The following is a 144,179-nucleotide window of genomic DNA, read 5'->3' as shown; positions in this document are numbered from 1 at the left end:
ACTGGTGGAAACAGATGCAGAGACCCACAGCCAGACCTGAGATCGTGTTTGGGGAATCCTTCTGACAGAAGGGAAGTAGAATGGTAGGAGCCACAGAGGTCAAAGAAACCACAAGAAAACCCACAGAATCAACTAACCTGGACCCATAGGGGCTCAGTGAAACTGATCTGTCAATCAAGGACCTTGTATGGGTTTAACCTAGGCCTGTTTTGACCCTTTAGTACAGATCCTCATGTTGTGGTAACCCCCAACTGTAAAATTATTTTCCTTGCTACTTCATAACTATAATTTTGCTACTGTTCTGAGTCAATGGGAATATCCGTGTTTTCTGATGGTTTTAGGTAACCCCTGTGAAAGGGTTGTTGGACGCCCAAAGGGGTCACGACCCACAGGTTGAGAACTACTAAGCCTTCAAGGTCTGAGAACCATTGTTCAGAATCAGGTAAACAGAGGCAGGGAAACATGACCCTGGGAGCTGAGCTCAGTTCAGTGCTATGTGTTTGCTTATTGTTTCTTATGGTAAGAGTCTTACACAATAATATATTAAAGGATTAAATAATACAGAAATATGTTTTGATACAAGCAGGCAGTATAAACCTGTGCAAATCGCTATTGAAAATAACCACCATGCATGCCTGTAATTGAGAGTTTGAGGCTAGCACAGACTAAAAAGTGAATGAGTTCCAGAGCAGCCTAGGCATCTTAATAAGGCCTTTAGAAGAGGGAAGACAATGAGGTCCAGAGGGGACGAGTGCTTGCTGCATAAGCATGAGAACCTGAGTTTGCTCTCAGGATGCAAGCAACAGGTTGAGTGTGGGCCCATGCACGCCTTTAACCCAGAGATGTGAGGGTTGGAGAGAGAAGCATGGAGAAAATGTAATCTCTGGGTTCGGCGAGAGACTCTGTCTCAAAGAAAAAAGGTGGAAAGTGATGTAGGAGGACACCTAACTCCCCCACTTCCCTGGCCTCTGTGCATGGTGGCCAGGTATATACACATATATAATATACATGCTTACACACACACACACACACACACACACACACACACACACACACACAAGAAAAAAGAAAAAGGAAGGAAGGAAGGAAGGAAAGAAGGACAGGATAGGCTAGAATAAGTCAGTACAAAACCACTCTTACTTGGAGCCTATCAGGTATATAGATTTCAAAGATGTGATTGACTCATATTGAGTGATATCCATGTGCTTAGAGACTATGGCAAAGCAGAGAAGATGTAGTCACTGTGCAGATCAGTGACTCTCCAACCTCATCAACCTCAGGATTACCTGTCAGTCCCGGAGGGTGATGTCTCCAAAGTCTGAAGAGAAACAGGCACAGCACAGGTCTGTTCTTCCTACCTTTGTGGGAGCATATCTTTTCTGGAAGGCAGTCAATATTTTCTTCAGTGTTTTCTTAGAGTTATAGGTTGTGTTGCTATTTGCTATTCAAGGTCTTTGAGGCTACCTCTTCACCTGAGAGGGCTCTGTACCCTCCAAATACCCCACAATCCCCCAAGGCATCAGACTTGGTCATGTGATTTGCACTGGTTATTTTATTGGCAAAACATGGCATTGCCTAGCAGAATTCTTGAAACAATGTACAGTACTCTCTTTTTCATTTCTTTGATAAGCTATTATCTATTATACTGCCCATGCCATCTGAGAAATGGGCACAGTAGAATGTCAGTTCATAATGTGCATGTAACAAAAATCAGATTTGGGGCCTGCAAGTTACTAAGATGTGAGATTGCTTGTTATTGTAGCATGTATTAGAGGAAGCTGACTAATCTACTTGACAAAAAGTAAATAAATACAGGAATCCCTGTAAAATGCAGAGGCTCCTCATGGTTTTAAAACTTTTTAAGCATTTGAAATTCAAACATCTTGGACTTGCACATGAACAAAGAAGAGGGAGTAGCTGGGTTGGGTTATTCCCTGGGCCTATTTTCAGGGCAACAGCCCTGGTTCATACATTGAAGACTTGAAATACAAGGGGTCAGAATGAAACTGTGATATAAGTGTGAAATGTTCATGAAACTTCTGAAATTTAACACAAAATTTTTATTTTTTGTGAATTCCTATTGGGATGACAATGTGTTGAAGTGATTGGTTAGAAACAAATGCTGGTGGTATTTATTTCCTTTCTTTCTTTTTACTTTTTGTTTTTAAGTTTATTTTTTCTTTTTATAATTTCACATATATGTATATATATTATATATACGTATTTGTGCATGTTTGCATGTGTGAGCATGTCTGTGGAGGGGTAGACATGTACATACAGAGGCTCAAAGTTGATATCAGGAATCATCCTATATCCTTCCACCTCATTCATTGACTGAGTCTCTCAGTCAAATCTAGACCTCTCACATATGTTTAATTTCCCTAACCAGCATGCTCTGGGATCACTTGTCTTCTCCTTTCAAAGTTGGACCTACAGGCAGGCTGGCATGTCTACCCAGGATTTATGTGGGTCCTGGGAATCCAAACTCAGGCTCTCAAGCTTGCACTAACCACTGTGTCATTTCCCCAAGCATTCTTTTTAACTTTTAAGTTTGCCATTAAAAGTTGGCTAATTATGCAGATCATGAGAGAGAGAGAGAGAGAGAGAGAGAGAGAGAGAGAGAGAGAGAGAGAGAGAGAATACAAGTGCACGTGTTGCTGAGAACTGAACCCATGTCTGTTGATGTTTTCCTGTGGAAGTTGCTTTTTGTGGTACACCTTCTCTACTTCTTCCTTCCACAAGAAGGAGACAACAGTAGCCTAGGATCCCAGAGAAGGCCGAGTAAGAAAATGAACATAAATTGTTTTTCCTCTGATCAATGACCTTCACTCAAGGACATAGAAGGATAGATTTTTGGAAATTTTCTTTTTTAAAATCGTAATTTCCAAATCCTTCTGAAGTCTGGATTCTTGGAGTTGGGAAGTGAACTGGCGTTTGACTTTTCCTGAGAAGACATGAACAAACATCTATTTACTCCACATAGGACATTTGTGATGGACAAAAGAATGGTGAGGCCCAAGTCTACCATATTGAACTAGTGGCTTTGCTGGTGACACAGGAGCGTAGGTGAAGGGTGAATTGCAGGACTGTAGATAAATCAAAATGCTGCTTTATAGAAGATGACGGACGAAGCTGCATCTCCTCAGCTCCCTGCCCAAGGGGCAGAAAAGTCCATGGAAGAGTTGTTTATTGTTTACATAAGGAGAGAGGGACCATCATAGACCTTGGTAACTTCCTAAGCTTGGTAAGCTTCCGTAGCTTCCTGAGTGCTATGATGCTCCCTCTTCCCTCCTAAAGGGATTGTGTTCTATTTCTGTGGAAACGAAAAGGCCCCAACTTAATGTTGAAATACAACAATGGGATCTTTGCAGTCCACTTGTAGATGCCGGCCTCTCAGGAGAGTAGAAAATAGCTTTGGATACCTCATGACCCTGATTTAATTAGTCACTGTTTAGAAAATACAAATGGCCCAGGCATTCTAATGGATTACATTCCAATGTCCATCGTGAGATCATTCATCTTTATTGATTCTTTTGACATAGCACGTTTGGAGTATACATAAAGCAAATTCTCTGTGGAGTGCAAATTACTGTCCTTTATGAATCCACACAAAGATGTCAATTTAGTTTATTTTTTCCTGATGGTACATCTAGGAGACAAATTGAGCCAATTGAAGAAGGTGTATCTTACTGTCTTCAGGCATTTCTGTGTAAATGTCCTCTTCCTTCAGGTAGGCATGCAGATTCATCTCTCTGCATTTGTTTTCCTAGTATTTAGAATCCTTTGAACCCTTAGTGCAAGCAGTTCTCAAGGCATGGGTCATGACCCTTTTGGGGGTCAAACAATCCTTTAGGAGTCACATATCAGATATTTACATTATAACTCATAGCAGTAGTGAAATTACAGTTATGAAGAGCAACAAAAACCTTTGTGGTTGGGGGTCACCACAACAAGAGGAACTGTATTAAAGGGTTGTGACTTTAGAAAGGTTGAGAACCACTGCCTTAGCATATGTGGACCGTGACCTGTGAGGTTTCAAGGCATAATTGACATCATAGGCCTGTTGATCAGGGGCCCCCATTCTACACAGGTTGATTACTATGGGAAGCAGAAAATTACAGGTCTGGGGCCCCATGATAGACATTTTTCATGTGTGTGGCTGCCATAGCACCATCCCCAAGACATTTTCCCTTCTTCCCATCAGCAAGACATAGGCATACGAAGTAGAGATTGGATCCAGTCTTCCTAGGGACCTAGTAAGGATCCAGGATTAAGGTACTGCAACTGTTGTTCCTACCACCAAGAGACAGCCTAGAGTTAGGGACCAGGGAACACAGAGGCACCATTCTGAGCACTTCTGTGTGCTTCTACCTTCCCATACTCATGGTGGTTCCTCTCTGATCACCTTTTCCTGCAGAGGGCCTCTGGGAGTTAAGTCTTCTTCATGTCACATGGAACCTTCGAATGGATTACAAGTGAAGGATGATAATGCTTATATTGAGGCTGGTGTTGGTTTCTTCTGTAAAACAAAACTCAGAAATAGGAGATCCAGGCTGCTGGCGATTCTCTCAGATCCCCAGGTACAAAGCTGTTTTCCTACTCTGTCTCTGCAGTTCCTCACAGTACAAAAGGGCCGTTTGAATCTTTGCTCTCCTACCCACATACCCGCCAATAGAAACACAGAATATACAAGAAGGGGTCACCCATCAGCAGGAAAGAAGGCAGAAGAATCTGCCTCTGGCTTCTTAAACAGATTTTTTTTTCTAGAAGTTGTGCATCCTGTTTCTGCTTAGTCACATGGTTCCATCAGGTAGTAGGGAGACAGGGAGACATAATCTTTACTCTGAGCAGCTGACTCTCTGCTAAAAGCTGGAAGCTCTAGTGATAGGAAGTGAAGGAGAAAAGACTTCCAGGCAGAGAACCAATGTTTTTTTCTTCACATCTTCTATTAGCAAGCATTAGAGAGAAGGTTTTGTGACTGGTCTTTAATGATATATGGTAAGTCCATATACTCGGCTAAGACAGCGGGCGGTGGTGTCCACGCTTTCTGTAGGAAGCTGAAGCTGGGGAGATTTGCTTTTCTAATAAACCAAGCCATGCCAATAGCAATTGCTATTTCCTTGAATAACTTATGTGTACTTTGACCACTGAGGATGTTCCTTCAAGTCCCAGAAAACTTGCTCTTCTGCACCCAGTTTTGTATTTGAATAAATATTAGGACACTCATCTAAGGCCACAGTCTGCTAAGGGGAAGAAGGAATTGGTAGTAGGAGCTCAGTCTCCTGTTTTGTCCCTGTCATCTTTCCCCAGCAGCTCTGACAAATGGCCCCTTCCTCAGTGGCTTGGTGTTCCGCCCTTCACCGTCCTTAGTTACAGAGGGGAGAAGTCTTGTAAGCTAGGGTGGTCTCTCCCTTCCGGGCTCCATCCATCCTAAACCACTGCTCCATAACTTAAGAACATCTCTTTATTTTAGCATGACCCCGTTAATGATCTTAATTACTAATAGCTCCAAAGAGTCCTTTCTCCCATGTAATGTAACATACAGGTTTGAGGGATCAAGATGTGGACATCTTGGGGGGTGGGAGGGCATTGCTTCATCTACCATGGATGGTGACTCAGAGTGAGATGACCCTTTTACATCACAGCTCAGTGCACATGTGCAGTAGAAAGCTCAAATGAGTCCCACCAAGCAATACTTACTTATTCTATTCTATTTTATGACTTCATTTTTAAGAAATGGTGGTCACAACCCAGAAAATTGATTTCATGACCCTAAGGCTAAAAAGAAAAATCACAGCCAAACCTTCTCCATTTCCACTGCTATTTCCTCAGTCCTCTCATCCCCCTCTCTTTTTGGGATTATTAAGAAAAGATAGGTCCCAAAAATGCTTCCTACCATCCTCCTCTGAGATCCCAGCAGAGGAAGCTCTCTGGTTCTTACCCAAGGCTTTAATTATGCATATACTACTGGATCCCAGATGTTAGAACATCCCCTACTATCACCAAACTAAGTCCTTTGATTCTTTCTAAGACCTGTCTCTAAATGATGCTCCTTGAAATCCCAAGGCTATAGAAAAATTCTAACTTCTAAGATGGCGCATCGTTGCAGCTTTGATCCACTAGTAGTGTGAGGCTCTGAATTACTTTGAAATCTCACAGACAAGAGTCAGAGAGCACCCCTATCAATTAGTAATGTCTGCTATGGATCCAGGAGGGGCATAGCAGGGTGGCCAGGCTTTTGCCATCTTTGGGACTAGAGAATGCCTTTCTTTCCAATTAGTACAAAAAACATCCATGAATGAATAAAGCCAGAGGGGAGAAAAATAAAGCTGGACTGGCTAGGACTTTCAAGAAGAAAACTATTTCTTCTGTTTGTGTGGAGAACAAGATGAATAAGACAGCAATTTGTAGGAGGCGAGGGAAGAGCAATGATTTTTGTCACTGGGGAGTGCAGAACTGGGAAGGATACAAATCATGTCCTTGGGCTAACAGAATTCTTAGCTCATTAAAGCCTATTGCTGCTTTTACAACCATCCCCAGCATCGTGGAACTCTGCTCTATCATCTCGACAGCTCTTTGCATCTCCTTGGCTGTTTCTCTGTCTCAGAGCAGAGATCACAAGCTCAAAAGCCAACAGGGAAGGCATTGCACAAGAGTGGTGTCTGGAGTCAGGCTGCCTGAACTCAAATTCCAGCTCTGTTACTTACTGTGACCTCCATGTTGAACAACTTGTTTAACCTTGAGGTCCCCTGTTCGTCTTTGAATGCTGTCCACATTCTGTTTGGGTGCCGGGAAATCGGGAGACATTTGTCACTGGATGCCCTTGGATATTTCCCTCTGCCTTGTCAGGTCTTTTACAGGAATCAGTGAGATTCCCCAGTGTGATGAACATGTTGTGACTGGTAAGTGGCAGTCGTCACAGCTCAGTTAGAACTGATGGCTCTTCTTTGTGCCACAGCTTTGCCATGCTTTAGGCATTTATTCATTCGATTTCTTTACATGCAGAGAACAGGTCAAGCAGCAGCTTTACTTGGTATCTCTCTCAGTGCCTAGCAGAGTGGACTGAGCCTCTCTCCCTCATCCCACAGTCTTCTCTTTCTCAAGGAGTTGTAGGACTGTCCCAGCACATTATTAGATATGTGTCATTAGAAGTGCTGATCCCAGTTCGGACTTTGCAGAGGAGCATCTGCAGGACTGTCTGACTAGGATTCCCACAGTACTGCTCCTACCTGGATACCTGCCCTGCCCCATCCCCCTCCAACACATGGCTCCCTTTGTAAGACCATGCCTTGGTCTAGCTCCAGTATGAAGTAGAATCCCAACAGCATGGGTTGAAAGAGTAAATAACAATTGTACCCAACATATTTTTAACAGAGGATTTTGGTGTACCAGATTTCAGCATGTACAAATTGACAAAAATAAATGAGACACGATCCCATCACCTGGAACTCGTGTGGGGGGAGGGAGGGAGAGAGGGAGGGAGGGAGGGAGGGAGGGAGAGAGAGAGAGAGAGAGAGAGAGAGAGAGAGAGAGAGAGAGAGCCAGAATGTAACCTCAGTCACAGTGGGGAAGCTGAGGCAAGAAGAAAGTTCAACACTAGTCTGAATAGCTTAGCAAGATGCAGGGTGCAAAAAATATTGCAAAAAGCAGATGTGGTAGCCTATGCCTGCAATCTCAGTATCTGGGAGTCAGAAGCAGGAGGATCACAAATTTGACACCCTCCTGGGGAGGCTATGTAATAAGACCCTATCTCAAAAACAAACAAAATCTGAGACAAGCGTCTAATTCCTCAGTGTAATGTGGAGTCTGTATGAGAAAGGATAGGGCTCTGGGGACATCACAGAGGGCTCTGTCTAGTCTATTCTAGAGGAAGATTGAGCAGATGACCAAGGGTGATGGACATTTTCTGGGTTGAACTGGACAGTCAATCCCTGAACACCTCCCCGACTTTCACATTGCAGTAGAAGCACTGGGCTTTGGCATTCAACAGTAGTGGTTTAAGGTTGAAGGGAGTGTTGGTTTTCGAAAGTATTGTAGCAGTTTAGTCCTCGGGCCTCCCTCCTCCTGCGTTTAGTCGTCTGAAGAGGATCAATGTGCTATAACCACCAATGTTTCAGACATGATGCTGTGTGACTTCTCAGACTAAGCAATTAAGATACCATGGCTTGCTTTGTGCTTTGTGGTTTAGACAGCTTGCTGTGAGGGCAGCTGGCTGCCATGTTGTGTGGGGAGACTCATAGAGGGAAGCACAGAGGTTTGGGCTACTATTCATCACTACTTCATGAACCCTTTTGGAAAGGACTTGCTGTTTCACTGGGGGAACTATTATGAAAAGGACCTTTCTGTTTCACTGGGGGAACTGTTATGGAAAGGACCTTCCTGTCACTGGAACTCCTGGTTTGACAAAACTGCTCCCATCATGAGCCAAGAAGAAAGGACCAGCATCCTATAGTCTGTCTAGACAGAGCTCCTCAGTGTCATCCTTCAAGGACCGAGCTCCCTTTCCCTAAGCTCTATGGTCTCCCAGTAAAATCATGAACTGGCCACCAATTGTTCAGCTCAGGAGCCTTTGGGAGTCTTTCGAGACTGAAACAGAAGCACCCACCAGACTGGCTAGCTATTACAGGAGACACCATTTCCTTCCTGTATAAACTTTTCCACAAGGGTGCTTATGCTTAAGTGTGTCTTTATGGCATTGCTGCTAGGTTCCTCAGAATGATCCCAGTGACATAAGAATAGATAGAAATGACCCACAGTGAGCCTGGGAAAAAGCTTAATTTTGAAATGAACATGTATGCAAGCTTGATGACTTCTGGTTTGATCCCTAGATTCTACAAAGAAACAAAAGAAAACAAACACCTTTCCTTTCTTCCTTCCTTCTCCCCCTCCCTCCCTCCCTCCCTCCCTCCCTCCCTCCCTCCCTTCCTTCCTTCCTTCCATCTGCCCATTCATCCAGCCAAACAAACAAACCAAAAGTTGTTGACATGTGCTAGGGAGATGGAGATAGAGAAACCCTAAGACGTACTTGCCAGCCAGGTCTTTGTGCTTGTCAGGGTCCTAGTCGGTGAGAAACCTTGTCTCAAATAGCAAAACATCATCAAAGGTGCCTGAGGAATGACATCAGGGTTATCCTTTGGTTATCCTTTGGCATGTTCTCTCTCTCTCTCTCTCTCTCTCTCTCTCTCTCTCTCTCTCTCTCCCCTCTCTCTCTCCTCTCTCTCTCTCTCTCTCTCTCTCTCTCTCTCTCTCTCTCTCTCTCTCTCTCTCTCTCTCTCTCTCTCTCCTCCTCCCCCTCTCTCTCTCTCTCTCTCTCTCTCTCTCTCTCTCTCTCTCTCTCTCCTCTCCCCTCCTCTCTCTCTCTCTCTCTCTCTCACACACTCTCTCTCTCTCTCTCTCTCTCTCTCTCTCTCTCTCTCTTCCACACACACACACACACACACACACTATTCCTCACGCACTAGCCCTACGCCATCCCTCCTAAAGGCTACACCATCCACTAGTTCCACTCTAGGGATTACGCCTTTACCCCAAGGGTCTTTGGGACATCTTCTGCGTGCTCACTCTAATAGTAAGGGTACCAGGAGCTAAAGATGCATGGCTGATCCCATGACTTATCCATGGCAAAGCCACACTTTATACTACATTCTAGGAGCAACCCGCTTAGGAAATAGGAATAAAATTCAGAGAGGTGAGAGTGGAGATAGGGTTTTTCTGGACTACTCAAACTGATATGCATGTGCATCACCCACGGTTGCTGGTTTGGTGGTTCTGGGCTGGGCCTTGACCCTGCATTGGTGGCAGTCACACAGTCCCCACTGCTGCTACATCTGCTCCAAGGCCTCTTCCATCAACAAAGACATGGAGGACTTGAGAAGTGACATACAACTATCCAGGGAACCCTCTGGGTCCAACTCCTCCTTAGAAAGCTTTGAAGATCTGATTTCTCTGAGCCCTAAGTGCTGACGAAGCCGTGAAAGGGTTGGCACTGGGGAGTTTCGCCTCATTTTGGAAGCTGCTAGCCAACTAATTTGGTTTAATCATTACAGGAAAATGCAAACAGAAAGAAGGCACACAGCCCTTGTGTACCTAGTGTGTTTCAGGCTGCCAGACCTCTGGACTCTGGGCTGTCGCTGATACTCCAGGAAGGATTTATATGTGGAATAAATATTCTTAAATCTTTATAAGGTGCCTAAAATATTTATGATTGTTTTAGTTTGGTTTGCATGGCATATTGCCCTCTTACATTAAGTAGTTTTTACACTACCCAGCTCCGCCATTAATCACTCCAGCCTGTTCCCAGCTATCCTAACCAAGGGGAGATCTATTACACTCCACGGCCAGAGCCAAATGATCTCATTTCTCCTTTGGCTGTTTCATCGAATGGTTCATAAACTGAGGGCTATTATTGTATTAGGAAGACACATTGTGGTTCTCCGGTGTCATGCTGACATGTTTACGTTTCTTTTCCTCAGAAGAAATCATGATTACAATGGAATATTATTTCACAGAGGACGTTTTATACCAATTTAGGGCTTATGAAATTAAAAAAAAAGGGGGGACAGCTAGTCTCCCATAAATGCTGAATTGGTAGGATCAGTGTCACCAAAAGATTAAAGCCACCTTGTTCCTCTCCCCTTTGTTTGTGGAATGGTTTCAAAGAGCCGTTGGAAAAAAATAATAGGGATATTTGCTTTGCGGAGATCAATCTTCTAGGAAGACAGAATATTGAGGGGCTATTTGTAGGTGGATTTGGGGGCCTTGGTACAGAGCATTTGTGCTTGCCATTTTCCTGTCTACTGAGTGTGTATGTGTAAATAAATATGGCTTTCTGGGTGTTTCAGAGCCAAGTTAAACTCTCATTATCTTGATGTTAAGCAAGACTTGAAAATGACAAACGCTATTTGAAATTACAGGAGAAGGAAGGGAGAAGGAAGAAAACTAGTTCTCTTTGCTTAGGTGTGCTTCGATTTGGTTTCAGTGAGAGAAGTGGGCATAATCACCTTTGTGCTTCGCACCATATTTTCATTTCCTTGTAATGCAAGCTGGCTTTAAACAACAGACTTGGGAGCTGGGGAGCTAGCATAGCTTGGTAGGTAATGTGCGTGATGAAAAAGCCTGAGGACCTGGGTTTGATCCCAGGAATCCCTGTGTAAGAGTAAGGATTTCCACAGCAGTGCTTTGTACCACGCCTGCTGTCCTAGAACCGTGAAGGTGAGAAGCGGAGGATCCTTGGGGTTTGTGAGCTAACAACCAGTGCGGCCAAATTAACAAACACCATGAGAGTGAATGAGCAAGACACCTGACGTGGACTTCTGGTCCCCACAGCATAATTGCCCTGTTTTTCTCAAAGAAATGCACACACACAATGCCTATACGCATGTCAACTTCCATGAGAAAGGAATCAGTTCACTTTTTTGGCTGTGCCATGAATGGAAATCAGAATTTGATAGAAGCCAAGAAAGAGATCTACCATTAAGTCACTCTCTACCTCCCTTTGAATGTCAGTTTTTGTTTTTGAGACATGGCTTTGAGTAGCCCAGGTTTGACCTCAAACTTGCTGTACTGGCCTTGCATTGCAGATCATTCTGCCCTGGCTTTCCCAAGGGCTGAGATTACAAGCATTTGCCAGTGTAGGAGGCCCAGTGTTATGTCATGCTAGGCCAGTTGAAATGGAAAAGTAAACTTTTGGGTTTTTTCCTTATAAAAGTTGCCTTAACTTTAAAGACTTACCTTGGATTATGTGTAATGTTCCAAGTGTTAATGGTTCTGGAAAGAGATATGAAAACGTCTGCTTCATTCATAAGGGAATCTGTAGAGAAAAATCTAAGTTTAGGAATAGTTTTTGCAATTAGGTTCTTCCTTTCAGTGAAGTCAGGGCGAGTAGAATATGTTATTCATGCACACCCTCCTTCCCCATCCAACCTTAGTTCACACAGGAATATCTCTTTGCGTTTGGCTGTCGTTTTGCATTATTATAGACTGACAGGAACCACATGGGACTCTCCACCATGTGAACCAGCTCAATGTGCAATGGAATTCAAAATCCACTTCAGCCACAATGGAGGAACAACAGTGGGCCCAAGTCCAGTCAAATGGGCTGAGTTATAATCCCTGGGGACCCTTTGACCAGTGTCTTATCAGGGTCACATTGTTGAGTATAGAACTAAGGGTTTCTCTTCATTTTTTGTCATTTTGTTCATAATTCTCACCAGAGTCTCTATAAAGGAAACTGACTAAAGACTGAAGTTCAGTATCGTTGACTAGAATTCGAACCTAGCCTAAGTTTTGTTTTAGCAATGCGTCTGTCATTCTTAGCTCTTTGAATTGGTAGGATCAGTGTCACCAGGCTGATTTGTGTACTTGAAAGAAATGGACTTGCCTGTCTTTTCTTTGCCCACTCCTTGGTGGTCTGTCCACTGTGCCCTCATCCTTGCACAGGGCTGGGTTTGTTCTCACCAACAGTCAGACCCAAGTAGAGGCTCAATGTCCATGCCAGCCTCAAACTAGTCCATTAAAAATACATGAAGGAAAAAAAAATACATGAAGGCAGATGGCTGAATGCAAGGAAGTCACAGCTGTTCAACGTGACACCACTCACCGCCACATGCTCTCAGCTGAGGTAGCTGAAGCTTTAAGCAAAAGGACACCTAAACGGGCATCCTTATAACGTAATCACTCCTTAGCTCTTCTCTTCCTTGCTGCCTCTTTTCTTGGGCATCAGGAAGTGTAACAGTCAGCCATCCTGAAGTGGTCTTATTGACATTGTGAGAAGTGTTTACTGTGCAGAAAGCCTTTTTTTTTTTTTTTTGTTGCAGCAATGGGGGCTACCAAGAGGGAGTCGCAGCCAAGGTTATGATTCACATTAATTAATCTCAGGCTTTGGACATCTCATTAGCCAATCACAGCAACCCTAAAACAACAAAGACGCGCAGCTGGTTTGCTCTTTGCTGCCTGCTGCAGATGGCAGTGGGAAGGGCTGGGGAAATGACTCAGTAGCTAAGGTGCTTGCCGCTCAAGTATGAGGACCAGAGTTTAGATTCCCAGCATGCAATGTAAAACAGGTGGGTGTGGCAGCACTCCAATTCTTGAGCAAAGAGATAGATCCACCTGCTGGCTAGGTAGTCCTCAGACTTCAGATTCAGTGTGAGACCCTGTCTTAAAAATTAAAGCGATAGAGGACACTGAGTGTCAATCTTTGGCTTCCACACGTGTGCAGATAGGTGCTGGAGTGTATACACAGCTGCCACAGCTGCCACTGCCGCCACTGCCACTGCTGCCGCCGCCGCCACCACCACCACCATCACCACCACCACCTCTACCACCACCACCACCACTACCACCACCACCACCACCACCATCACCACCACCACCACCACCACCACCACCACCACCACCACCACCACCACCACCACCACCACCACCACCACCACCACCACTACAACCACCACCACCACCACACCAACCACCACACAGCCACCACCACCACAACTACCACCACCACCACCACTACAACCACCACCACCACCACCACCAACACCACCACCTCACCACCACCACCACCACCACCACCACCACCAAGAACAACAACAAAAACAACTCAGAACTTCAGAATCTTGTCTGTTCCCATGGCCACCCTCTTTTCAGCAGCCATGGTACAGCATCTGGTTGGCCATTACAGTGTTGTTATGGTTTAGTACTCAGAAAGGAGATGCTGAGCTAAATAATAGGACAGGTAGCAATCACATAGAGTTTGTAATGGGCATGAGGACATCTGCAAACACAGCAGTTAGGACAGTGTCCCTATCCTAAGGACATTCAACAGATGACTCTGTTGAGTCTGCAGTCCTACAGTCACACCCTCAGTTCCTGGGTAGGCATCATGACGTAAGCTGCAGATAGCGATCCAGCAGTCTGTATCATGGACATTGAGCCTCCCTTGGGTCTTAACCGTTGGCAAGAACAGGTTCTGCCCTGTGCAAGGATGTGGGTGCAAGGGACAGACCAACAAGGAGTGGTCAAAGAGAGGACAGACAAGTTCACTTCTCTCAAGTACACAAATAGATAAGAATGACAGAACCAGCTCTAAATTACAACCTTGAATAGTTGAGTGGTACAATGTCATTGTGCCCTGTTAGAGGACATGTGACAGGAGAGTTAGCAGGGCTTCTTTACTGCACATCTCCCATGTGCCAGGTGCTGGGCTAGGTATGAAGGGTTGAAGATGGATGAGGTCAGGGCACCCTTGTGGTGTCTAGGAACTAACTCTCTGGATTATTAGGGGTATTTTTTCCCTTAATGTACTATATGTCACGGGCTCTCATTTCTCCTCCTGTGGGAACGTAGGCTCCCTTCTTGGGTATTGTTTATAATCTATTATAACTGCAGTTACTTTGCTGGATGGTCGCTCTCCACACCTTATTTGTCCATACTTGAAAGTCCATATCCTTTGATCAATATTCTATTTCCTTTGCCACCAGCTCTAATCTTTTTTTATGCATTTGGCTCATAAGCTCAATTCTTTTTAGATTCTATATGTGATGCCTATAGTTAATAATAATATATCATCTGCTTGAAATCTGCTAATAAATTAGATCTCAAGCAATCTCAGAGAAACTCTGTGGAAGGATGACACATTTAATGTCTTGATTATAGTACTCGTTATCTACTGTATACCACAGTGTGCCGCCTAAGAATGGGACTGGTCTAAGATTCATTATTTTGGGATTTCCACCTTGTGTGTTATGTGGTTATCTTTGGGTGCAAGTGTGTAGACCCAGGTCAGCTAACCCGACAAATTCTAGGCTATGTGGTACCGTGTATTTCTTCTGGGCTATGAACTTTGCAATTTCTCTATACAGGATACTATAGGCAATGGCAGCAAATACTAAACATTTACATATCTGAACATAGAAATTTCAGTAAAAAATATGGTATAAGGAATAAAAAAAATACAACCGTATGACACAGCACTTACTATCCATGCTACATGTAGGACTAATGTCATTTTAGCTAAATCAGCATGCATGGACTATGAAGACCTAAGAAATTATTGTACCTCCTGAAGGCCTGATAAGCACTGAACACACAGGTTACACTAGATTTACTTAAAAGCTCAATAATGAGATTTTTACTCTACAGGTTTTTAATTAAAAAAATTTAAAAGCAAATATAATATATAACTATAAATATTATCTTTATATTCTTATATGCTTTTTTATTTTTGAGATTATAATTACAATTCTCCCCTCCCTTTCCTCCCTCCAAACCTTCCCATAGACCTCTCCCCACTGTTCTTCAAAACCATGGACTTTCTTTCACCAGTTGTCATTGCATGCATATATGTGTATGCATTTATCCCTCTAAATATAACCTGCTCAGTCTATAGAATGTTGCTTGTGCTTGTTTTTAAGACTGAGTGTTTGGTACTGGAAAACTCATTGGTCTTCCCAGGAAGCCCTACCTCTTCTACTCAAAGCTCTCCTCAGCTGCCTATAGTTTTTGGGGAGGGTGAGGCCACACGGGCTTTTCCTGTCCTGTTTGGCATCCTTGCTCAGCTCATGGTGGGCAGTTGTATTGGTGAGACTTTATAAGTTTAGCTTCTTGTGTTACTGGGAGATACAGTAAAATCCATGACCCTCTGGTTCTTACAACCTTTCTCCAAGCCTTAGGTGTTTTGTAGACGGGACTGGACTCCACAGTTTTACCTTCATATCCTTATATTATATGCTTTTTTAAAAATTTGTTTTTACTTGTTTAGCTCTTTTGTTAACACAAAAACATACAGACTCAAGATGGTTCACTTCCATGTTTTGTCCCATTGGAAGGTCTTCAGGACGATGACACACATGGAGCTGTCACCTCATATAAGAGTGCTTCTTTTGGGACATTTCAGAAGAAGCTGTAGCAGTCAAATTGTCATTGTTAGTATGAGTGTATTGTATGTGTGTGTGTATCAGTGTGCGGTGTGCGTCCATGTGTATGTATGTAGGTGTGAGTGCAGAAGCCATGGGAGAATATTAGGTATCCTGCTTTATCAAGCTTTGCTATGGTCCTTTAAGATGAAGTTTCTCCTAAGAGTCCCCAAGGTCCATCAGCCGTTTGACTGTGTCGGAGTCAGCTGCTGGGTGGAGCCTCTCAGAGGACAGCTTGCTCCTGTCTGCAAGTACAGCAGAGTATCACTAATAGTGCTAGGGCAAGATTCTTATAGAAGAAAGGGAGGAAGGATTGTAGGCCCCATGGGGATAGAAACTCCAAGACAGACCAACAGAGTCAACTAACCTGGACCCCTGGGGCTCTCAATGTCTGAACCACCAACCAAATTAACATACTCAGGCTGGACCTAGGCCTCCCTGCACACGTGTGGCAGATGTGCAGCTTGATCTTCATGTGAGTCCTAAACAAGTGGAACAGGAGCTGTCCCAAAAGCTGTTGCTCGTACCTGAGCTGTCATGTCTGACTTCCGTGCGAGAGGAAGCACCTAGTTTCTTTAAAGTGCCAGGGTTAAGGGATACCCAGGGGTGTTCCACTGGCTCAGAAGGGGAGGGAGGATTGGGTAAGGATTGTGGGAGGGAGTGACAAGAGGGGGGCGGTGAGTGGGATGTAATACAAACAAGTTAAAAATAAAATTAAATAAATAAAAAAGACAAAGTCTTTAATTGAGCCTGTAGTTTACCAATTCAGTAAGGTTGGTGGCCAGCCAGCCTCCATGATCTGTCTGACTCCCACAGTACTGAGTTTATAGAGACATGTGACCACAGCCAGACATGTGTAGGAACTGGGGATTTGAACTCAAGTCTTTACGTTTGTGCAACACGTACTTTTACTAACTAAACCTGGCTCCTACATATCAACTTATTTAAAAATATATGTGTGCTTGTTTGTATGTGTATATATAATATATAATTATATAGTATACTATATGTTAATAAAAGTAGACTTTATAATAATGTTAAGCATAGTAAATACACGAATATAGTTGTTTATCTTCATTGTCAAATGCCATTTGCTGTCTTCATGTATATGGCATGTTTCGAATAGTAACTATGAGATAGATTACATCAGCATCAATGCAAACTCATAGATAGTGCCTTGTGCAAGGACCTTACAGTTGAATCATCATGAGGCACAGGGAATTTCTCACTCTGTCATAATCTCATTCAACTGCATTGCTGATCACAGAATTGATATACACTGCACAAGAGTGTCTATTACATTTCAAAGCTGGAAAAGATCAGTAACATAAGATTACAACTTGATTAATTGATAGACTATTTTTAAGAATTTCAGAACAGGCTTCCTCTTCCTGTAAGTGGTCAGAGGTGACCCGTGAAGATGGTTCGCTACTCTCTTAACTCAGAAAACCTCACAAAATCAGGCAAATCTTCAAACCTTTGCGTTCACTTTAAGAATACCAGGGAAACTGCCCAGACCATCAAGGGTATGCATATTCGCAAAGCTACCTCTGAAGGATGTCGCTTTAAAGAAGCAATGTGTACCCTTCCGGCGGTATAATGGCGGAGTCCGTAGGTACGCCCAGGCCAAACAGTGGGGTTGACCACTGGGAGGGTAGACAAAAAAAGAGTGTTGAATTTTTGCTGCAAATGCTTAAAAATGTAGAGAGTAAAGCCAACTTAAGGATTTAGATGTAGATTGCCTAGTTATCGAACACACACCAGGTGAACACGGCACCTAAGATGCGCAGACGAACCTACGGATCTCATGGCCCGATTAACCCATCCATGAGTTCCCCCTGCCACACTGAGACGATCCTCACTGAGAAGGAACGGACTGTTCTAAAGCCAAAAGAGGAAGTTGCACAGAAGAAAAAGTTTGGGGGCTCCAGCCTGGGATAATGGTGTGAGTGCCTTGTTAGTGTCATTCCAATCCTGCCCTGGGTCTTCAAAAAGTTCCTGGCTCCGTACATATATCCTGTGTTCAGCTGCATAGGACCTCAAAAAGATCAAGAATCCATCTGTAAGAATACAGGCAAGGTAGTCTGCAAGGGTACAGGTACAAATGGATTACTCACAAAAGGACCAACAGAAGTCTCTGAGAAAAAGAAAGACTACTGTAGTTTCTTGGAAGCCCTTGGCTGTTTCCAAACGGACCGGATAATACGAAGCACCTTCTTTGTCTCTAATCTTTTTTTCTTTGAGAGCAGGATTCTAGATAAATAGTTTAGCTTCTGCCTAATACCGATCAGGGAGTACATGGTATTTATATTTAAAATTCTAGTAGTTATATTTAATGACCTCACCCCTGAGTTTCTTTTTCATTAAAGTAGCTTTCATTTCTTTTCTTTGTATTTACTGATATGTACGAATAGAAGGTCTGTGTGAGCAGACACTCAGAACCTCGAGTCCTTGGGCCTTCCCATTCTTTCTCATGAGTTTGCTGTTTTCACTTCCTGTGGGCTCTTGGACCTTGAGTGGGATGAGGGTTAGTGCGGAACAGTGCTGTCCGCGGTGGGATGCGATGTGATTACTGACTACTGCCCAGCGCCATGGCAGGCAGACGGCCAAGAGTCGTCACTGCTCCAAGGACGCTGGAAAAGGAATGGGGGAAGCTTCTTTGAAAAATGTAGCATCAACATCATCATCGATCACACAACTTCTAATTCTCTGTACGTCTAGTCCTGACGATGAATTAAACATCCATTTAACTTGTGAAAAAGAAATCGCAGAACAATAGTCAACGTGCTTTCTCACCCAAGTCATCAATAACCATGCCTAGTGGCCGATCTGCTAGGTACAGTTAGTTTCAATTCCCAGTTAAGAATTTGTATAGCTAATATTGGTGTTGTGAAGATATTTGCAATTTTCATTACTGGCAAAGCCAGGGACACTTGTTACCTTTGTAATTAAAGCTATGTTCAGTTTCAGTTAGATGCCAGGGAAAATTAAAGTGTGGGTTTGTTTTGCACATGAGTTAAAGGGCCCTTGAATTCAGTCCCTGGGCCCCACGTGGTAGAAGGAGATAACGGATCTCTGTAGATTGTCCTCTGTTCTCTACATGCAAGGTATGGTACACAACACCCGTCCCCAAACAAACAAACCAACCACAGGGTAAAAGGCGAAAGAATCATATATATTGTTTTAGTAAAGCAGGTTTTTTATTCCAGCTAATTTTAAAAATTAAGAATACTTGCTAAAGGGGTTGGGGATTTAGCTCAGTGGTAGAGCGCTTGCCTAGGAAGCACAAGGCCCTGGGTTCCGTCCCCAGCTTCGAAAAAAAGAACCAAAAAAAAAAAGAATACTTGCTAAATTAATCAATGGCGTGCTCTCTCTCTCTCCTCTCTCTCTCTCTCTCTCTCTCTCTCTATATATATATATATATATATATATATATATTTCATAGGATCTTCCTTCCTTCCTTCCTTTCTTTCTTTCTTTCTTTCTTCTTTCTTTTTCTTTCTTTCTTTCTCCTTTCTTCCTTTTCAAGACAGGGTCTTACTGTATAGCTCAGGATTTCCTGTGACTTGGAGTGTTATCACACAACTGGAACTCTGACTACAGCCTCCTGAGAGTTGGGATTCCGGATGTGTGCTTCCATACTGACTTTAATTTTAACTGTATCACTTCTGTTTAGGTGCTCCCTGTGTAGGCAGGGTGGCTCGAACTTGCAGCCATCTTTCTGCCTGTCTTCCAGGAGCTTGGGTGATGGGCATGAGCCACTGAATTGGCTACTTAAGGAGCTCTTGGTAGTAAACCATCTCATGTTTCGTGGATGATTCTTGCTATTTAAAATTGACACACAAATATATAAAGGCTCAAGTTCTTTATAAAAATGGCATAGCATTTGCACATCACCAGCAGACATCCTCCTGTATCCTCAAGTCATCCCTGGATGGCCTATGGCTCCTAATGCAGCCCACGACCATGTAAAGTCCTACTATCATGTTCCCCTCACGCAGCGCTCTCCTTGTTTTCTTCTTTTCTATCCATTCTCTGAGGACACTGACTGGATTTATCATCCACGATCTCAAGTTTCTTATGTCTCAAAAGATCCTTTCTGATAAAGTCATGCTCATAGAAGCATATCTTTCCTAACTCATTAGGAGTTATTAGTTCCTCATCTGGAACTAGGAGACATCGGCTGGCATCCATAAAAGGTGGCTGCTCTCTGGCCCGCACTGAGATGTTGGTGGTGAGAGAAGAGCCTGAGAGACCTGAGATGGAAGCGAGCGTCTGCGTGCGCTGCCTTCTATGATCAGCTCTCCTGAGAGACGGGAGGTCCAACCCATCATGGAGCAACGGAGTCGCCACCTCTTCAGATCTCCCAGCCCAGGCATCTCTAAGGAACGCCTTCCTGGAGCTCCTTGGACAGGTAGCTCAACTCAAAACCATCCCCTGCCTCTCAGTGAGCTGTTGCCTCAAAAGTAAACCAACTTATCATTCAGAAAATGCCCGCTGATCTCGAATTTGCATACCCCAGATGAGGCTGCAAAGCCATTTATCTCTCAAGAGCAGCCTGCTGTGGTCCCTTTTATATTTTTATGGGATTGTCCTTAAATGGCTGATTAGTTTGGGGTGATTTATAAATGCTTCAAGCTTGGCAATTTCTCCCTTAATGATTGGACAGATTTGTGTCTGGCGTTAAGCAGGCTTGGCTTTCTGTTGTTTCAGCGCATCTGTGGGCCACCTCCATCCTACAATGACCTGACTTTGCTCCAGTCCAAGCCGGCTTAGTCCTTCACGAGGTTTTCTCAAGGTTTCACGCTGCCTGTCATTGACTATCTTTGAGAAAGGCAAAACAAATGCACTCTGAAAATTAAAAAGGCACTAATCATTTTTTTCCATCTTATTCCCTATATTTTCAGGGGCAAGAGAAAATCCCACAGGCCTTAGCTTGGTTACTCATCCTTCCCTGGGCTTGGTTTTCTGACATGGAAATAGGAAATGTTACACAGAATCTTTTCTACCTCGGGAACTGATAGGGAATCAGCCAACGGTGGAAAATTGCTTGGTGTTATTTTGTCTGCAGCAAGCCCTCCATGCACATTAGCTGCTGTGTTTCCAGTTGACTCACATGGAGAGAGGCTTGCGTGGAAACCAGGATGAAGATCTTCCTGCCCTTGAACCCCACCTAATTCGATCAGTGTGTGACTGTCCATGGTCCGCATCTTCACAGGATGCCTTGCCTGTGGAAGCAGGCCCAGCTTCTCCCATTTAACAGCTTTTCACTTTGTTTTGTTCTTTTTTATTCCATTTTTAATCTTAAAGTAATAAATATATACCAAAGCCACCCTCTTATTTGTGGGCAGTTCTATCCAAAACCAAATACTCTGTTTAAGCTTAAATTTGTTGGGGGGGTGTGGCATGTGAAGGAAGTCAGGGACTTGCGGGACTTGGGAAATTGATTCTCTCCTTCCATCATATAGGTCCCAGGGAATCGAACTCATGAAGTCAGGCTTGGCAGCAGTTTCCTTTATCCACTGAGCCACATCACTGGCCTGTCACTGTTATTATTTCTTTCTTTCTAACACATTGTTTAACAGTTTTAGAAAATGTACATTTCACCTTTATGTCAGAGGATCATACACGTTCAGCAGGGGAAACTCTACATTAGATCTGAGCAAATATTAACATTTCTTCTTGTTGTGACTCCTTAAGTAACATTGGTAGCATTTTTTTTTTTATGGTAGTGCACTGCATTAGGTGCCATAAGCAATCTAGAGATGACTTAAGGATACAGAAGGGTATGTTCTGGTGATGTGCAAATGCTATACAATTTTTATAAAGAACTTTAGTATTTATTTATTTGCACTGCTCTGGGAGTCTAGAGCATATGTCCCATGGATACCAACAGTCAATAATACTTATCTTGCTCTTTCTTGGAAATTAGTTTCCATATTTTTTTTTGTTTGTTTTTGAGAAAGAGTCTCATGTAGCCCAGGCTGGCCTTGAATTTGCTATGTATGTGGCTGAGAATAAACTTGAACTTCAGATTCTCCTGCCTTCACATCCTGGTGCCGGGTTTATAGGTGTCCACCACCATAACCTGGGTTCTGTGGTGCTGGGGCCAGAATACAGGGCCAGACAACCGAGCTGCGTCCCCAGCCCTCTTGGCATTTACTTTAGACTATTTATTGGTTTCCTAAATGGAAACTGATACTTTTGCTGTTTATATACTGCTCCACACCAGCAGTACGAGTTTTATACCTTCAGCCATTAGCATTACATCGTATTTTCACTCAGATTGTTTTTCTATATGAGTGTCACTTTTATTATGTAAATGTTGTTTACTGCTAAGCACCAGACTGGAATGGACTGTGTGGTTAACTTTCCTGAATGAACTTTTGTTTCCCTTGGAGTTAACCATTGCTTTGATTTTTTATCTCATTTTTTAAATAGAAAATATATTCTTCCATATAATATATTCTGATCATGATTTTTCTCTCTCCCATTTCCTCCCAGATCCTCCCCATCCAAGCCCACACCTTTTCTTTTCTCTTGAGAAAACAAACAGGCAAATTAAAAACAAACAAAACAGAATAAAGCAAAACCAAAGAGAAGGAATGAGAAACACATACAGGTGCAGACACACACACACACACACACACACACACACACACACACACACACACACACACACACCATAAAAAGACAAAATCAGAAATCATAATTTATAAGGAAAAGATCAGCAAGGAGAAAAATGCCCAGACAAAGCACTATGACACAAAATAACCTTCCGAAAATAACACTGACTTTATTTTGTGTTGGCCATAAACTACTGAACATGGGGCCTGCCCTAAAGTGTGGTTGTATACCAAGAAGACTCCATTGGAGAAAATGAATTTTTCTTCTTGTGCGTGATTGTCAGTTGGAGATAGCTTCTTGGTTAGGGATGGGGGCCTGTGTCTACTTCCCCTCTTAGGACTGAGACCCTATCTGTCACGGATCTGTGCAGACCCTGTGTATGTCTCTGTAAGTTCATATGCGTGTCAGTCCTGGCTTATTTGGAAGACAGTGTTTCCTTGGTGTCCTTGGCCCCTCTGACTCTTACAATCTTTCTGCCTTCTCTTCCACATAGTTCCCTGAGCCATGAGGGGTTTGATAAAGACATCTCATTGACAACTGAGTTTCCAAGGTCTCTCACTCTCTGCAATTGCCCAGAGGTGGGTCTTTGTGTTTGATCCCATCTATTGCAGGAGGAAGCATCTCTGATGACGGCTGAGCAAGGCACTGGTTGATCTATGGGTATAGAAGGATATTCTTAGAAGTCCTTCTATTGCTTTGTCTCTTTAGCAGGACAGTAGTATGTGGTTTGCCCCTAGGTCCATGGCCTATCCAGTCTTAGGCTGTTGATCCCCTCAACAGTGTCAGACATGGGTTCCGTCTCATGGAGTATGTCTTAAATCTATTCAGATAGTGGTTGGTTATTCCACAGTGTTTATGGCACTGTTGCACCAGCACATCAGGCAGGCAGATCGCCATTGCAGATGGGTTGGTATTCACCTTCCTTCTCTGAAAGCCTGCTGTGTCCATTCCAGTATTATGAACCCTAATCCGATAAAGGCTCTAGTTCGGTACCAGCTTGACTTCCCATTTTCAGTGACTTGTGTAGGTATTACCTGTAGTAGCAGGACCTTGCTGTCAGCATGGGGTAAGCAACCAATAGCTTTGGCAATGTAGTGTGAGTTGTTTGGGGCTTTTCATGGGACCACTTTGGCTAAGAGGTCAATCAGATATAACCCATTCCTGGTACCGCAGGTTTCATTTGGTGGCAAGAGATGTCTAGTTGGGACTTTGTCTCTACTGTTACTTGGTGGCTCCATTTAGATTTCTTTCACATGTGTTCATATTTTAAGAAGCTTCTAATGTAGTAGGCATCTATATGGCCCCTTAAATAACCCTTCATCTTAGCTGTGCCTCCCAATTTATCTTAGTTTTCAATGTCTTTGCCATTAATTTTTTTTCTTAAACACTTTGATGAAGCTATCTGAATCTTTTAGAAATGTCAATACGATGTCTGAAGGGGCCTTCCTTCTGTGTCATTGAGCACTGGCTCTCCTCCCATAGGCACCCTGCCAACCTCTGCTTCATGATGAAAGGGGTTTCTTTCTTTCTTCACTAGCATCTTAGCGTCCCTGGTTATTAAGGAAAAACAGGCGGGATGCAGAATAGGAAGACTATATGTCTGGCAGTACAGGGGCACTTTATTATTACATTTGATGAATCATTTATTCAAGCGTGTAGTTCAGGGTTAAAATAATTATTTAAAAAAAAATCCAGGATTTGCCTTCTGGCTTTTAGGTTTTCATTTGAGATGTCTAGGTAATTCATCCTCTTCTGTAGGGGGCCCCTTGTGCTTGTTTGTCTCCCAGGAAGTCCTTGGTGTGAAGTCTTCTCTGCATTGCTGGGGTTTTGAAAGTCCCCAGGCTTTGCCTAAGAGCACATTTCATCTGTTACCTTTGCTGTGCGTCAGGGCGCCAATTCCTTCTAGAGATTCGTATTCTCCAGCTCGAGCAGATTTGATCGTTGTAAATAATTAATGGCTGCCTTTCCTTTATTTTCCCCATTTTTTTTTCTCTCGAGCTTCCCATGTGGGACTCCAGATTGAGTCTCTAACTTTATTATCTTAGACTTCCTTTATTTTTGCCTTTTTTGTTTTATTTTTGAGATAATATTTTTCTCAACTGTGCCTGCCATCTCTTGTCTTCATTTGTCTTATAATTTTGCGCTAAATTTCTGTGTCAAATTGCTTTTTGTTATCAAAAGTTGTATGTTTATGTTTTGTTTTTTAAATAGAATCACGTCCTTGCTCGTGGTATGATTTTTTTCTTCTTTTTATGTGTATATAAGCATGCACACTCACACTGCTGTGTACATGCAGGTATGCGCTCATGTGTGTAGAGACCTGAGGCTGATGTTGGGAATCGTCCTCCATCAGTCTTCAACATTATTCTTTGAGGCAGAGTCTCTCAATCATACCGAGAACTCAACCATACGGCTAATCTCACAACTGCCTCACTCTAGGAATCCTGTTGTCATATTCTCATGCTAGAGTACAGGCAGGCAGACCTGGGCACTACATGGCCTTTACATGGGGCTGGCAATCTGAACTCTGGTTCTCTTGCATGTTTCAAGTGCTTTAACTCCTGAGCCATCTCTCCAACCTGTACTCTTTTTTTAAAGTATTATGATTCTATATTTGGAGTCTGAGCATGTTTCTTAAAGAGCTTCTTTCTTTCTCTGGTGTTCTTCTACTCTCTTCGCTTGCCCCTCTAATATACCATAAATTTGGGGGGGGTATTTAATCTTTAGTTCTAGAAGATGTGTTCACATATATGATGATCTTTGATTGCAGAGTCATAAATTAAGGAACAGAGAGAGGGGAGTGATTGCAAAATTGAGTCTAGGTGTTTGCAAACATTTATCTATGCCTGGGATTATGTATATTGTGTTTGTATATTTGGTGTGTTTGTGTGTGTACATGTGGGGGTATACGTTGAGAACATGTACCTATAGTTCTTTGATCTGTGCTGGAAAGTCTATGAGGGTACAGGATATGAGTAAATCTGTGCATATGTGGGATATATGTGTCGAATGTATTTGGCAATGTTGATGGTTTCACTGTAAGGGAAGCAGTTCCAGCCATCTTTATCATGACCCTCTGTCTTGGGGTTTTATTGCTGTGAACAGACACCATGACCAATGTAAGTTTTATAAAGGACAACATTTAATTGGGGCTGGCTTACAGGTTCAGAGGTTCAATCCGTTATCATCAAGGTGGGAGCATGGCAGCATCCAGGCAGGCATGGTGCAGGAGGAGCTGAGTTCTACATCTTCACCTGAAGGAAGCCAGGAACAGACTGAGCATCCTCAGGCAGCTAGGAGAAGGGTCTCTAAGCTCACCCACACAGTGACACACTTCCTCCAACAAGGTCACACCTTCTAATAGTGCCACTCCCTGGGTCAAGCATATGCAAACCATCACACCTCCTCAAATGCCCATACATGGACCTTTCTTTGCTTACTTGGTAAGTTTCTCTATTTGCAAGACTTTCAGGCTCCTGATTCAGGGTGTATAAAGTTACTTTGGATAATCCTTGAAGTTATAATGGTCAGAGGGGCATTGGCCTCACCCTTGGCCTTTCAACTTACCACAGCCCTATCTTATGCCTGAGGATTCATTCATTTTTGTATTGTGTTTCGAGTTTTTAATAAGGGGACAGCATCTGGCTTGATATCTCCAGATATAAAAAACACACTGACTCCTGGGGTCAGAGTGAGCCTGCAGCAGCTATGAAGGGCTATAGGTGCTTTTGGAAGTATAGTAATTTCCTCCTTTTGCTTTAGACTAGTTCTCTCATTAGTATCAGCCTTTCCCTTTCCTTTTAAAGATATCTGGGGCCTCTAATTCTTGAACTTTCCTGGACTACATCAACATTCATTTCCAATCTCATCAGCTTCCCTCACACCTCCATGTTTTAGGTCAGGAGTCAGTGTTCACAGTTTGCCGATGACTTTTGACCACTGACATCTAGTTTATATTTGTTTTATTAATTTACTTATTCCTTATTTCCATTTCTGTGCCCTTGTGCCTTTAGTGATGATTTAGTGTGAGTTAGAAGGAAGCAGTCCCATTCAGTGTTTTCCAGAGGACTCTATTACTCTGCGTTAAAGCACTCTGAAGCCCCTCCATCCCTATGGAGTGACACAGAGCAGAGCCCTGTTCTCTGTTGTTAGTTGTGTGCATCGTGGTGGACAGCAGTAGACATGTGTTGCTTTCAGGATGTTTACTGAGCATCATCCTAAATAGAGAGCAGAGGGACACAGAGACTAACAGACGTTGGCTATGCTTGGGAGTTTTCTGGGTGGTTGTCATGGTGATATGCTATAATGAAAAGCACCAAGCTGTCATTGTTATGTGGCTTTAAGAGTAGACAAGTCACAATGGGTAGGTTGGGTGGCCAGGACCTGTATCGGAGTTTTTTAAGTGAGATTTCCTGACTGGCTCATGTATTTGAGTCATTGGCCACTGGCTGATAGTGCTGTCCTGTGAGGTTATTTAGGAAGTAGGAACTGGCTAGCGAAGGTGTACTACCAGGGGTGGGACTTTGGAAGTTGTAGGAGCATCCACTCCTGGTTCTGTCTGTTGCCGTGTCCTGGTTGAGTCTGCTGCCTCATACTCCTGCAGCCACTGACCTAACCAGTCCAACTGCTAATTGACTGTAACCCTTCGACTATGAGCCAACATAAATCATTCCTTCCTTAAATTGCTTCTGTGAGGTATTTGTCACAGACCTCCCTGTGACCTCTGAGTAACCAGAAGGCATCAGCTGTGCCAAAGTCAAGAGAAAAAAAATACTTCAGACACAGGGGACAGCTGGAGAAAAGGTCATAATAGAAACCCAGAGTCTGAGAGCCATGGACAAGGGTGGCTCTATCGGGGGACAGAACTGAGAGTAAGCCATTTGAAGTCAGGCTAGCAGTTTGGTAGGACGATGCTCACTGTTACCTCTGGGCCAGGGGTGAGCTTTGACTTGTAAATGGTGTAGGGAGCGATCCATCTCGCTCACTCTCCGTCTGTGTCTAGCTGTAGTGTATGCACACATGCAGTTGGATATAGACACTTGGGTATGCATGTGTGTGGGGCCAGAGGCTCATGTTAAGTGTCTTCCATCATCTTTCTCTACCTTCTTTATCTCTTGAGAAAGAGCATCTAAGGGGGCCTTACCCCAGTTAGCTGGGCCTTTACCACACTAGACTAACTGGCCACAAGACTAACGGGCACTGAGAGGATCCACCTTTCTGCCTCAACCTAGCACTAGGACTACAGAGTTGCTCAGTTCCACCCAGTTTTTACATGGGTGATATGGATCTGAACTGAGGTCTCCAGGCGTATGAGGTGGGTACTTTATGACCTGGACCATCTCCCCAGCCCTCTGATGGAGTTAAATTTGAAGGGGAAAGCTGTGAGATTTGAACCCAAGATGGCTGCCTATGTTCACTGTGGAGTAGAACTTAGGTTCACTGTGGAGTAGTACCAGTAAGCAGAAATAACCGAACAGGCCAGTGCAATCCCAACAAAAGGCTGCAGACTTCAGTTAGGAAATGGGTAGGTATTTTCCCACCATTCTGGTGTTTAGAAAGCAGAAATCAAAGCATGGGGAAGGCTGGTTTCTGCTGAGGCTCTTTCTGGTAGCAGATGTCTCCTTGTGTCCTCACATGGCCTTCTGCTCCGTGTGTCCTGGTTTCCTGGTTGTAAAGACATCAGTGCTATTTGAATAAGAGTGCATCCTTAATCAAAGCCCCAGGTAGCCTTTATTGGCTTGCTCAAAGCCATAGCTCCAAACTTGGGCCACTGGGACTCCCGCTATGAATTTTGGGGAGACTGTTCAGTCTACAGCAGTAGCTTGAATGGAGCCCACGGGATGAGAGGAGATGGTTTTGGGAACTCATGGAGGAGTGCTGACCACTGGAGCAGATGAGGGGTGGGTGAGGTGGGGCTACAGTTTTATGAGATGTGGAAACCTTAAGCTTTCTAGGCAGATTCTGGAGGGGCGTGTTTCTGGAAAGGATGATCGGCAGCACTGTTCTTTCAATGTAAAAAGTGAAATCTCCCTGTGTGTGATACAGGTGTGTTGGTGTATATGTATGTCCGTGTATGTGTCCGTGTGTGTAAAGATAAGTGAGTGTATGAAGGCACACATGTGTACATACATGTGGTCAGAGACCAACTTTAGCTGTGGTTCCTCAAATGCTTTCTGTCTTGCTTTTTTTGTGACAGGCTTTCCCACGTGTTTATAACTCACCAGGTAGGCTGGGCTCATTGGCTACTGAGCCCAAGGGATCTGGCTGTTTCTTCTTCTCCTTGTGGCTTCTATGTGGCTTCTCAAGATTTGAACTCAGGTTCTTAGGTTTGCACTTTGTGACTCAGCTGACACAAATGCTGATGGAAAAGCACCACCATGAACACCAACGGGCACACTTCAGTAAACAGCAGACTCTCTGACTCGGAGCCAGCATGGGAATTTGTGTGCAGAGACCCTTAGGTACCCATGTCAGACAGTCATTAACTGTCTGGAAGATGAAGTGAGGGCAAAGTGCAGAGGCCATTTCATATCTCATGGCATTTAAAGCCCTAAGAATAGGTGAACTTCCTAGAAAAAGAGTCTAGGTAGAACCTTGAACATTATTTATTGCTGTATACTATACCACATCATATCACAGCACAGCACAGCACAGAACAGTTAGCACAGCACAGCACAGCACAGCACAGCTCACCAAAACATACCACAGCACACCACAACACACCACAGCTCACCACAGCACAGCACATCATACGACAGCACAGCACACCACAACACACCACAACACATCACAGCACAGCACAGCACAGCACACCATACAACAGCAAGCACAGCACAGCACATGTACAGGTGAGGATGGCCACACCTTGACTAAAGTTACAATATCTTATTAAGAGTAAGCAGGAACCCACAGGCCACCAGAAGGCATGGTGGCAGCATATTAGCCTCAAGGCAAGACTATGTTTCAGGAAAAAATGCCCAGCTTACTATTAAGCTTCCAAGTTGTCAAGCAGAATCAAGTCAGATGGACCTCCTCCGACCTGGGTGGCTTGAAGCTCTCTGGCTGCATGGAGGAGCTGGAGGAGGAAGGAGGCGTGTATAGTTGGCATTGGAACAGCATCAGATGCCTGTGAGGATGTGGAAAGAGCAAGACAAACCAAAGTTAGACCACTGGTATGAAGGGAGGAGATAAAACCCATGGGACTAGAAGGAGTTGGGGTGACACCGAATATTTTTTTTTTTTGATGGATAGAAGCTTTCAAACATATTTGGACATTTCTAAGAATGATCCAGTAGAAGAGATGATCTGGGAGTGTGTGAGTCTTAGACCTATAGAAGAAGATGAACTTTAAAAAAAATTATTTTTGGGTTTTCAAGACAGGGCTTCTCTGTGTAGTTCTGGCTGTCTTAAAACTCGCTCTGTAGATCAGGCTGGCCTCAAACTCAGAGATCTGCGGTCTCTGCCTCCCGAGTGCTGCAGCTAAAACTGCGCCACTATGCCTGGCCATAATTAGGGTCTTTTAACTGTGTGTGCGTGTGTGTGTGTGTGTGTGTGTGTGTGTTTGCCATTGCTGCCAGGAAGGAGATGAATTGTAGGGATAATCCTTTCCCTGATTCTAATGCACTGCAGCTGAGAGATGGGTTTTGGTGCAAGTGGGTGGGCAGGCTCACTCCCCATATCTTCCTGAAGTATCAGTCAGGGATCAGGCTAGAGCAGGAAGAGTAGGCAATGAGGCAGGTCTTTGAGTAACAGGCAGAGAGGGCTGCAGTCAGCCTGCTCCTGGCCATCACTTGGGGTTTGTGTTTGTGAGATTCAGAGGAGAAGACTTAGCACAGTAGTTGTGAGTGTTTTACTGAGTCACCTCCCAGTGCTTAGGTGCCAGTCTAGTGCAGGTGAACAGCGACACAGAAAACGTCACCACTTGGTCCAGAAACAGTCCATCTTCCAGAGCAGTAAGAATAGCTACCCAGGGTGCACAGTTTGTCACTAATAGAGCTCTACCCTTGGCTTCCAGTGTGTTCCCATGTCCTGCAGATTTCTGTCACAGCATGAAGACAGAAAACAGGCATGGGTTAGGTCAGGCATCTTCCTTGCAAGGTGTCTTTCGGAATGTGTGTGTGTGTGTGTGTGTGTGTGTGTGTGTGTGTGTGTGTGTGTCTGGCCTCAGACTCTTTGTGTAGCCAAGATGGCCTTGTCTTCAGATATTTCTACCTCTACCCACACACAGAGGGCCAGGATGAAAAGTGTAGTCTACCTATTCAGTTGATGAGATGCTGGGTATTGAACACTTGTGAGCAATCTGCTCAATGAGATCTTTCTGAAGCCTGCTGTTTGCCATAGAGTGATGTGCCCCACTTGATTCCTATAAAATTCAGAACCTGGGAGGACAGGTATGGGAGGCCAGCCCAATACTTAGCTCTCACTAGCATCAAGGGATCGCTTCCGCTTGCTTGCTTTTATGAAGGGTCTGCCAGCCAAGCACATCCTAAAGCATAGTCGAGACATTAGTCAACATGCCGTATCATGTCCCTGTGTCATCTCTGTGCCTGAAGAGTGTAGAGAACCAATCTGTGTAGAGAAAGGCAATTCAGGTTCCCAAGTCACAGCTTTTGATCATGTCAGTTCCTGTGTACCTTGAACCAGCTTGGTCTTTTCCATGTTTGCCCATCCCTCTAGAGGCGGCCCTGGGGTGTTGCTATGGGAACACACTCAGCTGGCACATATACCTCCCAGCGTATGAGTGGCTCTGGAGTCCATCTTCAAGCAAAGGGGTCTGCAATGCCTCACATCTCTCCTGGGAAAAGGCATCATCTGTCCCAGGACAGTGGGGCCCTTGGAGTTCTGGGAGCAGCCATGATACGTTAACTTGGGCTTCACCTTTTCTCACTCTCTGTCTTGACTGTTGTATCTTTCTTCTGTTTTCTGAGATTGCCTCCCCATTTCTACGTCCTTGTCCCCAGCTATCCTTTCAGGGTCACTAAAGGTAGCCAACTATTTGGGCGGTGTTTTGGTAGGGGACGTCTCCCCACAGAACTCAAATCAAAGTTCTGTGTAAGAAGATAGGTTTGACAAGAGCCAGCCTTAGCAGAAAGAGTCACCCGAGAAAGTTTGGTGAAGGATTTAGCTTTAGCTTCAGGGTCAGACAGACCTGGGGCCCACTGAGCTATGCAACATCTGGCTATAACATTTGAAGTGTCTCTTTACCCACAGGGGCTCCCATGAAGTAAGTGGGATAAGTCTGTGGTCTCAACTAAGATTTACATGGGAAACTTGGTGGGTGTGGAGGATGCAGGTTCCCTGGGTTCAGGGTCACAGTGCAGGGTAACTAGGGCTGTCTCTTCTCCCTTTCTCATGGGAGCTTTGTGTGCATAGCACTGTGAGGAGCATTGCCCTGGAGGACAGCGACACACATACCATATGCAAAGCACCATGCATAGATGGAGAGCGTTTCACTCTCTTCTGATTGACCCCCATAAATGTGAGTGCTAAGGATGATAATGATGGCGTAATAATTACTCCAAAGGCGCCACTTGCAATTACTGTGCTGAGCCCATCACCTCCGACCTTCCTTCTCCAGGGCAAGAGTTGGTTTCTTGGGAGGAGATAGTTTCTGTGGCAACCGCTCTCAGAGACAGCAGATACCTGGGGGAGCCTGGGAGGCAGTTCTCAGGCACCTATGCCCACAGGCCAAAACAGAATATCAGAGTTTTGATATGGGGCACAGAAGCTGCTACCTCATGCCTTGGCTCCGAGTATCAGTGAAGCATGCTGTGGCTTCTGCCAGTGCCCGAGTGGGGGCCTGGCTTTCTCTCCAAGGTGTGCTGGGAGGCGCTCTTAGTGCAATATTTATCTCACCACGTAAACCAATCTAGCTGGTTAGAAAAACAAGTTTTATTGCATTCTCAGGCGGTGCACTTAGCTGGCTGGTCTCCTATGAAGCCATCTGTGTCTGATGGTAGAAATAGCTTATCGGCATAAAAGCTGGATAAATTGGATTAAGAAATCACTGTGTGCTGAGAAAGTGGACAGAATAAATTTAGAAAAGGGAGGAGAGGAGACAAGAAAGATATCATGGAGAACGGAATAGGGGCTGATGACAGCCGTGTAGACCAACTGTCTGGGTTCAGGACCTAACTTCTTTACCACCTCAGCTGTGTGACCCTGGCAAGTTTCCTGGCTTCACGTTCTTCAATTTGCATATTAGGTGATGAATTAAATGAGCAACTATAAATATTCACCAATAGGCTGATTCCTGAAAATATTAAGAGCTCAGTAATCTAAGATTACAATGCCAGGAAACTGGGAAATTTGTAGTGGTATATGCATTCATACTGGCGAGGTTAACACAGGGAGATCACGAGCTTAGGGCTGGCTTGGGCTACATAGCAAGTTACAGGCTTAGCTTAGGCTATATAGCAAATGTCTGTTTAGATTGTGAGGGTTTCAGAGCTGGGACCAGGGTGAAGTATGTGACCCCCACATGGAATGAACAATTTGAGACAGTCAGAAGAACTGAGTAGCGACATAAATAGTTCTTTAGTGTTTTTGAAACAGTAGAGTCTATGATGAACACAACGTCTCAATATTAAATGACAACGCAAATCAGAGCTCAGGACTATTTCAAACCCCTCTGTTTGCTTACCCCAAACTGTTGCTTTCAGTTAAACCTTATTGGCAAAAATGATGGCTGAAGAGGGCTTGCTTTATGGAGGATGACACTGATCAGCTAAAGAGCTGGCGTGGTGGTTAAGAGCATTTGCTCCTCTGTAGAGGAGTCCAGTTCAGTTCCCAGCACCCACATCTGGTGGCTCACATCTGCCTATAACTGTAGGTCCAGGGGAGTTAATATCCTCTTAATGGGCACTCACATTCACATGTACATACCCCCCTTCCACACACATATGCATACACACACACACACACACACACACACACACACACACACCACACCCCTAATTCAAAAGAAATTGTAAACTTCGTACTGAAATATATGCTCTTATTTATTGAGTTTGTTTTTAATGCTCAGGTTACTACCTCACTTACCTTGACTACTCTCAGCCCAGGTTGCTTTGTTTCTTTCAGAATACCAGAGAAATTGACTTCATGAGCTGACATCAATGTTCTTCTTGGTCATCGGGAGGGCTGCCCTTCTCTGGAGGCTGCGCAGTGTTCACCAAGGGTGCACAGGACATGGAGTGGGTAGCATGTGCTTTCAGGAATTGCTCCAAGGTCACTTTCTGGCTAAACTCTCAGCTTGGAAGAATAATCTGTTCTTCTACCCCCCCCTCCTTTCTCTCTCTCTCTCTCTCTCTCTCACACACACACACACACACACACACACACACACACACACACACACAAGTATTTTGAAATGAAACTAAGTGCAGAAGGAAAGTAAGGGCAAAGGGTTGGGGGAGAGCTAGATGGAAAATTCCAGGGCTGAGAGTTGCCGCCTCTCTCTGTGCTGTGTTAACCTTCTCCGTTCTTCAGAAGGAGGCATTTGTCAGTGATGCTATCAGCTTTAGTGCCCTCTGCGTTTATGGCTGTGAATTTAATAGCAGAGACATAAACATATACTTTTCATCCATTTTCACTGGTCCCTGCGCAGTTCAGACAACAGCTAGGATTATTATAACCCTTCAGAGGGAACTATTAGGAGGGCTATGGCTTATCCTTGCCCTCCCTTGCAGAGCCATAAAGCCCTTGGTGTACAGAGACATGCCATTACCTTGTTCCAGTCATCACGGAAAGGCCCCCACTTGGCACCCTTTGTTCAGATCGCTTTGTAAGGCTCAAAGTCACTCTGTTCTTACTGACCCCTGACAGTGGCTTGTATGCTGTACCTCCATGGATGTGTATAAGCTACAGGTGAGAACTGAACATTGTCAGTGTTAAATATGTTACTACACATGTTGAACTTTGGCCTTTCCTGATCCTTTTGTCTGGAACCCTGGGGTCAACCCTGCAAGTGCCCGAGGAAAGTTCTCCCTGACTTGTCAGGCTGCTTGGGCCTGCTAGTTAGGCCTCTGGTTCATAAAATTAGGGAATACAATGCTAGGTGGTCACTAGCCATCCAGGAGAGTTGTGTTTGCAGTGCCTTTAGCTGTGTATAGAACATTAGGAAACTCCAGCCCTTCAACTGTGTACAGCAATGGTTCTCAACCTTCCTGATGCTGCACCCCTTTAATACAGTTCCTCATGTTGTGGTGACCCCAACCATAAAGTTATTTCATTGCAACATCATAACTATAATTTTGCTACTGCTATGAATCATAATGTAAAGATCTGATATGTGTGAGAGCTGCTATGTCACCCCCAAAGGGGCTGTGACCCACAGGTTGAGAACTGCCAGTGTAGTGCGTCTAGGCATGCCCAGCCATTTAGCTTTGGAAGTGTTGTCATCTACAAATATGCGTGCTTAAGAACTGTATGATTTAGCTACGAAAAGTGTATAAAAAACCTCATTTTTGAGTATATTTATGATTTTTCAGTGGGCTGCATTTATTGGTATCCTGGGCAGGATATTTTAGACCCTTCAAAAAGTGGGGAGGAATAGTCAGGAAAGAATGAAGAATATTTTATATGGATGGTTTTTCTGTTACGGTCAAGGGAAGGATGTCTCTGATAGCTCCCTCACAGCTTGGCAAGGTGTCAATTGGCCTTCTTGCACATGGTGTTTCTTTAAATGCAAAATGCACCTTTTCTTTAAAGTTAACACAAAGTTCAGAGACATGTCTCTTAGAAATTCAATGTGGTAGTTGTATGCAAGTCAGACATTAGAATTGGTTTTACTAGGTCCTCTTAGAGCACAGTTGAATACATGGATACGTATTTGTATGTGATTGTGTGTTCTGCATGTGTGAGAATGATGCTGTGCCTCTTTATTCATTGGTGTGGAGAAATGTCTGTGTGTGTGTATGAGTGTGCATGTAGAGGACAGAACAGGACTTTGGGTGTCTTTTAATCACTCTTCCTCCTCTTGCCTTGAGAACAGGTTCTCTCACTTAACTAGAAGCTAATGTTTACTAGGCTGGGTAGCCAGTGAGCTCCTGGCATCCGCCCGTCTATACTCCCCTGTGCTGGGATTACAAGCAGCGTCAACTGTGCCTGACTTTTTAAATAAGTACTGGAGATTTGAACTTGGGCCCGTATGCTTGCAAAGCATGTATTCTTCTCAGGGGAGGCATCTCTCTAGCCCCATGGTGCAGTTCTTTGTTTGTGTTTGTTTTATGGTAAAAGAACATTAGCGAAATAATCCTATTTTTTGTAAACAAGGAGAAAAGTGGTTCCCAGCTTCTAGAGAAATATTAAAAATACTGTTGCTGGTGTTTCTGGCATATGTAACTCTATGTCTCTTGGGCATAAAGGCAAATGAAAACAAGGACTGCTTTTAAAGGTCAGTCTCAGCACCTTAAGGAAAGCCTGAGAATGTTCCATGGTTTATTTTACGTGCTGTTCTCCTTCACTGAGCCCTCATCAGGATGCTGAGGAAGCAGTTAGGCAACTAGTTTTGTGTGTGTCCAGATATGTGCCCAGCTCTTCTGCTGCTGCTGCAGGTGGTGGTGGTGGTGGTGAAGATGATGATGATGAAATGTGTGTGTGTGTGTGTGTGTGTGTGTGAGAGAGAGAGAGAGAGAGAGAGAGAGAGAGAGAGAGAGAGAGAGAGAGAGAGACTTTGAACATGGCAGTCAGCACCACAGAGACTCCACATCCTCACCTCTGCATAGATCTACAGCCTCAGTCAGGGCTTCCTAAGAGCCAGTTGTTATCTAGAACTTTGCCCAGTGCCTGGCACAAACTGGGTTCACCGCAATAAAACATTAAGAAATGTTACTGCTGTTTCTCTAGGCACTTGGTAGGTCCTACATTCCTTGAGGTAACTTGGCTTTTTGAGCCTGTAGGGACACTAAGAGAGGATGATATAGAAGAGAAAGCTCTGGACCATGAGCAAGACTTGTCTCTCCATGAACTTGCTTTGTGAGCTTAGAAACCACTGAGCTAAATTTCTTATATGTGAAGGAGAGAAACTTGGACTGAAACATCCTCTACCCCTCTAATTCTGACATCTGAGGGCCAAAAAAAAAAAAAAAAAAAAAAAAAAGCAGAGAGAGGCAGAGAGAGAGAGAGAGAGGCAGACAGAGACGGAGATATAGAGACAGAGACAGACAGAGACAGAGGCAGAGACAGACAGAGACAGAGACAGACAGCGAACAAATCCTGTGGGACTTAGTTCTGACTCCCAGGTAGGGACCAGTTGTCTGTGAGCCCTGGACTGAGCATCTTTCAGGGACTTTTAACAAGCAATGCCTTTCTATTTACTTTCTGATCCTGTGCACTAGCTGACAGGCTTACAGAAGGCTGCTATCAGCAATTTATGGCCACCTAATGCCACGCTTTTATCAGCACAGCTAATCACATTTTAAGCTCTTTGAGTCTTTCTGCTTGGAATAATTGCTCACTTTTACTGCCTAACAAATCTCGAAGTGATAATGGTATGAGAGAAGTGGAAGATAGTTCTGGATAATTCCAGATATTTCGGCCACAGGTAGGAACAGATTCAGGGAAAAAAATAGCAAGAAAACTTTCCTAGTCTGGGTTCTGGCTGGACTGTTCTCTTGTGTTTCTCTAAAACTATTCATCATTCCCAGTTTCTTGTCATCAGTTCCTAGCTGTGGACCTTAAGAAGCTTTTCTCAGGGCTAGGGAGATGGCTCTGTCCACAAAGGTGTTTGGCTTACAAGCATGAGGTCCTGGGTTCAAGCCTCAAAATTCCTGACAAAGAAGACAGACATGGGAAAGGGAGCAGCTATCACAACCAAATTTATAATCCCAGTGCTGGGGAAGTGAAGCTAGGGGACTTCTGGGGTTTGCTGACTAGTCAGCCTAGCCTGCTTGGTGAGCTGTGGGGCAGAAGGAGCCCATCTGCTTCTAACCCAAAACACAACCCAAGGGCCTTGGAGATGGCTAAGCATGTGTTTTATTCAAGATTCCCTAAAGGCACAGGGCTAATAGAATGAATACACACATACACGCACACATGCACACTCACACACTTATTCACACATGCATATACTCTTACATACACACTTACACACACACACACACACACACACACATCTACACACACACACATGAGATGTGACAGAGCTTTATTTCAGAATAAAGTTGACAACGGGAAGCAACTGGCCTGCATGCTGAGATTAAGTATTTTAAAATAAACTGTCAAAGGTGTTAGAGAAACAAAGAAAGTTCTTCACTGAGGACATGTGTTTGTGTCACTTTCAGAATATAGAACTCTTTGAAAAAAATTTTAAGACTTATTTATTTTGTGTTTATATGTATGCATGTGTGCCTACATGTATGTTTGTACATCATGGGTGTGCCTGGTGTCCATGAAAGTCAGAAAAGGGCATTGGCTTCCATAGAACAGGGGGTTACGGTTGTTTGTGAACCACAGTGTGGGTGCTGGGAATCAAACCTAGGACCCCTGCAAGAGCAACAAATGCTCCTAACTGTGGGAGTCCCTGCAAGCCTTAAGCCACAGAGAAACAAGCCATAGGGGTAAGAAGGAAACTCGGTGCAGCAGGACTTAACCTGACTGGTTCTAACTTGTAGAGTCGGATGCCCAGCAATTTGGTTTTTACACATTTAAATGCGGTAAAACTTAGCGGGGAAAGTTTCCTTGTGATAATCATCACAACGAAGCTCGAGGCGTGACTACATCAAAACTCCCGTGCAAAGTCCACGGCTTTTGTAGAGCACCTGCAACCTCTTCCATAAGGGCAGGCTCTATTGACTGAGAAACAGTGCGCAGAACAAGGACCTAGGGAGGGAGGGAGGGTTTGTAATAAGCAAAAGGATGAGTTCTATCGACTGAGAAACAAGGCTCAGGATAAGGACCTAGAAAGGAAGAGTTTATAATAAGCATAATAGCAAACTCTTTTGCAAAGTACATAGGACCTCTCTCATGACAATAGAATGATGGATTCTATTGACTGAAAAACAATGTTCAGGACTCTGGGGGTTGGCTCCATAGACTAGAAAAAAAATTACCAGGCTCTCAAACAATAGCCACTCCAGCCTTCCAGGTGAACGGGTGTCATTTCCTTCCATTGAAGACTAAAGCCCGCATAGTCAACAATTCTGCTTTCTCTAGTACTTCTCTGTGAGTGTGTGGACCTCATGCCCTTCCAAACTTAGTTACTGAGAATCTCTGTAGCTCCAGGATGCAGAATTCTTTAGCTATCGCTCTTTAACAGCTTGGGGAGATAATGTTTGAAAACACCGTAATGGTTGATGCTTTTGACCCCTTGAGCAATCTGAACCTGCCCAGTTCCCTCCGTTAAATCTCAGTCCTTGTCCTTCTTTTCCTCCTGGGTTGCAGGTTCTGTTTGTGGCTTTGTTATTGTGTAGATTTGTGGTGATGCTCTCTCTTCTAACTCTGAGGCTCACATTCTCTCAACTGGTGAGGGGGTTTGGGATATAATAGGATGAAGTAAGCCAATTTAAGTCACATTAAAATAAAAGGGGGGAGGAGGTTTATTTGGGAACAGTTCACCAGCCTCAGGAGACAAGACTGGAAGAAAAGTTGTGGGCAGACTATGGTGGGGAAGTTTTTTTAATGGATTGTATGTGAAAGAAAAATGACTGTCAATATACATGGTCATCTAGCAGGGGTGGGGAGGTAGGATGGGGGAGAGGCAGGAGGGTCAGATGGTTGGTGATTTCAGGTGAAGGGGGATGGGACAGCTCTCAGAAATGTCAGGGATATGAGACTGGGCTTTGAGCATGACAAATACAGAGGGGGATGCTCACAGCCAACCACTGAACTGAGAACGGGGTCCCCATTGGAGGAGTTAGAGAAAGGATTGAAGGAGCTGAAGGGGCTTGTGACCCCATAAGAACAACAATACCAACCAACCAGAGCTGTGAGGGACTAAACCACTACCCCAAGACTACATGGACTGACCCAAGGCTCCAGCTGTATATGTAGCAGAGGATGCCCTTGTTGGGCACCAATGGGAGGAGAAGCCCTTGGTCCTGCCAAGGCTCAACACCCCAGTATAGGAGAATGTCAGGGTGGGGTGGTAGGAAGGGGTGGGTGGATGGGTGGGGGAACATCCTCATAGAAGGAGGGGTATGGGATAGGGGGCTTATGGATGGGAAGCCGGGAAAGGGAATATATTTGAAAAGTAAGTTAAAAAAAACCCAATTAAAAATATATATAAAAAAGAGACTGGGCTTTAGTGCCTTTTTTTTCTGTTCTGAGACTTTCTGAGTGGGTGGGATTAGGGGGAGAGAGGGAGGGGTGGTGGAGGGAGAGAAATGGAATTTATCAGATCATGTATGGGATGTATGTGAGTGAGGCAGTTGGAGGTTCCAACTGAACAGTGGAAACTGTAGACCCTTTTGGGCATGGCAGATGCTAGGAACAGAGAGGTGGAGGGCCACAAGGAAGGAAGGAACTTGATAGTCTCGGCTGCCTATCTAGACTATCATAGGCTGCTTCTGCTTCAGAACTGAACCTCTGCTTCTTGTCAGCTGGGGAGATGTACCAAGCTGAGCCCCTGGCTCCCTCTGCGGAGCCCTCCTGGCGGGATACTCTCTGGAACTAGGAGCTAGAACAGGGAACCCCTCCCCGCACTTAAGAGCATCTCTCAGCTTTTCTCACCATAATGAGAAAATAATACAGGTCTAGGAGGGCATCTTCTGGTTTCTGCTTCTGAGGTCTTTGTGGGGCTAGGAGGTTCTTCTAGGTGTGAAGCAGCTGTGAGGTGGGCTAGCAACCAAGTGTGGTCCTTATGCCGTGCCTGGGCCTCAGCCTTCTGCTCTTAGCTTGTAATTCACTGGGCCAACCTCTCCTCCATATTGGCCCCGACTAGGAAGCAACACTGTACCTGCTCTGATTTTTACTTTGAATATCCACTCACTAAATAATGGAATGGTCTTGTTCCCGAGAAGCACAGAGGGGGATTGAGATCAGGCAAACGGAGGCCAACGCAGAGGCTCCATTCATTCTGCCTCTGAGCATCTGTATCTATGGAAACAGGAAACAGGAAGCACAGACTGGCAGCTTAAACACAGAAATACATTCTCTCCGTTCTGAAGAATCCCCAGATGGAGGGAGAGGCAGGGCTGGCTCCTTGTGGGGCTAATGGGAGACAACCAACTGCTTGTCTGACCCCTGGCTTCTCATAACTGGCTGACTACCTTTGATCTTCTTGGCTTAACTAAACCATTACCTGGCTTTCTGCCATCACTTCCACAAGGCCACCTCCTATGTGTGTACCTGTATCCAAACATCTCTATTAGCTGGACTAGCGCTTATCTGAATGGCCTCATTCTATCACAGTATGTGATTCTATTGCATGCATGTGTGCATGTATATGTGTCAGGACACGTACCCATGAGCGCAGGTGCCTGTGGAGGCCAGAGTTAGTTACAGCAGTTGCGAGCTGCCTGATGGGAGTGCTGGGACCCAAACTTGGTCCTCTGAATGCAGTAAGTGCTCTTAACTACAGTCCTATCTCTCCATTGCTGTCGTTTGTATTTTTAAAACCACAATATAAGACTCTATTTCCAGGAACTGGAGAGGTGGCTCTTTAGTTAAGAGTATATATTGTTCTTGAGGAGGACCAGAGTTTACTTCTCAACACTGTGGCAGGCGACTCACAGTGCCTGGAATGATAGTGTGTGGGAATCTGGTATCCTTTCCTGGACTCCATGGGTCTCTACATTCATATACTACATTCATATTCATATATGTAAAATAAAACTAATCTAAGAAAACACTAATTCCAAATAAAGTCACACTCTTAGGCCTTGAGGGTAATGTCTTAGGCCCGGGACACAAGTGTTTCTCTTGTTTTTTTCTGGGCCTTGAATATGTCATGTTGAAGCTTGGATTATAGCATAAGGGATCTTGGGTTCTTGGCTTACAAGCTTCCATTGGAGTGGGTTCCTGGTCACACTCTAACAGTGAGGAAGCTTGTTCCTTATAACAACTTTTCCTCTATCTTTCCTTTCTTCTTTCTATATGCACCCCTGACACATGCATGCCCTCTATGTTGGCTCTGTTCTCAGGAGAACCCTAGACATACTTTAAGCCAGGAGTTGGCCACATTTCAGTAACAAATGTGCTACCTGCACAGTACTCTGGATTCTTTCTCTTGGCCTACATATTGAAGTATTTACTGTTTGGCTCTGGAACAGGGAGAGTTCATTGACCCCCATATCTAAGTTCTAATCTTCTGTGGTGAGTGAAGTATTGTGGTCATCTTGAGGACATCCACTGCACAGTAATTTCTGCTTGCCCTCTGTAACTTCCGAACTATTGCTATTGATACTCTGTAGAGATTTTTTAACATTAAAAAATGAAACAAAGGAAATTTCCCCATGGGGGTAATTTAGAGCAGAACTTACCGTATTTTCATGAGGATGGAGAAAAAACACAGGGGAGGAGGTCAACTGCTCCTTCCATATTTCGTTGACTGACTGGCTGGTGTAGTACCCAGCCTGGACCTGGTCTTCAAGCTGAGGAGCTATTTGGTCTCATGTGGCTCCAACTCCCTTGCTCTACTTTCAGGAGGCTTGAACTCTATCAGCGGGGTTTGTCGCTGCCTTCTCTCAAATGCTGTCTTTCATTCGCTTTTTTTTTTTTTTAAATGGCGCCATCTTGAATTTGTCTTGGAGAAGTCTGTGTGTGCTGTCTTACAGAGCCGAGGAAGGGACTAGTGTCAGAAGGAACTGTTAAAAGTTAGAGTTCCTGTGTGCAGCCTTGGATCCTTTTATTTATTTATTTATTTATTTATTTATTTTTTGCTTAGAGGAAAGACACCCCTGAACTCCCATATCTGATGTCACCCAGTATCCATTCTTGAAGAGACCAGGTCAGTTCCTGTAAATGATACCTGGCCTATAACATGGCCAGGTTGGTGGTTTTCCATGCATAGCCCAACAGGAAAGTAGCTGTCCTCAGAGAAGAGAGAGACTAAATTAAATAACCAGTTTATTAAACTACGAGATTGTATATGCTTGTGTTCCTGGGACAGAGATGATGTCAAAATGAGCACAGTGACACACGCCTTTAATTCCAGCACTAGGGTGGCTGGGGCAAGAGGATTGATAGGAGTTCAAGACCAGCCTGGGTTACAGAGCTCAGAAGAAAGCAAAATAAACCAAAGACTATCCCAACCCCCAGAATTGAAAGCAAGCATGTGTGAGCTGTGTAGCATGGCTTGTCAGGAAGTGTGGCCCTGAAACAGTGCTTTCCCACCCCAGGGAAGTTGCACTTTGTTTCACTTAGCCTGTAATGTTCTTGCCCAGGCTTTGCAGGGCTGGCTTGTTGTCAAGCTTTTGGTCTCAAATGAAATATTTAGATAGGTTTTCTTTAATAGTCTAACTTCAAGTAATGTACTTCAATTACTTGCTTGTTCATCTATCTATCTATCTATCTATCTATCTATCTATCTATCTATCTATCTATCTATCTATCTATCTATCTATCTATCTATCTATCATAAAGTTTCTATTATGCCCTAGGACCTTTTTTAAGAAGAGTCCAGCCATGGGTGGGGACCCTCCCACTTGTCCGTAATGTTTCTCAGACTTTAGCATGTGTTCTTTCTGGTCCTGTGGAAGTCCTTTGGTTAAACAGAAGTTTGACATCCTGCCCTCTCATCAGTGACGCAGGGGAGAGTCTGGGGGTTTAGATGATGCTGCGGTCTGTGGACTATACCTCAGAACCCTGACATCAGAGGTCCTGTTCTTTCAGGCTTAGACATGTCTGCTTCTCATGGTTCTTATGGTTTCTTCTCTCCCTTGTTTTGCATGTGTTTTGTTTCCTGATACCATAATAGGCTCTCTTGGAAGGAAAGACATTCTGCCTTTCCCTTAGGAGTCCAGCCTGGAACAAGTGCTTTGTAGAAGCTTGAGGTAAAAGCTGGAAAAATGGAGCAGGAAAACCTTATATAGTTATCCACATGAGCTCTTCTTTTTTCTTTTTTACATGTGTATGTGTAGATGCATGTTTGCATGTGTATGTGTGCATGTGTAGATGGATGCTTACATGTATGTGCATGCATGTGTAGATGCATGTACATGAGTGTAGGTACTCCTTAGGGCAGGTATGGAGATTAGAAGCTGATGTGGGGTGTCTTCCTCAGGTGTTTTTCACTTGATTTCACCGAGGCAAGGTCTCTCTTCCTCATTCTGCTGGTATAGCTGGCCTTCTTGCCTTGGGATCCCCCGCCTCTGCTCCAAGTGCTGAGGCTACAGATGGGATGCTATGCCCATCTGGCTATTTTTGTGGGTTGTGGGGATTAGAACTCAAGTCTTCGTGCTTGTGTGGTGAGCCATCTCAATTCTTACACTCTTTTAAAACTTGATTTAATTCATTTTTTATATTTATTTGCTTCATTTTTTATACACTATATTTTGACTGTGTTTTTTCCTTCTCTCTACTTCTCCCAGATCCTTCCTACCTCCCAACCAACACAACTTCATGTAAAAAACAAGCAAGGAACAAACAAACAAAAAAACCAGCCAAGTAAGCAACCAAATAGACAAACAAAAAACCTAAAACACACACAAAAAATACCAAATCAAAAGCATACTAAAACCCAGAGTCCATTTTGTGTTGGCTAACTACTCCTGAGCACAGGGCCTGCCTCTCTTGGAGTCAGGTGAATTTCATATATTACTTCCTTTCTTTTGGCTAGAAATATAGACTATATTGTCTTCCCCTTGAATGCTGCTCTGTTCTAGAAACTTCTTCTGGCTCCATAATTCATTAAATGGAAGTAGTCTTGTTTATCTGTATGTGTTGCCAGATATTTTCAACCTTTTGGCTGTTGTAGATACAGCTTTTATGAGCATTGTTATTAAAATATCTGTTTAAGTCTCAGATTTCAGTTCATTTGGGCAAATGTAAAATTGCTAAACAATTTGGATATATATATATATATAGTGTGTGTGTGTGTGTGTGTGTAGTGTAATACACATGTGTGTATGTTGGTGTGTTTGCCCTTCTATGTGCATGTGAAGAACAGAGGTTGATATCAGATATCTAATGCTGCCTGCCTCATGTTTTGAGAGAGGTTCTCTTTATGATTTTAGAGTTTGCCCTTTTGTTTGGAGTGGCTGGCCAGTGAGCCCCTGAGATCTACCCAAGTGTGCTCTACCACCCAGAGCTTAGGTTAAAGAGGTACGTTGCCCTGTGACATGCTGGACAGCTAAACTCTGGTCCTCATGCTTGCCCAGCAAATTCTTTACCCACTGAACAATCCTTCTAGCAGCCACTGAAGTTTTCTGGGGTCTCATTTTCATGGCTCCACTAGTAGCATAGGAAGGTTATGGTTTCCCCACACCCTAGCAATTTTGTTCTCTTCTGTCTTTCCAGTAGTAGCCATGGTGCATGGGCTGTGGGATGCCATTGTGATTTTGTGTTTTCTAGTGCCAAGTGAGCCTCTTGTGACATGCTTCGCAGCCTTTGTTTCAGAGTCGAAGGTCCAGTTTGAAATTGGATTATTATTTGTGTGCTGTCGGATTCAGATGGGGTCCTACTTGAGTGTGACTGCCTTCCTCACGCAATCTCAACACTAGTCATTTGCACACGGGTATCTCCACTCTAAGCCAACCTTTCCCCTTCTCATTACCTGTTTGTCTTACAAAGATGAAGATCCAGTTGCTCAGGACCTCGGCGCCTTAGCTAAGGCTCTCTTTCGAAGTCCATGGTTATGTGAGCTGGCCTGAGGCCCTGTGGTGTGGGCGATCACTCAGCTCTTTGCTTCAGGCAGAACGCAGCTCTGAGTCTCCCTAGCCATGTGTAAAGTGGTGTGTACCCTCCACAGCTCTGTCTGGAGCTTGACAAGGGCCCCTGTGACAATATAAACAGTAAGGAGTGTTTGGGTATAACACAAGTTACTGGTTGATTGTTTAGGGACCCAGCTGCTGACATGTCCCACACCTTCTTAAAAGTGTCATGGATCACTGCATGGCCAGACCCTGAGCATGCAGACTAAGCCTGGTGGAAGATCTGTCATCCTGAGAAGACTTTTCAGATCAGTTGCATTATTCACTGAAGTCCTTAGGGATTTTAGAGGTTCATTGTTTGGCCTCTTTTTGAAATGTGAAACTAACTAGCTTTGCATATGCACATTCTGGAACTTCCCTTGTTGCTAAGTGAAAGGACAACTCCAAGCACCATTTGGAAATAAATGGTCCCTGTGGTTCCTAATGGGAAGATGGTCATTATGTATCCGGAGGTATCAAGGAAGGAACCCTGGTGGGGAGGAAGCAGGAGCAGCAGGGCTGGGAAACGGAGGCAGTTCTCTCTCCTTCTTGGTCAGAAGAGAGCTAGGAAATGTATCTATTGATTTTTTTTTAAAAAACTTGGTAGAAGAGAAGTCTCCTTTAAAAAGTGTCATGGGAAATATTGAAGGCTGAATATAGAGGAAATGCATTGCCATGTTCTCAAGGTAGCAAAGTCCTAGCTTCAACCAGCAGCGTCTGGCACAGATTGCACTGAGAGTGGGTTCCTGGATCTCATTTCTCCATCAGAGTCCAGCCCACTTCCTCCATAGACTCTACTCTAGACCTGATGGGCTCATTCAAAGCATTTGGCTCCGTAATACTTGGCCATTTACGAAGTCTCGCACTCCCTGTCTGAATCCTTTGCTCTCTGAGAAGGGAAAAGTTCAAACATAATTTATCAGCTCCATAGGTCATCTGAGTTTCCAGTTTGTAGAGATGACAGTTATGCCTTGAGCTTGGTGGCCTCTGCAGGTGAAGCTTTGGAGGTCATAACAGAGCCAACCACAGTACTTGACACCATTAAGGCAAGGCACCATTAAGGAGAATTGTTTTCATGGGTGGGTCACCAGAGAAGCTATGTGGCCCTAAAGCCACCTAAACTACCGTCTTCATTTTGCGTTCTCTGGACTTAGCTTATCAGAACTGAGACTCCTCTGGGGAGGTGGAAAAGACGTTGGGGGAGGTAGCCAGTGATGGAGGACAAAGGAAATGCTTCTAAACCCCTGAGCTAGGTCTTACAGAGAGGGAGTCCCATGATAGAAGTTTCAGGGTGTGTGTTGCATGGTGTTCAAGGGAAACCACATCCATGGACAGGGAAAGACATTCTTTCCGCTGGTCACCTTGCTTGGTTTTGTGCGAATGAACGGATGGAGCTTGCAGGTTGAATTACCTGCTGGGGCTCAGCCATGGGCATTGATACGGATCTATCTCTTGTCTCTGTGCTGGAGAAAAGTAGAAGACAGCCTGGTTGTCCTGGCTACAGAGATAACGGGTATCTCATGGACTCCTCCAGCTTCTCCCAGGGTGGAGATCTCTGAGCTCCCATTTCGGTGGTACAGGCTGCCAACAAGACTTAGAACTACCAAGTGTCAGTTGGCCCAGTGGCCCCACGGGGCCGACTTCTACCAAGTCTTTTACATATTCTTTCTGTCTTTATCTGTGAAATATGAACTGCAATCCCACTCACCCCATAGGCTCTTTGTAACATTTATTAATTTATTTATTCACTTTAAATCTCGATTGCAACCCCCCACTTCCTTCTCTCCTTCCAGTCCTTACAAATCCCTCCCCTATTACTCTTTTTCCCCTTCTCCTCAGAGAAGGGGAAGCCTGACTTGGGTACCATCTCATCCTGGGGCATCTAGTCCCAGCAGGACTAGGCCTATCCTCTCCCACTGAGTCCTAAGCAGGCCATCCAGGTAGGGGCAGGGGATCCAATGGCAGGCAACAGAGTCAGAGACAGCCCTGCCCCAATTGTTAGGGGCCCCACATGAAGACCAAGCTGTACATCTGCTACGAATGTGTAGGGGGCTAGGTCCAGCCCGGGCTGCTGTTCGGTTGGTGTTTCAATCTCTATGAGCCCCCATGGACCCAGGTTAGTTGACTCTGTACATCTTCTTGTGTTATCTTTTCCTCCTCTGGCTTGCTCAGTTCTATCCTCTACTCTTTTACAAAACTCCCCAAGCTCCACCTGATATTTGATATTTATTTAGTGTTCATTGTACATGTTCTTGTATGGAGGTCAAAGGACAACTTGTGGAGTTGGCTCTCTCCCTCCACCATGTGGGCCCCAGAAATTGAACACGAACCCCTAGAGTTGGCTGCAAGTATCTTTACCTGCTCAGTCCTAGACTGAGCATATTCCTGAAGGACATTCATGACATCTGGCAAATCCATGTCATGGGGTTCTTAAGGATTTGGTGAGATGACTTACTGAATATGTTTCAACTTGGGAAACCAGTGAAGGAAGACCCATTATTTCTGAAGAATGTTAATGTGCCAAGGTCGGTTCCTGCTGGTTAAAAGGAAAACCTAGTTACAGGCTCATGTCCTCATAGACCATGCCCTTTGAGGATTATTGTAACTGGAAGCTAAAGAGAAAGCCGACCATTTACACAGAAAACTCCATCTGAATAAAACCCAAAGAAGCGTGCTTTGTTCTGGAAGTGCTTCAGGGGAATTCACATTTAATCAAAATCGAAGACCACAGCATTTGCATGAGAATTCTTGCATCTTATCTCATTTTAGTGATTTCCTGTTAATTAGTTGATGCTTCACAGAAATCCTGAAATGCTCAAATAATAGGGAAACAGGAATAAAACCGGGGTGTTGTGACGGCTTAAGGCAGAATTAAGTTTGCTTCCTTGGTTTGGGGCAATTTTGCTAACAAGTAACCTGTAACCTACTTCTGAAGGCTATGAGGACATAATTATTTGGTTAATTTTCATACTTCAGTTTATAATCCTAATTAGTTTTCCATCCAGTGTTCCCTAGGCTATGCAGAGCCCTACCTCAGCATGTTTGGGGTTCTTGCTATTTGGAATCTCTTGTTTTCATTGAAGAGATGGAAAAACCTCATGCATGCCCCCCATTGCTATTTTTGTACATTGTCACGTGTTCTTGCTAGGAGAGTTCGACTGTCCTGTGGCTTAGGGCCCCAGAGGGAACTCGATGAGGTGCCTGTTACATTAAGAGCAACAGCTTTTTCGGCATCACGAATGCATTACAAATATTGTGAACATAGTACATACATTGAACGTAATACCTTGGTTTGCTCCCTGAGTGATGCTGGAACAGTGATCAAGTCTGAAGGGTTTGACACTGGGAGTATCAATCCCAGTCACTTACTGGGCAAAATCCTTTCCTAAAAACATTAACTTTTTCTTGTTATTTTATGTGTGTGCACTTCATTCTCATGTATGTCTATGCATCGCATGCATGCCCAGTGCCAGATAAGGGCATCAGATCCTCTGGAATTGGAGTTATAGATGCTGGTTGTGAGCTGCCGTGTGGGTGCTGGGAATCAAATCTGGGGCCTCCAGAAAAAGAGCCAATGTTCTTAACGGTCCTAAATTCCATATTCTTATTCCAAATTCTCTCAAGCTCTAAAGTCTTAATCACATGTATATGTGTATATGTGTTGGTGACTATGTGCATGTGAGTGTAGGTGCCTGCAGAGACCAGACGAGGGTGTTCGATCCCCGAAAGAGCTAGTTACAGGTGGGTGTGGGCCACCCGAAGTGGGTGGATGTTGGGACTGAGTACCAGTCTTCTGCAAGAACGGCAAGTTCTCTTAATGGCTGAGCCATGTCTCTAGGGAAAAAAATCTTATTGTGAGTTTACATTGTTGATTAAAAACTAACTAACCTTGAATAATGTACCTAATACTGTCTGTATTAGTGGTGCTCAGTAAAAACACAATGTGGCCCACATATAAACACTTTGGGTGTTTGTAGTATGTATGTGCTTGCATGTAAGTGCATGTGAGCACATGCGAGGGCCCCTGGTTGATGTTGGGTGCATTCCTCTATTGTTCCCAAACTAGTTTTTGAGACAAGGTCTCTCATTGACTTTAGAGCTCATTGATTGACTAGAGAGGCTGGCACCAGAGCTCTACCTGTCTCTGCCATCGCTTCCATCCCTCCCATTCCCCTCAATCCCTCCCAACCCCATCCCCACAGACCAAGTTCTACCACTGTAGGCGTGGGCTACTACTCTGTCCAGCTTTTATGTGGGTACTCAAGATCTGAATTGGAGGCCTGATACTCTTAGTGGGCATGCTACGGGCTGAACCATCTCCCCAGTCCATATATACATACATATATACATTCATATTCATATATATGGCATTTGAATGTTTTGTTTTATTATCAGTTGCGAAGTGAAATGTGTTTCATTCAACCCAACATATGTGAAGTTACTGTAATTGCATTAGAAATTACTGCATTTTTTTCCCAATAGAAATGTTTGTAAAACTTTGTATGATTTTTGGAAAGGTATGATAGTTTTGAAATCCATTTCCATTTGGACTAACCGTATTTTATCCATTGATTTTTGTTTTTGGTTGTACTGGGTAGACCACCCAGGGCCTCTTGCTTTGGCTTTACCACACATTAACTGTTTAGTAGCCGGTTGTGGCTAGCGGCTACTGGATTGAATAGTGTAGCTCTGGATGCTCAATAAAGACTGACGTACAAAGAGTTAAAACCAGAGGTATCCAGACAGTGGAGAACGCAGAGCCTGTATGTACTCACACTTCCTAAAGTTAAGTAGCTATGAGCAAAACCATTAGCATAATGCCCCTAAGATGCTAGGGACCAGTGATTAAGCTGAAATTTAATGATCTCAAAGGCTGTGGCTGTCATAGTGAAAATGCCATCCTTGATATTCAAAGTAGGGATTGGGCTCAAACAGCTCTGCAGGATTCAACCACAAAGAGAAACATGAATCCATAGGGCTTATATTTTGATCCAAACCCGGGCGTCTTATGTGAGTAAAAGCCCATGACTGGCACAGAGGGCTATGTAACACCTTCAAAACTGTATGCAATTTACATGTTATAGACATACTTCTCTTTTTTCCCCTCTGAAGAGAGACCCCCATGTCTTCTCTCAGATTCCCAAATGTGCCCTAGAAGCAGGGCGAGGGGCCTAGTAGAAAGACATCTTGGTAACAGCACGTGTTATTTACATGGACTCCAGGGTTTCTCAAAGGAAGTGGGGGAGAGTTCTCACTCTTACCCTGAGACATCCCTGGATTTGCCCACTAGCTCAGAAAGTACATATCACAAGGCCCTTGGGAGCACTGCTCACATAAGAAATGGTAGATTCATGTTTTCTGGCTTAGACTCACTCTGGGGCATCGATTAGTGAAATGCTTGCAGTTTTCAGTTGGGAGTGCAGGATGAAGTGCGTGGGAGTTGACTGTGCGCATGCGCGCTACCCATCCCCTGAGTATGAGCTGCTAAGAGACCTGGGGCCAGCCGCTGAGTCCTGGATTTGACTTGGTTCTTAATGAGCTACCTTGTATTTCTTGCTTCCTATTTCCTCCTGATTGACACTACCCTGCTTTTTATATTTTAGTTGAGTTGTTACCTTAGAGAAACTGCAGAGTGCGCCATCCGATCATGACGTGTCGTTGGGAATCTTGAACAGCAACTTTTAGGTATTTTTTCCTTAGCGTGTAGGCTGGCCCCTACCTGTGGAGGTATTGCACGAACCCAGGCGAGCAGTGCCCAGGCGAGCAGTGTCCCTGTTTGTCTTTGACATGTTGGGATTACTTAGGTTGCATCCTAACTACTCTCTTTGTTTCTGTGCCGTGCATGCAGCTCTTGCTGTCAGTGAGAGAAATGGGAGTAGCGCTCCTTTCTAAATAAAGGTCACGTGTATGCTGGCCTGCACTTCCTAGCAGTTCATGAGACAGACAGACGTTTGCATTCTGTGAAATATTTACTAGAGGGTAGGAGGGCAGAAGGCTGGGGCTGGAAAGCAACTTGGGAGCTGTGGATGGTACCCTGTTGAAAACTAAGCCTGGGGACTATTGGGGCTATCCTAACAGTGTACTTTGCAAGCCTTGATTCACTGTGCAGAGCCGACTGGATGTATGTAGTAGATACAATTATCTTAGCGATGCCTGGTTCTAGAAGAGGTAGCAAACAGATATTTTACTAGTGATGAATCATTTTCTCAGTGTTTTACTTTCATTAAATCATTTCATTACATGTGTAACTAGTAATTAGTCTTAAGATTCCAGCCCCAAAGGAGAGGTTTGGGCTCCAATGGGGTCTATGGGAAGGACTCCAATGGGGTCTGTGGGAAGGGCTCCAATGGGGTCTGTGGGAAGGAATCGTTGTCTTTGATCCCTAGGACACCTTCTTGCCATTTCAATCAAAATTTCAATTAAATCAGTGAGTAAACCAGATGGCTGGCGTGACGGCAAATAAAAATGATGCCCTTCCTAATCTTATCTTTGTTTTCATTTTCCAGTGGGCATTATAGCTGAAATCAGTATAAACATCATAATTAGGGAACACTGGTAGCAAGTCCTCTGGTCAGGATCTCAACAGTCACAGTAGCCCGGAAGAGAACCTGTCTCCAAGCCTGGCTGCTTTAGCGACCTCTTCAATGCTGAGAAAACTATTGCCTGGTAGACAGACACATCTCAGAGATGGAAAGCTGGACAAGATGTCTGCTAGGATGGGCAGCTTAGTGCTTGAGTAACCAAAGCACTTTCCTCGTAAACAGAACCCTGGCAGAGACGTTTGCTCAGCTTTCCTATTTGGAGGATATCAGGCTAGGTTGGAGCTTCCTGGGAGGCAGGCTGCCAAAATCCCGGGAGGATGTGAGGATGTAGTGTATCTGATCCCCTCCGCTTTGCCACCAGTCAGCCCTTGCTTTTTCATCTGTCTCTAGGCTGAATGGAATCTGATGGTCTGAAAGTCTTAAGAGACAGCAGGTGACGCAAACCAAGAAGGGGGCAGGGAATAAACCCAGCAAAATAAACACCCAGGTCAAAGCGTGTCAAGTAGAAAATAATAATTTATTTTAACTTCATTTTACTTGATGTTTGTTAACTAATCATGATCCTGTGAACTTGCTTGGTTAAGTCTGTCCCTTCCAATCTACAAAGCAAGGTTCTACAACAATGAGCACTTAAAACTCCACAAACGGCCTCCATCCACGACTTCCCTGTACATGCAAATTCTTCCAACGGGCGGCAATATTTGCAAACATGCTTTTAGCGTCCACAAAGCTGCAGGAGATTTTGCTTTCTGTTAAAACCTTGACACTCTTCTTGGGAACCTTAACCAGAAAAATGTTAAAAATGGACATCCCGACTAGAAATGCTGCTAGTTTGGTTTGTGTGTGTGTGTGTGTGTGTGTGTGTGATCACCAACCAGACTTTGGCGGGTTTGCGTTGAAACCCCAACTGATATAAGCTGTATGAATGGTGACCTGTATGAAACACATTCAGTGAAGTGACCTTACAAAATAGGGTCCCATTAAAATACATACTGGCAGTTGCATTTTGTGTTTTAGGCAGAAAAAAAGCGTGTTTAACCTTTTTTTTTTTTAATATGAATATAGTTTAAACAAATTATTCTGTGAAAGTGTGCTTAATAAAAGATCTTTTGGAAATTTAAACACTTTATGAAAAAGGTTAACAAGTAAAAAATTACCATTGCTATTTGAAAAAAAGCTGCTTGTTAATATTGCCTTCTAAGAGAGTAAGGGTGTGTTTTCCCTTTACTGAAAACAGAGCCAGGACACCCAAAGTTGTAGGAGTGGCAAATTTAAACTATCAACATGATGGCTGGGCTTATATATACAAAAACTTGCCGCATTGAACGAGGCAGGGATGTCTACCCCAACGGTAGTGGTCTCTCGTATGTACACAAGTGAGAGTTATACAGTAGTCACCGACAGGAAGGAATTGTATACCCTAGTGCCATCTGGCGATTTTGTGCCATGGGTTAAGAGTTCTTGGATAGTCATCCAATTGTCAAAGATCTTTTTGTTCCTCTTCTTCATCATCTTTTTGTGGCTCAGTTCCAGGATGTTCATCTCCTTCCTGTCGTCGGAGGCCTGCTGCTCCTTCAGACAATCCAGCCTGCTCTGCATCATGAACTCGCGCCTCCGCCTCTGCTCTTTGGCCTTCACCAGATGTTGCTTGCGCTCCTCCTTGCTCCAGTAACGCCCCATCTTCATCTCGCTCATGGCATCATCATCGGTGGTCAGGCCACTGCGCTCCTCGCGGATCTTCAGCGCCCGCTCCCGCAGCAGCCGGTCACGTACCGGCCTCTTGGTGATATAGCGCGTCCCATCACTGCGGATCTTCACTTTCCATTCCATCCTGGGTTCTGCTGAGTTAGAAGAGTTCAAGTCCTTGCACATGCTCACCAGGCTCATCTGGCTCTGTGCATACTCCACTGCTGACTTCTGCTGGATCAGGTGCATGTAGCTCTGGTAGTGTTGCGCGTGAGCTGGGATGTGAGCGTGTTTGTATGGGGAGTGATGGTATGACGGCAGGTAGGCGCTGCCCAGCTTGGGGCTAGCGGTAGGGCTCCTGCTGCCATCGCTAACTCGGCGCTCTTTGATCTCCAAAGCCTGGCTGGGGTCCAGCTCTTTGGTGCCAGGGTTGTAGTTTGGGGTGCTTACTTCGGGATCCTCAGTGATGGCAAGCAGATTCTTGGGGGATGGCCTGTAAGCTTCCATGTTAGCTGTGGCCCCTTCACTACTGCCCTCGGCCACTCTCCGCAGGGAGTTGTCCGGAGAGATCTCCAGGGTGAGTGGGGTACTCCTGCAGCTCTCCCCAGTGTTGTAGGCGCTTGAACTATCCTTGTCTGACTTTTCCGGCAGCTCAGTGATGTCCGAGAGCTCATGGCGGCGCACGTCCACGCTGGTGTTGTAGTTGCGGAAGCCACTGTGGTGCAGCATCCAGGACTCGCGGTACTGCTCCTTGAGCTGCTGCATCTTGTGCGCGCGCACGATGCTCAGGCACTCCAGCTCGATGCTACGCAACTCCTCATTGAGTAGCTCCAGCTCCTTGTCCACACTCTCGGGATCACCCTTGCCAGCAGCATCCAGCGGGCTGTTGGGGTAGTACAGGCTGTAGGGGCTGGTGCTCTGTACCTGGCACTTGAGCTCCAACAGCTCGCGAAAACGCTCACACTCATCCTCTGGGATGCCCAGGTAGTCCACATCCGTACAGTCTGCAGAGATGAAGGACTCGTTGCTGAAAGGCAGGTCGCCACTGCCCAGGGTGTCCTGGCTACAGGTCAGCTTCCTCTGACCCGCCAGCGGGTTGGAGGATGCCGTGGCATCTTCGCCGTTATTCTCCTGTTCCGAGCTCTCATCATTGCGGGTGCTCTCATCCGTTCGCCCCACACCACTGTCTTTCTCGTGCTGGTTGGATAAGATGGTGGCTGTGTCTGTGGTTCCACCGTCTTCCTCATGCTTCTTCTATATCAGAGAAAGGGATAAGAACAACCGGTTCATGAGAAGTCTGGGACAGGGGTTAGGGAAGGTGGGAAAGGGGTTGGGAGGAGGAGGAGGTACCCAGTGTGATCTTTTTGTATAGGACAGGAAGTGTAGATTAAGATCTAAGTTCCTAAGGCTGACCTGCAGCATTTGAGGGACCTAGGGTCCTGGAAGTAGCCAGCCCTATCAAAATGAGTCTGGGCTGGACCCTTACCCTCATTTTTTTCAATCTTTAAATTGGGAAGAGAATAACAAAATAGTAAAGGAACTTGTAAATAGGGAGGATGGTCAAGTACTCCTAAGAGACTCAGTAAATGAGTAGTTGGGACTCTGGTGGTGGCGTAGGAGGGAGCTGGAGGGCTGTGAGCAGCTCAGGCTAATCACAGAATTGCTTTACTTTCAAAGGCATGACTTCATTGTATTTTCTTAGTAAATATCAACAGAGCAGCAACATTGTCTCAGCTTTTTGTTTTTTTTAAGCCATAAGAGCTTTATAACCTTAGAGGTGGTATGCACTAGGGAGATTGATCGCTTTGAGTTTGGAATTCACTGTTAACTATGTAGCCATCTCCAGGGAAGAGCTTGCGGAGGGAACCATCTGCTTGTATTGCCCTCACGCTCAAACAGAAAAGCTTAGGCAGGAGTTTTCTGATGGTCTTCAGCATCTTTGAAGGTGCACGTTCTCCTTGGTTGGGGTGGCGTGGAGTTGCCCCAGGGTTTACCTGCTGCAGCACACTGGCTGTGAACTGCATGGCCTGGTGATGCTGTTCCTCGAGCATATCCATGTGCAAATCATCCAGAAAGTCGTTCCTGTCATCGTCCATCCAGCCCTCATCCAGCTAGGAGAAACAGTTGATACACACGTGAGGGTCTTCATTATCAACTTGAATTTAGAATCACCATAGTTACACATCTAAGGTAATCACTCTAATGAGTGTTTCTGGAAAGGTTTAGCTGAAGAGGGAGGAGTGCCTCTTGACTTGGGTAGTGGTCATTAAACAGGAGAAACCAAGTTGAGCACTGGATTCATTTCTCTGTTTCATGACTGAACACCATGCAGATAGTGGCTTCATAGCCTGCTTAGCCTTCCTGCCATGCTAGACTGAACCCTCAAACCGAGTCAGAATAAACCCTTCCTCCCTGAAGTTGTTTGGAGAGGTATTTTGCCACAGTAAGGAACTTTCTTTCAAGAAAGACATTACATCGGAAAGAGGAATTGTGGGGCTCTCTCCAGGAGTCATCCAAAGCAGTTAGCCCGTTGTCTTGGAAAGGACTTCATCCTCACACTGAAGGAACTCCAACCCTACACCACACTGGGGAAGCTTCTAATGCTACTCCCCCACCCCTGCTTAGCTTTGTATCCAGATTCAGTGGTTAAATCAGTTAGTTACTGTTTGAATGACTCAATTCCACTCACATTCATTTCCCTTCAATGTACTAATAAATGGGACTTAGATCCAGGCTGGAAGGGGCATCTGTAAATCCTGCTATGATTCTTTTATTAGTCAATCTGCCGTGGGTAGGACCTGTCCGGTTGGTTAAACCTTTGAATGGATCCCAAGTCACAGCAAGTTCAAGTTCAAGGTGGCATGCACCTTTAAGCACAGATGCAATACTCTGACATTGTTCTGCAGGGTTAGGGACTTGGGTTTGATTATAAAAATCTAACCTACTTAATCTGTGGGACACTGACTTACCTGGAGCTCAGGCCGTGCGATCAGCAGTGAAAAGTTCTTATTTTCCTCACTGGTTAGGAGAGCCACGGCCTCTTCACGGTTCTGAACTTCTATGCCATTAATCTGAAAGCATAAGAGGTAGGTAGGGTAGGTGTAGGTAGCAAGGGACATGGCTGCATGGAGCAGAAGCTTCCCTTCTTGCTTCAGAACTGCAGTTGCCACCACTCACACTCATAACATGGATTCCAGGATATGATCTAGAAAACCCCTGCTGCTCGGGCCACATCCGAGACCTGGAATCTGACATCGTGTTTGGTCAGGAGACTAATGGGAAATATAAAACAGACACTTCCTGTTTACAATGGGAGAGAAAAGCAGCAGGGTGCCTTCTGGGAATGGACCGTGGGGAGTGGGCAGCAGAGATGGGACCGGCTGTGTATACGTGGGCTACGTGTGCCTAGGTTAGCAGGCTAGATGGCGAGTCAAGTGGGAACGGCTCTCACCTTCACACGGACAACCCTCTGGCAGGACATCTGTCTGCCTGTCTCAGCAACTTTGAGTTCTGTAAATTTTTGTTCCTGGGCTGACATTCCTCTAGGGACACCACAGCAGTCCTGCTGACTTGGAAATTGAGCCCTTCACTCGACTTTGCCACTTTATGTCAAAGAACCAAGGGTGGCAAAGCCAGAGACACTGTTGGTTGTCATAATCCAACCTGATTACACAGTGGATACAGGGAAGAGTATGTCTGCAACCCAGGCGGGACTCTGGTGGCATGTTTAGTCCTTTCAGCCCCTGTTTTCAGTGATACCGGTTCCAGAAAACTGTAGCAACACACAGTTTGCCGAGGATTGTGGCCCCCAGGTGTCTGGGTCTCTTTCCTAAGGAAGCTCAGCTGTCAAGGCTCTCGCTAAAGGCTGGAGAAACACAATGTCGTGTGGTAGGAAACCAAATCTAGACGTGGTGGCTTATGAAATGGGGAAAACACACTGGTAGATTAGAAAGATGAAGATGAAACTGAGAAGAGGTAGAAAGAGAAGCCCGTGGGACAGAATGAAGCCAAGGCTTTGAGGCCCTACAAAAAGCCATAGAGCTGGCGGGCATCAAGTGATAGGAGGCTTGCTTAGCACGAAGGAAGCCCTGGCTTCCATCCACATCACCGTATCAGGCCAGGTGTGCAAGAGGTGGAGACAGGGGGATTGGAAGTTCAGGTTCACCTTTACATAATGAGTCTGGCACCAACCTGAATCCATGAACACCTCCCCCTACCTCTCCCCCAAAATGATTATAGCTAGAAGAAAGAAGTAAGTAGTCTTATTTTGTTTACACGGAACAACAGGTTTCAAGGTAAAGATGTTACCCTTATAACAGAGTCCATAGGGCAGGTAACTGTGGAATTATGAAATTTCAGACTTCTCAGAGGTATCTGGTCCAAAATCTGGGAGAGCTTGGTCTGTCTTCACTTCCCCCTCTGTGTGTAACTAATTAGTCTCACTCACTAATCTAACATGGTTGGTCTCACTACTTGGCTGAATTCCTGGTTCCTGTCCTTAAACTCCTCCTGCTTTTCCAACCTGGGAACTATTCCTGGAACTCCTTTCTTTGCTGAAGATGTTCCCCAGTGGGAAGTGTACTTACCTGGATGATGCGGTCTCCTTCACGGATCCGTCCATCCTTGGCCGCAATGCTGTTAGGGTCAATCTGAAACACATGGTAGACAGCCTCAGCACGAACACAGCCACTTTCCAAAGGCTGTCTCTACCATATCATCATACATGACCTTGCCTTTCTGTATTGAACTGATTTGCAAACAGGGCTTAGCACCGTGCACAAGGCAAAATGAACTATCTGTTTTAAGCCCCTCCCCGGGACTCCCAGAACTCTGCTTGGCAGCATTGTGGCAGAGGACTGGGCTCAGAGCAAAGGCGACTCTTGCTGGACACAGGGCAACTAGAAGCAAGTCAGTGACACGGATTAGGTGAGAGGGCACCTGTAGGTGTGGCTGCCTGGCAGCCCCACCTCGATGGTTTTCATACCAAATCTTGTTATCAAATTTTAGAAGACAGCTTTAAAAGTGAGGTATATAACTGGGGCAAGTGGGACTAAGGATAACAGGGGTGCCCTAAAACATGCTGATGTGACACGCAAAGCTTGGTAGGTGGTGATTAGCCAATGAGTTGACTGTGCAGTCTTTAGCAGATATGGTTCTTGGCTCAGCCCATAGAGACAGATTTGATTTCTTTGGGAAATTGGTTTTCTGCAATCACAAGGAAGAATGGCGCATGCATAAGAAAGTATTCATAGTGAAGTCAATTTCTCTACTCCGCCTCTTCTAGAAAGATCGCTACATCTTTCATCTATGTACTTCAATAAGTCTACGTAAGTTATGTTTGATGTATATAAACTCAACTGTGTATACTATGGTGGGGAAGAGGGAGAGAGATGTTAAACGATATCTGTCTCTCTGTCTCCCGATGCGCTTGAGTTGGGGAAGTGTGAGGCTGTTCTTCCCTCAGGGCTGAGCATGCAGACCATGGAAACAACCCCATTTTATGGTTGGTTTGCGGCTTCCCAAGGGTAATTTTGCCTTATGTACTGACATTAGAACTTAACCCCTTTGTAAAGATGTAACTCCATGGAGTGTAATGAAGGGGGCACGCGTTCTGTATCTATCAAAGATCCTCTTGAGGAACTAGGTCTAGGGTTTCTGAACAAATGAAAAGGAGAACACAACCTGACCATTTTGGCTTTGAGAGGTTAATTTTCAAACCTCAGCTTTCGTACCTCACTTATATAAATGCCAATGTCGTCTTCGTCATCTGTCCGGTAGCACACGGTGAGGCCCAGCTTGTCCTGGCTGTTCATCCTGTAGAGGCCCACTTCCTACACAAAGAAAACCTTCTCTGTGAGATTCCAGCAGGAAAGGGGAGCTGGGAGCCTGTCAAATGCTTTGAAAATATTTGGTTTAAATGATGAACTGGATTTCTTTGCATTCGACTGTGTAGAGCCAGTTAACTTACCAAACAAAAAGTGATTATGGGCATGGGATCAATGCCCTGGGCATTTCTGACCTCTCAGTCAATATAAAGTCATTTTGAAAATAGTTATTTTATTGATCCCTCCCAAGAAAAATTACCCATATTTCAGTCAGCGTCAGGACCGCAGGGGTAGGGCTTTTAAAAAGCATTCTTTCAATGTCTGCCACAAACAATAATATTTCCACACCCTGAATGTTCCAGCCACTTTGGTACAAATGTTTCTAGCATGTCGGGTTAGATCATCTCACGCTGTGCCCCCTTAACATGCACAGGCGTAGAACTTGCAAACGGATTACGCATAAATTGATCCGAAAAGGAGAGTAACGTGATAGTGTGCAATTAATGCTTTCCACAACAGCTGCGATATTTACAGTTGAAAATCAGTTTCAGCCACTGTTACTGCAAATTAAATAAGATAAAATGGCAAACTGAGCCCGATGCTGGGACCCATGATGACAGGCAGTGTTACTGTTTGTGCCAATTAGTCTGCACTTCCAAATAAAGTCGGAACTTTGAAAGTCTTGGGAGTTCTGGGAAGATACTTCTGGCTCTCTGCGAGTGGTGTATAAGCTGTCTCACTCTGCCAGTGACTCATGTAGGCTTGGTGCAGCTGCAAGTTGCGGGGTGAGTTTGAAGGGCCACCTGCTAATAAGCTCTCCGCCCAGCTCTTTGGTCTGATTTTTACAGTTTTTGCTGGGTAACCAGGAGGATGGGAAGGGCACTGAGATGGCGTTTTCAGGCTACTCTCTTAGAGCCACTTCCAATAGGCATCTCTAGAGGGTGTGAGAAGGGCACAGCAGCCTTTGTGGAGAAAGCCTTCCCTCATGAAAGATAAACAGCACCAATGCCTTCAAAGCAGAAAAACAGGGGCACAAAGGCCCCAGGCCAGTGTGTCAAAGCTTTGTAAATGGGGAGAAAGAAGGAAGGCGGATACGCACCCGGGACTGGGCCAGAGCAGTTGGCAGTCCCTAGACCAGTGTGAGGAGCTTGACTTTGGTTTAGGTGGCCACTGCACTGACCTGTTGTGTGTAAGACAGTTATGAATGCAGCCATGTATGCAAATCCCTCGTCCACCTTTATCTAGAAGCTTCGCCATGGGCTTGTTGACTTGCCTAAGCCTTTATTTGCTCACTAGCATAAGTTGGACTGGGAGATGAGGCTCACAGCACTGGGCCTGACCCACCGTGAGTGGCAATTTAATAATTAGGTTTGGGTCACAAGTAACCAGTGGTTACAACAAGCTGTTTGTTCAGAGCGCCCCTCCTTAATAAGATGCTGTTGGTTTATTTTCTGATCACTGATACGCTAATTAATTCAGTGACTTCCTAATGATAGCTCTAACAATATGGTAAATTCTCATTAAGTGAAACTGTTAATTTCTAATACTCTAGTTGCATTAGGTGGAAATTTCCTTTCTTGCTCGTGAGTCTGCGGGCTGCTTTTTTCAGGACTGTATTTAATCACGAGAGTAATCTGCAGATCTTTTGGAATAACTAGTTTCCACCCTCCAAATACAAGCAGCACACCACACTTCTGCTTCAAACACCTCTCAGGTGTCCTCATGGGATCGTGCTCTGACCAAGACTGTGCTGAAGGGGCCCTTTCTTGGATATTCGTGGGTGGACAGTCTGACATCAGTGAGACTTCATGATGAGTGGCTCAGGTCTTCCTAGACTGGTACAGATCAAATGCTGCTACTGAGCCTTGGGCTCTTACTCACAGGACCCATTTGGTTCAAGAACGGGTTGGAGAGAAAGCAAGATCACAGGCAAAGCTTAGAGGAAGACAAAGGAGAGAGACAAAGAGTATCGTGATTCCACCTCCAGTAGGATTCGATGTGAGGGAGGGGCTAGGTTCTCCTCTGTGTGACTTTCAAGATGACAGGCTCTTAACGAAATTAGTGAAGATGCTGTGGTCCTACTGTGTTTCATGCCAGACCTCCTGGAAGTGTGCTCATGGTAACACTGAAGGACTCACAGGAGTTGAAGGAGGTGTGCAGAAAGTTTTATGGCATTGTCCGGATAACCAAGGGCACATCTGTTTAACTGAAGGTGGTGTCGGGCAGGGTGAGTTAAATACTCCTGCATCAGTCAGCCACAGACCTACAGCAAGGCAGCCAGGCATGACTCAGTGACACATGCTCTGAGTGGCATATGAGACCAGGAAGATGTTTGGAAATCATATCATAGAAAGGAACTATGTAATGTATTAGGGGTTTCTGGGTAGGAAAAAAGGACTCATAAGAAATGGTCCTCTCCTACACAGAAAAGGATTAGACTTATCTATCTGGCTACCAAACATGTCAATACCTAATATCAGGTCTTTAGCATACGATTTTGGCAAATCCTATCTTGATAAGCATCTTTCTACCTTAGGGCCATTGTTTTCCTTGACAAATTGTAGAAGTATTAAGCTAAAAGATTTTAGTTCATCTTATGGCTAATGTGGTTTGCTTTTTCTTGCCCATATATATTTGTATTCTAAACTTTTTATAGCCAGGGGGAAATTTTTAGTACAAAATTGCAAGTTAAAATAGAAAATATCTTGAAAGTATCAATGAGATGGCTCAGTGGGTAAGGCACTTGCTATGCAAGCACAAGGACTTGAGTTCATATTTAGAATACACACATGCAAGCTGTATGTGTGTTTTTAACCATAGCACTGGGGTGGCAGAAACAGGGGGACCTGGAAGCTTGCTGGCTAGCTAGTCTACCTGGCAGAGCGACATCCTCAAAAATTAAGGTGGCAGCAAATAAAAGAAAACACTGGAAGCTGACCTCTGGTCTCTACATGTGAGTACACATGCATATCTTCAGAAAATACCCTGAAACATGTTACGGTATTTTCATCAGTGTCCCTGGCAATTAAACCATGACCACTCACGACAGTGTACTCAAACACTTGATGTGTTGTGATTAACTTGGCTTTCCAAGTTGGGGTTGGCCATTTCTTCCCTGAAATGCCTGGACATCTCAAAGTTCTTGAGTGGAGCCCTCACTATAAAGAAGCTATAAAGGTTAGACTCCATTCTGGACATGGATGTGTGGTCCACCTTGCTCTAGCATGAGACACGGATCATCAGAAGGAGACAGCAGGGAGGCACCTGTTCTAACTGGAAACACTTGCCTTCATGTCAAAGTTCTCTCTTCTGCGACCACTGCAGTTGCCTATGAAACAAATGTCACAACCTGGTTGACCTTTAAGTACAAGAAAGGTAGCATCATTCTTGTTCAAGTGTGGGCACAGTGGGAGCAGTTTTACATCTTGTTCTGAAGGGATTTGTAGTAAGGGATGAACTGATGTCAGCAAAGTACTTGGAAAACAATAAACAGGGGCTCTGGGGGTTAGGAATATGCTTGGCATTGGGCTATACATTTCTCATGTTTATCTAGAAATTCTTAGAAACTCATGGTAAAAGGCTGTGGCTAAGCCAGAGTGACCTTAGCAGGTTTTTGATGATCTTGAGAACAGGAAGTGTTACTTTCTCACCAGTATTAATTTCCCACTGTCTTTGGATCTGCATTGATCCATGTTTTTAACTTGACTTGACGATGACAGGAGGGCATTCATAGCTAAATAATGAATTATACAATATCAGCAGCATCCAGCCTTACTATGAGGAATGGTATGTTCTCAACAAAACTGAATGAGCTCGAGATTGTAAGGCAAGAAAAAGAATATCTAATGAAAAATAAGCTTGGTTTGGTTTCCAATAAACAGGTCCCAACTTCCCTTGATCAGACTTTTCAGCCACTTCACCTTTCTTAAATGAGACTTGGGAAGGATAGAGATTGTTCAAAGTTCCTGGGGAATTGGTCAGTTTTCAACATTTATTTCTGCTTCTGAGGAAGGAAGCCTAGCCATGTGGAGCTCATATTTGAAGGCATAGAGGCTGTCAATACACAGCTGTTGTGATGATGGAGATAGGATTTCAAAGACGACCATTAATCAGATGGGGATGAATAATGCATCAGCATTAGCTGGATTACACCATCCCCATCCCTGGTGTCCCATTGCTTATTGGTCTAGATGGACTATTTGATAAAAATGAGTAGCTGAGTCTGACATTTCAGATGAAACTTACATGGTATTCCAATTAGCAGTATTAAGGGGGACACACCACCTTCATGACTCAAGGTCTTTGTTTCAGCCTTAGCAAATTAAATTGGAAGAAACCCTGAACCTAATTTGAGTGGTTTATTCCCCTCCAAGAAGCCCAATCACTTCTTCATAATTCCTTATTTTACTGATCCAAGATGGTTGTCAGGTTTCTAAACTGTTCCTATATGTATTTATGTAGGAATGTGTCTAAAAGATGATTGTTTTACTTGAGACCTTATACCAAAATATTTATTCCTCCTTTAACAAATATTTAGGTGCCAAAGTATTGGTCTTAGACTCTTCCAGACACTATTTGGGCATGCACAACAGAAGAGTCCACTCTTGAGTGGGGCTTCTACTCCACTGGGGTCATCAGACAAGAGGCAGACATTTGTGCTCTTGGCCTATAGTACAATTCAGTAAACATTTCTCAGAGATGTGATGCTAGGCAAGACCGAACTCTGATATGCCAAGGCCCTGTTTTTAGATGGTCATACACACATGGCCATACATAAAAAGAAAGAATCTTGAAGATTCTTGTGATACTGGGGAAGTTAAGAGGAGGTTGACTCAACCCAAGTCAGAACAATGCTGGTTTCCTGAAATGAGCACCCCCTTTTTGCCTCAGAGCTTTAGTGAGAAATTTCTAGATAGATTACAGTCTCCTACGGTATTTCCAGAATCATCCCAATTCCCATCTGGTCTATTCCTGTTATTCTGAGAATCAGAATCACTTCAGGATCCTCCCCTCCCCATTAAAATTGTAGCTGGCCTTTTCTTTCTGGTCTTATAAGGACATCATCAAAACAATGCAGGTGACAGCAGCTCATAGGCTGGATAGGATGCTACTGCAGAATCACAGGGGAAATTAAAACAATAGAGTGCAGGGGAAAAAAAAACTTCATCAGACATCTATTTTCTTTTTTAATTGCCTGCAGGAAGACCTGGAGCAGGTGTTCAGTACCTGAAAATTCAGGGATAATTATTCAGCTGCTCTACCCTGGGGTATACTTGGGAATAAGCCCTTTAACGCTAGGCAATTTCACAATAACAGGGATTTGACACTTACCTAAATATGATCATTTTGTGTACTTTAAAAGGAAGAACATCTGTTTTCCCCTCTGCATTGGCTTTGATAACATCCCAACACACTTGTATATATTTTCCTCACACATAATAGGCATGGATCGGTTGCTCTTTTATCTCATTCAACATGGGTGATAAGCATTACACTGAGAATGGGCCTTCTACTTGAAGACAAACCTGATCCTTCGGAAATCAGATCCAACATCTGCAACAAGACAGGTGGGGACCTAGCAAAGACACTGCCAGCAGGTCTAAGAACCCCTGGGAGGAGCAGGGACAGTGAGTGTGTGTCTTTCTGAAGACTAGATCTGCTGTAGTAAACTCAGATCTTTGCAGGGGCTTTGTTGACCCTCTCAAGCTGACAAGTAAACTTATCTTGATACCCTTCTACTGACGTAACCCAGCCATGGACTAGAGGTACAGCCACTGTTCCCTAACAGAGACTCCCTATAGTGAACCTCAGTGAGACTGTTTCCATCAGTGCAATTATGCTCAATAAGAGAACACCTGGGCCTAGGACTTTATACAGAACACAGGTCTTTTTTCTTTTTTCTTGTAGCTTATGATTTGGGAGGTACAAAAGCATGCTTCAGGCATCTGCCTGGTTCCATCACAGCATAGCAGAGGGTACCATGGTAGATACCCGTTAGAGAGAGAGAGAACACATGCTTGACTAGGTAGTAAGAGACTAAGTGTAGAGGGTTGCTTTACTTTGTAGCAATCCTCTCTCATTAGAGCAGATGCATCCCCTGTGCCTGTCTTTAATCCCTGTAAAGGAAAAGCTCCCATGACTGAATTACTACCCACCAGGCCCATCCCCTTAAAGGTTTGCCTAGTTCTCCACATGGTTTTTCTAGAGACCAAGCCTCTAACACACAGACTCTCTAGCCAACTCCAGCCCAGTGGTTTTCCTTTCTCTGTCATTATACTCCATGAAGTAGGGCAGGTGATTCTCTAAAAGCAAAAGGTGCACTACATGAGTCAGTGCTTAACTGAGGAACCCGTCATGACCAAAAGAGCACAGGAAGAAGAAGCCTTCTCACCTGTAGGACCTAGTGGTCACCACCACTCAAAAGAACCACAGATGGATGTGTCCATCTGCTAGCCCCTTCAGTGAAATGCTAAGTTAATGTCCAAGGGTCCTGATGGTCAACAGCAGTAGTTATCATCCTGTGGGCCTCAACCCCTTTAGCAAGCCTCTATCTATAAGAAAATTGACATTACAATTCATAACTGTAGCAAAATTGCAGTTATGAAATAGCAGTGAGAATAGTTTTATGGTTGGTGGTCACTACAAAGAGGAACTGTACTAAAGGGTCACAGCTTTAGGAAGGTTGAGAACCACCTGTCTAGAGACTCCTTCAGGTGAGCAGGATGATGACTTCCTTATGGTGTATTTCTAAGTGGCAAACGGTAGACTAAATGTAACAAGACACTCAGGAAGAAACGGAGAATGGATTTCTATATGAGTATGATTGAAAACTCTCCTAGCATCAAAATAACACAATTGTTGGACTTGGAGTACTAGCCAGACTGCATAGCTGGTAAAGGCGCTTACTGTGCAGGTCTATTGACTGGAATTGGATCCCCCACATAAAGGTGGAAGGAGAGAAGTTATTCCATGGAGTTGTTTTCTGTATCTACATGTATGGAGTGGTACATGCGCATCCTCTCTCTTTCTCTGTCTCTCCCTCTCCCTCCTCCTCTCTCTCACACATACATACACATTAATAATAATTAAAGAAAGCAGACAGTAAGAAATATATGCATACTAGTACTCTGAGTATTCCAATGATGTGGATTATTAATCTCTGCCTTTTTTGGGGGTGGGGTGGGGAGTCTCTTTGCCCTGTCACATGTCTTGGGGATGGGCTCATCTATTTCTAGCTTGTGATAATTGTGTAGGACAATATGGACGGCATCAGTGACTTGGCAGTATATGCTGGTGCCACACGGAATGACATACCAGAACCCACACCTTGCTGGTGTGACTCATGAGAACAAGAGGATATTGATGCTTAGACTTGGTTACCTGAACCATGGCCTCTAGATCACAGCCTTTGACTCGACTATGGACTGAGACATTTGGGGACCTTGTGAACTTGTGGCTCTATTGTAGTTTTGGGGACCAGGGCTCTTTAAAACCAAGAGGATGCAGGGCTGCTAGTCCTTATATCATACCCTGAATAATGGGGTTCTGTAAGCCAGCCTCAATTAAATATTGTCTTTTATAAGAGTTTCCTTAGTTTAGTGTCTTTTCACAGCAATGGAAACCCTAACTAAGACAAGCATTTAGGATACGTAAAGAAGGAGCTTTTGGGGGCAGCTCCTTTTTGTTGGGGGTGGGCTACATTCAGTCACCCTACTTATCACCCTATTGTTGAGTACTGTCCTTGAGTAAAAAGTGGTGATCCAACAACAATCGTGGCCCTATAACCTGATAAGCTCCGGGTGCAGTAGTGGCAAGCATACCTTGGCTGTAACCAATACCTCTCTAATTGGATTTCATACTCATTCAACAAGAGGAAAAATATGCTGGGCACTGGAAACCTAGCAAATTACTCAGTGCTAATGGAGTCATGGGTCCTGGAGGAGAACCCACAACTGCTATGCTACTCAACCAACATAATCCCTAACTATATTCTAAACATTAGTTCTTATGCCCACAGACAAGCGTAGTCCTCATTCCTAATCAAGGAAACTTCTCTTTGCAACAGACAGCCCATGACAGAAAATCATAACCAATCGAAATGCAGAGTTGTATAGCTGAGTCCTAGTAGATCCATTTACAATACAACTCCTGCACTGAAGCTAAAGTCTTATTGTGGGGAAAGGGATGAAAAGATTATAAGAGCCAGGGGAATAGAGAGTTTGCTATCAGACCCAGTTTCCTAACAATTTCAGAAGTTATAGCCATTATCTTAATTAAGATTTTTTTATTGCTGCAAAAAACCACCATGACAGAAAAGCAAGTTGGGAAGAAAAGGGTTATAATTCTGCACTGTAGGCTATCACTGAAGGAAGCCAAAACAGAACTCAAGCAGGGCAGGAAGCTGGAGGCAGGAGCTGATGCAGAGGCCTTGGCTGGGTGCTGTTACTGGCTGGCTTCCCATGGCTTGCTCAGCTTGCTTTCTTATAGAACCCAGAACCACTAGCCCTAGTATGGTACCACCCACAATGGACTAGGCCTTCCCATCAATCAGAACATACGAACTAGCCAAAACTCCCATAACGTCTCACCAACATGACTGACAAGCAATGAACTGAACAAGGACAGCAATAGATGTACGCTAAAGTGGATGGAGACCTCAGCCCCACGGAGAGCTACACAGGCAATTAAGGGATGTGGAGAGCGGGAGAAATAGCCTTCCACAGGGAAGAGCACAAGGATAGATTATTCCGGAACCAAGAGTCAGCCTATATGGGTTACACCTACCAGTAACAGTATGCAGATCAAGCAGGTGTTATTCAGGAATACACACAACCACAACTAATGAAAAAAGAGGCCACGTGAAAGAGAGCAAGGAGAAGTAGGGAAGGGAAGATGATGAGAGTATATTATAATCTCAAACATAAAAGATATCTAAAAAGTAATCATGTGAGCAATAGCAAGGTAAGGTACAGTACGTTCGATGTGTGCTTGTAGGGATGTGTGTGTGTACTTGCCTGTGCATGTATGTATAGGGTCATATATATCATATGCATCTTCTGTTATTTTCACTTTATATTTTGAGAGAAGGTCTCTTTCCTGAACCCAGAGCTCTCTGATCCAGCTAAGCTGCCTGGCGAGTGAGCCTTCACAATCTACACGCCCCACTCTTGCAAGTTCTGGGATTATAAACACAAGTTACCATACCTGGCCTTTATGTGGGTGCTGGGGATTCCAACTCCAGGACTCATACAGCAAACACTTTACTATTGAGCCACCTTCCCAGTGCCTAGGGCCTCCTTTGACAGTTTGCTTTGAGGACCTGACTGTTAGACTATGTCTTGAATTAAGGTAAGGAGGAAAAAGCTGAACCCTGCCTTTCAAAGGGTGGTGGTCGTGTGGATTACTAAAGGAGGTATAGATTTTGATAATTTCATCATCATCCATTAACATTTGTGAGCCCAATGGAGACTCCCAAAGAAGAAGGAGGAGGAGGAGGAGGAAGAGGAGGAAGAAGAGGAGGAGGAGGAGGAGGAGGAGGAGAGGACGATGACGACAACAACAACAACAACAACAAGAACAAGTTGTGGTTCCTACCTCCAGCTCCAGCTCTTCCCTGTCCATGTCCTGGTGGATGTCCCCCATGTAGTCATTCGGATCATAGTATTCATGGGATGACGGGTGCCTGCAGAGAGGACGAAGGTTATCAAAGCCCTGATTCTTGCATAATCATCTGTTTTCTATTCCCAGGCACTGTCCGTACAGATCTCTTTTCCTTTGGATATGGATGGCTCTTAACACCTCCACTCCGGTGCTGCTGTCTGCTAATGGGAAGCCATATAGAAGCTCATACAGACAGGAAGGTTATTTTTGGGGAGAGTCTTGTTGGCTCCATCAGATCCTCAAAGGTACTAGGAACTCATTCCCCCAAACCCCGAATCAAAGAACCCACTCTTCTGGCCAAGCCTAACTTCCTCTGGAAAGGGTGAATGTTGCTGTTGTGAGCCTTGTTTCCAGCGTTCATTCCCTAGCTCCCCATCACGGATTTATCATGAATTCATACAGCTCGTCTCTAGACAGAAGACGGGTCCATGTTCACTACTGTTGTGTCTCAGTGTTTACTTTTAATCTTGATGGCGAAAGCTCATGTGTGAGCCCAGCTCAGGTGTGTGCTGGTCTCTGAGACCAGTTTCAAGTGCCATGATAGAAATTGCTAAGCCATTTCCTGACAGAGAGAGCCTTCAATTTTTTCTTTTTTTTTTTTTTTTGCATTCATCCCCCAGTGAGAAATGTATTTGTCTCCACAGCTTAGCCTGCTGATGTGTGTGATGCGTGTCCTTGCAGACATCGCTGCTCACAGGTACTTGGGTGTGCATACGTCCTCATCCTAGGTGAAAAGCGAGAAATACACGTTTTTAGCCCAGCGCACGTAAAACAATTCGAGCTTGATGTCTCCTGGAAATGATGTTAATGGAACCTCCAGGAACAAGGGCAATGGGGACTAAAACACATTTGGCCAGTGGCTCTGGAGGAGCTTAGAATTGCACACCAGATGCTGATGAAAAGCTCCTGCCTCCAACAGCACTTGGCCAGGGACCTAAAGCACCACAATTTTACAGGTCAGGCAGCAATGAAGAGGGCTCTAGCAGTCCCTCACAGCCACTTAGTTTTGAAACCACAGATCAGACGTGGGTGGAAGGGCAGTCCTCCTGTTTCCACACCAATCAGGCAAATATATATGCCTGCACTTAAGGGGCTTTTAGACCTGAGGGTCCTGCTGTAAGTTCTGGGTTTTCAGTCATCAACCTAATACAACCTCCGCACACAGTCTTGCTGTTGTGTGACCTCTGGACTTTGTGACATTTCTCACGTTCCCTCCAGGGGATAAGCCATGTCATGTTAGCTAGACTTAAGAGGAGATTAGGGGTTTGGTCTAAGAGGCCTGTCACTCTGACAGCTTACCATCTGAGAATCACACATGGCCCTAAAGGGCTCATCAATAACACAAGCAGTTCTGGACTGCAGTGTCAAGTAACTGGTTTGAAGGCTATGCTTAGGGAAAGGACCAGATGCTTCCCAGGGTCAGCTGGGACACGGCAGAGTGACATGGTAAGAGGTGAGATCACGTAGCTCTCTGCTTTCCCGCCATTGTCTTAGGCCGAACAAAACCTCAGTATACAGCGGCCAGTCTCTATAGGTAAATAATGGGACACCCACTCTATTACTCTATAGGTAAATAAGGGTCCTCACTCCGCAATGCTCGCTCTCTACAGACAGATAAAGGAGGGGTGAGCAGGACCCCCGTCTACAGCACCCTGTCTCTATAGGCAAATAAGGGGGTGACAGTTCTTTGCAGGCTGGTGTACTGTGTGAATGGTGAGTGTTACATGAAGGTCCTGTCTTCTCCCTTTTCATGCTGTCAGCTGCACCAGACTTCATTCCTGTCAACTGGGGAATTAGCCCCGGTTGCAGATGACAGCTAACCACTAAACCCACAAGATGAAAGGCAAGCCTTTGTCCGGGATTTGACAGAACCGCAGGAGATGTGTGGGTACTCCAGCTTCTGGGTGACTAATAGAAATCCAACAGGTACGGCTCAGAGGCTTCTCTGCACGAGCAGACAATTCCTTTGAAATAATGCATCCCGGCAATTACCTGAACCCAGATGGAGCTGAGATAGGGGAAGACAGGGGTACCTTGGACACCGTGCCTTCGGATTGCATTGTTACATGGGCAAAGGCTAGATTTAGCTAGGGATCTTTAAGCCAGTGGTGTTGGTAGGATTCTCACTTTTGACTTGTTCCTGAATTAACTGCCACCACTTAACTGAAGGCGTCCCCAATGACTAGACACATGTTATTTCATTTAATTCAGCAATTCCATGAGACAGGGATGACTTGCATCCTTGTCTTACCACAGCATAGAAAAAACTAAGACAGGGTGTAGTAAAGGAAAATGACCCAGCCTCCGCAGTAGAAATGGTTTGGGCATCATGTCCATGTGACGTAAAGTCTCTGAACGGATTCCACAGAAGGCAGAGTTATGTAGAAAGACATAATTCGCGTTTGATCGCAGCTGTCATGCCATTGGTACACAGCAGTAATTATTTATATGGGGTCAGCCTGGGTTTAGTGCATGGATGCGGGGTTGAAATGAGACCCAAGAAAGACGAGTGCATAACCTCCAGGGCGCTTTCTAACATTCAACAGCTCACTCTGTTGTCTATTTAAAACAACAGTCATCATTCCCTCCAGTGGTAACTAGAAAAAAAAAACCTTCAAATTACCCTTTGCAGTGATTAAATTTTACTCCGATACAACTTTTACAACAGTTGTAAGTAATTTTGTTCTTAGAATATAATTTGAATAACTCTGCTCCAGGGTTATAATAAAGCCATTAATATGTCGGAGCAGTTTTGAGCAGGATTCGATTTATTGCCTCTATAAACAATAAAGTTAAACACAGGCAACTTGGAGGAAAATTATAAGATGCATTTCTTTCTTTCTCTCCATGGAAAGGAAGAAGGCAACTTTCCCGGACAGAGTCTTTTTGCTGTGTGTGGCAAGGTAGTAAGTCATGGCCCTGGGATACTCACTCTTCAGGCAGCAGGTAGGGATCCAGCACGGGCGGGCTGGGAGAAGATATCTTTGTCAGGGCCATGATGTGCTCAAAGGTGATGTCGGTTTGGGTGCCTGTGTCTACCAGCTGCGACTCTGAGGCAGGCGTGAACATCTTGGTTCGAGGTGTTCTCCTCAACACCTGTACCACGATGGGCTCCTTGGCTGTCTTGAAAGCTTCCACAGCCTGGTCATGAGTTGCACGGGATAAGTCTTTGCCATTGACCTGTGGACACATAATTAGAACGAGAAGATTAACATGAAGCAGAAACTGGAGAGATCTGTGCCTGTTTTGAGGGTATAAACAGCCAAATGGGAGGAGAATGTTGGGAGAATCAGAGAACTTTCAGTTCTCTGCAGAGAGGAGCTGGTGGGGAAAGAGGCTAGAGTAGAGGTCTACAGGTCTGGCATTAAATAGCAAAGCACAGGGTAAGGATGCCTCGGCCTCCAACCACAATGTCTTTAATGCAATTTCATCACTCGATAATCTTCCTCATGGAAGAAAAGAGCAGCCTCGGGCTCCAAGCCTTCATCAGGGAATGATAGCTAACTAGAAATTAATTACATTGTTTTGTTTTCATGGTGTGTAGTCTTCCCAGTTTGTGTCGTCTTCCTTTTCTTTAAAAAGCCCACTGCAAATACCAAGCAAATAGCATAGATAGATACACTCTAAGTGGAGAGAGTTCCAATGGCTAAGGTCTGGGTAAAAAATAGCTAGTTTTCATTTTTCATTTTGTATAGCATGTTGCTACTCCTATAGCCTGGTGTCTGTCTTAACCAAATGCCTACTGTCAACTCACCATTCTAGAGACCTGAAAGGATAACGCTCTGTTTATCTCTCTCCCTCCTCTTTCTGCTCTAGTCCCCAGCATGCCACATGTGAAACCATGGGCATTGCCTGGCTGAGTTAAGACTCAGGGTCCAAGGCTTTCCCAATGGTACTGACAATACTAATTCCATGCAGCGAACACAAGATAAAACCCCAAGAGACCCTGTCTGAAGGGAATACGCCAGAAAGTGACATAACAAGACAGCTGATATCCTCTCCTGGCTACAGTACACCCCTCTGGGATATTACCCCAATACACACTAATTTTGAATGGGATCTTCACATTATATAAGTCTGTGCAGTGTATCGCTACATATAAACATCAGACCATTTGCCAGAGGGAGTGAACATGGGGTTTTCTTTGGCTTAACACAGTAGTGTTATAGTTTATAAAAGAACAAAGTTATAGAGGGAAAAGAAATTCACAGCTAAGTGGAGCAGACAGGAGGGGGGACTTAGACGGCAGTAACCTCCTAGTTGTATTTAGAAGAAATACTTCACAGGAAGGTCTTTACACACATGTTTATGCACATGCGTGTGTGCATGCATGCACGTGCGCGCGTGCGCGCGCGCACACACACACACACACACACACACACACACACACACACACTTGGATCTTAGGACTAATGCAGTAGACAGACTGGCCAGCCCTTATTCACACTGATCTCCCTTCCTATCAGATCAGAGATCTTGCCATCACAGGGAGATCTGTGCTGTGGTTCTGACTGACTGGCCTTAGACCACCACTGTGCTTTGGTACCTACTGTTTAATGATGGACAGGCCTGAGGATGAGAGGAGGAATCTGCTGGGAAGATTGAGGTTGGTCTACTTTTTAAGGAAGCTGTAAAATAGGGATAGCCCTTCTTGGATTCTGCACAAACCATTCTGCATGTGGTGGCATCTAGGGAGCATGTGGAGAACTAAGCAGTGAGGTCAACCTAATCTATGCACCATGGTGGAGAGGAAAAATGGGACAATTACCCCTCTGGTAATTGTCCCTAGATTTTAAGTTATTGGATTTGGATTTTAAATTTCCATAGTCAAAAACAACGTAGCAGTTGTAAATATGCACAGACGTATTGCACAAGTAGACACATGCAATTTTCCAATGCTTCCTTGGAATTTTCTTCTAACGATATAAAAAGGATTTGTAGAAACAGGGGCTCGCATCTTCATCAGCTCAGTTCTACTGAATGATGGGTGGTGTGGAACCTTTACTTACATAAATCCCACAAACCTGTGGGAGAACCATTTACATGGTGCCCATAAAGGGATACATGAGGCACCTGTGCAGACCGGGCTAAGCTTAGACTGTCCCATGTCTTCATGGACTCAATGACGAAAAGCATGTGGGGTGAGGGTGGGGGTCTCCAGAACTGTGTCTCAGAAATGCTTGTCTTCCCATGACACATGAGAATGGCATGACACATGCTTATGGCTGGCTTTCACTGAAAGGGCCTTCTGACACATGCGTGTAAGGATTTGGTAGCCAGGCACCATGTGGTTTCTCACCAAACACAGTTCAAATTCACTCCTGAAAATGCTCGGTGACTTCCAGCTAGGGATTAGGTACCCAGACACAGAAGCGTGGGGTCAGGCCAGAGGTTGTCTTCCAGCTGAGTTTGGGGTCTATTTCCACATTGGATGCAGGGTTGATTACAATACAATGCTTTTTTTGCCTTATTATGAAGTTTAAGATAATATACATGACAGTGTAACATGCTGACGCTTAAAAAAGTGTACTAAGACACCAGTGCCAAGGTCAGTCTATACCACAATGGTCCCTTTCCCAGGAGAAAATAATCCACAAACCGCATCATCGAGCTCCCGCCTGGTGAGGTTGCCTTGAGAGATTTGTTTGCTGAAAGCCTTCCAGCTTCCTGCCCATCCTGTGTTCCTTAGCTAACAATATACACATAAATCTTTTCAAGCCTCAACTTGGGATTCTCGGGGGCGGAAAGTGGGGGCTGTGACAGATAAATTTCCGAGGACTTGACCTCTGCCACACAAGCTTCTTGACAAGGTATTTTCAGGATCATTACATTCCTTTAAAAGACGATGAGACAAGGCAGGAGTTTACTATCCTAGACGATCCATTTTTGCAGCCAAATTTGTTTTGAATTACCTCGCACACATAACACTTATTACACTGTCATCTTGCAATCACATCCCTGAGAGACTTAGTGAGGTGATGACTCTGTGCGTGCTGGCAGCCAACCGAGAATGACAACCTTTATTCTCAGGATTAGCATGGCATCTACATTACACACAACGGTGCTGACGATGGCTGCGATTAGGGAGGGGACGCACGCACATCCAGTGACGTTTGGCCCAGTCAAATTAAATATCATTAACTCGCCCAATTGAGCAGATTGCCTTTAAAACACTTTATGCAGCTCTAAAACCAAGTAAATGGAATGTTTTGGAACAAGAAATGCTGATTGCAAAGTTTATCTTTATTATAAATTAAATGCCTAAGTTATTCACCTAAGGCTCTGGTTGGGTTTCTCACCCCCAACCCCCTGGGGAATGAGGTGCAATTATGGGAAAATCCAATCACCGAGTCTCGCTTGAGGCAAATGGCACCACTGAAAATATGACATGACACTAAGAGACCTTAAAGAGGCCCTTTAGTGTAAGGTCTTTTGTGACAAGAGACAGTTATGCTGAGAGCAGGGAAGGATTCCTTCCTGGCTCCAAGGAAGCCAGAATAAAGCTACTGCTCTTCTAAAGAGGTACTTGTGACTGTCACTTCTATAGTTGATCAGAAAACAATACGAAATTGGTGGATAGTCCATTTGGGACAGAAGTTCATTGACAACCCATCTATCTTCAGTCATCCGCTCAATCAGCTAGTACTGGCTGGGGTTATTTGTCTCTTGGCTATCTGAATGCTACCGGAAGTATTTCGTGGGGAGCATAAAACATGAACACCTGGGAGCTACTTCAAGGATGGCCAGAAGAGTGCACAGCAGATGGCATTTTACGAATACAAGTCTGCTTGATTTGACTCTGGAGACCAGATGTACCAGAGACTTAAGACAATTGCTTCCCCAACACAAAGACTGTCAGAAGAAATACCGCTGCCTATTACTGTCATATACTGTCATCTCAAAAGCCAAGAGTGGGTGAGAGAGAGATGGCTCAGCATGTAAAAGTGCTAGGTGTGCAAGTCTCCCAACACAGGCTTAATCCCCAGCACCCATGCTAAAAAACCCCAAAGCCAGATGTAGTGCCGTGCATCTGTCGTCCAAGGACTCCTATGGTCAGATGAGAGATAAAGCGCAGAGAATGTCTTGCCTGGAGTACAGAACATAGCTGTGGGAGCAATGAGACCCCGCTTCAGAAGGTGGGAGGTGAGAGCCAGCTCCTGAACACCATTCTCCGACCTTCATCCCTGTGGCACAGCAAGCCTAAGTCTGTATTACCACACAGACATGAGGCGAGCAAACAGAGTTCAAAGCCAAACCCAGGCAGCTTCCACAACCCAATGTAACACCAAAGAGACATGCTGTACCCTCTTAGCCTTAGAAAATATCTCTTTATGAGGAACCATTGGGTTTCTTGGGATTCCACCTACCACAATCACCTCTTTTTCTGTGACACGTGGAAATGACCCAAGTGTAAAATGCTAATGCAGTTTTAAAACTGAACCACTATAAATTGTGCCCCTGGATAAGATCCGGCTTTTATAGGGATCATTTAATTAAATACAGAGGGCACCGATTCCATTTTTATAAAATATCACACCTCTGTTTTCAAACTAATTAAAACTTTGATTCCACTGAGCCAAGAGGTCATGATAGACTACATGGTGGGAGAGGAAAGGGTTCCAAGCCCTCGCTTAGGCTGGATAAAAAAAAAAAAAAATTCAAGAAACTTCTGTGTGTCTTAATTTATTTCAAATTTATGATCTGCTCCAGGGCTCAAGGAAGAGAAGGCGACTATTCTCAAATGTAGGCATTATGGCAGTTAAGAAAAAATATGAGTCTTAATGAACAAATGGTGTTTAAAGATCATGCTGCTGTGAATGGTACTACTCTTCAAAGACACACACACACGCATGCATATGCACACATACACACACACACAGTCATGCACCTCCCACAGCCCCTCCACACATGCATACACACACTTCTAGACTACACTTCCATAGAACTGGGTTCCTATGCAGTAACAACTTGAACCTACATGGGCAGCTCGGACTCTAACAGGCACCTCAGGGCTGACTTTGGGAATTTCTAAACGGGCTTTACAAGTTGCCTCACCAGCAAAAACCCTTCCTTCCTTCTTTCCAGTGTCCCCACCAATGAATGTGTGGCCTGGGTAGTTTTTCTCTTACTTCGGTGATCAAACTCAGGACTGTGCGCATGACCTGCCATTGAGATTCTTTGCTAGTCGACATTTTCCTCTTTAGAGGAAAGTCTTCCCTGTGCCTAGCTTAGTCACTGAACAATTTAAATCATTTAGCCTTTTCCTAAAAAGGAATATATCTGACTTCTAGCCACCAGATAGTAAGCTGATGCATTTAAAAACAATAGAAGCTAAAGTCACACACACACACACACACACACACACACACACACACACACACACACACACACACACGGAAATATGTTTCCTTTTCCAGTGGCAAGCCTATTGTGACCTGATGTCACTCCTCTCTTTAGCATTTAACCTTGATGCCATTACCACAAAATCCCATTTAAATATGGCATCTGCATACACACAGCAAACATTGGATGGTGGTCGGGGACCCTTATGGAGGAGTTGGGGGAAGGATTGAAGGTCTTGGAGGAGAGATAGGAAACCCACAGGAGGATGAACAATGTCAACTACCTGGACCCCTGGGAGTTCTCAGAGACTGAGTCACCAACCGAAGAGCATACACAGGCTGATATATAGTCTTGGAGGACTAACCTTATCCTGCCTCAGTGGGAGAGGATGCACCCAATCCTGCGGAGACTTGGTAAACCAGGGTATGAGAGGGCTACCCAGAGGGGCTCACCCTCTCAGAGGCTAAAGGGAAGGGGAAGGAGGAGGGCCTCTGTGAGGGGGGCAACATTTATGAATAAAAAACTGGCCTTTGCGTGTCCATAGAACTCAGCATATTTGATGAGTGCACAAAATGCGCACGGTTTTACACTATTGAAAGGTGATACTTAGAGCAGCTGAGCAGTATCTGCTAGGTCACCTAATGCTGGGCACTTGGAACAAGGCCCATCTCCCTCCATTCTCTGTCGATGCTTGAGTGACTCCACTAGTGTAAGGCACATGAATGTTCGGCAAGAAGCATCTGTAAAGGTCAAGTTGTATGGAACTATTCCTTACTATGATCAAAACATCGTCAGTGTACCCTCTGCTCTGGGTGAAGAGTGTGCTGTAGAAAGGAACTGGTGCACTGGAAAGGGTGAGGAGGCTCTGGCTACACTCTCCTCCTCCCTGGGGTTTTGGACTGTCAGTGACAAGGTGGGTCATTCAGGGGCAGACAGCTCTCCATATCCCCAGTGGAGATGAAAGCACCCGCCCTGTGCTCTGCTGAACTACAGTCCCTGGGGTTCAGGCTGAGCAGAGCCAGGTGAGCCGGAGGTTGTAATCGCTGAGAGGACTGAAGGGTGGCAAGGGTTTCACTTTTGAGGTGCTAGCCAAAAGGAAAAAAACCCCAATCCCTACATATACAAGGGCCTGCCATTTAGTTGCACGTCTGGGCTTTGGGTTTTGAGGAAGTTTTGCTACGCTACCCCAGCTGGCCTTCAATTCTTGATCTTCCAGCCAAGGTCTCCCAAGTGCTGATGTTAGTTGCGCTTTGCAGTGTTAAAAGTCAACACTATTGTCTTGCCATGAGGCTGTGAAAGTACACAAGGGGACACTGAGGGAGGAGAGGCTGGTAGGCTCCTGGAAGCATCATACCCGAAGTTGACAGCAACTGTTTCATTCTGTCACTTTCACTGATCTGGTGTAAACTCTGTTGCTTCAGAAATAGCTCATGTACACTTTTAGTCCATTAGTGTTTTTCTTCAGGAGCTGCCTCAAAGAAAAATGTCTACCCTCAATCGTCTAATCTCTCTCTCTCCTTGCCCCCCCCATCCCCATACACACATTCAGAGAAAGAATTTTCTATGTTGTTGACAGGAGGACTTTTAAATGATGTTAAAAAGTGTGGAGTCGTGTTTTTACATTTATGTCACCACACTGATTTAAGTGTCAGGGAGGATCCTCATGGATCCTCAGAAAGATGCATAAGAGTTATCATTGGACTAAAATCTACGGCCTCCCTTTGAGCTGTGGCCTGAGTGCTTAGGATGGAAGGCAGTACCGCTATACGCTTTGTCATCCCAAGCAGAGCATTCAAATCACAGTGCCTTAGTCTACCGGTCTGTGAAGTGGGTTAGTGGCAGGACTAACTAGGGTGCTGATAGAATTAACTAAACTCCGCAGAGAAACTACTAAAGGTTCATACCCTGCATCACAAGTGCTGTATGAGTGTTGTCTTTAGTGACTTAAAAACTGACATGTGCTGATCAAGTGGTGACCAAGGCTCAGTAGACCAGGAGTTATTAGTAGACAAGGCTAAACATCCCAAGTGCCAAATGGGAAGAAAAACCACATTTCAAACAAACCCCTGGGGAAAACCTGGGAAAGCATGTTCCTGGGTCCTGGGTCCCACCTGAGGTCTGACATTCTACATCTCGTGTCCTCTGTTCTGTGTCACACACAGAACTACGAGCTCTACATATATAACCAGAGCCTGGTGTCAGCAACCCTTCTCATTGCTGTATTCAAAACAATGGCGAAAGCAACTTATTATGACTAGTCTGAGGTCCAGTCCCTAGGGGAGGGACCATGTGTCAGGAGCTGTGGAGGCAGGAGGCTCACATCTGGGAGGGTCAGGAAGCACTCACTAGGGAGTTCCATTGCTCAGATGGCTTTTCCCCTCTCCTGCCTTCATCGAGACCCATACCCAAACCCAGGAATAGTGCTATCCTTCTCTGTTCAGGGTGGATCTTTCTCCATCACTTAATTCCCTTTGGAAAAGCCCTTATTCATGTCCCCAAACATGCACTTCCTTAATACTCTAGGCATTTCTTAATTTGAGCAAGTTGACAGTCAAGATGAATATCATAATCACATCTTCCTAGCCAGGTCCAAAGAGTAGGCAGTAGTAACAATCTTTGCATCTTGGACGATGGAATAAAAACATGGTTAGTTAGCTAAGCAATTCCTAATATGGTGCTCATGAAGGTTGATATTTGATTGGCACCAGACACATTGTAACCTCTGAGCTGCATGGCTAGTAGGCTGCCATTTGACCTGAGCTCTAGGAGGTTGAGGTGTTGAGCCAAAGGTAAGTGGTATAGGGAAAGCAATGTGGAGAGGAAAGGTCGACCTTAGATAACAAAACAAAATGCCCTGATGCTTGAGTAGAGAACAAAGACTCTTGTAAAGGACATGGTTTGTTTGCATGTGTCTTGGTGCAGATGCTGGGGTTTGCCTATGGGATCCGGTAGACGCAGTCTACTGACCTCCAGGAGTCATCTTCATGGTGGCACCAAGTAATAAGCAGTAGTTTTGGATACCCACTCCTGTCCCAGTCCCTTTCTGTGCAATGGCAGAGAAGCTGAAAGCAAGGGGATTCTGACACTGCCTGTCAGCACGTTTCTTCCTGAGCTGTCACATCAAATCTCGATGTGCATGTGTCCTACAAACACCCTCCAGGTGTTTTGTGAGCTCTTCTGATGGAACACCAATTAAAACGGTGCAGTTAGGACAAAAGTGATGTCAGTCATATGTTAATACAGGAAAGAAAAAAAAGGCAACATCTCGAATTTGGAAGTTCTTCAATCCCAGAGAGAGGCAGGGCCATAGAACGAATGCTAAAAAACGTTTATTGGATGAAACGACCTCAACTTCACAAATTTTCCTTGTCAGGATAATGAAACTTCCTAACTCTCTTTACAGAACACAAGGGCAGACCAACGGACACCAGGGAAAGGCAACGCTAATGAAGATCGGCGGCCGTGACTTCCTGGCTCCTGTGGATTTGTTTCTCCACATTTTAGGGTAACCCAGACAACCAATGATTTGATTTTTTTCTTCTTCCTTTGTTTTCCTTCCAAAGAAACAGAATTATAGGACATATAGTACTTGGTTCAAAACTAATTTTGGCTTTGCATAGCCAAGAGGTTCATCTCATGAGGCAAAACTTCCATCCTCTGAGAAAATGCAGTTGTATTAAACCAAACATTTTGCACTTCACACCCACCCACTGACACTGTACCCCAGATCACTTAGGAGCCCGGTGCTAGCCTAGAGATAGACTTCTGGAAGCCGAGGGAATAGGCTGTCCCCTCTTCTCTTTTTCTAGAGTTGCCGTCTTGTCTCTCCAACGACATTTTGAATAGACTACAATAATTATGAATTAAGGTAGGAATTTTAAATGTTCCCTGGACCAAACAAAGGTGCCTACTGACAACCACCCTACCTTTGTTTCTGAGTTAATAATGATGTTTGGCACATCTGAGCATCTTCTATGCACCACCCACTACGCTCAAGCGTTTTACACACTGTGGCTCTTTCATTTAGTTAATAGCCCATGATGCTGTGATCCTGAAGGCAAACTAAACCAGAAGTGGGGGCTGCCCCCAGAGAGTTTAGAGTCTGGTGGAGGAAGATAGGCTGTGATGATTCCCGTAGTGAAGGAGTGAGAGGGGGTGGGGACAGGAGAAAGGGCTAGAGCAAGCTCCCATGAGCAAGAGATGCTAAGCAGAAATTGGCGGAGTAGGACGGATGTAAGGAGCAAGGGAATAATAGTTCAGGTGGGGTGCAGTCACATTCAAAGCTCCCATAGACACGACAGGGTTATGAGGGGAACCCTATGCACAGAAGGATTGGGATGGCGATGTGAAGGCTGTTATGTATTGAGACTAAAAGGACACTGGGGACCCTTAGGAGGTTCATGGGAGATGGGCTTTTAAGATTTAGTTCTTACAATGTCTACTGAAAGTCTATAATGTCAAATTTAAAAATAAAATGAAACAATAGCTATAGTCACATCAGCATGCCTACCAAAACCCTAAATTTAATCAAGTCTATTCAGTATTATACTTACAATGTAAATTTGCCAAGAAAGTAGAGTTTAGAAACTTTTATTAGAACTTTTATTGTGGTGTTCATTTTTTTAAATTCACCTAACATCCTGCATACCGCCCCCTCCTGGTAACCCCCCTCCTACAATCCCTCCCTCCTTTCTTCTTTGAGAGGGTGGGGATCCCCTGGATATTCCCCAACCATGGCACATCAAGTCACATCCTCTCCCACTGAGACCAGACAAGGCAGCCCTGCTAGAAGAACATACCCGATGGACAGGCAGCAGCTTTTGGCATAGCCCCCACTGCAGTTGTTTGGCGCCCACATGTAGACCAAGCTGCATATCTGCTATCTGTGTGCAGGGAGGCCTAGGTCCAGCCTATTGTGGCATTCTTAATAGTCATTCACCGTTAAAACAGCGTTACACTTGGTAGTTCTCCGAATGTTCATTCAGTCCCACAGGGACTGTTGGGTTTGTTTTTGTATTTTTCTCTCTCCCATCAACTTGTCCCAGGCAGAAAACTGCAGGTTCGGAGCCTGTAGGTGGAGGTCACCCTTGTTGTGCAGGCTTCCTCAGAAGAGTGGATCTACAGTTGCAGCAATGGGATCACTATGGAGACTAGTGTAGTGTGTGTGTGTGTGTGGGGGGCAGCGCCATTCTTGTTGCTTATGTAGCCGATATACAAAATTAAAGCACAGAACTCCTGAACCCTGCTCAAATTCTGTTTCTTTTCTTCTTTTTTAATTTCAATTTTAGTTCAATTTGGTAGGAAAATTTAGGCTGGAGGAGAAAATATTTACTTCTTTTCTCCTGTATGAAAAACATTTCTGATCCTTTTGATCATTTCTTTGATAATTTCATACAATGTGTTTTGATCAGACTTACTTCTCTCTCCCAATGCCTCCAAAATCTGTCCATACTTCCTTACCTGTTTTGACTTTGTCCTATTTTGATTTTGTCTTTAAATCTAGTCAAACATGATAGCACAGGTCTATAATCCCAGTACATGGGGTGGGGTGGGCAGGAGAATGAGGAGTAGCGGGCCAGCCTTACTATCTAGTGAGTCTGAGGTCAGCTTAGACTATGGGGAACTCAAAACCACAACAACAATGATAACAGAAACAAAGAAACAACAAACAAAAACCAAAATAAGAAAACCACCAACTAATGCTGACTCCAAGAAAACCAAACCAAACCCTTCGATCTCCCGGCTCCAGTATCATTTATAATACATAGGAATATTCCGTGTAGGGCTTGCACAAACACTAACCTGATGTATGTTTACTGAACATCCAAAATATTTGTAGTTTTTGATGCCTTTCCTCCAAAAGAGAGACAACTTTCATTACTAGAACGTATAAATCCTAAGTCATCTCTACTGAATTATGCAGGTACTGAATGGCCACTATGAGAAATTAGTACGGAATTCTGGGAAATATTGACTGTGCGTGAAGAACCAGTGGGAACTAGTGGAGATGACTGCATTTGAAGGCAGCTACGGGGGTCGGGGGGGAGATTTAGAACCATCATGAATCAAAAATAAAGTTAAGTTTGTACTTCTTTCTCCTAGATTTATAAATGTGGCTGGCAAACGGGACAAAAAGAGTGATGGTGACATTCTTCGGTATTTATCACCCGTAAAGTAGGAAATAAAACGCCTCGCCCTCTCAACTTTGCAGCTGCTGAAGGCCTTTAAAGAATGGCCACATTATAATAATTGATTCTTGCCTTTTTTGTGATTAGACCTTGAGAATGAGAATGGCAAAATAATTCCATATCTTAGCAGCCGAGAACGTCGGGGATGCAGGAGTGGTGACGTGTTCGTTGAATGAGGCAGAAATTAAAATTAAGACTTCTTGTGGACAGAGCAAACTGATTTAAAAGCACTACAAGATCCATGAGGTGTGTGCCAGGTGATTAAATGCTAGGGACGGATCCTTACAGTTAACAAAATGAAAGTCGGAAACTTGCTCTCAATACTGATTTTGTGCAGCTGTGTGTGTGTGTGTGTGTGTGTGTGTGTGTGTGTGTGTGTGTGTGTGTGTGAGAGAGAGAGAGAGAGAGAGAGAGAGAGAGAGAGACAGAGAGAGAGAGAGAGAGAGAGAGGTTGTCCTCAATCACTTCTCAACTTATTTTCTGAGACAGGGTCTCTCACTGGATTTACAGCTCAGTAATTCAGCTAGGCTGGTTGGCCAGCCAGTGAGAACAGCAAGAATCCTAGCATCTCTGACTCCCCAGAGCTTGGGTTATAGACATTGCTCCTGTGACTTTCAATGTAGATGCTACTGATCTGAACTCGAGTCCTCATACTTGGGTAGCAAGCACTTTAACCATGGAACGTCCCCATTAACCATGAAGTGATTCTTCTTATGTCCGGAACCTTGTAAGCATGGTACTCAAGGTCTCCTGCACTGTGCATTTCAGTTTACCCCACATGGGCTGCCTGAACATTAGTCACCTTCTCAGACACAATTCTACACTCCGGCCCTGACTCTTCTGCCACATCCTGGAAGCAGGATCTGGACCCCCGAGTCCTTTCCTAGTCAATGGATACTCAGCTAAACTTTGATTTCATTTTCATGTCTCAGTTTTAGTTACATATCTGGGTGATGGGTCCTCTGGAACACCGTGACTGTCAGTCATAGAGAGAAGCATCTTAATTGAGGTCACATGAAGAAGGTCTGTTTATTATTTTTTTTATTGACACAAGGTCTTATTTAGCCCCCAATTGATTACATTGGCAAGGTTGGCCTTGAACTCTGTTCCTCCTGGCTCCAGATCCTAAGGGCTAAGATTACAGGCATGTGCCACCATAGTGCTTAGGATCAAACCCAGGGCTTTGTGCATGCTAGGCAAGCACTCTAGCAACCGAGCTGTGCCTATAGTCCAAGTGTCTGTGGAGATGCTGAAATAGCCTTTGGAATGCTCCAGCTGAGTTCTCACTGGGCTCCTAGGGGTCAGCCTGGCTCAGTCCAGCAACCTCTCATTTGCTGTGGAATTGCTGAAGAGTTTTAACCACGAACCCCGAAGGACTGCTATTTTGAAAGGAGGCAGAATACAAGTGAGTGTTCATGGGGATGCAGGAATTAGCGTTGTAGACACAGTCTCTCCAAGAGAGAAAAACCTGCAGCAGTTTCTAAGATGATTTATTAGACACTGGTAGAATTTGCTAGAAATCTACCAGGAGGAAATCATCTGGGAAGAAGTTAATGAACCAAACAAAACACTTGATAATGCAATTAGAATACTAGGAGACGAAGGGTTTTTTTTTTTTTTTTTTTTTTTTTTTTACCAGGGAGAAGGGGGTTTGGGGGTGAGAACGTGGAGGCGGGGGTTGGAAAAAGAAATGTAACTAAGTGTTTTCTGAGTACAGCTATCAGAGGATGGGAGGAGAAGATGGGCTGATGATTCAGTGCAGCGAGTCAGGGTGCCCAGCTGGGTGGAGACAGACTCTCAGCGTGGCTTCAGCTGAGTGCTGCGTGGCTCTGAGCAAAGCGACGAGATTGCTAGCGGCAAAAATCTGGACTCCCATCCCAGGGGATGGTGGAGACAGCCACGGGAGGACGCACGACGTACTCTAGTTGCTTGAGGCAACAGTAAATTTCCCCCCTGCTTTTGTTTGGGTCTGAGATTTTTTTCCCTTTAAATCTCTTCTTAGCAGAGTTTGAAATCAACACAATAAACCCCTGTAAGCTATACATACTCTGCCCTTATGCCATTCAGCCTCACGGATGACCCAATGGCCAAACATGGTATCATCGCTGAATGTATATGGGGGAAATTTCTGGTCATGCCCTTGTCCTGGGCACTGCAATGTAGACCATAAATAACACGGGTTATCTTTGATTTATAAGAATGTGAGATCTAAATAAATATGCAAGAAGATGCGACTGCAAGCCCCATCTTCCCTATATTAGTTTTCTAGCATGGTAGGGATGTGTTTAATATTTTTATCGCCTCCCTCAAACATTCCTTCCTTTAAATATATATTGTGGCCACGCAACTGTCTACTTTCCCAAGTGTTTTCATGCCCTCTAACTAGAGTGTTACATGTCAAGTGTGAGACTGCCCTGTGGAACAAAGACCGCATGTGAGATGTACACATGAGAGAGCCTTATTGAGATACCTGCCCTTGACGACCACAAGCGCCTCCCGCTCTGTAGTGTAGCCAGGCTGACAGCTCTATGCGTCCAGCCACAGTGCCCAGGCACTTCCAGTCTCAGCCCCTTTGGCACTCCTAGCCCTTGTCATGGGTCATTACTGCTCTGGGAGAATCTGGTGGAGGTCTCTCCCTGTCTTTGGGTAGAAATTACTATGAGGACAACGATCATTCAAGTTCCACATTATGTTCAGTGACTCTCTACCTCGTAGAAAGGAAGTGTTCAAAAATAACATGAAGAAATGCTGAACCTGGAACATCTTTCTCCTAGCGATCTATACATTTGCGCCAGTATGCATTTCAAAGAAGTTTTGCTCTTACCTGTTTCTCCTAAAACCCATTCTCCATTGTTCCTTTCAAAGAAATGATTTAGCACTAATGATGACCTAATGATGTCCAAGAAAGTTGGCCTTTCTAGATGCACATCTATCATTATACCTGTCTCCATGGATACTTGTAACCCACAATTTTGGAAGCCTCACTTCCCTTAGTGTTGCTCTATCTTTTGGTCCCCAGAGCTTTGACTGCTCCTGTGATGTGTCCACATTCAGAGCTGCCACCATCCCTTAGAGTCTCTAGACACAGCATAGTCTTGACCACTGCCAGCATCTAGAAGAACTTCACTTGTGCTTTGAAGGAAGACTGTAAGGTTCACGGAAGCCCAGTCAGTGTTCTACAATTTCCCAGTGACAAAGCCACAAGCTTTTGGACATCCTGGTAATTCTAGATTGGGACAGTGTGCAGTGGAATCCCCCTCCTTCTCCAACAATAACCAGGTAGACTTACACATGAGTAAGATTTCACCCCAACACCCTACTGGACCCCCAAAGCTGCAAGCCACTCCCTTTCCTGTGCACATACCTTTGTGCTGCAGCTGTAGGAGCCAACCTCATCCCTCTCTAGAATGCAAGCCACCTGGTGACAGGGACCAGCCTCTCCCTCCTCTGGTATGGTGACAGGTAGGAGATATCTATTTATATGTGCTGGAGGGACCCATGGCACACCTGTCACTGAGGTGGACAGTCCTGTGTCACAATCCTGTTTCTGTTACCCACTGGCTGGGTGACCTCAAGCAAATCAGTCATTCCACAGCCTCAACAGTCTCATCTTTAAAATGGAATAACAAGAGTGTCTGTACTGGGAAGGGGCTGGAGGATGACATGAGAGTCCTGTCCCTAAAGTATGTCCGTGACAATCATTCTCCACAGTAGGGCATCATGAAGATGACAACCAAATATCTTGAGCAAAAGACACAGCACCAAACCTCCTCATGTTTTCCTAACTGTGGTTGGACAGGGACTCTGAAGCCCTCAGCTAGGGGGAAAAGGCTCAATGTTTGTGCTAATGTCTCACTGGTGATTTCCTTCCTCCTTTGGTCTGGGGGAACCCAGGTTCTAGACCTTCAATGAGATGCTTTATTTTATGTTATTAGGGAGAAGTCAGACCAACACTCAGGACAATACAGACTTTAAATACGTAGCCCCGTGATACAAAACCTGGATGTACAAACTTTCCATGGAAACAAAACGAAACAAAACAAAACACCCCAGAGAAACAGAGAAAGGCATCCCTTGTTACCAAGTTACTCCAAGCAGGAATGTATGGCTATGGCTTTACATGGAGAATGTGGTAGCTGGTGTCATAAGTTGCACAGAGCATGCACTACAAGGTACACCCGGCAGTCACTTCATCACTACATAAAGTGGAACACAGCGGATGTGGGGTAGTGTGACTGTGGGTGGGTGGGGCTGACATGTTTTCCTTCCCACCTCCTGTTGGTGAAAATATTGCCACAAAGGAGAATAGCTTCCTTCTACCTCTCAGAGACTCCCCAAATAGAAAACAGCTGCTTGATAAGGCAAAATTGACTTGTAATTTTCTGAGTTTCCTTTTATTAAGATGCATGCCACTTTTAATGTAATATGCTTTGGCACTGTGGGTGGATAGGGGAATAGATGGTTGCCATGTATGGAAAAACAGGAGCGCGTTGTCAGGATAAACTGCTTAACACGCTGGGAGAAAACTGTGGTTCCCCCAGATGTCTCTCAAATTAACTCTGAGCCCATTGGTAGGAGGGCTGTGCATAGTAAATCTTGCCTGTGTTATTCGGGTCATGTGTTCCTTTTCAAGAAAGGGCCTTCAGATTTCTTTAGGCAGAAGCATGCAAAATGCAGGGGACGTGTGTGTAAAAAGATGAGCTCTAACCGGAGTCTGACAGATGCCTTCTTTCTTTTGCAACAAATGCTATTGCATGGGAGAGGAATTTTACTGCTGGAGAACATGTCATGTTAGGAAAAATGAAAACAGCATTTTATGCTCTTCTCTCCCTCTCTCTTTCTTTGGTAATACTGGAGATTTGAACTTGGGGTCTTGTGCCATTGAGCTTTACCATTGAGCTATATCTTCAGCCCAGCATTTATATACATGCATGGGTCCATGTATGCATCTATGTACTTGTGCATATGTGTGAAAGACACGTGTGATTGCACATGTGTGGAGACTAGAGGTTAACACCAGGTATCTTTCTTGATCACTCTCCACTCTCTATCTACTGGGGCAGAGAGTCCTTCCCTAAACTCAGAGCTCACCAGTCTAGTTTTCTAGCTAGCCAGCTTGCTATAGAGATCCTTTGTTTCTACCTCCTGAGCACTGGGGTTGGACGGGCCGCCATTTCATTACTTCTCAGAAATGGTATTTACATTTATTTTTTATTATGTGTGTTCATTCTATGTATGGCACTGTTGGGAGACATGTATGTGCCATGCCACATATTTAAAGATCAGAGGACAACTTGTGGAGTCAGTTCTCTCTTTTCACCCTTATGTGGGTTCTGGACCTTAATGAACTCAGGTCACCCAGTTTCTGTGGCAAGTGCTTTACCTATTGGACCATCTCAGGAGCACTTTACACTTTTAAAAGATCTTCATAGCTATCCAACCTCATCTCCCTCTGAATATTTATGATTTAGATTCCTTCAGAATTTGGGGTAGGAGGAGATTTAAATATACATGTTCTTGGGTCTCAACAGTTGTATTAAAAATTGAGTAAATGCAAAGACATCCAAGGTAATAGATATCTAAAGAATGCTACCATGCTACCCATTTGAACTCACTACCCCTTGAGAAAAATGTTGCCAGCTTGATTGACAACTAAAGTACCAGGACTAGCCAAGCAAACAAAGTGGCCTTGGGGAAGGACTTGCTGTCCCAGTCATCAGGAATCACTGCATAGCTGTAGAGCCAAGTAATAGCTACTGAATGCCCGATCAACAGGACAGAATAGGAAAGCCAGGGGCGGGTTCCAACACATGAAAACACTGACATTTCCTCTTCATGGGTGGAGAGCTGGACTTTTATCTAAGGGATACTAGAAGATTCGTTGATGAAAAAAAATGGAGTTGGACTCCAACACTGCATCATACACAAAGGCACAGAGAAAGACAAGACTGATGAAAATCTGCACATCAACTTATAAAATATGCATGGAAGAGAATAAAGGAGGGTATCTTTATGGCTCTGAGGTAGAAAACACACTTTCTAACAGATGCAAAATGCAAACCACAATAAAAAAGATGTATTTGCTTCCTTGGAAAATGTCAGAAAGACACACAGACCTCTGCAAGTATGGAAGAAACTTTTCAGTACTTTGATTTAATGAGTTGGTATATACACTATGTCTTTAAAAATCCCGAAAGCCAAGAGAAAAAGATAGAAAAGCCCGACAGAGAAATAGAAACTTCAGCAGGCCATTTCACACACAAAAAAGAAACTTAAATATAGAAAATACACATAACATAAAATCTGGAACCTCATTATAACATGCTAAAGAGACACAATAACCATGAGGTATATCTCTCCTTAGTCACTTGAGAAATTGAGAGGTCAGATGACCTAAGTGTTGGCTGTGTTATTGTGGCGGGTGGCTTGATGCTGCTTGTATTCTAATGCTAATTTGGGACCCCCACACTAGTTGCCCCAGAGATGAACACTGATTGGTAAAAAAAGAAGCCAAGAGCCAATAGCTGGGCAGAGGAGACATAGGCAGGGTTTGGGTTTGAGGGCTTGGGGTTGGAGAAGAGGAGGAAGAAGAAGCCTGCCTTGGGTTAGGGGTCAATAGAGCACAGTCCTGAGGGTTGCCTAATTGTGGCTAAGAGAAACCAAGATGGAATATAGTATATAGTAAGTAAAAACCCGGGGTTATCAATAGCATAGTAGATTCTAGCAGAATGGAAAGTAGGCAGCTACCCAGCTACTGTACTTACTAAGGCTTATTGTAAATATAAAGGTGATGGATGGGTGTGTCTCTCATCTGGGATCTCAATAACCAAAGGTGAAGTCGAAACCCCGGGCTGGGGATTTTTAATAATTATCACTACATATTATATTCACTTTTCTCTTGGTGATGATGTAAGATGAGATGATGTCTGTGTGATGAGGTAGATTGACTTGGCGGAGGGGGACACAGTTGCAGATGACAACATGATCCCTCAGAAGTGTCACTGAGCTATAACAATACCAGTTTTAGGTGAATGTATGTGCAAGGGAGGCCTGACGCTCTCCCTTCAACGCTTTTCTTCCTGCACCTACCTCTTTGTCTCTCGCTAGTCACCCGTACTTCTCCCAGAGCACTGTCTCTTCAGGGACAGCATCTGGTCTAGCAGCCACACATAGCACTTAGGAATGGAGCCTGAGCCCCAGGGTTCTAATGAGCCCTGGAGGAGACCCCAACGCAAGGTTTGGTTTGAGAAAAACCTTAGGAGAATTTTTGAACCTTGAGACTGGTTTAAGGATGCAAACTCAAGTAAGATTCTTTTTCCTACATTTTGTAATTTTGATAAGTTAAACATCAAAGAGACAAGAGGTTAAAAAGAAAAGTAGTATGAGAGAGTGTCTTTCATCCCCTTTGAGTACTGGGATGGGGGGGGGTGAGGTGAAGGAGACACGCATAGAGTGGAGATTTGCATGGAGATCAGCATGGGAGTACCTTCTTAAAAGGTTCAGCCTCTAATGCAGCGGTTCTCAACCTGAGGGTCACACCCCCATACCCTGTCTATCAGATATTTATATTACAATTTATAACAGCAAAATTGCAGTTGTGAAGTAGCAACAAAATAATTTTCTAGAGGCCTCCACAACATGAGGAAGTGTTTCAGAAGGCTGCAGCATTAGGAAGGTGGAAAGCTGCTCCTCTAATGGTTAGTCTAACCCAACGCAGAAGAGGCATGCTGAACACGTGCAACAGGAGAACCACAAGTGCTCGGTCGATGGTTAACTTTCACTTGACAGGTTTGGGGTCATCGTGGAAATACACCACGGAGTGTGTTCATGAGGGAATTCCCAGAAATCCATCTTTGATATGGAAAAGCAGGAAAAATCCACCCTTGACATGCGGGTGGCACCGTCTCACAGGCTGGGCTCCTGGGCTGAATGAAAAGGAGACAGGGAGCTGTACGCTAGCATTTGCCTCTTTGTGATTCTTGGTTGTAGATGTGTGCACCGTGACCAGCTGCCCTGTGCCGTGTCTTCCCACTGTGAGACGGACTGTACCCCAGAACTGGGAGCCCAAACAAACTCTTCTCCCTAAGATTGTTCTGATAAGGTACTTGATCTCAGAAAGGGAAAAAGTAACTAAGAAAATGGGTCAATGTTTTTATTTTTTAATTTTTTTTTTTTGTGGTCCTGGGAATGGAACTTTGGGCTGCACACTCTGCTCCTAAACTATTCCCCAATCCCAGCCAATGAGGCTTAATTGGCAGATCCAGTGAGAAGGTGACCTGAGCTACCGCCCCTGGAAGTGGGGCCAGCCGTCATGTTTTGTCACCGTGGGCACAGCTGTATGGCTCAGCAGCAGGAGGATGCTGGTTCTCCTCAGAATTCTGAAAATAAAGAGTAGCAGTGTCTGTCCTAAAAATACATTCTGTTCTGGCAGAAGTCTGCCTTTCGACATCCACATTGATGGAAATCAATTATATCACTGTCCTAATTACTGTTGTGAGGGGAGTGTCTGCACAAGCAGGAGGAAGTGTGGATTGAGCAGGAACAAGGATGCTGCCTCAGTAGGTGCTGGGGACAGTGCAAATGGTGGCGCTGTGGGTGTGCATGGAAATGTATGATTAACCTATTTCACATGTGTGAGATGGACATTATTGAATAGCTTACTTTAGAAATGTTATTGAGCAAGGACTGGGGATATGGATTATGGTTAAGTCAGTCAAATCTGTGAGTTCAACTCTCAGTACTGAAGAAACAACAGTTTCTCAAGCAAAATAACTTTTAAAAAGCCAACAGATGGTTAAACTTTCCGTCTGCAATGTGACTTCTGTGCTGCCTACGCATCTAACACGGACTTCCGAAAACCTGCCAGAGAAGTGTTGGTCCAGCTTCTTCCAGGATTTTCGGCTTAACTGAGAAGTGAGACCAGTGTGAACACGCACCGTGCTCCCTGAGGGCTCATGGGATATGGTTTGATTGATGATGGCCCCGGCCCCTGACATGCTGACTCTCAGGGCTGGGTCCTGCTGCTCTGGGATCACCTTTGAGAACTAATAAGTTAAGGGAAACACAGAGAGAATCTTCCACAGTCAGATAAACTGTCTTCCCTCTTTAACTCAAGTCAAGAGTTGGGTGCAAAGGCAGTTGCACATTTCTGCCAACAATTTCCCTTCATTCCTGCACCGTTTCAGCTTGTTCTTGACTCTGAACTGATATAATCATAATCATTGGAAAGATATTTTCCTGCTAGGCAGGTGACCAGATATGTCAGAGGAACCTTTCCTCTGCAGTTTACCAATGGACTCATAACTCAGTGTGCCCTTGGGTGCCCTTGGCGAGCTCGAGGAAAAGTGGGTCATTCTGAGTAGGACAAATTCACTCGTGACACTTGTCAGGGCAGCACTTGACGGTCAACAGCTCAGCCGACTACATTTCACTAACAGTGTGACACCTGTCACATAAATGAAGGTACTTCTGTTAGGAGGTGGGCTTTCTAGGCTTTGAGACCTGAGCTGCTTTTCCTGCTTGACCCCACAGCGGTCAGAGAACACAGGGTACAAGGTATGGCGTTACTCAAAATGGCTGACGGCATTCTTTCCTGTATCCTCCACCCCTACCATTTAACCATCCTTAATGAGCACAACGGAACTCATCCATTAAACCTGCATTTCTTTTCTTGCTTCCATATGTTTCTTGTTCTTATCCATCATGGCAGGTGTGTGGGTGACAGGAACACAGAGTGATGGGCTGTAGTTTCCCCTGTAGACCTATCGCACCCACCTTATTGGCAACAGAGACAGGGGCTCATTTGTCATTGATAAAACCCACCTCGGACCAAGGTGGGACCCATTTAATACGGATCTCATTCGGAATTTGGGAAAGAGGTCTTGATGGTTACTGGGTTACGTGGCAAGACTGGGGCACCCCAGACAATGATGTACCTCATGATGATGACATCTTTGGGGTGGGTGGGAGGCTGGAGACAGGTGATAAGTTGTAGCAACTACTAGGAAGGGGACTACTGCAAAGTCTTAAGAGGGAGGGATGAAAGTAAGTACAGGTACTGAAAGAGGTCCCCAGGACCAGGGCAGATAAACAACATCAGGAAGCTTATGGAGATGTTGGAAGGGGCTCAGGGACACCATTTTTGAAGGCCACCATGGAGCAGCTCCCTTTATTCTAATGGCTCTAGGGAGTCAATGACCACAGGCTGAGTAGAAGATCCTTGGCACATGGCTGGTTGAGCCCTAGGGCTGAGTGAACCAAATAACAAAAGCTATGCCATCCCTTCTACCCTCCGGCCTCACCGCCTGGGCCCAGTCACTGTCATATGTGCAGTTCCTCCTCCTCTTTCTACATACGGACTGACTATACCTATTTCTCATTCCTCAAAGCCACTAAAGAATCCAAGGTGCTCAGGCAGGAATATTTGGAGGATAATGCAACTTCCTGAGTTCATAGTGGAATGGGGACGACAACATTAATATGATGACACGGATGTGAGGCAGAGAGAATGAAGCCAACTGTCAGTGGGCAGGGCATGGCAGGCATACTCTGTAGGGATACATTAGTGATCTGTGGTATCGAAGGGATGCTCAATATAGGGAAACGGTAGTGCTCGAAAGCACAGTGGCTGCTTTAGAGGGACAGGAGGGTATTGTATGGCATGGTAGAAATCCTCAGTGTGGGGATGCACTGGTTCTTCAGAGTGGAAAGGCGTGGCTTGGTGGGAAGGTTCATGCAGGGATTTAGCGGTGGACAGGGCATGGGGGAAGAGGGCATGTGGAGATAGAGTAATACTCCAGGGCACGGTGAGAAGGCTCTATGTAGGGATCCAGCCATGGGTGGGGCATGGTGGGAAGGCTCCATGTAAGGATGCAGGGCTGGCACAGGGTGGGGATGTTTCATACAGGGATGGGGCAGTGGGTATAGCATGATGGGAAGGCCCCATGCAGGGATGGGGCAGTGGACAGGGGCATGATGGGAAGGCTCCATGCAAGGCCTTGATTCCACCTCAGGCCAACAAGTTTTCATTTCCTAACACTAAAGCAATGTATGATCCACTGTTTATCAATGAGAAAATAACATGTAGTGACAGATACATACACACATTTAAACGGTGCCCCTTGTGGCCATACACAGTTCCGTTCTCATAAGGGACCTCAATTTACTTAGGTGGAAAGAGATAACCTAATTTCAAAAAAACATCTGTATTTCCAAAAGGAGTCTCACGGAGTTACTCAGGCTAGCCTTGAGCTCACTCTGTAGCCCAGGGAGTCCCAAACTTGTCATCTTCCTGCCTCTGCCTTCTCCTGCAGCTGGGGTGACAGACTTGGACTGTGAGGCCTGGGTAAGCCCTCTGTATCCAAATCTATTTCACCCAAGATGAATTCAGAAGGAAAACTAGCATCAGAAACAGTGCTTTGAGCATTGACAGGCTGCTTGAGCAAACACACTCCTATTTGCAGGAAATCTTGGCCTGGTTCAGCACTGCTGTGTGGAGGTCAAGTTTATGTTCATCCAATTAACTGCCACTGACTCTGTCCGTACTTAATCATACCACGGCCCGGCTGCTTCACAGCAGACTCACAGTTGCTCTACTGCCGTAAACTCTTCTAATTGAGTATTGCACACAGCTAATTAAATATGAAAACAGGATTGTGTGCAGTCAAGTTTCCAGCCTGCCTCATAAACTTGCTGATTCTAATTTGTATTTACCAGAGAAATCCAGGCTTTCCTCACCTACTAGTTAATAGGTTGATAGGGAAAGGGTCGCAAACAAGGACAGCTGCTATGTTCTGGGACAACACTGTTACCGGGTAAAGTCTATGCCTTTTAAAAACTAGCGACTCTGCTGTAGAAAACACAACTTTAATCTTAATACAACAAGCCAAAAGGCCAGGGCTTTTAAAGACCATTTGGGGAAATGCCTGGAAGGCTAGTGGGAACCTTCTACTACTTTGGAGGTCATTTCTCTTTGCCCACCACACGCCCTCCTCATGGCTTGACTGAGTGAAATGACAAGTTGCAAGGGGATCTGCTATGATAGTCCAGGCACTTCAACAATGCAGGTGAAAGCAATCTCAACACACATGCTCTCTGTCTCTGTCTCTCTGTCTTTGTCTCTCTGTCTCTGTCTCTCTCTGTCTCTCTCTCTCTGTCTCTGTCTCTGTCTCTCTCTCTGGTATGTATGTGCACGAGTGTCTGTGTGCATGTAGGGGAGAGGTCAACCTCTAGCCTAATTCCTTAACAGCCACCAACTTTGTTGTTTGACATAGGTTCATGACTGGGAAGTCTCTATCAGAAGTATTTCCTTGTTGTCTCATCACAATCTCAAAGACTACTTATCTGAGCTCGTGGGCTCTTCCTGGCTCTGCATTCTCAGCCCTGTGATTACAAGTGAGCACAATTAAACCTGGCTTCTGTGAGTGTTGGGGATCGAACTTGTGTCCTTGTGCTTGCACTGACTGTAATCACTTTATCCCAGCTGAGTCTCTCTGTAATGTTGGTCATGTATTCACAGACATTGTTGAACATGATTTGTGTAAAGAAAGGCTCTGAGACCTGAGAATTGTGGTGCAGATGTGACACCCAACCCCACTTATGATTCCTCTGTATGTCAATTGCTTCATCTTTGATTGGGGATAATAATATCTCCTGTCTCCGAGCGGCTGTGTGGATTCCATGGGAAACCAGATGACTGGCATTTAGCGTATTGCCAGTGCACACTAAGCACGCTGTAGGTAATGCTGTAGATGTTTGCAAGTGTGCTTTCCTTCTCAGTTTGAAAACTGGCACGCAGACTTTAGGTGTGTGAGCTAGTTACACTTTCTTGTTGGAATCAGAATTCCCTATCAGAATTATTTCCCTGTTGACTCATCGAAGTCTCAAAGACTACTAACATTGCACAGACTTCCCAGGGGACTTTTGGAGAGATGCTACCTCTGATCTTTTCTATCCCTTCTCTGACTCTCCACAGGAAGACCTGTGAAAGACCCAGCTGGCATCCTGCCTGCCATGGAGTCACAGACCTGCTCACAGAGTCACAGACCTTGCCACGAGTATTTTCCTTCCTTTTTTCCTTCATTTCCACCCATAACTTGGTACCCACTCTTATCTGGCTTTCAGCCTTGGAGCTGAGAGGCTAGAACATGAGATTCTCTGTGCTATCCGATTTCCCCAAGTAGAAGATTATACCCTGACCACCTCCAGGTATCTTTCTTTTGGACTTCTTTTGCTTTCCCTTGCAAAAGGGGGTTGAAGTTGCCTGATAGGCTGATCTTTTCAGTTGCTAACTGAAACTTCCCATTTCCAGAATGCAGGGATTCGAGGTTGAGGCCCCCACTCAAATACTGCAGGTATAAAAGCCCAAGAATCTGTAGCCCTCAACTGCTCTGACAAGCCCCAGGGTAGGAAGAGGCTTGCCTTGTCTCCTCAGAAGTATTTAAGAATCCCCCAGGGTCTCAGCACATCCGTGCTGTGTTACCGTTTAACAAGCAGGCAAGTTGGGGAGTTGTTGCTGTTGCCGTTGTTGTTCTAATGTGATTAAAGCTACAATAAGGTGTGTGTGTGTGACAAGAGGCAAAGCCATTGTTCTGCACCATTACGCTCACAGCAGCACCCCAAAGAAATTACAGGCAGCTTGCCCATGGCCCTAATGAAGAGCATCCCTTTGAATTATCTCTGGATGAGGAAAGGATCAAGCCAGAGCCTTAGAATATTTGATCCTCTTTGTGCAGCGGTTATGAAGGCTTACTGAAGCCAGACACACCGGACTTTCTGGAAGTGTAATTTATGGAAACCTTAATTTCTCTGTTCTAATAAGGTTTTGCATAATAAGGGCGAGGACACAATTACTAATTCCTGCAAGTGTTTTGTGAATTCCTCTGTGCTACGGTTCAGGCGCCCAAAGAGTAGGCAGAAGGACAGGACGGATTTTACTTAGTTAGCTCGAGGGTAGGTTGGTCTGAGAAGTAGTTTGGGCCCCCTGAAAATAAATCTGCATGGCTCTCTAAACTGCTGACAGCGTGTATTTCAGACGGAAGTCATTTATCAGCAACTCACCAAACGATACTGCAGACAGAAATAGCCCCACAAAATTTTACCTAGTAAAAACCAAACAGAATCTAGACTCCTTCTTTTAGGACTGCACTCTGGGCTGAAGAGCATAAATAATAAGGTTGAATAAAAAGTAAGTTGGCACAGATTTGTTGTAGATATCATAAAGTTGAACTTGGGAAGGTGCTCACTAGTTTCAATGTATACGAAATTCACCTGAATGGAAGCTACACGATAGGTTTGGTGCTGATGATAAAAACCAAAACCAAACCGAAAAAAAAACAAACCAAACCAAACCAAACCAGGCACAGAGTTTTGAAAACTATCATTGAACGTATTCCCTTTGCGGTAGCCCAGCCTAACATAGCACACGGCTTAGCCAATGGGGTTTGGTGCTCAGCTCAACTCACTTCTAAGTGTTTGGCTTGAAAAGAGAGCCCCCAGATCATCAGGTAAATTGAGGCCTCGAACACACCATGTGATGACATGAGGGATGGGGGCCAGATCATCAGTGGTGGCAGTACTGTTGCTCAAGTCCTCCCATATATCCCCAGACTGCTGGGGACAAGTCTGTCCCACTAAGTCCATAGAGTTGGAAGCCAAGGATATTTCTAAGACTTAAGAAGCTTGTTTGTAGCAGGTGGGACAGTTCAAGAAAAAAAAACTTAGGATGTTTACGCTGACCCTTTATATGCCTTACTGCAGAGAGCTGACAGACATACAGACAGACACATACACCTTTTATTCACCCAGCATCCTTAGATTTTGCTCACCAGGCACATTCAGCTGTCTTGCTGTGTCTTGCTAGGGACACCCGCCCTCTAGTGGCTGTCAAGAAAATGACACACAACTAACCAAATTCTTTTTAAAGTCAAGCCTTTTTTTTTTTAATTAGCCATTTGTTATGAACCAAGAAGCACATACCCACTTCATTTTTTTTTTTTGCTTGCCTTCATGTTATTCTACTATGATGATTTTAAAAACTTACCGGACTGTTACTTTCTGTTCATAGAAATTATCTTTTAAAGGAGCCAAACTGATTCAAGAGGAAAATCCTTAATTGCTGAGCTAGATTAGCAAGAACCAAGTCAAACCACCTTGTTCAAGGGGCTTGAAGACTTAAAAGAAAATGTTCAGCATAGATGTAAAGTAAGCTATCTGGGCTATATCGAACATATCCCCTGACATGTCAACTGAAATTTCATGTTGTGACGTAGAAGCCGTGACAGATCACCTGCTGAGGGTGACAGTCTGTGAGACCGAAATCACTTGCTTCAGAAGTTGCTAACATTTGCACAGAGAGACGTATGCAAGTGGTGGCAAGTGTGAGGTATAGATGTGAGCCACATGTCCCAGTACAAGACGCTGCTGAAAGGAGGACTCAGCAGAGGACTTTGCTCTCCTGTAAGCAGTTCCTTAAAACTGTTTTAAACAGACACAAAAACTGCAAACATCCATCATCCTCCCCACCCCCTTCCCCAACTTGTTCAAAGAATGCCTGCCTGACCACTCTCTGACCCTGTCGACTGGCCGCTCTGTAGAGTCCTTAGTTGTCATGGAGCTTTGTGACACGGTTACTTCAAACACATTGCAAGACCATCAACAGCTATTTAGACTCTCAAAAGCAAGCACCGGAAAGCTGCTAGGAAGCACATTTCTTAAGAGAGTTCACAGAACATCTCCGGAGAAGTCGGCAAGGCAGGCTTAGACAGAACACAAGCACACACAGAAATTCCCGATTCCTGCCCCAGGAGGGATGCCGCCAGGTGAGTACCGCGGAATAACCTGCCGCGCTGTTACCTGGCAAACTTCATAGAGTAATTTGTACTGCTCCTCTTGCTTCTGCGCGCTGCACAAGCTGCATCCCATGTTTGGAGGAATGTCAAAGAAAGCCTTCAGGACCTCCAGCGCCTGGGAAGCCACTCCCTCAGCATGCAGGCATTGACCAGCTCTCGGAGAGCCTCAGGTGAGTCAGGCAGCTACAAAGCCTCACAGGGGCATGGCTCTCCGAGGCTGCAAAAACAACTCTCTGCTTCCTCCACGCTGCCTTTCCTTCCCTCGCAGCATGCACGCACGCGCGGGAGCGCACACGCAGGGACACACACACACACACACACACACACACACACACACTCTGCTCCCTCCTCCGAGTGACTCTGGCAGCTGGATTGTGGTCCAATGCACACGCTATATATACTGCTGCTCATGCATATTAATCAGCTCTCATTGACTATTCATAACAGACAATGATACAGAAGCTATAATTGCCAACTATGACAGTTGAAATTTCTCTAATTAACAAGCAAGTGCTCCAGTGGTAGGGAATAATAAAAAGACACTAACAATTTTGCAAGCCATTTTCTGGCAGTTACAAATAAACATGACTGTATTTTTTTTTCCAGCAGGGTCTCTTAGGATAATCCCTAATGCATTTCCGCTAAGTAGAAATTCATTTTTAAATGTATCATAAAATTTCTGATGATATAAAATGTATTTAATGCTGCAGATAATGATGGCACATAAACAGATTTTATGGAAAGGACATGTTTTGAATAATATTCCGATACTGTTTAGCACTGTACAAAGTTGTAGGGAAAAAAATTTCACCTATGAATAAAATATACAAATGTAAATTGCAAGCTAGATCCCTGAGTATGTAAAGTAGCTAGGGCTGGTGAGGAGAGACGCTGCCCTACAGGGGAGCAAGTGGATATTATTACCAACATACCCTGCCAATCCTCAAGGCAGCAGAAACTTCTTTGTCAAAGTGACCTGGAAGGAATAGAGGCTGCCAGCCTTGTGCCATCTCCTCAGACATTCAGATGCCCCAGATAATGCAGAGGTGACATTTCAGAGACAGTTGTCACTGGCTTGTACTACTTATGCTCCGGCATCCCAGGGCTGCCCTGGGCTTCGGTAGTTGTGCCTAGTGTTGTGTGTCAAGAAAGCAGAAAGAGGCAATAGTAAAGGCAGAAGGTGATAATGGACAGCACTGGGGAGAGAGGAGGGGAAGGGAGGGGGGAGGGGGAAGGAGGGAGGGGGAAGGAGGGAGGGGGAGGGGGTCCTGTCTGAAGACAATGTTTCTTGCTTTCCATTCAGTCTCTGTCCCACTGAACCGCTAAATAGGCTTCACAGCTTTTAAAAACTACCTAAAAGCAACACCACCCACCCAAACAAACAGCCAAACACCTGCTTGCCCTCTGCCTGAATGTAACACATAGGTGTTCCTTCCTCACCCCCAAAAAACTGAAGGCTGAAAGTTCCCATACCTGCTTCCAGAGCAATCACCAAACCCCTCCTTTAATAAAGGGTGCACTGTCTGAGAACGACTCCCACATCCCCTGTCAAGAGGTGTCATGGGAGTGCAAGAATAATGGCTCCTTTTTCTGGGTGCCGAGAGAGACACACCTGAGATGCGAGTGAGCCTGTCCCAATTAACTCCTACTTAGGCTGGTGGCCAACAGGTGGGCAGGGGCCAATTTCTCAGACAGAAAATGAGGTACTGCCTCTTGGTTGGGCTAGCTCACAGCTTTGATGGTGGGAGGGGAGGATGGCCACTTCCATTTTGGGTCCTTATCTGATGCTTCTGCCTCAGCTGGTACCAGAAGAGGCAGGCATAGACTGGATCGGAGGGTGGATCTGGGCTGGAACCTTGATGGTCCACTGTGGAGGATTCTGGGAAGGATCTTATCTACCTAACAGCTTGTGAAGCCTCGTTCTCCTCAGCTGTAGTGGTGGGCACGCTAACCAGATGTCTTATGGAGATATGTAGTAACCAACTGAGAGAAGGTAAGCCCCTCAGACACAAACTGGAGGTAGGACTTATCCATGCTTACATCCAGTCCATCACTAAGTCTGGTCTGCTCGACCTCACTGGCCTCAGAGCCCTCCCGTGACTTCTAATCACATTTGGAAAAAAGGCACAAATGTTTCCCCAGGGATCCAGAAGGCCTGGCAAAATTTGGTCCTTGCCTGTCAATCAGCTGGCACTCTCCTCTTCCCAGCTCTGCGTCCCACCACACTCCAAACCACCCACACCTTCTTTGAGCCTCTTTCAAGGCTGCTCTTCCCTTCTCTTTCTTTTAACCCTTTCCTTATCTCAGCCCATAGCAACCTTTGTTAGGAAAACCTTTGTGAGGAGAGCCTGCAGGCAGCCTCTATGGGGCATCCACTTCCTACTGTGTTTATCAATGTGTCCTATTACCATATTCCTTCCCTTAAAGACTATATATCCCTCCCGCCACCACCATGTGTGTGCACATACGCACGCAGGCCCACATGCAGAAGCCAGAGGTGGATGTCCCATGCCCTCCTCTATAACGTCATATCTTATAAGACAGGGCCCCTCTCACTGCACCTGGAGCTTGCAGTTTTGACTGTGCTGCCTCGCAAGCCCGGGTGACCCTCCTGTCTTTGTGTCACCCGTACCTGTACCTACTCCACGCACTGAGGGTTTCAGCAAGACATAGCCACATCTAGCTATTACATGGGTGCTCAATCCCAACCCAGGTCCTCATACTTGCCTGGGAAGTACTTCACCCAGGAGCCATCTCCCAGTCCCTGGGATAACTTCAGAATCAGCAATGGTCCTGCTTACAGATGGTTTACTGTTTCCCTGCAGGAGGCTTAAGCTCCCCCCCCCCCGGGGGGGGCACTCTCACCACCTCTAACCTGGGGTGCTAGGGAAACACAGGTTGGCTAGCTGGATGAATAGGAGGAGAGCCACCTGCCAGCTCCACAAAGCCGTGAATGCAAGCTGTGAGCACCATTATGGAACAGAAAGCACACTGCCAGGTGTCCCTGGAAGGTAAGGCTCTCTGTCATGGCTGACTCCCTCCTTCTAAAGTTACAAGGATCCTTGGCTTCACAGTCTTTCTTTGTTTACTTACTTTCAAACAACCACAAATAAAAGTTGAAGTGAACAGAAGTTGAGTTGTTAGAGAATATATATAATATATATATATTATGTATCTTTCAAGTTATAATCTCAAGCTGAGAGAGCTGTAGTAGACACTCCACTGGGTTTCAGCACAGCGCCCGTTAAACACTGTGGATCTGGGAGCATTTTATAAGCTTAAAAAATGCCGAAGCAAGCTGTAGGTGCACACTTGCCATCCTCGCCCTGAGGCAGGAGGACTGCCACAAGATTATGGGCCATCCTGGGGTATATAACAAGACACAACCTCAAACAAAAAAGTCCAAAAGCATCAGGGTATTATCGATGTAACTATCAATGTTTACCGGAACACAGGCAACCAGAAACTTAAAAGTCATTTGCTCATTAGTTCATTTAAGAATAGCAGTGACTGGCTGGGGGACAGAGCCCAGTGAGTAAAGGGCTTGCCATGCAAGCATGAGGACCCAAGTCAAAGCCCCAGAGTTCATGTGAAGCTGGGTGTGGAAGCACACATCTGAACCCCTGAGATCTTCTGGTGAGATGGGAGGCAAAACCAGGAGACATCTCAGACTTAGTTCATGGTCACCTAACCTGGTGTACACAGCACCAAACAACAGTTTCAAGCAGGGTAGAAGGTGGGCAGACTCTGTCTGTCTGTCTCTCTGTCTCTTTCTGTCTCTCTCTTTCTCTCTCTCTCTCTCTCTCTCTCTCTCTCTGTCTCTCTCTGTCTCTGTCTCTGTCTCTCTGTCTCTCTCTCTCTCTCTCTCTCTCTCACACACACACACACACACACACACACACACACACACACGTAACAAAACCCACAGCATTATTAACATAAAGAACATAATAGAAAACAATGACTGGAGTTTTAGAGGGGCAGGGCAGCGTTTTACATTTTACCAAAGTTCTCTGGTGTCTAGCATCACAGGAGATAGCAGATTAGATTGTCTCAGTTGCTGCTGTACCCCATGCCTCTGACAAGCATCATGCGACTACTAGGAAATGCCGTTGGACTGTCTACCACTGAAAGAATGCCAGGCAGAGAGAGAAACACACTCGGAGTCTGAGGTGAATGTGTTTGACCCTGTAGATGCTGAGAAACAAGCATCTAGGCCTGTGGGTGCCCAGGCCTTCCTCTGAAAAACCCTGTCTCAGAAGAACATTTCAATCGGTTGGGTATCACACACCTCCTTGCTGACAGTGAGGGAGACAGAATATAGCAGACTGAGCTCTACACCCATTCTTGGCCTTAAAACATCACATAGAATTAACACCCAGAACCTCTCATGTACCCACAGTGCCTAAACCAAGACTAACCAAGTCAACATCTGCACCAAGTGCCCTCTATTTGGGACAATTGCCTAGCACATGTACAATGCAGTCTCATTTCCAAAGTCTTGATAACTGAGCCTGTATGCACCATGGTCTATTCTGGGAGAGGCTTGCTTGTGTAATGGAACACGCTAAAGCATTGAGCTACACTGACCCGGGTGGCAGTGTGAGGACACACACTGCAAGGGACAAGGGAAAGAACTGCATGCTACACAGAGGCACACATTGGTGAAGATACTTAACGTCTTCTCCCGTTAGTAACTGCATTGTCTGAAAACCCTAACAAGCTCATCAGAGCACAGGACAATTTTCTCAGCTTACCCTGTACCGACTGACACCTGCCTCTTTTTGCCTTTGTGGAATTTTTTTTTTTTAAAGTGCAAGGAAGGGTCAGCAAAGATCGCTCAGTGAGACCGAGGAGCCCATTTGAAAGCTGAAGGGGCCCGGGGACTGTCTGGTCTTTGAAAATCTAGAGATCACTGGGGACTCTGCTGTCTCATTCGTTTGTCAATTTGACACAAGCCAGAGTTATCTGGGAAGACTTCAATTGGCCTGTGCTAAGCCTGTGGTGCATTTTCTTAATTGAGGTGAGAGGGCCCAGTCCACTGTGGGCAAGTGTCACCCCTGGGCTGGTGGCCCTGGGAGCTAAGGAAGCAGGCAGAGCAAGGCTTCAGCAGCATTTTCCTTGACTCAAAGTTTCCTGCCTTCAGTTCCTGCCTGACTTCCCTGAATGATGGATTCCAAGCTGTGGGATGAGGCCAACCCTTTCCTCCACAGGTTGCTTTTGGTTCTGGTGTTTTCTCATAGCCATAATAACCTGAACTAAGATGCGAGTGCTACTCTAGTTCAGCAGGTGTGGATGCGAGCTCACCTGAGTGTGACTGCTGAGTAAGCTCTCTGAAGGGGACATACTGTTTTCTGCAAGCCAACTGGGTTACCCTGTCTAATACCTGAAATAGGATCTTCTCATAGTCTCTGCTATATAAAAAAAATGCAGGTCTCCTCAGACGATGCACAAAAGCTTCCTTATGGACTTCCTGGATGATGATATAAATGGATGTGGGATGACAGAAATGTCCTCCCCCAAACCTTTAGCTAGTTGGCTTGATCCTAGCTAGTGTCGCCTTGACCCTTCCCCAGAATGCTTTCCACTTCCTTTCAGATCACACTTACCAACTTGTCTTTCTCATCATTCCAATTTGCTTCTTCTCTCAGATCTTATTATACATCATGGTCAGAGTATTCATTACGTGCATGCGCGGGCACGCACGCATGCACGCGCACATGAACATGCATCTAACAAGTTCACCCATAGCACAAGGTGCGAGTTTTCCAGCAAGGCACCAAGCCCTTCTATTCGTCCTTTTTTCTTCTCTGCTGGGGGCCTGCATACTGGTGTCTGGCAGTGTTTAACTGAGTAAGACGCTGCACTCTCCACTACTTGTCTCTTAGGATGTCCCCTGACCTCACCTCCCTTGCCACAGCACTATTCTATAGGCAATGGTGAGCCTTCTGTAGAACTCCAAAGAAAGGCTAGCCTGTGTCTCTATCTCCCCTCCTAGCTTGGAACTCTTCCAGGACCAGATCCCATGTCTTACTCAGATCCATCTGCCCAACTCTCCCCTGTGAGGATGCTCACTACAGATGCAATAAATGGATTCAGTATCAGATACAGAACAAGGGTCTGAATTCTGTGGGGTAGCTTTTCTGACTTAGTTGAATATTGAACCAAAAGACAAATATTCAACATAGACAAAGGGATTGCTTCCACAAGAAAGTGAAGGCTTCTAGTCACAAAAGAACACACATGGTATATACTCACTGATAAGTGGATATTAGCCCCAAAGCTTGGAATACCTAAGAAAAAATTTACAGATCATATGAAGCTCAAGAAGAAGGAAGAACAAAATGTGGATGCTTCAATCCTTCTTAGAAGGGAGAAAAAAATACTCACAGGAGGAAATACAGGGACGAAGAGTAGAGTGGGACTGAAGAAAAGGTCCTCCAGAGACTGCTCCACCTGGGGATCCATCCCATATGCAGCCACCAAACCTAAAAGTCACTATTGCTGATGCCAAGAAGTGCTTGCTGACAGGAGTCAAATATGGGTGTCCCCTGAGAGGCTCTACCAGCACCCTACTGATACAGATGAGGATGCTTGCAGCTAACCACTGAACTGAACAAGGGATCACAATGGAGGGGTTAGAGAAAAGACTGAAGGAGCTGAAGGGGTTTGTAACATCATAGGAAGAACAACAGTATCAACCAACCAGATACCACCAGAGCTCCCAAGGACTAAACCACCAACCAACGAGTTCACATGGAGGGACCCATGGCTCCAGCTGCATATGTAGCATTGTCCAGCATCAATAGGAAGAAAAGCTCTTGGTGCTGTAGAGGCTCATTTCCCCAATGTAGGGGAATGACAGGGCGTTGAGGTGGGAGTGGGTAGGTAGGAGTGGGAGCATCCTCATAGAAACAGGGGGAGGGGGAAGGAGGGAAAGGAGATAACATTTGAAATATAGACACATAAAATATCTAAGAAAAAGAAAATTTTAAAAATAAACTTCAAAAAATAAATTCACTTGCTAATGGAAAAAAAAAAAAGAAAAAGAAATTAAGGCCTAAAGCTTGGGAAAGATGTCTTTTCTGCCTTGGGTAGGAGGATTAGTCTCTGGAACCCTGTATACCAGTTTTGGCCAGGGATTCAGTCACAGTCTGAGGAAATGGTTCAATAACTTCTAGTTAACCCTCAGTAAGACAAGGCAACTTTCTGATAGCTTATCTGAGTCAGAGAAATGTCCCTGGGCTTGATAGAGAGTCAGAAAGTTGTTTGAAAAACAAGAGTGGAAAGACAACATGTTCAAAAATATCAACCAACACAAAAGAGATGACTTAAAGACATATGTAACAGCATCTCAGTATGATTTTGTTTCTGAGAAGTTTGCTATGTTCAGAACATCAGCTCAGGATCCCACGTCTCATTTTAAACAATGAAAAGAATTTTTTTCCTCAATAAATTGAGAGTCTGCTATGTCAAGGGCATTTAGGAATCTCATAGAATACTCTGGCTGTTGGAGACTGACAGTTTCCTGTTTGCACTTGAAGCTCCTGGAGATGCTGTGTCCTGCACGGAGGAAAAGGCAAGCAGACTGCTGAGTTTGTACCTCAGCCGCCTTCAGATGTCATACAGGCAGATGAGCATCTGTCTCCAAGACCTGCTTAGCAGAACACAAAGAGGACAAGAATGCGATAGAGGCCAGCAACAGGGGAAAGGCACCTGCTATGCTGTGAGTGTGGCAGAAAAGACCTCTAACTGCTCTCAGCTTCAACAGAAGAACAGGTTGCCTCATGTCCTTGATCTATAAGGCCATCCCTGTTACATGTCTTGTCTTTGGACTGCCACAGCACATTGTGAAGGTTCCTGGACTTCTTTCTGTCATGGGTGACAGATAAGTGTCTCCATTTTCCCCCGAGCTGGACTTGGGAATTCCTAAGAATGGATTCACTCCCCTAAATTCGTCTCATGATCCACAGCCCCTGAAGACCTCACAAAGCATGTGGGAAGAACAAGTCTGAGTTCCTACAAGGTCACCATGTGGGCTGTGGTGTGGGCCTCTGGATAGGGCAGGGGAGTATGTTGAGATGACTCAATCCAGTCTGAGGAACAACTTGCAGAAGAGGTGGTGAGCTCATAGCATCCTGGGAACAGGGCTTCTCTACCTTATGGAGGGGTGACCACCTGCTCCAGAACTGCAAAGGAAGGCTCATCAAAGGGCAAACACTTGTTAGATTTCTTAGAACATATTTTGCAAGTGGCCAATAAATAAAGGAAAAAAAATTACAAAAATGACCATGTTGAAGGATAGAAAAGCCCTTTAGTACACTCTAGTTAGGGGTCATCAACTTTTCCCATAGGTGGAAGGCTCAAAAGAAAATATGTTTTATGGGATAAGAAGCAAAATCAAGACTATCACACTGTCTTGTATATTCATAACAACCCCTTAAACACAAAATGCACCTATTGTTTGAAGGCCCTACCAAGATGGGCTATACACTGATATGGCTTGTGGATCTTCACTGGCCAACAAGGACATCTGAGCTTATAATAGTTCTTTGATGCTAAGGGGAGGATGAGCCAGTGACCCTCACTACTCCACCCAGCCATTCCTGTTCAACCCAAATAGGAACTGTGGCTGAGGGAGTCAGAGCAATGTGCCCAATAACACCCAGCATGCACCTGGCAGCACTGAGATCAGAGTTTGACATCACCCTAAGGCAGGTAAGCCCTTGCCTGTCCATTAGGAATGCTGACGTATGCAGCAGGCTTTACAGACTACCTTCTTGTTGGGAAAGGGCTGGGTCGGGTAAAGAAAACAGCCCAAGAAACACAATGTCCTCACAAAAGGATCCTAAAATAACACATGTGTTCTGTGAAGGGTGACCGTGCCAGCAGGACCCTGCATGGCTGGCCAGTATCATAGGTCTGGACAATTCCCCTTCCCCCCGCTGGGCCCAACGGAGTCTCTTCTAAGTACGGAGGGATAAGAAGTCTCTGTCAGATCTGCCTCTGGTCTCTGGGCTTAGGTAATGTGCTAGATGTGTAACAGGCTTCCTTCTGCATGATGTGTAGAGGTGAGAGAGAGGCTCTGCGACCCTGCCTAGGCACCCAGCCCACCTGGCCAGCACTCACAGATGTGAGGGGATCCTGTGGATGTGCTCTAGTCCTTGAACACAAGCTTCCACTGGGTAGCGAGAAAGTCCAGGTGTGAGACGAAGAGACAAGTGAATCACGGGGACAGAGGAGAGATGGGTAAGAGTGGCAGGAATCCAGGCAGGGGTGCAATGCCCTAGGTTCTAGAGAACTTAAGCCACACTTTTTATGAATGTAGAGGGCAGGCTCTGAGGAGAGAGAAAGGCAAGTGTCTTAGTCCCGGTTTCTATTCTTGCACAAACATCATGACCAAGAAGCAAGTTGGGGAGGAAAGGGTTTATTCAGCTTACACTTCCACATTGCTGTTCATCACTAAAGGAAGTCAGGACTGGAACTCAAGCAGGTCAGGAAGCAGGAGCTGATGCAGAGGCCATGGAGGGATGTTACTTTACTGGCTTGCTTCCCCTGGCTTGCTCAGCTTGCTTTCTTATAGAACCCAAGACCACCAGCCCAGGGACGGCACCACCCACAATGGGCTGAATCCTCCCCCTTTGATCACTAGTTGAGAAAATGCCCTACAGCTGGGTCTCATGAAGGCATTTCCTCAACTGAGGCTCCTTTTCTGTGATAACTCCAGCTGTGTCAAGTTGACACACAAAACTAGCCAGTACAGCAAGTGACAGGGTGATCAGAGCACAAGAGAGGGGAAAGGGAGAGACTTTGGGGACCCTTGAAAACACTACTGGTGTATCCTGGAGATTCACAGAGTAACAAGCTTGTAACGAATGGTCAGAGGACAACAACAATCTACAAAACCATGGGGAGGGGCTAAGGGGAGAGCAGATATGACCTCATCTCATTATCTTACAAATTTTGTTAGGGGTTTCCAACTAGACGTTGGACCACTGTCTGCATCATCTTCAAACAAATTTTAATTAAATGGTAATTCTGAAGATCAGAATTACCATTTAGACACCGATAGTTGCAATCTAAAATACAGGTTTAAAAAAAAAATCTCTCATTGAGTTCCTATGTTCTGGTACACAGGACCTTGCATTCTCGTGTGACAAAACTGAGCAGGAGCAGGGCAAAGCCGTTCTCTGGAAATGGGGTGGCTGGTTCTGACTGCTCAGCTGCTCATAGATCCTGTAAGCTCCAGAGCACCAAGGAGCCAGGTTTATGCAAGGTTGGCTGTCTATTATGATATAAACATAAGATCTCTGTCTGGGGCCCCAGGTGGCAGGCAGGCCCACTGGAGGGAGGCTGTGTCTTCTGGGAGCTCCTTTGAAGGGGGAGTGTGAGAACGTCACTGCTCCCAGTCTGGTTCTGTCATAGCCCAGGGCTGCAGAGTGTGAGTGGCAACAGTGTCTATTCACGGATGGAAACTGAAGCCTTGTTTCCTCTTCCACCCATTCACCCACCATCCTTACTCATCAGCTACCATGAACCAGACACCACTGTTTAGGGATTAACACGGTACACACAATCCCTGCCCTAATGCTTCCACGGGACACCAGCTGCTTTGGCTAAGATGACTGATGCCTTCCCCGTTGTTATACGCTGTCCCCTGGCCTTAGCATAGGTGACATGTCTAGAGTGTCTCACCGTGTGAGGTCTTCCCATGTCTCCTTCATGATTTCCAGCTATAGGGAACTGCTTTGATCGTTCATCATTCATTTGCCCCGTGCACTATTTATGAAATTGCTTTCTTTAAATTTGCTCGTTTGATTTTACTTATGCCTTCGAAATGAAATCTAATCCCCACAATGTGAGAAAAATGATCACTTGCAATGTGTGAAAATTACTATATAGCAACTGTGTGAATTTAAAGATAAGAAGACTCACCCTATAGCATATAGTACTGACAGCTTGCTGTGTTTCTCAGGTAGAAGGAGTACTGAATTCCAGCCTCACTCTAACTTTCCCCACACTGTCTGTTTGGTTTCCAGAACCAGTTTGTTTTCTGAAAGATGTCTGGAATCTTCCACTTTACCAACCATTTGTGAACTGGCATATCTTCCCTTGGCTTTGTATGCTGTAGCCTGAACTCCATACTTCAGCTGCCACATGCATATTAAAGCCAATCCCAGCTTCCTCACCAAAACTGGTCTGCTGCTCCGCAGTATCTGCAGGTGTCTGCACTCTGCCACCTTTGTGAGGCACAGCCTTCCGTCTTCCCAACCATTTAATTCAAATAGACAAAGGTGAAGCGAAGGGCTTGGGACAGAATGATGTTCAGGGCCAGCCTTAACCGTCTAGGAGGAGAACTTTTTAAGTTCCTGAAGTCCATTGACCTCGCACAAGGGAAAACTTGCTGAGCAGAGATGGTCCTGGAGCCTCCAGGCATGTGGTGTAGGCAAAGTCCTCACGAACTGTGTACTTGAAGGTGGATAGAGGATGAGACAGTGATGCGTGAGGAAGAGATTGTGACTGTTGAAGCAAGAGTGAAGGGGGAAGGTTGGCCGGAGTGAAAGGGTAGGGCTGCAGCGGTGGCTCAGCCAAGAAAAGCAGCTTGCTGTGAGCCTGACAATGACCCCCTAGGACCCTGTCAAAAAAGCTGGGCATGGTGGCAAGTTAGCATAATCCTGTGCTGGGGAGGCAAAGCCAGGTAGACTCCCGAGACTCACTGGATAGCTGCTATCTTAGCCAAACCAGCAAGATCCAAGCCAGCGAGAGACTCAGTCTCACCCCTACCCTCCCAGTATGATTTGTGTGTTGAGGAATGATTCCCAAGGTTGCTTTCTGATATCACATCCATATGTACCCATGTACAGGCACATGAACATACACACACGTATACAGGAACACAAATGATCACATATACAGAACTGGGAAATGGCACTAGGTTGTAGGCAGAGCGAGCTGAAACACGAATTTTGAGCTGGGCATCCAACTAGCAAACGGCTGTGGTTTCTTCAGTGGCTCTCAGACGGAACCAGAGCTCCAGTGGATATTTTGACAGCTTTCCCTTTTGGCTAGGTTCTGGAATTCAGAACTGGTCCTCATAGCAGACTTATATGAGCTTGGGATTGAGTCATGGGACGCTTGGCTGTGAGGTTTGAAGAGGCTGGGTAACTGTGGTGGGGGTGGGGTGTTGTGCATTAGCTGGGTGACTTGGGCATTAAATAGAAGCTGGTTCAGGAGTTTAAAACAGCTCTACTCAGAAGATAAAGAAGAAGCACTAAAGACACTTACTTTGGGGAGAAAAACTGCCAACCGAGGCTTCATAATTCACTTCTACCTATGAGGTTCAAGTGCCATCAAGTCTGAAATTACTTACAAAGCTTCTACCCTGGATTTACTTTCTATATAAAAATGACACTTCACAGAGTAAGTTAGTAAACGCCATAAAGACCAATGATTTGTTTTGAGAGGGAGATTCTGCAGTACTAATTTTTTTTTTTTAACACTCTCTGGGAAAATATAACAATTTACTGTATTTGTGAGCCTGATAAGAGCCAGTGACATCCTCGATCTTAAAAAAACCAAAACCAAAACAAAACCAGATATATGTGTGTCTAAATGCCAATAAAAGTTTTCTACACTAAAAACGGGGAGAAGTTGAACACTAGATCACAGGTAACACACTCGCTTAGGATTCTGGTCTTATGACCAGAGCCCAGAGGCAGGGAAAAGGGAAGTGATTTAGAACAGTCTCTGGTAAGATACATTTGATATTAGTGGGCTTGCTGAAGCGAAACAGTAATACCAGAGAGATACAAAGGTGTGAAAGCCATTATAGTGCGTCCAAATGGTAGGAGGCCTTGATGCTGACATCTTTCAGGTGAGCACCTGTACCCACAGGCAGCAGAATGCTGGCCAATATCAACTAGAAAGCCGATGAGTGGGTGCTCTAAAACCACAATTTAGTTTTTGAAAGGAAGGGATGAGTGGTAAGACCGTGTTTCTCCATCTCCCTTTCCCAGCATGGGAGACCCATGAGGACAATGAATTCTGCCTAACTTGCTATGGCCTCCCTTGGGGTGAGCCACCCTCGTTTATTACAGGAAATGGATTGGATTTCACAGGTATATATGGATATTGAGTACTTCTTCAAAGATTTTGCTCAGGCAAGGCATATCGTGGCCCCGGCCACCCACCTCATTAGCTAATTATTACCCATGCCTTGTGCGCTCTAGACTAGTAAGACACTATCATTTGGATACCATGGAGTGGTACACCCAAGGAGGAACACGCTGGGGATGAGGGAGTAGCTACAAGCACACTGTCTCATAAGCGTCATACAAGGCTTCAGTTGTTAGTACCTTTCTTGTAAGACCAAATGAAACAACTCCAAAGGCATACTCGACCTAAGGTAAGAATTTTGAAAAGGGCATAAATAACTAATTAAACACCCTCTTCCTAGACTCTCACCCATTGTCTGTGGATCTGGCCATGTGGGCTTAGAAAAGAACCATGACCCAGGGAAGCGCAAGTGGATGGAGGAACAGAATGCTTCTGGACAAGAGAAACTCCCCATCTGATGGAGAGGTGGGGAGGCTCACAGAAGGAGGAGCTTCAGAGCCTCTCCAGCCACATACTGAGTCATACTGTAGGACTTCGTGTTCTCCATGTCTGTGCTTGAAGTATCCCCCACCTAGAAGAGCCCCATGACCCACTGTCTCCCAGCATTTCTTCCCTACCCCTGCCAGCTACGTGGTGACAGCACTTTGGCAGGATTCTTGACTGATTCTGATTGGCACAGGCTCCATGTTCCTGCTCCATGCCAACCCCCTGAAATGCGGCAGGCTTTACGCAGTCCCTTTTAATTTCATTTTCTTACACGGTCTCTCCCACCCCCCAATGCTGGTCACCTAGCATATTAGTTCTGCTTTTCATTGCAAAACACCTGATAGAATGTAAGGAAGAGAGGCCCTTTTTTGTAGTTGAGGCTACAGCCCTCCGTGACTGCAGGAGCCTGAGGCAGCTAGCCAGGAAACAGACGGAGAGGGAAGCTGGTACTCAGCCTGATTTCTCCTTTTCATTCACTCCAGGACCCCAGCCCACATGAAAGTGCCCTAAGGAAGGCCCCTAGGGAGGGCTTTCCAACCTCAGTGAACACACTCTACAAAGTCCCTCACAGACATGCCCATGGATTGCCTCTCCTACATGACTCTAGATGCCTCCAAGTGGTTCCTGTTTACCATGACATTCAGACACACAGGCACCCTCCCATTTATGCCCGAGACCTTAGGCTTTCCACACTAACAGGCATGCACTCCTGGGCCACCATGCATCCTGACAGGACTGTTGCTACGCCTCTTGTTTGTCCCTTTCCTTCAGCCCAAAGCTGTTCCCTAGGTATCTTTCAGGTTCACACCTGCCATGGCCCCACCTCTTCCTCTAGCCTTCCCCTCACACTTCTCCATAGCCTACGTCCGACAGCCTTTACTTTCACTCACTTACATGATTATTAAGTTGCTGTCCAGGACATTTAGGGTCCTATGAGGTTGCCTGGTTACTTCATGACAGCACTGAGATGTGTCCCTAGCCCCCTTCATCTAAGCACCAGTACCATCTCTAGCTCCCCTCTAATGTAGACCTTTACCGCCCCCATCCTCCCAACAGTCTGTATTTCATTAGGTCTTAGTAGATTACCATAGGCCCTTCTGGCTACGTGCACCGGCTCTCTTCTTTCTCCTAAATAATGGGGTATATCTCAGAAATCACTACCTTTCTACACCACAGCGTAATATCTAGCACACATGTCAACTTTCTCCCTTCTTTATCCTCTCTTGTGAGCTGTCCTGGAGAATATAGCAATTGGGACTGTCTGGTGCCATCTGAACATGCCTCTTATCAACCAACAAGCAAGGTCTAGCAAGGCTGGGCCCCTGGGATTTGGAATGAGGATGTTCCATTGCAAATCAGGCTCCAGCATAGGCTGTCTCTTCCTTAACCAACATTTCATTTAGCCACACAGGACTGTGAAGAACTACTCATATTCGATTACTCAGTAGAGTGTCTTGCAGATTTTTAGATTTCCCTCTTTCTTATCTTTTCATACTCTTGATTTTTTTCCATATCTACTGAGGGTGACACACATAATATACAGTTCTTTTCGTCGAGAACCTTAGGGTCTTAGCAGGTCCACAGGCACGGAAGCAAACTGTCTAAACAGGCTTTCAATGAGCCATGACAGACGCAGGAACAACAGAATGGACAGACAAGACAAAAGAGTTAATTCCACTTGGTTTATCAGAGAACGTGTCACTCAAAATACTAAATGCCAAACTAAATCTTATTTTCCCTTGGGGAAACTTAGCTTCCGTAGGAACCACGGGTACACTTGATATAAAAAGATTCCCAAGAGGGAAAAATCATGGCCCGAAATAATTAGGGCAGAATTATTCAAATTTTGGAGTGAAGTTCATGGGTGTAGTGATGGACAAGGAACACGAGACAATATAATTGGTGGCCACCCTGGGAAGGCGTTCCCAGGGCTTGTCAACTCAAGCCGGAGAAGCCATGGGGACACCCGACAGGACACATCTACACCGGCTGTACCGTCACGGTGAACAGCCATCACCATGGCTACCACTACCCAGTTTCCAGGGCTAGAGGAGACCTTCGCATTCATCTCTCGAAGCGGTGCAGCTGGATGAGCAGGGCTGATTTCTATGGGCCTTTGAACTTCTGATTCTCCTATGCTTCTTTGAGTCTCATTTTAAGCCTGGTCTTTGCAGAGGTAGGGGAGGAGATCACAGATAATTAAAGCTGAGAATCTTCTCATTTTGTGGTGGGGCTAACAAGTGAAACTCCGGGTAATGATGTAATCCAACTTGTCAAAAAGGAAAATGAAAAGAGAAGACAGAAGGCAGGACAGAGCCTGGGGACCTGTGTGCCATGTCATCTTCTAATTAACTAACTGATCCTTTAAACTGTCAAACTCGGCGAGACACTCTATGGCCTGGCGTCTGATTAATATTCATACTTAGGCACTGGATGCTCTGATTTAGGTCCCAGTGGTTGTAGTTAAACATCAGTCTTTAAAAAAGAGAGAGAAAGAAAGACCTGCCTGGTAAGCGCAAGTGTCCGGGTTTTACATTCATAGGGAAATGAACAGAGACCACCCTGAGGTCCCCGCTCCACAGCAAGAACAAATCCCCACGGATCCATATTGATTTGTGAGTTATGATGTGGACTTGTATATTGAAAAAATAATTATTTTGCTGCTTTCCTCTGGCAGCCACCTTGTTAATCACACTTGGTACATTATTGTTAAATAAGTGGACAGCACCTGTAAATTTACATAGCATGTGGTAATATAGCCAAGCTTTTAATTTCAAACAAAGGTAATTGAATATATAATTTAACCAAAACAAGCCGGAATTGATCATTTAGTTGAGCTGTCACTAGTAGTAACCTTCATTTTTTGTTCTTATGACTTGAGCTCCAAAGGGATACTATAATACAGACTTCTATTGACATGCAAAAGATGTTTGAGCCAGTGTATAAGGTGCCTATAGCTGCTGAGGGAACATGGTGGACAGTGACAAAACCAGGAACCTTAGGAGGACTTTTCCTTTCCTGAATTTACTCTTTATTTATTAAAGACTTGACAAAGAAGAAAACAAGTCAGCCCAATCTACTGCATTTGCTTTTAGGAAATAGTTCTTAAAATTATTTTGGGTTAAACAAATATGCTATAAGGCTAATAGTGTAAATGCATCTACAGTGCCCCAGGACTCTGGTAGGTAATAAGAAATAGTAATCCACCCCAGTCATTTTCATCGATGGAAGATGGCATATACACAATAATGCAAACCTTTGTGTGTGTAAGAGAAACCCAGTTGAAATACAGATTGAGCAGGCAAACATGGTCAGGCAGGTTAACTCCAAGAGCAAATTCCTTTAGGTTTGTTTTTATTTCTATTAGCTAGTCCAGGATAAGGAGGAAAACCATCCACCAATACCATCATGGCTGCTCTGGGTCACGCCCACCTGCAAAAGCTCAACTGTGACAAGTTGCTCAGGAAGGGCTGGCAAGTGTCTCAATTCTTTCTGCTCTCTTGGAGGAGACCATCAATACCAAGGATCAGAAGGCCCTCTCCCACCCCCTGGCAGTCAGTCATCTCTGGGGTTTCAAGGATTTCTTATACTTTTATAAAAAACAAAAAACAGAAACAAAAAAATAATAATAAAATAAAGAAGCTGTCACAGTCCAAATGTCACACATGCCCACCTCCACTCAGAGTGGAGCCCTCAGGGGACCTACCGTTGTCACTGCTGGTCCAGACCTGTGAACTCTCCGTCTGTCAGGAGGGCGCTACCACCACTGCAGGGGCATTTCACCTCAGAAGGCAGTGTAGGCTCCCTGCTTGCCAGGTGATACCCTTATACTGTGTTCCTCCAAGCTGCAAATACCTCTTGAGGTGGGGAGCAGGCTTCCGAGACACCGAAACTGGCTCAGCTCCACAGGCAATAAAGTAATTAATGGTGTCTTTCAGGGCAAGCGCAGTAAAAAAAAATAATTGCTCTCCAATTTTTTACTGCTAATGAATGATTGGTACAGTCAATATTTGTGTTGTTGGGAGTGGATGTGTGGATGGATGTGTGAGTGGGATGGAGAGGGAAATCTTGGGGATGCAAATACTCAAACCAGTCTATCAGTTCCCTAATACAACTCTAAACGGCAGACCACAAACACCAGAGAACGGGCGGTATGGAAAGACAGCACACTGACTAATCCAACTGAGGCCAAAGCCTGACACTTAGGACATGGCGCAAAGATACTCCAAACAGGGTCACTAAAGAGAATAAATAAGTGGGATAAAAAATGCTGAAGCTAAATTGTCTTTAGAGACCAGACTGAGTTACCAGCTACCTGTCTTTCCCGCCCTGTCTAGCACCATGCTCACTGTGTCAAAACGTAGCTTCCTCCCAGCTCTCAAAAGAACACACAGCTCGCTGACGCCAGGTGACTCCACCCCTTGTAATCGCTTTGGGTTCTACATGATGAGGTCATCGGCTTACTCTCTATTGAATTTCACAGACACTGAAGCCTCTCACCTCACAGAGCTCTATAAACAGCAGATTGTAAGATAAACAATCTAGTTGCTCATTGGGAAGTGGCTTTACTGTGCAGTAGAGACCTCACACTTGTGTGTCAGACAGAAAGGACGCTGTGAAGATCAAACAGAATCAGATCGGTGCCAGTACACAAAGGAGTGATCTGGATTTGGGGGTGCTTGCCGGTGGATTTGGTGTAGCCATGGACATATCTATCTCAGGCCACAATAATATTTTGACTCTGATGGAAGAGGGAAAATGGCTTGCTGGCTACAGAAAACAACAAAATGCTTGACCTTCAACTATCACTGCAGAAATTTGGTTGAACCTTGGTTAGCTGTGGAGGAGTGATTCCAGGACTCTTGGTGTATACCAATCTGTTGATGCTCTAGTTCCTTCCTTACATAAAATGAGTAGTCATTGCACACAATGGCCTCTACAGATCCTCTGAACACTGATTGCTTATATACGGAATTGTAATGCTATACAAATAGTTGTCACACATGCTGTTTATGAATTAGCAACATGTACATGTTTAGTAGAGATCTCTCTCTCTCTCTCTCTCTCTCTCTCTCTCTCTCTGTGTGTGTGTGTGTGTGTGTGTGTGTGTGTGTGTGTGTGTGTGTGTGTGTGACTGGAGGTCAAATCCAGTGCTTTGCAGACTCTAAGAAGCATTCTACCACTGAGATAGATCTTCACCTGGGCAAGCACAACTGTGTTGCAAATTCACGTGTGTGAGTGTGGATGTGTGTTTACCGTGGCACGTGTTTATAGGGCAGAGGACAATTTCAGGTGTCAGTCCTCCCCTTCCACCTCGTCTGAGGCTGGATCTCCTTGGTTTGCTGCTTCTTTTTTACTCCCTGCTAGCTGACTGGGAAGCTTCTTGGGAATTTCTCGTTTTCTTTTTCCCATCTTGGTTTAAGAATCGGAACTCCAGAGGCGTGTGCATCTGGGCCTGCATTTATTTTGGTTCCAGGATTAGAACTTGGGTTCTTATGCTTGTGTGGGTAAATACCTTCTCCGGTGAGGTAGCCCCTCAGCCCTGAGTTTAGCTTTTTGTTTGCTTTTGTTGTTGTTTCTTGTGTCTGGTTACTATCTTTGATTGGCTGACTGCAGGGATAGCTTGCAGAGAGGCAGGATAAGAGATGATTTAACTGAAAAGGGAGACAACATAACCGTGCTAGGCTAGTGATGCTATCTATAGACACAGAGGGGTGAGTAGAGGGTTTTCAACCTGAACAAGCTTCACTGCCACCAACATGATGACATTCTTTTGATGTTTCTTCCAGGGAACCCCACACTAGCTACATTCCAGAGTTCTCTAAACTAGCATGGCAATATCTACATTAAGTGTGCAGATATATTCTATTTAAATTTGCTCTCCCTATTATAACTCCACTAATGGATCTGAACATGTACAGATTATGAGGGGACCCCCATGCTCACCAAATAACAATATATCAGGCCAAGTCACATCTGTGGAAACAGGCTTCTAGAATCATCTAGCTGGTGCTCTTATTCACACACTAATTTTAACACTTACAATTCGAATACATATACTTCCTTTCCTTTCTTTACAGGGCATTCCGTTTTACTTGGGTCCAAATTTTAAGCAACCCTGGCTTGATCTCCAAGCAATACTCATCCACCACTGAGTAGATATGGACGAGTAACTGTATTTTATGAGCTATTCACAAGGGAAGGGCTCTCACCAAGCTTTCAAATGGAATTCTTTAACTGGCCACAGCTCTGTTGTTTTAAAGTCATCTGTGTTGTCCTTAGCTTGTTCTTCTGCATAATTGATTAGACAGCTGTCAAATATGTGTGTCCCCCTATCTCGTAACTGACATTCATACGGGGATAGATGAGAGAGGAAATGGGCTATGAACAAATGGACACTGGGCCATTGAAGACATGGAAGAAAAAGAGGGTGAGGATGAGAGGCAATAGTAGGGAGAAGCAAGATCTGTCTTCACCAGCAGGTGGGCTCACCAGTGAACCCACATCCACAGAAATGGACTTACAGCACAGAATGGCTTGCTCTACACCATGACTGCTGTAGTCTTTTTTTTTATCTGAGCCATATAGATTGCGCCCAACTTTAAAGATAGATGTAAATCACTGACATATGATTATATACAACCCCAAAGATTTTACCACGCCACGTGTATTGACACTTTAATGTAAAACATAGCTTGAAAGCCTCTCTTAGATTTCCCTGAAGAGAATGCCTCATCCCTGTAAGTGGGGCCAAATAGTGCGGTTCCTAGGATTCCCTATGCAGATGACTGATCTCCATGTAAAGCCGCACAGCATCGCGTCTAAGCTAACATGCTCATTCTGTTTGATCTCCGTCCATTTCCTGCATTGTACTCAGGGCCTCTTATCCCTGTCCAACATCAACAGGTCATTCAGAGAGGGGTCAGTGTCAGCCAATATAAATAACCATTATAAAACCTCTAGCATGCTTTAAATCAACAAGCAAAGTGGCCTATGCTGTTTAAAGTATAAATTCCAAATATTTTCATGGCAGAGGGTAGGGGAGGTCTACAAAAAGCACAGTTAAAAAAAAAAAGAGAATCAGAGTTAAATGATCCAGTCATGGTGAGCCATTCCAGCACATGGTTCCCTATTTTAAAACCAGCTTGCAAACAAATGTCCACAGAGCCCGTCCTTCCCCTCTTGGAGAAGACAGACAGCTTGGGTTGGAGGACCACAGGGGCCCGTGTTTCACAAGAGTTTCACACACATGGCTGACATTACCACCATGTTTATAAACCCAGGGAGGCTCAACCAAAACTATAACAGCTAGAGAACTGGAAGAGACTCAGAGTATGAGGAGGAGGTGACAGATCTCGCTCCTGCCTCTTTCTTTCCCTCCCAAAGCCTGTGTGTAGAAGGAGACACTGTAACTCCCACTAAGCATCTCCAGAGAATGGTTCTTGGGAGGAAATCATAGGAAGGGGGTTGATGGGAACAGGCCAAGACTTACTGATATCCGTCTTGGGAAGAATACATGAAGCCCATCTGGGAGTTCTGGATTTCCCTCCTTTTTTCCTGTCTTACATCTGTTGTTCCTGAACTCAGTCTGCATGATCTGAGAGCACCATAAGCCAGGTGGACCAGGTCCTACACATGCTAAAGGGGGCACAATCATGCAGAACATGCTTAATAGTGACTATAACCCTCCCTGGTGGAGCACTACCTATATCGTTGTGGAAACAGCTGGCTGGGTGTGGCAGCTCACATCTTTAATCCCAGCATGTGGGAGGCAGAGGCAGGTGGATTTCTATGAGTCTGAGGCCAGCCTGGTTTGCACGGCAAACTCCAGGACAGCCAGGGCTATTCAGTACAAACCTGTCTAAAAGGAAATTTAAAAAAAAGGGGGGGGGATAGAAGAAAAGAGACTCTAGAACAAGTTTGGAAAGCAAGGGACTATTTCACAGATAACTAAATATGATTGCTTTAATAACCATAAGCAGACGAGTCCATAATACCCAGGTTGTGTCTAGCCTGAGGCCTGGGCTGTTTTAAAGTCAAGGTTAGCTATGAATGTAATCCCAGGCAAAATTGCAAAGACACTTAAAACTCTCTCTCTCTCTCTCTGTGTGTGTGTGTGTGTGTGTGTGTGTGTGTGTGTGTGTGTGTGTGTGTGTACTGTTTTGTAACTTAATTGCACCGTTCTCAAGCATGAACTCTATAGCGGAAAACTTCATGTTGCAATGTCAAAGTGTAGACAAGTTTGAAGGAGGGTGTTTACAAATTCCATCACTGCATACTGGCTGAGTTTAAGCCTCCTTAGATACCTTTATCTGTTTCCATTTTGGTAGGGAAATGTGTCTTGACTTTCTATCCCTTTCCGTGGCTGATTTCTCCAGGAACCACAGCCAGTTCTATGCCTCCTCCTTGGAGTTATCTGCTCAGGAATGCACAAGTACTTTCTGGTAAACTGAATGTTTATCTTTGGGAGCCTTCTCCCAGCTTGCAAGGTAAGTTTAGTGTTTATTGTTAGGGAAAGAGCTGCTTTTCTGTGGCAACTTTCCCATTATGGTGATCTGCTCTGGTTTTCTCTAAGATCCATCATCCCTCAAGTTACTTCCCTTATGCCTTACAGTGACTTCGCAGGGCAAGACCCCTCTGGTCCATGCTATTATTCCCATGTGTAGACAGAAGTGTGACTCACGATGACTTAGAGCTAGAACCAGAAGTAACTTCAACAAATCCAGCAGTAGATCTGGGACCCTTGAATGCTTACAAAAGAGGCTGGCCTTTAAGAAATGGCCACTCTGTGATGCCCATGCTTGGGGAGCTATATATCAGATTCAGGAAGTCAAGGGACTCACCGTACCTGCTACCTACAGTAATCTATTTTTGCCTATTAAAACTCTCCGGATTCAGGTATAATAATTTCTATTTTTTTTCATTTATATAACATATATTTTGCTTTAACTATGACACCCACTCCCAGTGTTCTGCCAAGGTAGAAGATTTGACAGTTTGACCATGATAACCTACCTTTCTCTAGCATCAAGCAAATAAAACAAACAGTGGGTTTTCTTTGTTCTTTGTTTGGTCTCCCACAATCCAGGAGGGATTTGAACTCACTGTGTAGCTGAGGCCAGTCTGTAACTCCTGATTCTCCTGCCTCCATCTCCAAATGTTAGTTTGTGTTGCTACAGCCCTGTTAAGATTTTTTGAACTAGGCAAACTGTACTTTTTTTTTTTCCAGTAGGCCAATTGTCCTCATCTGACTCCCTGCTAATTTTCCTGATGATATTTGACCAGAACAGGCTGATTTAGATAATTCCATGTCCATGGACAAAAAAATAATTGATGACATCAGCATAGTTATGGGAATTAGACTTATTAGTTAATTACAAAGCCAGTAGAGGGAGCACAAACCCTGCATAAATAATATGCATTTCTAAGTGGCTTACAGAACAGCGGTTATGGAGATGAGAGAAATGTGCTTGAAGAGTAAGTGAGAAGTTTCAGAAGATGCTCCGAGTTTTCTGGGGACACTGTCCACAGAGTCTCAAGTATAAATATCGGCTTCTTGGGCACCCATGATTATGAAAGGTGGTGTGTGAATGTGTGCATGTGTGCATGTGTGCTACACTCCCACGTGTGTTTGTTCATGGTGCTCCCCTCTCCCCTGGTGCAGTTGTTCCTGTCGAAGGGTGAGACTTACAGAGTTGGCAAACACTTTCTTATTCATCCCACATCAGGATGGTTTTCAGCGTGCTTGTTCCAAACAGAAACTTAACGGAGCCAGTTTTCTTTTAAGAGACAATAAAAGTTTATGTTTGTGGGTGACTAAGATTGGACAAAAGTAAAGTAGACTAATGGCTATCGGGACAAAGAAAGAAAAATAAAATCATCCTTTAAAAAACAGGAACCTGTCTAGTACTGGGTGGGGGGACGACAAGGAAGCCTACGTGAATGTAGATGGTTGAAACATATCATGTGCATGCATGGGGATGTCAGAATGAAACTCACTATTGTATGTAATTAAGAAAAACTAGTCTGCCCTAAGTACTGCTCGTGTTTGAAATAAATGGTCACGGCTTTCTCATTTAAGCCACAGGCTATTCACAAGTTTTGTGATTGACATGGCTCATGTCTTCCACCAAAATAATGCCTGTGTAAACAGAAATATGAAAGGCATTTGTTCATGGGTTGGGTAGAGAAGTTAGGGCCCAAACACTCACAAGTAGTCCAACTCTTTAAAATACAGTTGTAGTCAGGTTAAATACAGTACCACCTGATACGACTTAACATTTAACCAAAAAATAAATATTGTAAATAACTTGATTTTTGTATTACATGTTTGTTTTCTTGTTTCCCTATGTCAGGAAGGTAATGCAGAATGTAAATAAAATGACATAATGCACGCTTTTATTTAAACTATATGTATTCTGATACTATTTTTCTATTAAGGATGAACGGCTGGAAAGATAGCTTAGTTGGGTAAGTTCTTGCCTTGTAAGCACAAGGACCTGAGTTCAAGGCCCACATAACAAAAGTCAGGTGTCGTGTTGTCTGCTTATCATCCCAGTGTTGGGCAGATGGGCACAAGAGGATCCTTGGGTCTTACTGGCCGTCCAGCCTAGTCTACCTACTGCATTTTAGGTACTTAGAAACTGTTTCAAAATGAAAATACAAACATGGCCAGAGAAATATATTGGAGATTTTTCTCTGGCTTTCACATGCATATATACCAGAGTGTACACACACACACACACACACACACACACACACACACACACTAACTAATAGGGAAGGTTCTCCACTTTGGCTCATATTGAAGGGATTTATCAAGGACTTGGAACAGAGAAATGGCAGTAATGAATGAATCTTTGGGAAGAATGGCCTCACCAGACATCTGTCTGGTTTTAGAGCCAACTAGTTTAGAAGCACAAAGAATGTTGAAGTCAGTCACACTGTTATAGAGCCTATACCTGTACATGCCTTCTAACCATTGTCTGCACTGAGTCCCTGGCCCACGGACAACCTGCTAATCCACTGTCTGTCACTTTAGGGACATCACTATGGTCTGAATATTTGTGTTCCCACAAACAAGCATGGTTAAATCTACTGTGGTGGAGTTAGCAGGGAGTGCACTTAGGATGGGGTCAATATTGTCACAGAAGAGGACTAGAGAGGACTCTCTTATCCTTTCCTCCAGAGTAGGAGACATGGAGAAGGTATAAGCTAAGAACCAAGAGACAGGCCCACATTAGACCCCTTATTCACCTCTATTCTGGGAAGTAAACTCCCATCTTTCACAAGCTAGCAGGCTCTTCTACAAGTGAATGCTTATTCTACAAGTGAATGGGGAGGAGAGTGGAAGTAGGATCATCCAGGAAACAGAGGGGTGTACTGGGTTCAGTACCTAAGACCTGGTTATCGGTGGGAGACCGTGGCCTGCTCCTAACTTTTACCCTTTATTCCCTTTGAAAACCTCTGAATGTGATGGGCTCTGTAACTGAGGCCCTTACCAGTAATCTTCAGCTCAGAATGGTTGTGCTTTCTGCCTCAACGTCCTCAAGTACCACAGGCATCCTCTTGCCTGAAATCTCTGATACCCAGCAGGAGGCTGTAATTGCAAGCAACTAACCACACCCACAGCCAGAGCCAGTAGCTCCCTTCAGAAAGGTTCCTTCTGCTTTACAAACAAAACAGATCCCAGAGTTCATCAGCTTCCTGGGAACGGGTGCTAGTATATCTAAGAGTAGATGCTTTTAAGTCATTTTTATCACTACTTGAAGAAAAATGTCCCCAAACTTTTAAGGTAAATTAAGGTTTCTTGGACACCTGGTATGCACAAGGGATGACCACAGAAACAACTGAAAGATTTCATGGATCCCAAACCGCGTTGTGAGTTTAGCAGTCTTTAAAATTCTTATTTGACAGAACGCAAATCTGGGACTCAGAGCAGTTAGGTAACTTGCCAAGGTTATTCAGCTGTCACATGTCTGTCCACGGAAGCCCACACATGCCTTTTTTTGTTAGAGCTCATTACAGAACCGTTTTCAAATGACAAAACATGACAAATTTCGTGGAAGACAGTAGAATCTATTATTGTTAGAGTCTCTCTCTCTCTCTCTCTCTCTCTCTCTCTGTCTCTCTCTCTCTCTCTCTCTCTCTCTCTCTCTCTCACACACACACACACACACACACACACAAATTAAGAATAAGCTTGCTGGTGCTGAGAATTAACACAAGAAAGGAAGTATTAGCAAATGAGTCCCGCCTTTATAAAGATTGTCAGTAGGGGCACGAGAATGACAGATGGCCAAATGATTCTGAGTGCCTGCATCTTGAGTCCTCACAGGTCACTGCCAGGCTGCTCTGGGAGCCAACTCACCCGTCATCCATCAGGGTTCAAGACCAGGATCAACAGAACTGGTGTTCTGCAGCTCTGCATCCTGACTGATCCTGACCATTGCTTGGAAACTACGGGCGTGTCAGGATTTGGGAAAAATTAAAATTCTTCCCAGGAAGCACAGTAGATTTCTGGCAAGTGTGGCCCGCTCGTTTTATTTAATAAGAAATTGATCAGCAAACAAATGGTGCCTGTTTCCATCTGGTGAAGAACTTAACGGAGGCTCTTTGTGGATTAGGTAGGAATACAAGCGTTCATTTCCCTTTGACTATCATTCATTCTAACGAGTGACAGGTTGGTTTCAGGATCAACAGACCAGTTAGTGGGTCTCATCTAACTGTGTCAGGAAATGGCTGAAAATCTAAATCCTGTCATTTACTTCGGTGAGAACAGCCATGCTTGAAAGAGCTAACCATTAGTCAGGCCTATGTTCCAGATATATGTTTTTATTTTTAGCATATCACAGCCATGCACTGTCAATTTTGCAGATAATTCAGGAAGCTATTTAAACCTAGGATAGGTAACTCCAGCTTAGAAACCGCAGAAATCCTACAAGGAATCATTTGGACACTTCTCCCATTGAATTAAATAGACACCAGGGAGACCTGTGCCATCTCATGAATATATTAGGTGCTGATCAGCACAAATGTGTTTATATTAAAAATGGCTCTTTGGCTTCAATTGTCTGTTTAAGAGATACCAGCTCCCTGTTGGGACCCGCTGATCGTAAAGTCCTCATGATAATTTGAACATAAACACACATAACTTTTCAAGTATTCTCTCTTTTAAAGCAAGGCCTAGAGAGATTATTAAAGCATTTGGGTGGTTCTAGGGATGGCAGATGTATCTTATCACAGATGTGTCACACACACAAAGGGGGACGCACATGTCACTGCCACTGCCACGCCATCCGCAGCTTGAAGACTCCAAAGGACAGGGGTTCAGCTATGGGGCAGCCAGAGAAAGGGTCATGATTCACCATGGCGGGGCCAGCATTAGGACACATAGTCTTTAATTGCCTAGTTGTCATTTCCCATATACTCTGGGGTGACATTGGGCCTAGAGTGATGAAGAAAATAAAATAAATGCACAGGGTCTCATGTGTTCTGCTATCTTGAAATGCCCTATTTGCTCAATATTCATTAAGGAGAGGAAAAAATTCTTTCTTTTTTTTTTTTGGTATCAGTACCATACATTGTTTTGCCTGAGCATAAATTGGCATATTATGCTCCCTCAATTATACAGACAGCAAGATGTTATATGATTTAGGTTGCAATGACACTGTTCTTTATGCTAACGTTTCCGATTGTGAAGGCTTGCAGTTGGAAGGCATAGGTAATCAGCTCAGAGCCATCCGAATGGAATGGCCCACCAGGGGGTATAGAATTGTATTGTGACTAAAGCATTATGGGGTTTGTGAACCTGTAAATGAGCTCTTGGTGTTGTCTAAGGTCAAGATGTTTCCTTCCTCCATTTTTTTGCAATGTCACGAGAAGTTAAGTCTGTGACACTTCCATTTGGGTACAATGGTATGCCAAGAAAAAAGCAAAACCTTTGGCTGGGTTCTTTCTTCCTCTCTGTGTGCTGCTTGGGGGCTGTCCCCTAGCAGCGCCTACCAGTCAGGGCTGCAGTCACAGCTTAAGTGGTCACCAGAAAGTATCGGGTATGCATGATGCTGAGCCCCCTGCGGGTGGTGTCTTATCTGCTGTTTCCAGCAACCTTCAGCTAGAGTGGTACCGGATAGACTTTGCAAATGATGAAAGGGGGCTCAGTGGGACCACTCAGCCCAGGCTTCATTCACTGAGGATCAGCTTTGGTTCGAAGCTCATGCTCTGAACAAAATAATAGGCAGCACTTAGAGTAGTTTCTCTACTCCTTTTATGAGTAGTTACAGTGGGGACCATGAAACTACTGCTAGACTAGACTACTAGAAAGAAGAAGACAAGGGAGGTTGGTGTATAAGGTACAGAAAGGGGTGGTCGTGTTAATGGCAGAGGGGTGACAGAATCCCTGTTCTCAGGGACTCACTATCTAGCTGCCTCCTCTAGGTGCACCCTTATTCAGGGAGACCTGGGAAGGACAGGGCCGTTGAAAGCACAAAGCGGAGAGCTCAGATGGTCAAGCGGAATGGGCTGATTATCCAGACACAGACTGTGCGAGCTGCTTACTTATTCATCCTCCTAAGTCTGTTGTTTCCAAGGTGGACCCAAGATGCTGGTAGCTCCAGGCACCACTCGAAGCTTTGCCATGTGCATGTGTTGGTGTTCCTCCTTGTCACTCATGGTCCCGGTTATTTGCAGATACCTTATCCACACATCTGCTACAAGGCAATTTCATCCTTAGAAAAGCCTTGTTAAGCTTCATCTTTTTTTTTTTTTTTCTTTTTTTCGGAGCTGGGGACCGAACCCAGGGCCTTGTGCTCACTAGGCAAGTGCTCTACCGCTGAGCTAAATCCCCAACCCCAAGCTTCATCTTTTAAAATATGAACTTCCAGTTCCATTCTGTCAAGTTGCTGAATACCGTTCATCCTATCTGGGTATTGGCTGTTGAGCTGTGTGTGGGCGAACTAACTGTTCTATGGGAGTCTGAATTCCACAGGAACACAGCAGATATGAGCTGCCACCTACACTGGCAAAACAGGCTTCATATTCACCCCTTTGCCTCGAGAGAGCGGCCCCTGATACACAGTAGTACGGCCTCACCGGGTGTCTGATGGAGAATAGCATGGGTCTGCTTAGAGTCTTTTGGAGACGATTGCATTTTGAACCTCACCCTCCTCCGGTGCTTTCCAGCTTGAGCATCTTTCTCAGATGTTTCCTGTGGCACAGAGGGAGAGGATGTGGTGCAAGCGTGAACACTTACCTCTGGCTTTCAGGATTTGCTGAGGGCTTTGGGAAAATAAAACACCAAGCAGAAAAAGCGAAACGAGCCACCCCTTCTATATTTCACAGGGAAAAGTTCGAAGGGGCCAAGAATCGAAGAGCCGGGCCCTCGGGTTTGTACAATCACAAAGCCGACCTGGTCTGAACATCGGGAACAATCTTCCGGGAGTCACAATTATTGTTGTACATTATTTGTGTTTAGTGCCAGAGAAACGATTTTCTTTTTGCAATATCTCTGCCCCAATAAAATTAAGAACGTAGTGGAGGCTCCAAATATCCCCCAAAGGACCCAGCTGAAAAAAATTTATTGTTTCTACTGCCAGAGGGACTTATGGTTGCTTTCTTAATAGGTATGGTCGGATATACCATCCGTTTCTTTGGTCACTAGGTGGATTCATTTATCTTTCTTTTGAAGCACGCACTGAAGGTTTTAAGCAAAATAAGGCCCTTCAATTGATTAAATCTTCCACGGGAGGACAAATCGCCCAGTGGTTTCAGAATAGATCTCCCCAAACAAGAAAGCCTTGAAATAAAAACAGACACTGAAGACTGTATTTTCTGATTGTCAGTCAAGCTAATTATGCTTTACTCGAAAGCTTTGTCTATCAGCAAGAAAGGGAAAAGCAATTGAGGGCTCTGTCCTCGAACGGCCTGATGCTTGGGAATATAGCACAGTTTATTCACAGCAGGATGCTGCTGTAATTGGCAGTTCCACTTTCTCTGCTACAGGGTTAATTCTCTAGTGGAAGAAACACAATGTTAACGGGATTTTACAAATCTGACACATGGCATCCTATGTGAAATGGTTGACAACAGTTCTTCTCTTTACCTAAGCAAATGGTTACCCATGGGTAGGGCCAAAGAGATCTGTGGACAGAGAGAGAGGCCCCTGGCATTTCAGGGAGACCTTCGATCTGGGACCACAAAAGGCATGCATTTAATAAGAAAAAGGAGGTATGACACCCCAGATGGATGTGTTTCTGAGAATCGGTGCTGATGTTGTGGCTGGCTAGGACCTCTCCTAGATCACTAACCTTCATTAGCATCAGTCGATCCTGCTTATGGCATCCCACTGATGATGGAGGCACAGGAGAGAGGTCTGAGTGAGCCCGTGGCATTTGGGTTGGGGTGTGGTGGGTCCTTGGAGTGTGTATGACTTGGAATTACAGAAACACTTTCAACCCAGCAAACAGTTTTGAGCTTATCGCTCCTTCCTGTACACCCAGGAAATCCTGAATGCATTTTGGGGAAGAGTCAAATTGTTTTGATGTGGATCCCAAAGGGGCTGCTTCCCCACAAGTCTTTCATTCAAAACTGTACATCCAGAGAGGTCCCTGAATTCTGGTTTAACTCACAAAGGGACATGAGGTATACAAGGACAGTCTGGTACGTAAAACGCTAGGCAGGGATGCATGCATTTTCCAGGAAAGGAGCAATGACTTGTGTGCCTCCCCTCGAGCATATTAAGTGATGGATCGTTTCATTCTTCCTTGGAAGGCCACTTGGGTAGCTTCTAAAAGGGGACAGAAATGAGTCCCCAGGAAGGCATCCTGGATTCGCTGCTAAGATACCCAGTTTATTGCTTCCAGTCACCATCCAGGGGCTGTTCTCAGACTTGGCTGATGTTCCGTCTGACCCTAGCAGCAGAGATGAGGCAGGAAGCAGATTCACTTTAGGGCCTCAGATCTCACACCACACGGAGGGATTAATGAGGAGCTTCCAAGCACCAGGTACTGGCAATAAAGGCGCAGAATCAAGTGAAGTCCTGATTTTCATGGGGAATTAAACCACCTCTTGATGTCACACGGTGACACTTAATTGACAACACACTGGACTCTGCCTACATGAGAGAGGAGTAAGATTATAGAGCTGAACTTTGGTCTCGTCTCTTTCTCTCTATATCTTACACACACACACACACACACACACACACACACATACACACACACACACACACACACACACCCAAGAACAATTCGTGTTTCTTTATTGACTCCCTCTCTCCAGCTGTGTTTTCTCTCCTGCCCAATATTCTTCAGGGAATCTCCCTACACCGGGCTGTTTTTAAGGAGGGAAGGGAGAGGCCTTTGCTTTCTCTAATGCCCTGTCATCCTCGGATTAGAGAAGGGCCAGCTCAGTACTTTGATAGCTCCTGCACCTTGCTAACATGCTACTCAATGGGAAGACACAAAGAGCAGCCCGTGTCAGAATGTAAGCTAGCATTTTACTTCTACTGTACTCACGGCCAGGGTTCTACCCCCTATTAACTGCTTTTCTGCTTCACTGAAAATACACATGCTAAGTGAAAGAAGCCAATCACAAACAAACACTGTAACTTCCGCTTACATGAGATACCAGGAGCAGTCACATTCACGGACACAAAAGTAGGACACAGGTCACCAGCGATGGGCCCGGGTGGGGTCTTGAGAGCTGTTATTTATCAGGTATGATTTAAGTTCTGTTTTTTAGGATAAAAATGTTGTGGAATTTGGTGGCACAACAATGTGGAGGTAGGTAAGTTGGATAATTTTATGTGTCTCCCACTAAAAGAAGTGGCATTTGAAGAAGCAGGGTGGGGAGGGCAATCAGAAGAGGGTGGTGGTGGGGACAATCAGAAGCTATGGGTATGGAAATGGGGTCATCAAACTGCCAGCCCTGAGGATGGAGGAGGGTGAGGCGGGAAGTGAGGGCAGATTGCAGGATTCACATAAAACAAGCAGGCATTTTCCTAGAGCTTCCCGAAGAATACAGCCCAGCCACTGCACCTTTGCCTAACACAATACACCTAACTTCAGGCTTCCAGACTGTAGTGTTGAAGATTTGTGTTGTTTAAAATACCTTCCACACTCTCCTCATTGTAGTTGGATTCAGTCATTCCTTGTTTTTCTCCTTTGAGTCAATTACAACTAATTTGGGATCCATCTGTGAAAATACCATGGCGAAGGCAAAGACCAGCCTGAGATGGGAGAGTGTCCCACATTGTTTAATAGGCTAAAATCAAGACCTTGGGTAAAGATTGCAAAGAACTGTTTACACTGCTTTCCGTCAACGCAACAGTAGGCAGTGTTCCTCAGCACCCCCAAATAAACACCCCTCACCCCCAAATCTCCCACTGTGTTGATTGAGGCAAATTTATACGCCAGGTTAAGTTGAGCATTTGGAGTCAATAATGCTGGCTGTACCACTTACCAGCTGGATAAAACGTGCTTGCCCCCTAACCTCGTAGCTTTAGTGGCTGCATTTTTGAAATGGGATAGTGAGTCTTTCCATCAAAAGAGCTGGGGACCTAGCTTAGTTGGTAGAGTGCTTGCAGAGCGATCACGAGGGTCTGAGATTGATGCTTGGAATGCAAGTAAGAAGCCAGGGGTTGGGTATGTTTGTAATCCCAGTGCTGGGGAGATGGAGACTGGCAGATCTCTGGGGTTAGCTGGCTAGTCAACCTAGTCCAAGAAGCGAGTCCCAGAGCCCAGTGGATGACCCTATCTCAAAACACAAAGTGGTCAGCCAGGTGTGGAGGCATAAGCTTTTAATCCAAGCTCTGGGGATATAGTGGTAGGTGGGTCTCAGAGTTTGAAGTCAACCTGGTCTACGTATCAAGTTCCATTATCCGGGGCTACATAATGAGACAGACCTCGTCTCAAAACAAAAGGAAACCACAATACCATCAAAACCAAAGTGGGAAGCTCCCGAGGTCCAAGAACCAAGGTTTATCTTGGGTCTCCAAAGGTGTATGTGAATGCTCGCCCTTGTACCTGCCATGAATACTCGTGAGCGAGCACAGGAGTAGAGGCAACAAATAAGGTGTATCGGCTCTTAATTCAGAACTGGCACCTCGCAGGCATTCAAGCAGTACCGCACTATATCAAATATAAGTTGTCTTTGTTTTAAAGATGGATTCAGAAGCTGGACATGGTGGTGCTTGCCTATAATCCCCGCAGTGGGGAAATGGAAGCAGGAGGACTAGGAGTTTAGGCCATCTGAGCTGCATATTGAGTTCAAAGTAGCACTGGCTACCCGACACCTGTCTCTGAAACGGGTTTAGCACATAATATGAATGAGCTCAGAGCATCCTCAGCTGTCAGCCGGGTGATATTCTGAAGCATCATGGGAGTCATGGTTGGTGACCTTTCATCAAGCCAGGTAGACACACTCTTGGATATGATTGCGTTTCTTAATCAGCTGAGTGAAACTTGCTAAGGCTCTGTGTACTGTGGACGCAGGGCCAGGCCAAGAGCTTCAGCCACTTAGTGCTGAAAGCCCGGCTGGAGTGTCAGGTCTGTCCACAACTGCCATTGCTCAGCATCAGTTCCCTAGAGGTACATATTCACTTATTGAATCCTTATTGACTTAAGCTGCAGGGTTTTCCTTTCTTTTACAATATTAAAAATATGGCTTCTGTTTTAAATCATCTTCTCGACAGAATGGAAATAAATAACCTAATTACTTTTTTACATGCTACTCATTTCTGTTTGGATGCAACGATGGAAGATGGGCACTTACGCAAATACCTTGCTACCATGTTGCATGGAGTCTCACCTTTCTGGACTGTTAACATGCTGGACCGGATAGATAGGCCTGTGTTGCTGTCCTGCATGTGGTAGCATATTTAGATGTCTCCTCTGGCTCTGTCCAGATGTCACTAGCATCCCATTCTTATGTTGTCCCAAACAAACACATCTTCAGATATCATCATTCATCCCCGGAGGCAAAATTCCCTCCAGGTTATTACTACTCTATAGGGCATAATATCAACTCTGAGGTCACTAAGTATGGCTGTTGGCTAAAACAATAATTAAAATATTGAGCACAGAATGATTCACGGTTATGTCCATCCGTTGTGAATAATTTAAAATATTTTTATATTTAAACCATGTCTCTCAATCAATATAAATAAATTAAATGTAATAATAAATGAAATTGCTTTGTAAACTATATAGTGTTAGAGTGTTAAAAAAAATACCAGTGTGCTCGGGGGCTATGTGAAGGATCTGCTGCTTGGAGGAAATAACTCTTTATTAAGCCTGTGCTGTGTGCTAATTGTTTTAGTCCTACAGGCGCCTATAAGCTGCAGCCACTGTTTTTATGGAGGAGCAATGGAGGGTCAGGAAAGCCAAGTAGGATGATCAAGGTCACTTGGCTACTAAGAGGTGGTGGTAGGATCTGAATCTAGGACTATAACTTACCATGTCTGCAGTCTCCCATCCACTGGCAGCCATACACTAACTACACTGCCATTAGTGGGCTGGCAGGAGATCCACATAAGATCTTTGGCAAGCCCTTGCATCTCACCTGAACAAGCCAGCCAGGTCCAGTGTGAAAATCACAGCATAGAAGTGAAGCTATGTAGTTGTCCAGACCAAGCTAGCATCTTGGGACCTGGTGTTGGTACATCTCTAAGACATCAATGATGAGTCTTAGAGAAACATACTTCAAACTGATGCACATTAAAACAACCACCACCACCACCACAACAACAAACACCTCAGATTCTGTTTAGCAATTTTTACATTTTGTGTCTATCACAAGTTGAAATGTGCCACCCACTTCAAAGATGTGTGTGAGTCCAAACTGTATAGTGTTAAGAGTGTTCCAATGCTCAAAGATGTGTGTAAACTGTATAGTGTTTATCTGGGAATCAGGTCTCTTCAGAGATACTCCAGTCAAAATGAGGCTATTAGTGTGTGTCCTAATCCAGTGTACAAAAAGGGAACACTAGCATGTGGAGAATGACACCTACACAGGGAGGTTGGGGAAGAGACGCAGAGGACAACGTGAGGAGTGGGTTGGAGTGAAGTACATTCAAACCAAAGACCACCGAATCTCCAAGCAAATACCCAGAAACGAAGAGTAACCAAGGAAGATTCTCCTCCAGGTTTCAGGGAGAACGCTGCTCTGCCAGTACCTTCATTTTGGCTTAGTCTTCAGAACTTTGATACACTACAGTTCTGTCTTTCTAGCTATCCAGTTGATGGTAGGTTATTACTATAGACAGAAGAATCTCATACACCATCTATACACCAAACATATGCATTAGTTTCTAATGACAGTCCTTCTTCCAATATGATTTTGCCTACCGTGTTACCCACAACTACCATCTACTAATACTAAAAGGAAAATTCCTAAATAGCTCATGTTTTAAGGTATGTGGCATCCTGACTGACATGATCTAATCTCACCCCATCCTACTCTGTCCTGTTGTGGATGTTACCTGTTTTCTTTGTCCAGTGTATCCACACTGTGTACACTACCTACAGGGAGTCACTTAGTAACTATCTAAATTATATACTGTCAGACAAGGAGCCCTATTTTACTTCATAATGACCTTGAAGCACAAGACCACAGGGACAGTGATCCCTGGGTGCTAAGTGAAAACTATAAAGTGCCTTATTAAAGGAATGAGGTGAAAACCCAAATCATAGCAAGAAAAAAAGAAAAAACAAAACAAAACAAAACAAACAAACAAAAAAAAAAACCAAAAACAAAAAACCCAACCTGGGTGGAAGAGGGGAATGCCCAGATGTCTAAGGTCTAAGGTCAGAATGACTTCTGTTTCCTAGATAGCCAAGGTCTGTACATGTCTGAAATTCTTTTATGTCAAAGAAGACAAAGAAAATCATATAGCTTTCCCCTGCCTCCGGTATCACATCTCAAAGAAAGAGTTATGGCTGTAATGCAAGGTACATGTTTGCTTGGAATTGAAAAGGCAGGGCAGGGGCTGTGGATCAGTGGCAGAGAGCTTGGCCAGAGAGCCCGAGCCCCAGGTTCAATGGCCAGTGTTGTGAGATAACAGAAGACGGAAAGGCATTACATTTGCATAGGCATGATAATATAAGAAAATAATGTGTATGCATATATATATGTACTTACAGGCAAGCTTGCCTATGGAGGGTTGGGTAATATCTGTAATTTCGGGTAACCATCAGAGGTCTTGAAAGCAGCTCTTGAGGATAAGTAAAGACGACTGCACTTGTAGTTTTATGAGCGTGAAGCAAACTGAGTATTCTGAGGGGAGCTTCTCAGCGCGCTGTGTCTGCCATATGCAAGACTTGGCGAGGTGCCATGGCGTCAGGGTCCTTACCCATGCCAACTGACAGCTGGGCCCCAGTCAGCCTTCCCCACAGTCTGCCCTCTAGAAGGGCTTCTGTCTGCCCCTACCTTTTCCTGTTTCCATGGCCTCCTCTGTCCATGTTCCCTGCCTCCTATACTCACTAGCTTGCAGGCCAGAGAGCCCCTGCGCCGCCATTTCTAGAGTTGGACCATTTGCTTATTATTCTTAGGGATGGGCAACAATCACATGCAATTTAAAAATTCAGATGTGTGAATGCCACATAGAATCAGAAAAATGGGGGTGGGGAATGGGGGAGACTGGACTAAATGCATGTGCAGTAACATTCCCATTCCCATTTAGCTGAGAAGTGGGTCAAGAGATCAAGAGAGTGGGATGAGTTAGTAATATGGAGGCGGGTTACAAAGATTTTTTCTTTTCTTCCCCCCAAACTTCCAAACTGCATAATGGAATACTGATTGACTAGCCCTTAAAATACTACCATGAAGAGACATTCCCATGAGAAGTTAAGAAGTTTACATCTGGAATATCTGGGGCAGTGCGTGCAGAACACAGCACAGGGCTTCTCCCTGCTGAGGGAGGTGGCCCTTGCTACTTAATTATTTCAATCCTGGCTTTGTTAGAGCTGCCAGCCTGGGATTGGTTTATAGGTGTCTTTTCCTTCCATTCTGCCTGCAGGGGCTCACCCGCATCGTTTGTCAGAGGCTAAACAGCCCGAGGCCACGAGTAGACATTTACTTACAGACTCTTCAGACTCCCTTAAATAGGCCTTTGGGGTTTAGACACTGACCATTCTGCAGTGATCAGCTCCGGGACACCTTGCTGGGTGTTGCTTTTAATTGACTAACCTCCATGTCACCGCTCTAAAGTCCCGTAACCCACATGTGCCCTCGGTCTAAAGCTTCTAATGACCTTTCCCTGGCCCTCAACACATATGGCTGAGACAATGCAAACATCATTTGCAAGATGAGTAAATTCAATAACCCAATTACAGCCGTACCAAAGCACCATTCATCAAACTCCGGCCTCACCACTCTGTCTCTCTTAGCGCTCTGTTTTTCCATAGCCAGGCATTTGGGGGGAAAGTTGCTAATCAATTTAGGAATGATTAAATTGAAATTTGTAACACTTTCCATTATTAAACCTTCAATCTTCATTACCACAACTTAATGATTACATCATGGCCGAGAAAAACAAATTATGGGTAGCTGGTACCATTCAGGATGCTGGAGTGGCGAGTATACTGTCATAAATACCAGAAGTTTATGTGTGTGGGCATATAAATGATTATTTGACATGTACAGAGGAACACTGTTGCCATTTTCCTGCCCAATGAAAATGTGCGTTCAAACTTGACATATATGTTGTCCTTTACTGCATCCTTGCCCTTTTTATGCAGATGGTGTTGGATAGCTGAGAGGGGACGATGAAGGGGACCTGGGGGGCCTCGCTGAATTAAGAGAATACGTGCATATGTGAACAGGCGCCTTATTTCTAAAAGATGCTTGGACCAGAACTCCCATGAGACCCTGAACAAAGGTCAAATGTTGTGGACCACGGAATGTTTGACACTTTCCCTGTCCACTCTTTCCAGGTATAATTTATTTCTTTTTCTCAAATGCCAATATTAATGCTCTGGTTGAAAACTAATAGAGTTTTATAGTTGTTGTTGTTGCTTATAGGCAAGTCACCTACTTTATGCAAATTCTCCATGCATCCTTAGGTCACTATACTCTCAACATTCTGTGGCCCTGGCATTGATATGCACTACCTCCCAGCTGTCTTCTGGCAATCAACATTCTAGTAGGTCTAAGAAAGGGCAGCTGTAGGAGGCAGTGCCATTCAAGGCAATGGACAAATACCTAGTAGCAGAGGAAAAAAAATAGAATTGGAAAATTGTCAGACCATTTGAATGCTCTAGGATTTATGAGGTAGATGGTGATGACAGTGCTAAAATTATAATGGTTAAGTATAAGCACTCTCATTACAATTTAGCCAGACCCTTGGAGGTTTTTCTGTTTCTCTGGTTTTACTTGTGAAGAGGCAGAGGCTCTACTGGTTTGGGTGGTTAGAGTCTTATATGATGAGCGGATACAAATAGCTAAGTAACAGCCTCTGGTCAATAGCTCCGGGAATTAATCTAAAGGCAGACCCATCTGTTCTGGCTAAACCACAGGTGATGCTTGTTGCCCCAGTCAGTGTCCTCAATCCAGCCTCAATGGGTCCCTGCAACAGAATCACTCAGAGCTGTGCCATTCCTGGTACCTGACATTTAGCAACGAGGAAACATACATGGCAGTTGTCTGAAGCCACCAGGGGCTGCAACACCTCATTATGCAGCAATAGAGAAGTAATATAAAGGCCATACATCTCCAAAAAGCTAAAACCGTGAACTTAACCCTAACCTAGCTGACCGTAGGGCCCGTGTTCATGTTCAAAACAGTACCCTGCCTGCTTAGGGCTGCTAGGTCACTCCGTTCTCCCCCTTCCTAAGAGCAAGCACAGTCTAATCCTGCTCCCACTACAGCCTTGCTAGGGACTTTCAGGAGTAGCTGTGCTCTTTACCAGCCTGTCAGTTAGCAAAGAAAAGGTCAGGGGTAGCATGCTTCTCCTCCACGCAGATGGGAGAAATCCCAGCATGGAGCAGGTGTGCACCTTCTTGTCTTGATCATTTTAGGAGGGCTCTATCGCACAGGCTGCCTCTGTACAGCAAACAGCGCCAATAAGCAAATATAATCACATTTCCTAATTAACTTATTTATTAAAAAAGGTGGAGCAGATTCAGCTCACCAAATACCATCTTCCGCCAAGAGGTTCACACATTAGAGCAAATCACAGAATAATAGGATCATCATCATGTATTCTGTCTTCATTTAAAAACTGACTCTGGTCAGGAGGAGGAGGAGGAGGGGAAAGGGGAGGAGGATGGGGAGAGGGAGGAGGGGGGAAGAGGAGGAAGAGGTGGTGGCAGCAGCGGCTGTTAAAACACTGCAGGTTCCCAACCCTAACTCCAGTTGGTACAAGCCCAGAGCAAATGCTGTTGTTGTGGTGACAGTGTAAATTTTTAATCCCAGAGAACAGTGAGGCACCAAACAAAAGAGGATCAGCAGGAGCCCCCATCCATTTCAGGCCTGAGAAAGGTCCCTCTGGCCAAGTGAAGGGGGGAAAATGAGCCGTGAGGTATTAAGAAAGAAGCAAGCTGTGAAATGAACCAAGGAGGGGATGGTATGGTTCATGACCCTGCAGCCTCATCATGCGGCCCTTCAGCCACAGGGTTGCTAATGAAGGGTGATGCCTGGAAATTAATGGAGTGATTTGGGCTGTGAGGGGCAAGAGTGGGAGCAGAAAGCTTTCCCTATAAGTCCTCTGGGATCAGAGTTGGGCAGAGTAGGTACCCAAACTTGGATAAGGTGATGTTCTCACAGGGCATCGACTACCCAAGCATGTTTGAAAATAGAAAAGAAAAAGAAAAAGGAAACAAAAAGAAAAGCAAAAGCAAGCAAAAAGACAGAAGGAATAGAGATTCCTAAAGGAGAAAGTGACCAGATAATCCTATCTAATTCTATGAGAAAAGAAAGGAAGTGCCACACGTCCCTTTCTCTGAGGCTGTGATAAACTGAGGGTCTCACAAGTGCCTCTTTTCAAAAGGGACCCGGTGGAAGCCCCCAGAAAGGGCTTTCACCCTCCTCCTGTCCTTCCTAAAGCCTCACATGGATGTCCGGCGGCAAATTCGAAGCACCAAGCGTGCTCGCTGATGCAGGGCATTTGCCCTGTCTGTGAATTGAGACCCGAAACCCCTCTCCTTTCATGTTCCCTGTCATTTTTTTCTCCTACAAATGAAATGAGTAATTCCTCCTCATGGCAGTCAATTTCAAATTCACAGGGCCCCCCTCCACCTCTGAACCCATTATATTTTGTTGCATAAAACCCATCTCAAAATAAACCTCTCAAAGTTGTAAATTAAAAAATAAACATTCTTGAGAAATGTCAAAGGCAGGCCTGAGAGAAAGGCCAAAAAATCCATTTAGGGGAATATTGCAGTGGATCCATCCCCAGAAAATTGGGGGGAAATGCTCAGTCTGATGATTGAATATAAATTCACTGCCTTCAGCCAGTCTGTAATGAAATGAACCGTTAGCTAGGGGTTACTATATACTTTTAAAACTGACTATATGATGAGCAGCATCCACGGTGGAAGGAGATCAAACAATATGTACTGGAATATTAAAATACAAGCCAGGGTGCGCAAATAGCACAGGGGCAAAGGCACCTGTGTGGTACCATCTCTGGGTGTGCAAACGACAAGTCACAGAGAACATCCGTCAAAAGAGCAAGATGTCACACACACACACACACACACACACACACACACACACACACACACACACACACACACTGACTGCTGAGGCTGGCAGGCTTTCTGTAGGTATCTGTATTTGGTTCCAGGAAATTTTCCTAAGGTCTCATCAGCTCCCAACTTTCATGTTTCTGTATGTGATCGATTCTTAGGAGTGTAGTAACAAGACTTCAGTAGTCAGCCTCTAAGCTGGCCTCTGGTGACTCTAGACTCCCAGTGCAAACCTTTAGTTCTCTCCCCTACAATATCTCAAAGTTGCTCTGCATGAATATCAAAGAGTGGCAGGTGTGTTGGTCTTCAACATCTAACATTAGCGTAGGAGAGATATGGTGGCTCTCTCTTTTGCTTGATCCTACGTTCCGTCTCCTTTCATCCATCCCTCCTCTTTAGTCTTATTGTTTGAGACAGAGGAGACCTGATGGCATCTCATTGAGTCATCTCATTGGAGACATCTGTATGATGAAGAACTAAGGCGCTCTAGTGAAGAGTCGAGGCCATGACAACAACCCTGTGAGGAAACCTCAGTTATGGATACCAACCCTTTAGATGACCCGAATCCCAAATCTACAGCAAGATACCTTGAACTTAAAAACACACTAACCATCTCCCAGGTTTCTAACCCTCAGGAATTGTCGGGGACAGACAGCATTTGTTTCTTAAAGTATTGCATTTGGGTGTGATTTGTTACACAGCCATAGATGACTATCGGAACCACTGTTGACAGCACATATTGAGTTCAGAGGATGTAACAGACAGCCTGTGAAATGCTCTTCATGAAGTTACTTAATAATGCATTGGAGTCGATAATGCGGGAGTCGTTATTATTCCCAGACACGCCTCATGAGGTCGTAATGAGCACTGAGTGTCACGCTTGGCATTCAGAACCCTGTCTGGCACACCATAAGAAGCACTTATTGACGTCAGTTAGAGATTCTTATGCCCATTGGACAGAGAAGACCAACCTGCAGGAAGTTTCACTGGCTCTGCCTACAAAGAAGCAACGAATCCAGATGCCTCTTTTTCCTTAGCCCTGTAAACCTAAATGAGAACACTCTATCTGATATTGGCATCTTAAGAAAGCAGCCATCCACCCAGAAAGCCAAGGTAAACAGCTGATTGACCACACCCTTGCTTATTCACATTGGAGTCCTTTCTGTGTCTGCTACAAACTCAGCCAACTGTATTTTCTAATCTCTAGAAATAGTCTCCCACATTCCAAAATAACGAAAGCCAGGGCTCACTAGTAAAATGAGGCCAAAACTAAGGAAGGTTTTTATTTGGTAGAGAAACCCATCGAATGTTTCAAATACAAGGACCAACTAAACACTGTCATGATTTTGCCAACTCACAGCCATCTTTGAGATGTAATCTTCCATCAGAAGAGTGAAAGATCACTGATCTGGCCAAATCCTGAACTTCCAGAGACACTGTGATTTCACAGTCTGTCTTCCTGGGTTCAGAGGAAGTGGCAGAATTTTAAACAGTCAAAAGAAAGGTCCAGCTCTCCAACCCACACCGTAGTTTTTCTTAAAATATCCTACAGTACCATCAGGAATAAGAAATATGTCAAAAGCACACATTGAGCAAGTCTCTGAAGATTGAACACAGTTAACACAGCTTTGATCCTCAGAGCAGAAATCGAGCTTCTTTATAACCTGGCACTGAAAGAACATCCGCTCCCCGCTGGGGGCTTGCAAATCATGAGAGTTTGTGAGGGAAATTTAGACGGTGGAACCAGGTTGGTAAGAGGAAGTCACTGCTGACAGGTCCTTGAGGGTATCTGGCCCATGGCCCCTTCCTTCTACATTGCAGGGATATCTGTTCATGTCATGGACACAGCTCAGAGAAGGTTCTGGCCTTTCCAAATCTCATTTCACTGAGATTTGAATCCTATCAGAATAACCCAGCAACCCCAAATCCATTAAATCCCCCGTGTTTTTAAATGTTTTCCAGTTGTAAAGGACCAGCTCCCAGGGTCCTTCCTCTGCCTGAACGTTCCCATCTTCTGCCCCCACCCTCCCCCAACCACTCAGCACATTCAACAACACCAAGAGAACCTGGGGAAGGAATGTCCCCTTTCCGGCTGTGGGCAGGCACCTGCTAGATCTAGTCAGATCCATGACTCTACTTGAGAAGAAGATCACAACTTGTGAGGTCACCAGTGAGTACCTGGAGATTGTCACTGTGATGAGGACTTGGAGTAAAGGGGTCAAACCTTTCTTCCCTCCTCTAGATTCCACCTACATCATAACTAGATATGGGGCACGTCAAAGAAACTCTGTGTCTTCTGTCCTATCTTGCCTTGAGCCAAGCTCCTGTAAGGCATACAGAAGCAGCTCAGATCTGTCTCTGCATATGTGGGGAGCCCTGCAGTGTATGCAATTTAAAAGAGAGGAAACAGTGGCTGTCATCCACATGTGGCTAGAGGTAGTATGGGAAGAGGAGGGCTACGATGGTGGGTGGAGTCAGGAGAGGAAATTAGGTCAAGGAATAGTGAAGTGCATTGGAATCTAATTCTAATAGAGACACAGGCACCAGGTGTTCCAATAAACCCCTTTGTTTGTAATGTGATTTTATTGGAGGCAATCCAATTATGGAGAAGTTCAAACCACTATCCTTGGGGTAAGACCTAAGGCTAGGGTCTAACTATTAATAACTGTATTAATGTTCTTCCTCATCAGGTGACTGCCTGTCTAACAAAGCCATGATCCCCAAACAACTGGGAATGGAAGCCAACTTGGCTAAAGCCATCACAACTAAAATTGTGGCCCATCGGCTATCATGTCTGAACCCAGGGTGGGCCCCTGGAGATTTGGTGTGCTATCATCTTACCTGACCTTCTGAGCCATGCCTCTGTTGAAATGGAGCTTGCCCAGTAGCCAGGCAAGTTGTCTGACAGCTTCGGTGTTCTGCACACAAGCATTTCTCTGAAATGTAAGGCTTCCTAGGTGCAGTCTAGTTATCTTCTATCCCATGCTGTCCACACACCTCCCATCCTTCCTGGACTTGCTGTCTAGGTAATACTTGCTATGGCCTGATTGTGGACTGTCCCTCAAAGGCCCATGTGTTTGGGCCATGGATACAGGAATGTCAAACTTTAGGAGGTGGGACAAGGTTGGTGGAAGAAAGTCACTGTGGTCCGGTCCTTGAAGGTATCTCTCCCCTGGCCCTGTTCTGGCATGATCTCTCCTTGTCATTTACCCTGGAAGATCTTCTCTGCTATGCTGTCACACTTTCATGATGCCTGTTGCCAAGAAAACATAGGCAGACTCCTCTAAAACTTACCACAGGCAAATTAAACCAAGTTTATTTGTCTTAAGTTGTTAGTGCATTTTGGAGAAGCATTGAGAAAAATAATCATGGCAGTGCTGACTTTGAAAGCTTTGTCCTCCTCCATTCTTCTTCTGAAATGGCCAAAGACTTATTGAGAAGGAAGGCTGAGAGTTCTACCACTCTCCCAAAATACATTGCAACACACAGGCCTGGCAATCTGGTTTGATTCCTGGAATCCATGTAAAAGTAGAAAGAGATAGTCAAATCCACAAACTGGTTATCTGGCCTCTACATTCATTCCATCTGCAGTGTGTGTATGTGTGTGTGCGCATGTGTGTGTGTGTGTGCTCGAGCATGTGTGCATGTGCTCGAGCACGCGTGTGCATGCATGTACACACACTCTATTGTTCCTGCTGTGGCTCAATCCAGAATGAGCATGGCTTTCCAATCTTCAACATTTCATCTTCCTTTGGACATCATAGGGCTTAGGGAACTACTCCTGATGGTACTTACTCTACAGTAAATCAAGCTCCAGTGCCTTAGAGAGCAGAGGAGGACAAATGCGCATGCCTAGCCTTGTCTCTGCTTCAGACTCCAGAGTAGAGACGGCACTTTTCTGTACCCTGGAAGAGGTCAATTAAAGAAGGAAACACAATTGTGATTCTCGCAAAAACAGTATGTACCCCAGCATCCCTAGGGGCCATCAAGAGGCAGGTAAAACACCGGAAACAATCCACAAGGGTTAAGGGAGCTTTATGGGGAAGCCATCTGTAGGAATCCATGAACTGATGCATCTCCATTTTATGTCAACTTGACATAAGCCAGAGTTATCTGAAACGAGGGACCCTCAACTGAGAAAATGCCTCGATAAGATTGGCTATAAGGCATTTTTTGAAATTAGGAATCAGTGAAGGAGGGTCCAGCTTATTTGTGTGGAGTCTTCCCTGGGATGGCGGTCCTGGGTTCTACAACAAAGCAGACTGAGCAAACCAAGGGTGAACAAGGAAGTAAGCAGCACCCCTCCATGGCCTCTGCATCAGCTTCTGCCTTGTGGTCTCTGCCCTGTTTGTGTTCATGTTCTGCCCTCCTTTCAGTGATAGACTACAATGTAGAAGTGTAAGCCAAGTAAACCCCTTTCCCTCCAACTTGCTTTTGGTCATGGTGTTTCAACACAATAACAGAAACCATAAC

The 144,179-nt window shown here is 44.8% G+C and overlaps 1 protein-coding gene across 1 annotated transcript; it reads right to left on the bottom strand.

Moving 5' to 3' along the window:
• Window positions 1–52,368: 52,368 nt before the first annotated feature.
• LOC116903459 (E3 ubiquitin-protein ligase PDZRN3) lies at window positions 52,369–99,732 on the bottom strand. The gene is made up of 8 exons (XM_032906013.1): window positions 99,425–99,732; window positions 71,974–72,221; window positions 68,976–69,063; window positions 59,289–59,387; window positions 58,143–58,205; window positions 56,526–56,627; window positions 55,551–55,667; window positions 52,369–54,810 (listed from the first exon to the last, which is right to left on the bottom strand). Exons 1-8 carry the CDS (start codon window positions 99,491–99,493, stop codon window positions 53,254–53,256), a joined length of 2,343 nt encoding a protein of 780 aa, XP_032761904.1. The 5' UTR covers window positions 99,494–99,732; the 3' UTR covers window positions 52,369–53,253.
• Between the last annotated feature and the right edge of the window lie 44,447 nt (window positions 99,733–144,179).

Source organism: Rattus rattus, chromosome 6, assembly GCF_011064425.1.
Source record: "Rattus rattus isolate New Zealand chromosome 6, Rrattus_CSIRO_v1, whole genome shotgun sequence".
Classification (NCBI taxonomy): domain Eukaryota; kingdom Metazoa; phylum Chordata; class Mammalia; order Rodentia; family Muridae; genus Rattus; species Rattus rattus.
Note: the sequence above shows the minus strand (reverse complement) of the source record. Positions and strands in the feature narration are given on the sequence as shown.

Bases quoted from the DNA above. Each gene is read 5' to 3' on its own strand.
- LOC116903459 (XM_032906013.1), bottom strand. From the start codon at position 99,493: ATGGGATGCAGCTTGTGCAGCGCGCAGAAGCAAGAGGAGCAGTACAAA. The intron at 56,628-58,142 runs GTAAGTACACTT...TTATGCTTTCAG, and splicing joins AAGGAGACCGCATCATCCAG to ATTAATGGCATAGAAGTTCA. The intron at 54,811-55,550 runs GTAAACCCTGGG...TCTCTGATATAG, and splicing joins CAGCCAGTGTGCTGCAGCAG to AAGAAGCATGAGGAAGACGG.